This window comes from Colius striatus, chromosome 1 (genome assembly GCF_028858725.1).
Source record: "Colius striatus isolate bColStr4 chromosome 1, bColStr4.1.hap1, whole genome shotgun sequence".
NCBI lineage: Eukaryota > Metazoa > Chordata > Aves > Coliiformes > Coliidae > Colius > Colius striatus.
The window spans coordinates 10970699-11114011 of NC_084759.1; the positions used below are offsets into that span (position 1 = coordinate 10970699).

General features: G+C 46.1%; 3 protein-coding genes across 6 annotated transcripts; 1 reads left to right on the forward strand and 2 right to left on the reverse strand.

Moving 5' to 3' along the window:
- Positions 1 to 7503: 7503 nt before the first annotated feature.
- On the reverse strand, positions 7504 to 23292 carry CWC15 (CWC15 spliceosome associated protein homolog). 3 transcript variants are annotated; one of them, XM_061991506.1, is made up of 7 exons: positions 23220 to 23292; positions 20990 to 21128; positions 19161 to 19273; positions 18188 to 18276; positions 17364 to 17474; positions 8551 to 8669; positions 7504 to 7850 (listed from the first exon to the last, which is right to left on the reverse strand). In XM_061991506.1, exons 2-7 carry the CDS (start codon positions 21118 to 21120, stop codon positions 7721 to 7723), a joined length of 693 nt encoding a protein of 230 aa, XP_061847490.1. In that variant the 5' UTR covers positions 21121 to 21128; positions 23220 to 23292; the 3' UTR covers positions 7504 to 7720. The 3 variants fall into 3 exon arrangements, with proteins under 3 accessions (XP_061847490.1, XP_061847500.1, XP_061847482.1); XM_061991516.1 differs by having other exon boundaries at positions 23238 to 23285; XM_061991498.1 differs by lacking the exon at positions 23220 to 23292 and adding an exon at positions 22764 to 23073.
- A 15029-nt stretch (positions 23293 to 38321) lies between these two features.
- Positions 38322 to 54374, forward strand: ENDOD1 (endonuclease domain containing 1). Its single transcript, XM_061991527.1, has 2 exons — positions 38322 to 38878; positions 46658 to 54374. Exons 1-2 carry the CDS (start codon positions 38585 to 38587, stop codon positions 47789 to 47791), a joined length of 1428 nt encoding a protein of 475 aa, XP_061847511.1. The 5' UTR covers positions 38322 to 38584; the 3' UTR covers positions 47792 to 54374.
- Positions 54375 to 56613: 2239 nt separating this feature from the next.
- SESN3 (sestrin 3) lies at positions 56614 to 103898 on the reverse strand. 2 transcript variants are annotated; one of them, XM_061991547.1, is made up of 10 exons: positions 103716 to 103898; positions 79264 to 79329; positions 75644 to 75841; positions 74708 to 74890; positions 74090 to 74326; positions 72320 to 72467; positions 70006 to 70121; positions 66697 to 66887; positions 65476 to 65620; positions 56614 to 64212 (listed from the first exon to the last, which is right to left on the reverse strand). In XM_061991547.1, the coding sequence occupies exons 1-10, from the start codon at positions 103812 to 103814 to the stop codon at positions 64126 to 64128; spliced, it is 1470 nt and encodes a 489-aa protein (XP_061847531.1). In that variant the 5' UTR covers positions 103815 to 103898; the 3' UTR covers positions 56614 to 64125. The 2 variants fall into 2 exon arrangements, with proteins under 2 accessions (XP_061847531.1, XP_061847523.1); XM_061991539.1 differs by having other exon boundaries at positions 72320 to 72488.
- Between the last annotated feature and the right edge of the window lie 39415 nt (positions 103899 to 143313).

Sequence of the window (143313 nt, forward strand, 5' to 3'; positions counted from 1 at the left end):
TAGAAAACACATTTCACTAAAAAAAGAATTCCAAGGGTTTAGAAAGAACCTGGTCTTGCTCTTCCCTTTACAGTAGCAAGGGCCGAGAATAACTCCACTGCAGCCAGTGGTGGAACACTGGGATCAAGCCAGAGCCATGCCAGCAACACTACTGGAGCACTGGTTGGAACATTCTGGGACAGAAATTAGACCTTCCAAAGCTCCCAGCCCCCCAAGATGCTTCAACTGACTGCAGTTTCGGATGTTGCTCAGCATTTTCCCCACAGATGCTGAGCACTTTGGGAAACCTGTTGCCAGTCCCCTGAACTGGGTGCCCAAAGAGCAAGGATCTGTGCTAAGACTCTGAAACTCATCCTTTGGGGCAGCTGGAATGAGTTCTGCTGAGCTGTGGAGAGCAGACAAACAAGTGCATCTGGTCCTAGTTAGTGAGTTATCACCTCCTCAGCTACCAGCCACGCAGAGCTTCTCTCTGTTACTGTTTGTGTTTCCTGCTCACCTGTCACATCCCTGATCTCTTCCTTTCAACTCATGTCTGCATTTTATGATTTCTCTCTACCTTCCTGCATCTGCTGCTTCTGCACCATGTCCATCTCCAGTTGAGCACCATCCAAATGCCCCCCCGGGCTTCTGTTGAGTCCCTTTTTAATTCCTAACTCAGACCTCTCAGAGCATTGGCTGCTTGTGTATGAGTAGAATAAGGACAGAAGCAGAGATACCCTAAAGAGCTTAAGAGTGCTAATGAACTGTTAATCTAGCAACACTCCTATCTGCTCTACTTCTGATGCTCCACCAAACACATTGCTTTGCACCAAGGTGCCACATGGCACCTCTGTTTCTGTGCAACATGCCTACCCACATGGCAGATGTTCTTGGCCAGGAGTAACCATCAGGGGAAAAAAGAAAGTATCAAATGAAAAAACAAACCCACTCCAAACCAGGAAAGGCTGAGGAGGAGCCAGGCAGGCACTGCAGCAGTGTGCCAGGGAAAGGCTGTACCCAGCAACACCCTCCTCTGCAACCAGCAGTTGCTACTAGCTTTCTATTAAAGGGACAGTAAAAATATGTGTCTGAGACAGATCACTGCTAATTGAACAAAAATGTGTGATTGAAAACCTCCAGGCCAAAGGCCCCACCTGCCCAGGCTCAGCCCAGATCTGGCCACAATCTCCTGCTCGGCTGAGCTACGGGGCAGCTCAGCAGACAAAGGTGTCCAAGCTCTGTCCTGCAGCAGTCAGACCCACAAAGCAGAAGCCCAGGTGGAGTGGTGCCAGCCCAGGCATGGCTGGAGGGTGCTGGGTGCCCACTGTGCCTGCTGCCCACCACAGCAGCACAGTGCAGCTGCTGCCTGTGCCAATGGGCTCCCTTCTGCACCCGGGGCTGTGTTTGCTTCATCTCACACCAGTACCGCACCCAGGCTGGCAGAAGACATCGCTGCCAAGGTGCTGCCCAGGGCCACGGGTGGCTAAGAGCTTCCAGCCTGAGGGACCCATGGGACCAGTGCTGAGCGCTTCTCTCCCTCTCTCCTGCCTCCAGCCATGTGAGCTGAGAGCTGCTGCACCTCTGGGGTGCCCATCGAGGCCAGCAGATGCTCCAAGGCAGGTCCTGGCCTCACTGCCCACGGCTCAGCACTGCAGGGATTAGAGGTGGGCAGAGCTGGAGTGGCAGCACCCTGCTCTTTGCTCGGATCCAGGGTTGGCACTGGAAGGTTTCACACACCTCAGCCACTCCTGCAAATCCACACAAACTGCAGCACAGCCAAAACCCAAACCTTGCTCTCCTCACATCTCAGAGGAGGGCTTAAATCGCCGCTCCCCTCAGCTTCAGGCCTGACTCCACAAATATTACAAGTTCTGCAGCATAAATCCACCAAGGGGAATGAAAACCAGGCCACCATCCTGGTGAGTGGCTGGAAACAGACTGGAGTTCTGCTGACCACCCCTGCTCTAACACCTCTGTAACACATGACATAAAGGACTTCCATTTGCTTTTTGTTTTGAACAGAACTGTTTGTCTGTGGAGTTTTCTAAAATGATTCCTCCCTCACTGCCTGCAGTGAAAGAGAGAATCTACATGTTTAAAGAGCCTGTGTGTGCACAGCCAGAGTAATTTAAAAGAGCAACTGGGCATAAAAAAGCTTTAAGACTTCAACATCTATGGATCATTTCTAAAGCTCTGAGAAAACATGATTCATTGTTGTTGCAGCTTATCTGTGCCTCAAATTAAAAATGAATTCAGCACTAAAAGTTTTAAAGCAAAAAGATATTCCAGTGAATTATCTTCTAAAATCACAGTGTTCACTGTCATACTGTGCTGCCCCAAAGAGGGCTTGCAGGAAGAAGTGTGAGGAACCCAGACATTGCAAGAGGGAGGAGTTGAACTGGGGAAAACTGGTTTCAAAGAGTTCTTAAATGGTGCAAGGGGTAGTTCATCAGAGGAAAGAAACACAGAGAGAGACACAGGCTGACCCCAAAGAGTCCCTGTGAGAGCACACAGGCCACTGGCAGAGCCACTCTCCACCCTCAGCCAGCTCAAACTTAGCACTTGTTCTGCCACCACAGGAATAATCCTTTTCCACTGGAAGAGGACCAGCTGCTTCCATCCACTGGAAACAACTCTGCAAAAAGAAAGAAGTTGGCCACCCTCTTCACGAGAGTATTTCTAAGAAGAGCTGTGAGGGGCAGCAGAGCTGCAGGCAGGCAGCAGCCAGGTACTGAGGGCAGAGGGGCTCACCCCTCAGCTCCCAAATAGCAGTTTTTGTTGCAGTCGTGTCCCCACTCACCCAAACTTCTGAGCATTCAGGTCCTTCAGCATACAGCCTGCTGTATTACCTGTTTCCATAAAACCTACCCCAACAGATCCTTACTGCACGTTATAAAACTGTACAATTATAGTGCAATTCAAAGTCACCTTCTCTTCCTATCCAGATGCCACTGAGTTCAGCAGAGCAAGCACACTTACCAATTTTCTGTTCCATTTGTCCACCTCCTGCACAGCACTGCTTCCATCTACTTCTGAGGCTGCTTCTTAAGCTTGGTGGCAAACTGAGGTTTGGAGATATGAATTGCTTAGATCTAGATGATTCTTCCTTCTCCTTTCTGCACTAGGTACATTAGAATTCACGGCACTTCTGTGTTTTGGGTTGGTTTTAAACACCAAGCCATGGTTTCCCACTTGAGAGATCAAATTTTGCTAAGATCAGTGACACTGTGTGCTCCTGAGCTGCTGGGCTGAGGCTGCAAAGGTAAAAAACCCCATACTGCACACATACTCCTGTCACACCCCTTGGGTACACTCCAAACTCTCTGAACTAAAGCCATTTAAAAACCAGACACAGTCACTACTTAATTCTCAGTTTTACTTCCCTGTCAGTCAGAGTGTCATGGCCATTCTTTAGTTACATCCCATGATGCTCCCACCTGTGACAAGAAAACAAAGTCTGAAATTCATAAAAGCCAACTGTATGATCTCAGTCAAAGGAGGCAAGTAGCACAGTGCTAAATGGTACCTGTGACTGAACAGAAGAATTCATCAGTTCTTTTGTTATTTAGAACTAATGACTTGGGCACCTATGGAAACATTCTTCTTCTTTCTGCCTATCCCCAACACAAAGAGAGCTCAGAGGAGCCTTTCTTAGGAAACACAACTCTACCAAGTGTGCCTGTTTATGGTTTGCTCTAACTGTACCTTGAGGGATGTGAATGGTTAAGGAGGCTGTACTTGTTTTTAGTGTTAAATATGATGACTTGTCAGTCTGCCTAGGGAAATGGTAGCTCAACTTAAAACACAGACTTGATTGGTTTGGAAAAAGAATCCCAACACTCTTCTCCCAAATAAGCAAGATGAAACGCAGTAGGAAGTTTTGTTCCTGACCAACATCTAAGTCTCACTCTGAAAGCTGTCAGGAGATGGAAGGATGGCTTCCACGAATGGAAACATTGCTGGGGGGGTTTTCTTTCCCTCCCCTGAATCTGTATTGCAGAGCTCTAGGCATCAAGAAAGAAAATCAAGAGAAGCTGCTGACTTTCCATAGAAGAGAACTGAGGCTCCAGGCTCTGACTGGCCAGGACTGCCAACTGGAAAAAACTCTTGAGCCTGAAGCACTTTCTGAGCACCAACACATCCCTTCAATTCCTGAAGCCTAGAGATCCTCCTTTGAAGTGAGGTGCTTTAAGGCAGCAGTCCCCCTCCATTTGATGGCTTGACCCTGTGCTCAGATCTTGCCTCCAGCATGGAAGACTTTCAGGTGTTTGTAGTTGTAGGAAGAAGCAGAAAGTGCAACAGCTGGCTGGGAGCCTGCTGGGAACCAGTACAAGCATGGCTGGGAGGAGACACTGGGCTTCCCATGAGGTACTCAAAGGCAAACAGGGCAAGCACCACATCACCTCTGCCCAGGATTTCCTTTCAAACAAAATCCAAGTTAGCACAGGAACTGGAACTCAGCAAAAAAGCAGCTTTCCTTTTTTTTCCTTTTTAAAACTTCACCCCAAAGCCATCTCATTCCAGGCACTCCTCAGATGCCCACATGTCTACCTGGGACTACCTGAAAGCCTGAGAGATGCACATCATTAATTATGAAGCCTTTAATATTCATCCATCTACTTGAGGAAGACAAACAGATGCCAAACATTTTAGAACCTGTATCCACACAGCAGAATTCTTTCCAGCTCTGAGACTATCATTAAGCTTTACTCCTCATACTATTAATTCCTTTAGAATTATAAAACATGTTCCAAGAAAAAACTTTCCAAGACAAGGCTTTTTTATAAAACCATTAGAAGTCTGTTAGTCCCTGTGGAAAAGAGATCCTCCTTTTCAGTTCCAGTGCTCCAAGGAGGATAATCATAAACCAGACAGAAACTGTGTTTCAAGCCACCAGTTAGAGTTCAGGCGCTGCCTGCAAAACCAAGAGCGTTAAACAATCCTGACTGCTAGGAACAGTAAAACACTGCATTCCTTGGAGTGCAGAATGGTGACTTTCTTCAACTTCACCTCCTGGAAGACCTGCCTTGCCAGCTCCACTGCCTTTGTTCAAAGTTATTTGTCACATTGAACAGAAGCCCTTGGAAAAAATAATGCTGGGAGCAGAGGTGCAGAACATGACAGTCTGATTTTTTTAAGAGCTCACAGTCACACTGCAGCTTTACAAAAAAGCCAAAAAACCCTGAGCTGCTGGTCTTTCCCTGCACAGGCAGAGAAGCACAGCAGAAAATGAAACACCAATACAACATCAATACTGAAAGCACAGGGCTCTTCCCCCACAAAAAGCAGCACAGAGCACTTTACAGTCTTCCAGAACTGGCCCAGAAAGTTCAGTAGTTCGTGATGCAAAACCCACCAAGAGATAAGGCTTCAGGCTTCTTAATTAGCAAATTGTGCTTGTGTATTGAGGAGTCCTCAGATTGTGGGTCAGCTTACACTGCAGGAGACTAAAACACAAAAGCTTTGAGGGAGAACGTTAGAGACAGGATCTGCAAATTCTGTGGTGGAGCTGGTACAACAAACACTTCAATAAAACACTTTGGGCATCAGGAGGCTGGGACATCCCTTTTTTAGTAGCTAGCACCAGGACAAGGGGTAATGGGATGAAGCTGGAACACAAAAAGTTCCACTCAAATATAAGAAAAACTATTTCACTGTTGAGGTGAGGGAGCCCTGGCACAGGCTGCCCAGAGGGGTTGTGGAGTCTCCTTCCTTGGAGGTCTTCAAGACCCACCTGGACATGTTCCTATGCGACCTGATCTAGGTGACCCTGCTTCTGCAGGGGGGTTGGACTAGATGATCTCTAAAGGTCCCTTCTAACCCCTACCATTCTATGATTCTGTGAAAACCCCTAGCCCCTACAGCTCTTTCTCCAGAATCATGGAGAAAGAGACTCTGGAAAAAAATAACAGGATGCACCCATGCAAAAGAAAAGGATGTTCCTGTAGGCATGGGGAGCCTGCACAGCTGAAGAGCTCAGATGACCTCCACCACCCAAATGGTCCTCATTTCCCCTCAGGGAAGAGTTCCATCAAGACTGCAACGGATGGCATTCTGTGCTTGGGATTTCCAGGAAGGCATCGAATTGCCTATGCAAACTGTCTCCCTCTCTCCCATAAAACTGTACACTCTAGCACAGTGATTCTATCCTGCAGTACTGCCACACCAACATGTCTTTTTGTTGCTGTTGCCATGACAACTATGCTGTTAAGTCAGACCTAAAGCAGCAGCTGGCTTCTCCCCTGCCAGACCCTGACACATACAGCCCTTCACTTTCTTTCCCCTTCTAAATACGTTGCCTACGTACCAAGATTTAAGTAGCTTTATGTTAGGGAGAGAATTACAAATTACACCCATTATTCTGCTTCCCAAGAGTCATTACTCTCACAAGGCAGGCAGCATGAGTAACACAAACATATATTCCCCCCCGTAGCTGGAGGAGCTCACATGACCTTAAGCATGCTGAAAATCTTGCTTCCAAGTAAATATGGGCATTAGTTTCTGGCATTAGCACACTATGCATAGCTTCATGAACAGTGGAAAACACAGCTGAAGCTAGGGAGAGCTTTCACAGGATACTAGAGTCATGTCCAACAGAAACTTAAAACATTGTGCTATTTACTCTCTTACAATCAGACACACTTTTAAACAAAGAGTTTGAAAATAATAGTATTACAATGAAACTGCATTTTTAAGAATTAACTACACTGAGTGTAATAGGCAAGGAAAAGGGGGAGAATTTTACACACACATCTGAGTTCTGCCAGTGCAGCCTTCTAGGCAGAGAGGCAACTGCTATGTTCTGCAAAGGTCAGGTTCCTGTCTAGCACGTGGCCTGGCCAAGCCTCCAAATGCAACCCAGAGGACAGAGGAGGGGGAGGAAAATAAAAAGCCCTTCACAACTGGTTTTTATTCAGCCATTTGTATTTTATATTGTCCTCTTAAGTGTTAAAATGGACATTTCAGAAGTAACCACAGTGCAGTATGGAATCGTTTGACAAACACCCAAGTTCCTAACAGCACTGTTAGCACTGAAGCACAGGCATAGAGCCTGAGCCCCACGGCCCTGGCTGAGGGAGTGAGGCTGCAGTGGGTTACTGAGGGGGAGATAAAGCCCCACAGAGCATTTCCCTCTCAGTGTTCCCCCAGGCACTGCACCCTCTCACCCCAGAGGGGCTGGGCCAGGAGCCCAGAAAGCAGGGCTCCACTGAACCTGGAGCCATCAAAAGGTAACTGGGTTGACAGTAAGAAGCAACTACAAAGGAAGATTATTAACCTTCTAACTAGCTATTAAGAGGAAATCTAGTTTGCCACAGGAAGTGCAGCTCTTTCCAGTTCACACTGCTTATCACACTCAGCTGTTCCCCATCCCTGATAACACTGATACTTACCTAAGTTGCAAACCACTATCACTTGTTCTGGAAAGCAATATAAACAATTCCAAGTATTTACTGCAAACCAGTCTCTCTTTTCTACCATTTACAAGGTGGCCAGTAAAAGTAAATGCAGGTGAACAGAAAAACATTCAGGAAACACAAACAGATTTAATTAAAACTAAAAAGAAAAACATACTGCAGGAATAAAAACTCCAGATCCAGAATTACTAACTATGAAGCTGCTGACGATCTTGGAAAAGCATTTGGGAACTCATGAGCAAGTGTTCAGCTTCAAATTCTGAGGGAGAGGGAGGGAACCACCATGACCTTCCAAGTCCTTCAGCAGCACTCCACAGATATCTTTCCTACTTGATATATTTTTCCATGAACTTCTTGTGAAACTCTGATCGCAGAGTATCATTCACGAATCTTTTGTCCTTTTTTGTTTCATCTATTCCCTTGGCACAATTCTTGAAGACAACATCATCATCCCATCTGAAAACAGAAATCGTAACTTCAGTAAGCTTGTATGAAAATTAAGTGCAATTTACAAAAACTGCTCAATAAAGTCTGTCCTTCCTATTCAAATGTACTAAGAACAAGCAGTCATTAGGGTTAGACTTTAACCTGGTTTTCTTAAAGGTCTATTTTTATAAACCAAGCCATCTGCACAGTCCTGAGTTAGAAACAAGATGGGTATCAGCAGATTGAATGTTACAGAAAATAATGACCATTTGAACAGAGCAGAAAGAAACTTGTATCTCATGGCTCCCATTTTGATGAACACAACAGTAGTTGGAATATCTGCAAACAAGAGTTGAATTCAGACAAAGGCTGTTATTGATTCTAGTTATGCTGAAAACCCAAATAAACAGAAGTCCCACTCCAAACAGGTTTTAAAGGGGAGCAGAACATCAGATTACTTGAGGAACCTCAGTCCTGCTACTTTTCATATCATTATGAAAAAAAGTCAGACAAATGGAATTCTCAACTTTCTTTCTCTCTTTTTTAAACACAAAGTAGCAGGATGGTTTGTGCACAGGATCTTCACCACCTGCATCAGCATCCCAATTGGACATTACACTGCTTGGGACAACATCTGAAGAAGGAAATAAAATCCAAGGGCAGTGACAATATCTCGTGAGTATCAAATGGGAGAAAGGGGATGGATATCAGAGTACAGACTGCACGGTACCTCCTCTTCACTTTGAAGTTGGCTTGAGGCTGTGCTGGGCCAGTAAGGTTCAGCAGTGGGTTACCACTCAGAATGTTCTCCATCCGAATTCTTTCTTCTTCAGCCTTTTGCTCTTGTTCCTGAGAACCAGAAATGGATACGTTACTTTTCTAGGACATTTTCCTCATCTAGTTGGTAAAGATAAACATTACCTAGCTGTGAACACCTATGCAGACACAGCTTTAATTCCTAACTCAGAGCACTGGCCACTTGTGTATGAGTAGAATAAGGATAGAAGCAGAGATACTCTAAAGAGCTTAACAGTGCTAATGATCTGTCAATCTAGCAACACTCCTATCTGCTCTACTTACTTCTGTTGTTCCATCAGACACCTAGATAAATTCTAGCTTTCCCATTTACATATTTATTATATTAAAAACTATATACAGATTCAAAGATTTTCTTCACCCTCCTGAGGAAGGAGAATACATTTTACAATATTCATGAGGTAGAGGAAAGCTTAGAGCATGCTGAAACTTCTCTATCATCTTCAGCAACTTGCTTGGATTTTACAACTACAGCTTCCTTAGGGACCAATTAAAAAGAATACGGAGAGATTTAAGGTGAAACTCAGCAGTGGGTGTCATAAATTTATTTAAGAGTTCCAATGCTAAGGATCAGAAAAGTTTTCTTCTCCTTATACTGTCAAAAGCACGTATCTCAGGTTGAAGGGAAGCACTGCACTAGCAGGCTCCACTGCACTTGCTTCCCGTACTACTATATTTGGTGACTTAAATGTTCACAGGCTTCAAAATGAAGGTGTAATATTAATTTTATACCAACACATACATCCACAACCTCTTTGCTCAAAGTTCCAGGAGGAAAAAAAAAAGATCTCTCTAATTTAGATGCCTAGGTAGGTCTCCCACTCCCTGTGTGTGAAGGATGATCTGAAGAAGTTCTAGTTAAAACGTGCACTTGAGTCTCATGAACGCTGCAGGAGACTCAAACCAGGGCTTTAAAAATGATACAAACTAAAAGAGATTGACATGTGAGTTTTGTTGGTTTGTTGTTGTTTGGGGTTTTTTTCCAAACTGCAGAAAATTCATGTCTGAGGGCTGCTGTGGCACCCCAGAGAGGAAAAGTTGTTTTCTGAAGATAGCATTTACAAGATTTAGATACTAAACCCAACACTGATGGTAGCCAGAGCTCTCCAGCTTCAAACACTCCAGCAATACTAAGTGATACAGTACTAACACAAGCTACAGTTGACAATGTTTTTCAGTTGGACTGATCAGGTATGTGAAAAGTTTTACAGTAATATTCCAATCCTCTTAAGAACAATGCCAACTTAGCACACACATGAATACCAGGTGATGCAGGATCACTGCTAAAGATAAAAAAATGCCTACATTACACTGCTTCTCACAAATCAAATATAGAAACAGCTGCAATTAATTGCCAGTGGGATGGCAAAAGCTCCCCAAAAGGGTACACTGTTTAAAAGCAGGGCATAGCTTCAGGACCAGTCCTATAATGCTCTTATCAAACACGTGTGTAGGCAAAGCCTGCTCTTGCTGCTGTATCCTTGGAGTCCTAACACAAACTGCAGCAGTCCAAAGCTATTAACACAAAGTGTTACACTTTTAAATGTAGCTCTAAACCCCACATTTGCATTCCAACTTCAGTTGTTATCATCACCTCAGTACATATAGGAACAAAGCAAAAATATTTAATAAGCAACACCAGCTTTCCCCATCTCGGAAAGACAAAGTCAAATTACACATTCCTTTCCTTTGTGGATCAGCTTCTTCTGCACAGTATGCCAACCCTTAGGTTACCAGCCTCTTTCCCTGTAAGAGGGAGGAGCCAAGAGCAGTGAAATCCCACGCCCTGGTCTGTGCTGCCAGCAGGTTCCCGCACAGCACACAGAGCACTCAGTTGAAACCAAGCAAAATGCAGGATGCTGGCATGAGCACAGAAGCTGGTATTGGTTCTCAAGCACCTTCCAAGAGGTGATAAGGTTCTGTTGAAGCCTGTTAGGTAAATTTACAACAGGCTGCAAGCACACTTCCCATGTTTTCTCTGTTGTCCACAGGGAGGTGGGCTCTGCTTCATTAAACCCCATCTCTGATGGTCCATGAAAAGCAAGACTTTAAAAACACAGGAGCTCTGCGACAAATCCAAGCAAATAAGAACGCTACAGGTCAGAAATTCATGCCAGACTATGCTCAAGAGAAGGCAGCATTAATAACAGCACTGTAAGGAACTCACACACACCAGCTGACAAACACCTCTGCAAAGAGAGCTTCGCCTATATATGCACACAGACCCAACAGCTTCCCATGTGAGAGCTGAACCCCAGGGGATCTCTTCTCAATGGGGCAGGGAAAATGCAGCACAGTCTCACCCTCACACTCCTATGACACTAACCCCAGCTGTGATCCAAAGCTACTGAACCTGTGCCTCCTGCACCACTTGAGCTGGGGCACACAACTACCTTGGGCTGGGTATAATTCTATGATGCATGAAAATACAACCACATGACACCCACCCCGAAAAAACAGCACTACAATGCACTCCACACAGTGCTTTACCATGGTCAAAAGTCCACTAGAGACAGTCAGCACCTCTGGGGGGGTAAAATCTGACTCAAGCCAACTATCACTTCAGAGGACTGGAGGGCAGCAAAAATTGCACTACAATTAAAAAGTGTTAGGGGCAATCCTGGGAATTTCAATTGCTTGTATTTTACTTTTGCACCTATTAAACAATTACAAACAATTATGAACATAATGTTAACAGAAGCTGTCAGACGTTCTTTTATAGTGGCAACAGCTACAGAAAACATTGATGGATCTCATTTTCAAATGTTGATTTTCTGTATTCACAAAGTGCAGAGCACTTTGTGCAGCCCTTTGCTGCTTCTCAGCTCAGTTCACAAAAATCCTCTGCTGTGTCTTAAGACCTGCAGAGGCAGAACAACTACGAAGTAATGACAAGCTTATCCATGTCACTAAAGATCAACAGATTGGAGCTGGAAAGCAAACAGGGAAGAGCTCTGTTGAGTAAGGCATCGGTAGTTTTAGTCACTTTACAAAGAAGACCCAGGGTGTGTGGTGATTTATTTATGGAATTGAGTCATTCAAGGCTGTTCTAGGTTGGATGACACTTCAACAGATTTGCTACAAATTTTAAGCAGCAGGCTAATTCTGAAAATGTTTTGTATTAGTTAGCCTCACTCAAAGCTTTCCTAAGAAGGTATTCAAGACTAAAAGAAGTAATAAATGAAGTTTTGTGTCTTAGAGAGGTGACATGATGGAAACGTAACTCACACTGCTATAAAGTTGACATTTACACTTAAGCTAAGTTATCCATTTTGGCCAGAGCTGCAGAACCTCTCATCTCCAGCCAGAAGAGGTTGTCATTATGTTTCAGAATTTTCCACATAGCTCTCCCCCCATGACTTCTGCACTGACAGCCGGGGCACTGGAGCATGGCTTGTATCCAACCAAACAGAGCAGCCATCACCTTCCATAGCTGTCTGTGCTTCACATCTCTGAGGCATCAGCCAGCAGAGCTGTGCACAGAGTGGCTTGGGTTGCTCCAAAGCCTGCTTTGTTCTTTTATGCAGTGGAACAAAGGCTTATTAAGCTAAAACACTATGGATACAACAAAACTGCAACAGAAGAAAAGCTGAAGGGGGGAAATAATACATCTATATTCACCCTTTCTAAAATGACACCTGCAATGACACCTGCCTTTCCATTCTGCAAGTCAACAAGTCCTCCTGAGCCCCTGTAGCAAAACCCCATGTCACAGGCTATCCCATCACTACAGACAGCAGCCGGAGCACGTCACACCAACTGTCTGCAGGGACGAGTCGCACATCAGCCATGTCGGAACCACCTGGGCAGAGGCAAGAGCAGGAAGGTCACAGTGTGGGGAATGAGACTGGGCTGGCAGAGGGAGTCCTGCACCCCGAGGGAGCAGATGGAGATGCTGCCCTGTGAATGGGATCCCACGGTGAGCTTTAGCTGTACAACTGAACTCACCATGTGGCATCACAGCTGGGGAAAATAGCTGACTAAACTATATTAACCTGAACCAAACAATTATTCCATATCTTACTGTAAGAATAACAGTTCATTGGCATATTTGTTTCTGACAGAAAAACACTGTTACCATGGTTATTTTTTTTTAGCATAGTTCCTACACTTAGCACTGAGCAAGATTACTTTTGCAGAAACTGCTGAAACTCCCCAAATGACTCCACCATATGAAGCTACCCTGCTCAGCTTTTGTAGACACTGAGTAGCTGAAAGTAAACCTGAAATACATTTCATTGAAGGCTGAAAAAAGAAAACTGAATAAATCACATCACCATATTTAAATGCTAACTTAAAAACGATGAACCATGACAGCACTGCCTTTAGCTGCAGGGAACAGAACCTAATCATGCAGAGATCCACCCCAGTTATTTGATCCTATGCAAATCACTAACCCTATGCAATGCAGGCACACAAACAAACAACTGACACTTCAAAGAATGAGTGCACACAGTAATCACAATGGCAGTGTACATTTGCAGATTTGTTGTCATTTTGCCCACAAGAGATGGAATGTTATCCTTAGCTCTTGGCAAGGGTCAAGTATTGCCAGTATGTCTCGCATCCAGTGAAGAAACATACTCTGCCACCTGCTTTTGCCTCTATTGAAATTCTTTCTTAATCACTGATTTGATACTCTAGGAGAGTTAGACCTTTATAATTTAAGTGAAAAGGTCAATATTTATCAAGATTCTAACGTTTTATTTGAAAGTCTTTGACATGGCTACAACACAGGACAGAGTTAAGGTCTGTTCTGACAACTGCCAAAGTAGAATACTCAGTTATAGGGAAACACTTGGCAAAACAAAACTGGGAAGAAAACAAATCCAAAACTCCAAGTCTGTTCTCAGATAAGCATAAAATGACTTGGATGAAACCAGCTTTGCTGGAACAGCACATGTACATTGCGCTGCTCCCTGGTCTGAGGTTTGTCTTTAATTATTTCCATTTACCTTTTAAGGAAGTGCTTGAAAGTTGAAAAAGCAGGAGCATTGTAATGCTGAATTTGGAATATCTGACATGTTTCCATGAAACCTACTTGTGGATAGTTCACACAGACAGCAGACCTAGCATTTGTGCAGTTTTAGACAGACCCAGATTTAATCCACAGAAACGCCTTTCAAAACTACAGTTTCTTGTTCAGCTTAATGTCCACTAGAAACAACTTGAGAGATTAAAACTGTGAAGGGTGTGAGAAAAAGTCAGGAGGACTCCCATGCTCAGTCAGTTTTCAAAAACAGTCACAGTACTTCCTTAATGTTAACAAGCTTTGATGGGAACTGCTTACTTGGTTGACAAACTGTTTGCTTCATAGATTACAGGGAAGTATCAGTGTGAAGGAAATCAGAACCTCTTAATAACAGTATTTCTCAAAATTAGGTAGGAGGATTTATATGGAAATTGGTACTTCCACATAAGGGCAGTTAACACAGAGCACAAGAATCTGAAAAAAAAGTGGATTCTCGTCTTTTTTCTTAACTGCTGTCTCACCAGAGCTGCATTTTAAAAGCAGCTGTCCTCTCACAGCAACTTAGATACTGGATACCAAAGTGATGAGTGAAAACAGTTAACGAAAATGCAGTTTACTTCAAATGAAGTCTCAGAAATAATTGGACTAGCACTTTAGAATCATTGAATAGTTTGGGTTGGAAGGAACCTTAAAGATAGTTCCAACTCCCCTGCAGTGAGCAGGGACACTTTCTACTAGACCAAGTTGCTCAATTTTAATAACTCAAAGTAACTAAAGTATCATGAAAAAAAATTATATATGGCACAAATTGGGGAGATATTACTGTATTTTACTCACTTCATCTTGTTAAGACCCCGGCACATTCCAAGAAGATACAGACTCATTAATCTAAACACCAAGATCTGAGAATGATGAGCAGAAGAACGAACAGGCCCTGGCTCTGTGGCTTTGCCACACTGCCTACTACAGATTGCACTGTTTCAGCAGAGAAACCACCCCTGTCAGCTGATAAACCCTCCCTGTACATGGATTAGGACTAACAGCAACTACACAGTTACGACTTTACATGAGATGTTAATCTGAAGTCAGCTGGATGACTAATACAAGGACACTTACAAAATTAGGTTTAAAATATGATTTGCAATCCATAGTAATATGAAATCCCATATATTTGAAGGGAAAAGAGATTTATATAAAATGGCTCTAAAGTGCTTTGCCAGTAACACCTTATTTCAAAGCCATGGAAAAGGAGGTACTGGCAATCTTAACAGACTGCAGTCCTAAAGCCAACACAGACCAGTGCATCTTTCCCTAGGAGACCCTTACTCCTAAAGGCTGTGCCTCATCTTGGGTTTTGACTTTCTCTGTCAATGTCATCTTAGTTTTCTACTCTCCAAAAACCCCAAGAAAATCAAATTCCAAGTATGTGCAAAGCACCCATTGCTTCCTGAAGATAGTAATATTTAAGAGAGCCTATCTGCCACCAATCAGTGGAAAGATGAACAGAGTAAGTAGTAAATGTGCAATTGTGTGCACTAATAGCTAATACTAATTTTGATGAAGAAACACTGACTTTCAGATAAGCATATATGCATTCAACAGGCACACAGCACTGGACATGACAAACTTCACTTCTGGGAGAAGGAGAACTTCCACGAAGGTAAAAAATACTAGTTAAGGAAGCAGTAAATGAAACCAAGTGCAGTACTACATACTTCATGGCCTTTAGCACCCTCTAGCGACTACGAATTTCAGAGAGAGGGAATTTCTACAAACGGAGAGAGCATGGTGTTGGTTCTGCTGCAATTTACTATTATTTTCCCAATGCAAGTTTTCTACACTGAAATGTGATAACTTATGCTGTTTAATCTACATGTATCACTTCAAATCTACATGTATAACTTCAAGTCTCAGGCAAAGTGAAAAATCCACACAGAACTTAAGCTTTCATTTCAAGCACCATGCAAAGCCAGCTGAAGTAGAAGCCTTTCCAACACACTGCTACCCTTAACGTGTGGTACATTTCACACAGGAATACAGAAAAGACTTGTTGCCAGTGTTTTTAAGTCATTTTCACCATGTTATTAATGCAGAATACAACTAAACATCATTGCTGTGCAATGTGCTTTAAATGCCAAGATAAAGAGATGAGAGACACTTTCAGACACACTTTAACCTTAAAGACCACTCTTCCACGTTTACAAAGGCTGGATTGAGAATCAAGTCTTCTATAGCCACATATTTGTAACCAAAGCAGCATGGTGCAGCTTTTAGACTTCCAAAGCACTTAACTCCAAAATTGCAGAGCTCACTGGTTTTGCAGGCCTTGTTGACTCTAAATGTAATTGTCTATATTGTGAGCCAAGAGCAGGGAAGCACTACAGTGCTGCCCACAGCAGTTAAACTGCTGGTTGACTCTCCTGGAGAGCATTCATGAAAAACATGATAAGCCTGTATGTTAAGCTACAGGAGAAGTTATGAGTAGCTCAGAGGCACTAAACTATGAAGACATCACAGCAGCCTTTGATTCTTTGTTCTAAAGAATCTCTCAGACTACCTTATACAAAGAGGACAGACGATCTGTTGGGGGTGCAGGAGTTGGGTGGGTTTTTTGTTTGTTTGGAGTTGTTTTTACACTAGTAGAGAATCTACCTAGAAAAACATACAAAACTACTCTACCTGAAGTATATAGTATTTTTCAAAAGCACTAACATCATTTAAGCCCTATTAAAGCAAAAGAGGGAATGCTGCATGTGTCCCCCCATTCTCTTGTACCACCAGAGGCAGAGCATTTCATCAGTGCGCTCTAAACTCTGTTGCAATACAGCATTAGAGCCAGTACAGTTCATCCTGAGTCCTGATCGGTTTGACAACACAGAGTGTTCCCAGAATCAGTCCCTAGAAGTCCATTCATCAATCAGGGATTTGCTAAAGCAGTTCATCCCAACAAGCTCTCACACCAAGGAGGTGTGGGAGCCAATGGCAGAGGATTTCATCCTGCTGATGGGAAAACAATCTCTTACTATAGGGACGTCCCTCCCCTTTCAAGGGCAGAACACGGTGTTTTTAACTGTACAGAGAGAGATCACAGGGAGGTAATGAAGGCTACATGTGAGCCGACTCTCCAAGTTCTGAAAAGACTGATGTATTATTTTTCATTTCTGCAGAGACACTTTCCAAATAAACTCGCCCACGTCAGAATCACATGAAAATAGTTCTGGTCTTATAGTTAAAACTGGTGCTCCTCACCAAGGCAACAGAGCAGCAATGCTGTGAAAGTGCAACTGCTGTGTAAAACTTGCAGCTGTAAGAAAAAGCATGAAAAACAGTTTTATTTTTGTCACAGTTTTATTTCATAAGTCAAGCCAATATTTCTTTTTTCATAAAAGCTAGCTGACAAATGAAATTCAACTGGATAGTAGGTAGCTCACTAATGCCACTGTATAGTTTGGTATGACAGCTGTCTTCAGAGCAGGATCTGTATATGAAACTGAAGCTTAACTTTACAGTATCTACAAAGTGTTTGGACAGCAAAAAAAATGTTTTAGTGGGCAAAACCTCCAGTATGTCTACTAGAGAAAAAAACAATTGCAACAGTTATCAGATAGAAAAACAAACCCACCATACTTGAGAAGAGTTTTGAAGAGCATCTACTTTGTTTGTCAGTTCTCACTTGTCCTAAGTACCTAATGCAGACGAGTTTGGATAAACATCAGTTTGCAAAAAGACAGGCTCTTTAATAGGTGAGATTTTACCTTTCGAGCCTGTTCCTCAGCTCGTTCTTTCTTGATTTTTTCCAGTTCAGCCAGAAGAGCTGCAGTGTCATCATCCTCACTGTCTTCCAAGTCATCATCCTCATCATCTTCCTAACAGCAACAAACGAAAATGAGAAACAGCTCATTCATTTAACTTAATTAAAACAGCCCTGGTCTACCCAGCTAAGGCTGCAATTTGCTGCTGGCAGGTTTCTAAAGTACTTTGGTAGATGCAAAAAATACTATCAAGACATAAATACATTTGTGCTTTTTGGATGACTGCAATTAATTCTTTTATAATTCAAACGCTATGTAGCTGATAGATTCTAGGGAATAGCTGTCCCCAGGCACTCCCTGAGTAACATGAATCACAGTGTGCCTGAATACCCCATCCAATGTTGTTCAAACCATATATAACAGGACTTAAACAAACCTGAGCTTATTGGCAAGACTACACCTAACTCCTAGACACCAGCTTGAGGAGAAGAGCCAAAAGCAAGGATACACTGTCTGTTTGCACAAGCAGTGCATCTCAACAGTTCTACCTTTGAGGAATTCTAACTAACTCAATGGCTGACTGAGTCAAAAAAGTCACCCAATCCCCATACTTCAAATGGTATTTTTAATTCCCTAATTTTTGTGTGTTTTCCAAGAATACCTCTGAACCACTCTGGAATTCCACTCCAGTAGAGTAACTGTAAAAGGAAGATATATTGGAATCTGACTTAAACTTTTTAGCAGATCTAAGAGCACATATTCTATTACTAGCAAATCCTGAAGGCAGAACAATGAAAGGGAAGAGGACAGAAAAAAAGATACATTACATCAGTAAGAGGATCATCTGCATCAAGATTTGCTGCAGGAATCTGGTCTAGCCGAGGCTTCTTAGACACAGAAGATGATGTTGTGTGTTCTGTGGAATAAGATTTAAAAAAACAAGTGACTAAGTTATTTCATTTAACAGCACCTAACCTCAGAAAGCAAAAATCCTCACAAACTATTTGCTTTGTATTAGAGTAACAGACACGAGACACTTTTTCCTCACTTCTCAGTCTTAATGCCCATGCTACTTCCTCCCCTGTAGGTATCCTCAAGGGAAGCAACAACATCCTCAAACTTACAATTTGGCCTCTAGAAGTTTTTAAGTCATTATTTCAAGAAAAAAGAACAGCAGCAGAAGAAAAAGCTGTGGAGAAATATCCTTATTCTGTATATCCAACTGGAAGATTCACACTGAGGACCACACCAAGGCACTACTGTTGTCTACTTTGGGCCAAACCACATCTGCTCTCATCTGTGATCTTGAAGGCCCCACAATACCTTCACACCACCAGTTTAATACTAAAAATCAGTATTTCTCAAAACATTCTTTGATTTTCATTTTAATTATCACATCACTCTGTCTGAACACAGTCATATACTTTAAAAACACACATATTGTTACATTAGTGCTGTAAAAGCAGATGAGTCACTCCCCTTCCTGTCTCCTTGTTCAACTCCCCCTCCAAAAAAGCCCTTTAATAGCAGCACACACTTCTTGCCAATTCATTACAATCACACAGTATCAGCTGGCCTGTAGGATGGCCCACTGGCTGGCCTAGATTTCTGTGAGCACAAGGCCAGTATAAAAGCCAGGGGACACTCCCTTGCAGGTCAACAGCTCTGAACTATCAGACCAACACTCTGAATTCTACCCTCATGACATGCTGTCTGCAACCTGCAAACTTCTTATGACACCAAGTTTTGTGCAAGTGCAAGGCCACACAAAGGTATTCAGACTTGTTTCTTTGGTTGTACCTCTGTTTGGCCTGTCTCTGTTCTTTTCCCTGGCAGCGACGCGCTCTCTCTCCTCCAGCTCCCTCCTGAAATCCCGGTTGCGCACCTCTTCAGGAGCATCCTGAGTGGCCTGTCTGAAACAGCACAAGGGGAGAAAAAAGGCTGAAGCTGACAGTTTGCAGCCAGGAGCAATTTTGTCAAGGAGGCCAATGAATCCTTGGGCAAGCAGTTAAGTACAGGGAGTAAGAACTGGGTACCATGGAGATGTATGTTTGTTTATTCTCTCTTCATCAGCCTCCACCACGTACACACAAACACGCATCATCACAAACACATACTCCTTCCAGCGGCTCTCAAAGGAATTCAAAGACCCTACAGCAACTCCTGCAAAATGAGGATGACTACATCCACCTTCTGCAGCTATGCACAAATCTTCTGTTCCCCAGCAGTCCAAGCCCAGCATCCCAGCAGACATTCATGAGCATTATGTTCAACTCTTCTCACCGTTTTATCATCAAAGTTGCTGCAGCAAACCCGGTCTCTAAGGCTTACAGATAAGACCAAGTCCAGAACATACTTTTCATCAATCTTTTCCCCTCAAAGGGACATAGTAGATAATCTCCCATGATCATTAAAAGAAAGTTGGGAGAATAGGCAAAACAGTAGCTTTAGTGAAACATTGCCAATACATATTTTTCCCTGTTTTATATACCACACACCAGCCAAAGGCAGCAGACTATTTCTATTTGAATCATACTAAATTCCACCACAGTGCTGAATTTTCTGTGGAAACTTTGAAAAGAAGTAATGAATAAAAAAAACCCCAGCAATTCCTGTCATCTTTCTGTGAAGTCAGTGCTGGAAATAAAGAGTGCCTGGAAGAAACCCAGGCTTGAGCCATTATAAATATACTGTATGCACTGTCTGTCTTTATGATCAAGTATATCATTTGCTTTTGTAATTAAAAACCTTAACTTGGAATCTCTGACATAGATGCAAAATCCCCCCAAACCCTGTCTCATTCAAGCAAGCACAAGTGGGACTGAAACACCGAACTTCTCCTAAGATGATGCAGTCCTGGAGATTAAACAAACGCAACTTTGTGTTAAGTATTTGGGAGAAAGAACAGAAGACACTTAATGCCCCCTCTACATCTCTCTCTCACATACACAGAGGCATTTGTTAAAACACATCTTGTATATTCCTGTCCATATTTGTCCCCATGCACCTCTTTTGGTGTTCCAAACCACACTTTTGTTTAAAGAAGCAAACCACAGGCAATTTTTCTCATAACAAAATGTATGTGATGGCACTTTTTGCATCAGATCATTGCCAAGAGTAACATCAGATATATAAAACCCCCTCACTTTTAAGCTGACACATTTCACCCCAATTCTAATCTTTCAAAAGGATAACAAAGATTTATCAGGCATTTCAAATACAAGAAAATATTCCTAGAATTTTATTATCTTTCTCACTGATGGAAGCAACTTCCTCTTCCAGGATCTGTGTAAACCACCTGCAGTGTTTAAGATCAGCTCTTCTAACACATATTGCTGCCTGAGTGCTATCCCATGACTTTCCTGCCTCTTTTTAATGCCCTTCCCAAGTAGTCCTTTAGCCAAATACATGATGTGCTTTTAAGACATGTTTAATTTTGCTCTTCTTATCTCATTTTGCTCTGCAAGTGACAGCAAACTCTGTGGCTCCATCCCTGTGACAACTCTCTTTCCACTCCACTGAACTGCCCAAAATGCTTCATCTCCAGAGCTCACCCTCCTTTGACAATTCACTTCCACAAGCAGTTCCCAGCCTGTTTTGCCATAAGACCACAAACCCCCAATACCAACCTGTACTTGATTTTAGTATGAGAAGGAAGGTCTCTGCTGGAATATTGTTTGGATAGCTGACTTAAATCTCCTTCCCCTTTTCCTCTTCCTCCTCTCGCAGGTTCGAACGTCGGCCTCGCTGCTGTGGTCATTTTAACTACTAGAGAACCATCAGGGGATAAAAACAGTTGTTACTACAACTCAGAGTGAAAGCATTCACCAGAAGCTGCTTCTGGTGGAACTCTAGAATAAATGACAAATCTCATTACAGAACAGCAGTTGTCACTCTGTTCATCATCCTCAAAACTTAAGGAGCTTCGCATTGACAGAATCTAGTCAGATTTTCGACAGAAAATTCTTTTCCAATGTGCTTCAAAAATTAGACACAGACTCTAACAAGAATATAAAGTTTCTAAAGTAAATAAAACCAGCCAGGAGCTGGTCTCCTATCCTTAAGGTAAAAGGTATAGTCTTGTAACTAAACTCTTTACCCTCCTGAAAAATGACAGCAAAAACAACTGCCTACTGGGACCAACCCCTCCGTTATTCCCCTAACTATACCCAGGCATCACCACAAATGCTGGCTGAGGCAGATAACAGCACATCTAGGACGGCTGATAATGAAATACTGATGAAGATCACGCAGCCTGAATGTCCTAGCCCTTGTCATGGCCCTGTTCAGTTCTCTAGTAGAGGTACAGCAGCAGTCCTCTGGGACCGACCTTCACAGAGCTCCAGATGGCCAGCAAAACTTTCTGAAGGGCTGGGGTAAATGTTTTCCTGGTAGCCCACAGCCAAAACTCTTATGTGCCAAAGTGCAACTAAAAAAAGTTCAGATAAATCTGGAAGTTTTCATCAGCTCTCACTTCAGAAATGCAGGAACTCAGGTGTACCTCCAGCATGTTCTAAAAACCAAACCAGCTGATGGCCAAAATTGTTATCATAATTTCTTCCAGGGCAAAAGAGGGAAACAGACTCTGAGCAATCCTGGCAGCACGTGCTGCATTCAGCACTGCCAGATCAGAGCTGGAGACCCTGCAATCCCAAACCACTCATCCAAGAGTTTAAGCTGGTTAGCTAATGCTAAAAAGCCCTGCACGATCAACCAGCACCATCTTAAATCTACTATCTGAAGCTATGCTCTTTCCTGCTTCAGTAAGACATGTGCATCCATCAACCACAGGCTAAAGATCTCCAAGGCACGAGAGACACATCTGCAGATACCCATGATATATCTTCATATACTTTTGTGATACACAAATAAAAGCTCTTTATGTTCCGCTTGCATTATTTTTTTTACCTCTGATGAGATCACAAAACACACTGACTTCACTACTAAGCTTACTTTATGATTTGTCACTCAAAGTAACATCTCATCACACAGAACAGTTGCTGCCACTGAACTACTACTCAGAAACAAAACTAACAGTCAGAAGCACCTTTAAAAAGAAGTGAGATAGTAAATGGCTCCTTAACCAAGGATCACTCTCACTTTTCAGTGACACTGTGCAAGTCAGCTGGAGCTCAGCTGGACATTTCAGCTTTATCTTGGCACAGATTCTGACAGGCCCATGATTCAAGAAAGCCATTTGCTCTCAGAATTTTTTCTGTGCTAATTATATATAACAGGAGGGATCCATGAATTCGGGTGATAAACCTGATCCAAGGAGGCTGCAGAGTTTCATGAAGCCTGAACAAAACCCCTTGGAAACTGTCTCTGTTTCTCTTTAGTCAGTTCATATTCGGCTTGGCCTTAAAGGACACAAACCCAACCTGCAACCCCTCGGGGACATACTGGCTTCTCAGCTTTCAGAAATACAGCCCTGGAGAAGCCTCTTTAGCGCTGCACGAAGATAGGCCCGGTCTCACAAGCAGTTATGAACCCCGGAGAAAGCGAGGGGCTGAGCTGCTGCCGGGCCGGGGGCCCGGGACCTGGATCCGGGGGTCGGGAGAAGGGAGTGGAGGGTGAAGAACGGCGGAAGGTGCGTTGGCTGGCGGTAGGGGGCTCTTGCGGGGCAGAGGCGGGAGCAGCGCGGGGCGGCGGCAGTACCGGGTCCGGTGCCGCGCCTCGGCGGGGACCCCCGCGAAGGCGGCCCGGCGGGGTACGGCCTCGCGCGGCCGAGGCAGCTCAGTTCCAGGCCGACCCCTCACACCTCCTGCCTTTTTCCCCCTCAGGTACCCCCCGCAGCCCTCCCTCCCCGGCGAGGTCGCCGGGCTGTCTCGCTCGCTCATCGCCCCTCTGTATACTCACGCCGCGGCCTCCTCCTACCCTGCGCAAACGGGCCCTACGCCTCCACCATCATTCCGCCCAGTACCCACAAGGCCCCGCGCGGGTTCACCGGGGGGGGGCGGTCACATGACGGAGGCGAGCGCGGCGGTGGCGGCGGCTGCTGAGGGCCCCGTGGCGACTGCTGAGGGCTCCGTGGCGGCTGCTGAGGGGGCCGTGGCGGCTGCTGAGGGCCCCGTGGCGGCTGCTGAGGGGTCTGCTGAGGGCTCCGTGGCGGCTGCTGAGGGGTCTGCTGAGGGCACCGTGGCGGCTGCTGAGGGGTCTGCTGAGGGCCCCGTGGCGGCTGCTGAGAGGGCTGCTGAGGGGGCCGTGGCGGCTGCTGGGGCAGGTGCGGGCGCTGCAGGTGCGGTGCTGCCGGCGTAGCAATCATAGAATCCCAGGGTGTTCGGTGTTGGAAGAGACCTCTAGAGATCATCCAGCCCAGCCCCCTGCTAAAGCAGGTTCCCCTCCATCAGGTCACACAGGAACGTGTCCAGGCGGGTTTTGAAGGCCTCCAGAGGAGGAGACTCCACACCTTCTCTGGGCAGCCTGTGCCAGGCTCCCTCACATGAACAGAAAAGAAGTTCCTTCATTTAAGTGAAGCTTTTTGTGTTCCAGCTTATGTCCATTACTCCTTGTCCTGTCACTGGCCACTACAGAAAGATGTGTTGCCCCATCCTCTCAACAGCCACCCATTAAGTATATTTAAGTGTCAATGACTCTCCTATCAGTCTTCTCCGGGCTGAACAGCCCAAGTTCCCACAGCCTTTCCTCATAAGGAGGATGCTCCAGTCCCCTGATCGTTTTGGTGGCCCTGCACTGGACTCTCTCCAGAAGTTCCCTGTCCCTCTTGAGCTGAGGAGCCCAGAACTGGACACAGGACTCCAGATGAGGCCTCACCAGGACAGAGGAGAGGAGCAGCAGAACCTCCCTTGACCTGCTGGCCACATTCTTCTTGATGCATCCCCAGGATGCCATTGGCCTTCTTGGCCACGAGGGCACGTTGCTGGCTCATGGTTAGTTTATTACCAACCATGACTCCCAGGTCTCTCTCTGCAGAGCTGCTCTCCAGCGGGTCAATCCCCAGCCTGTACTGATGCAGAGATTTTTTTTCTTCCCAGTGGCCACCTCCTGCTGCCCTTCTTCTGCTCCTCAGGCCAGGGTCAGGAGGCTTAGAGAACCCCTCATGCAGTTTCAGGGTTGCCCTGAGGTGAGCCTTGGCCTGAGGTGCCTTTGGTTCATGGCCCTGGCCAGGCATGGCCCTCTCAGCAGCAGTGATGGGGAATGGGGAGGCCCTGGGCAAGGAGGGCAAGGTCCTGAGCCCATGTGGCAGCCGTCACTGCAGCTACTGCTTTAAGCCACTGCCAGAGTTCTTTGCAGAAATCAGCTCATCAATAGACCTGAGAGTTGCACATCTTGGAGGAGTCTGCCTGGAGGCTGTGATGCATATAATCTTAAAGTAGAAAGTCTCATTCTTGCCATAATTGCATTGGCTCAACTTGTGCTTGCTTCAGCTTTAGCTATCTTAAAACATCCAAAATACAGATGTCAACTCTCTTGAGACATCCAGGATGTAGATGTAGACACAAACTAAGATACAAACTAAAATATTGGAACTTTGTGGTCAAGGACGACCAACTCTGAAAAAGAAGCAGCAATTTGTATAAATAAACTGATACTGTTCAGACTCTGGACATCAAGGCAATGACCACCAGAGGGTCCTGAAGACCCCCAAGGACCCTCTTTGTAATTAAGAGTGCACACCCAAAGGGGATGGACCCTATGTAACGAATTTCTGAGAAAATAATGAATATGCATACACATGCTGGGAAAATATGTGTATGTAACAGGGTAATATAGACGCTGCCTGATGCAACACACGGTATGCACGATAGGAGGAGCTATCCCCTGTGCATCCAGTGCTGCAGTAAAGAATGCCTGCTTTCTAAAACTCAAAAATAGAGTCTTAGAGAGTTTCCCTAGACTGGCTTTTATGGTATCAGCTGCTTGTTTGATGTAGGAGGCTTGGAAAAGGGTATTAGTTACGTGAGACGGCACTTGATGGCTTCGGAGTGCTTGCCCTGAGCATCAATGGGAGGAGGGTAGAGGCAGAAGGGCCATGGAAGAGAGAAGCGATTAAGGAGGTGGGGGAGGTCACAAAAAACGGCAGATGAGGAAGAGAGAACACCTCAGTCACTGTCTGTGCTCTGAGGTGTGTATTAGCAACATTAGCCTAAGCCTTTACTTGGTGTATCTTCATTGCTGTCTCTGTAAAGAAGCCAAAGCATGAATGAGCATCACTTGGGAATTAAATTCCCCTTGTTAAAATGCAATTCCTTTCTTGTGTGCCTTAAAGATGCTTTTAGGTGCATCTTACTGTCAAACATCTGGGAATCCACATGAAGACAGGCGAAGTAAAAGGCTCTTGAATCTATCTACATTTCCCTGACCGCTCTTCACCCAACGTGCAATTTAGAAGAGAGCCCACAAGAGGTCCCCAAAAATACTGCTATGCAGGGAGCTACAGCGACAACATAAATTACACCCTTCGGGCCAGCGAGCCGTCAGAGAAAGTGCGTGGGAAAACTAGGCCCTTGGTACACAAGGAAACCTGTTCTTTTAAGCAATTTGTCATAAATGTTAAACTTCACTCAGAAGTAAGGTAAATAGGAAAAACAATTGGTGTTGTTTCCTAAGAGCTACACCTGTCAGTAACCAAGCAGCTATCATTTCACTTTCTTATCTGCAAGCCTCACTCCACACCCTGGCAAATGGGGTTATGATTTCTTTCAGTAAAGGCAGTGTAGACTCAAGATCAAACCTGGCAGAGAAGTCTGGCCTCCCAGCTGGGCAGGAGGGAATTCAGGAGTGTTTGGCTGCAGATTGCAGCAGCCTGAAACCAGTGTGCCGTCCTGTGATTGATAGAATCATAGAATGGTAGGGTAGGAAGGAGCCTTTAGATATCATCTAGTCCAACCCCCGTGCAGAAGCAGGGTCACCTAGATCAGCTCACACAGGAAAAAACTATGTTACTGTTGAGGTGAGGGAGCCCTGGCACAGGCCACCCAGGGAGAGTCTGGAGACTCCTCTGGAGGTTTTCAAAACATGCCTGGAGGTGTTCCTGTGTGACTTGATCTAGGTGGACCTGCTTCTGTAGAGGAGTTGAACTAGATGATCTCTAAAGGTCCCTTCTAACCCCTACAATTCTGTGATTCTATGATTCATCGAGAAAGACAGCATGTATGTAGAAGGGACCACAGACAAGTTCAGTGGTGGAGGTGCTCATTTGTAAGTAGGAATTCCTGGACTCCAGTATTAATATGTCAGCAGAGGATGTAAATAACCAGACATTGACTAAACCCCAGGTCTTCCCCCTTCCCATGGTTGCTCTATTCACAACACAACACAGCTCAAGGCTGAGGATTTCTCTCTTCCTGCGGCACGCTGAGCCTCAGATCTCTTTGCACACAGTAACTGGTGCCACAGATGCACCCTCAGTTTTTCCTGTGCTGAGCAATCTGGCTGTGGCAGCCCTTAGAAAGGTATTGTGTAGTGTGTGGAAAACATGAAAAGCAGAAGTCACCGCTTCCCATGATCATTTCCTCCAGTGATTAATTATCCTCACAGTTTAAAACCACCTTATTTTTTATTTCAGTTGGCTTTATTCCTAACCACAGGTGTCTGTTGTGCCTTTCTCTGGTAATTTTAAAAGCCTGTTTTCTCACCAGGTATTTCTATTTGGTAATCTAGTCTTGCAACTGCTGTTGGATAAGGTAAATAGACTGGGCTCTGCTAGTCACTTAGAATACTTTCATTCCTCTCACCAATTATTTGAGGGCTTATTCTTGCTCCCTATCCAATTTATCAGCATCAGAAGTATAAAAACTGTTTCAGCATCAGCTCCACTAATGTGAAGAGTTCACAGGAAGAAAGAATAACTTTTCTGCTCCTGCCTTCTACACGGTTGTTTGACTGTCTGAAGGATCACACTGGCCTTTTCATCCACACCACTACACCAGCTGCTTGAGTTCAGATGTGTGTCCATGGTGACTCTTGAATCCTTCTCAAGGTTGTTGCTTTCTGGATTAGAAAAATTAATGTAGTCTGAGCTGTGATGGATAAACACTTTTGGCCATGTTAAAGGTTTGAGAAGAAATCCTTCGCTGGTGCCACTGACATGGCCTCTCAGTTACCATCCTAAATCCTTTATGGTACCTGTACCTATGTTATATTTGCTGGTGAGTGACAGCAGGAGATCAACATTCTTTGGTTATCTCAGTGCTCTAGGATGCAGATCTGTCCTAAGTGCTGGTCCTTCTCTGAGATTATTGCAAGACCACAAAACCATCTTGTCCAGAAAGGGAAGAGAAACATTTACAGAAACTTTTCCCCTATTTGGAACCTTGATCATGTTTTTCTCATCTACTTCTTGGCCTGTATGAATATTGCCTGCATTCCTATTGGACTTGAAAAACTCCCTCTTAGCCTTGCCAGCACAAGGATTTTCCCCATTTCCTGTGTCATTTTTCTGTTCTTTAAGGCATTTCATGTATACTCTTTGCTATCCAGTTCCCCTTTCTTCCACCTCTAACATTACTCTTTAATTGTTGATTTTCACTGGTTGCTTCTGAATCCAGTTGGGACTTTAGTAAAGGCAATTTTCTTTGCTGAATGTCTGAATGTCCCACTGTAGACTCTGTGGTTACCTTCTGCCCACTCTGATGCCCAGCATCGGGGCAAGCAACCTCCTCTTTCAAAGCAGCACGGTACCATCAACGTGAGCATTTTCCTTGAGCAGGGCAGAGATTCAGTGCCAGAATGGGAATGTCCTAGCTTGAATTTTCCTCTTGCCTCCCTTCCTGTAAGAGCCTGCCTTTTGCTGTCTTGCACGGGCCCAGCAGCAGTAAATCTCCTTTCTGCTTTAGGAGTGGCCACTGCAGTTCCCGCCCTGGGAACAGCCCATCCTTTGAAGGATTGCTGGGCTGCAGACAGGGAAAGGCACGGGGATAGTGGAGTGGAGGCTTGGTGCTGGAATGCTCAGCTTCCAAAGGGCTGCCTTAAAAGAAGTTTGTGGGAAGTTGCCTTTTCCTTCATTGGGAAAAGAAGAGCTGCGGCAGGGCTGTGACTCAGACGGTGAGTCAGCAGGGGCTGCTTTCCGATGAGGCCATCCTGGGCCCTACAGCTCCTGTCACACCCTCCCTGTTGCCCTGGGCAGGAAAAGCCTTGTGCTGAGCTTCTCCTTGCTCACAAAGTCGTCCTGGCTATTAACCCCTTCCTTGCCATCTCCCACTGCACCCTTTCTCTGAATTCTGCTTCTGCACTCCATCCCATACTATTCCATCCCATCTCGTTTTCTATAGTAGCTAGCAACAGGACAAGGGGTAATGAGATGAAGCTGGAACACTAAAAGTCCCATTCAAACATAAGATAAAACTATTTTACTGTGAGGGTGATGGAGACCAGGCACAGGCTGCCCAGGGAGGGTATGGAGTCTCCTTGGAGGTTTTCAAAACCTGCCTGGACACGTTCTTGTGTGACCTGATCTAGGTGATCCTGCTTCTGCAGGGGGGTTGGACTAGATGATCTCTAAAGGTCCCTTCCAACCGCTACCATTCTATCATTCTAAGATTCTATGACCCCACCTTCAATGTGCAAGAAAAGGCACAGGGGAGGACCTGATCTGGATCCTGCCTGAGGCAGGGATGACCTTCATCAGACACCATGCAGACTGTTGTTCCTCTCCAGCCATTCAATGAGCTGGACCAGTGCTGCAGATCCCACATACTAGTTTTGAATGCATGTTCTGTTTACTGTGTCTTCCTCTGCTTCCCCATGTGCACAGCTCTCTCCTGAGATCCCTCTGCTCTGTCAACTGAGATGTGACATCAACCAAAAGGAACTCGGGGACATGGGGTGGGAGGGTGCTGGAGGAACAAGTGACACCCCAGCTCACACTTTCTGGCCTCTCAGCCTTGGATGCAAACTCAGCTCCATGGAGGCTCACCTTTTGCTACCAAATGGATTGTTTTTGAGCTTGGACAAAGCAAAACATTTTAGCCATGCAGTATTTACATCCAGGCAAGCAGCCAGGACATACCCCTTGTTAAGCAAAAATGTCCCACTGCTTTATTTATTAGCCAAATATTTCTATAATAGCTAAGCTAATTTTGTCCTCAATGCTGGCTGCTGATGAGTCAGTGTGGCTGGAAGGAGTCTCAGTAGCACAGGCCCAGGCTCTGAACCAGTGAAGTATTCCAAGTGAGCTAACTGGGTGGGATGGAGTGGAGATATAAGAGATGTCCCTGTAAGAGGCAGCTGCAGCTGTCAGTTTTAGCAGTAGCATCAGGCACTTGTACCCATGCTGCTCTACAAGTTTTAGCTCTTTATCAGTATTGTCTGTCTGAGTCAGTCCTCAATTTGTGTGCTGCTCTCCCTTAACTTTAGGATTAGTCTTACAGGCCTCCAGGTAAGTGAGGTATTTAGTCTAGGCAAATCTCTAATGCTCCTTTTCTGTTCACTGTTCTGGACAGTAACAGGTTCATCTGGGAGGTGATTCACTCGCCAGTCTTGGGCAATCTCAGAAAATCCTGCTCTGTATTTCATTAGCACCCTATAAAGTTAGGTAGAAGTTGAATTTGCAAGGTAAAACAGCGTAAGTTGTTGTGTTCCAAAGATGAAGTTAAGTCAGATGAGACCCTTCTGGCTTTCAAGATGCAGCTAATTTTTCTAACTGGGTCTGTAAGGAATAGAGCAGCCAGTGTGAAAACACAGAAACTCCTAATTTATCTGGAGTCTCCAAAACAGGAATACAAGAAAGAGTTTGTAAGAGAGTACACCAGCAAAGTGTCATCCTGACCGAGTTAAAACACAATTCAGGTTCCTTTCCAGCGACATCTCACTAGTGCAGTCCTAAAACTCATGGAAGAGAAGGTCAGCCACAGGTTCCATCCCCATCTCTTCCAAAGGTGCCATATGAAGTCTTGTGTCTTCCTACCCAAGAAGATTCCAGCTGGTATGAGCCAGCGGTGAGTTCTTTTAGCCCCTGTGATAACCTTTACTTATCTTTAGTTATCCTTTAGTTCCAGAACTAGCACACTGTGCAAAGGGTTTGCCCAGCAGGGAGGCAGTTCTGGCTTTGGAAGTTTTAAGCACTTGCATTGTTTCTTTCAGACGTGGGCAGAAGTGAGTTTGATTCAGATGAAACAAAGCACAACAGCTTGGAAAACAATGAACTCTTGACCCACAAGTGGGGTCAGTCAGGTTGATTCTCCCTCTAGCTCTTAGCAACTCTAACCCAAGGACCCCCTCTCCCCAAATGCTGTGCATTGCCCTCTTTATTTTACTACTGATAAAGGACCAAAGGCTTGTCCTTTGCCATCTGTAGATGCAGTGTCTCATGTAAAAGCACCCTATCAAATTTGATGTCCCATAGTACAAAGCTCAGAGAGCCTTGCTGTGTAATCTTGCCACCAGAACCATCACCTCTATCTGAGCTAGACTTGCATACTGAGTTCTGTGGGGGGACACAGACTAGGGAAGGCTTCTCCTACATCATCAGTAACCAGAACTGAAGTCCTTCCCGGATGAGATAAGCCTGGCAAAATTTGTTCCCCTTCCTGGATTTCTGTGTTTTGGGGTTTGGGCACTGGAGTTGAGGTGTTGTGAAGCTGGAGTGGCTAGTGCTGGTCAGGAGTATGAAAACCCGATTCCCAGCACTGTTTTGTTTCAGTCCAGTCCCTTCAGCTGAACATGGAGCTCCATGGTGGGTGTAAGCAAAGCCTAACCTGCAGAAGCAGGAGACCCTTTGAGCAGTTGTTGCATGCTGCCCTGCAGACTCAGGGCACAGCATGATGTGTGCTGTAAACGCCTCTGCAGCCCTGCCTTGTCTTGGCAAGACTCTGCTTGTTTCTATATCACTGCTGCTGAGGATTAGTAACTGAAACCAAACTGTATGTTTCTCTCCCTCCCTCCCTCCCTCCCTTTGCTGCTGTCCTTGGCCTGTGGCCTGCCATGAGCATGGTACAGGCAGTGACATCTCACTCTTGTCCCTGCAAAAACTGTCACACGAAGCAGCTCGACCTCACTGCTTAGCAACTTTGTCTTGCCATCCTGGCAGGTGACATTTTAACCAGGAATAGAGGGAGGAAGCCTGGTCTTGTGCCCCTGGAGTCCCACCACAGCACAGCAGGTCCCCCAGCAGCTGTGGAGGGAAGCAGGGCTGGAGCTGGTGCCTGTGGGGGTAGGACTTGTGCAGAAATGCTTGGCCTGCACTGAATGTGCTTGCTGCACTCTTTACATCTCCCCCAGCCTTCAAGTTTTCCCTGTGTTGGAGACTGCCCACTCCAGCTCCTGCAGTCTTTCCCAGCACTGAGCTCTGTAATCTGTGTGACTACAAGGCCCTTCACATCAGGTGTAAGGGTGTTCAGTTAGAAATGTGGAGTGGTTCCCCAGTGCCTTGTGCTGGGGGAAGGGCAGGGGGCTGGCTGCTGTCCTGGGGGTTCTGGTTTGTGTGAGTGCTGCACAGAGATGACTGAGGGCACCACATTGTAGGTCCAGGGGCTGCAGTTCAGAGGCACTGTAAGCAGCATGGCCCAGGCTGGACCATGAGTCTCTTGCTCTTGTGCTTTCACTACAGAACTGAAGGGCAGAAGGTGTTTTGCCTTCTGACTTCGTGAATAGGTGACTGTTTATACAAAGTCCAATAGCAAGCAGCCCGAGGCAGCAGCACAGTGATGGGAGCAGTTACAGCAGTGAGACAGTTGGCCACAAACCTCTCCTGCATCCCGATGGAGGTAACACTAAAACCTCAGTCTCCCAGATGCTGATATAGAGCTTAAGAGAAAGAGAACAAATTTACCTTTCCTTAAGTGCCTGGTGCCAGGCACTTAATACCACCTCCAAAGAAAGTCACAGCAGAACCCAGCAGAGACACTGCAAAGTCTGGCTTTTCTGAGCAGTTCTTGCAATGAGGAAGCTCCCAGGTCTGCTCTCCAGAGGCTCTGGGTTTTGCAATTGTAATTTAACCTGCAGCTCCAGTCAGTTACCCCTTTATTTAAAGCACTAATTTAAGGCCACCCCACTGTCAGTCGCTGTGACTAAGAGCAATGCTGCTTCTGTTTCGCAGAGGAAACACGTTGTCACAGATGTCATACGCTGATGCTCTCCTGGCAACTCTAAGGGCAGAAGCTGTGCCCTGTACTTGCAGCAGTGATGGGATCCTGGGACTGGTGATTGTGTTTTTCAGATCTGAATCTTTCCCCAGGCAGCACTGGCCAAGAAGCAACATATATGGAAAATATGTTCTCCTGTTCCCGCCTAGCAGCAGTTGCAACATCTATTTTGGTAGCGAGGCCAAGGCCTGAAAGGAGCATGGAGAAAGGCCTGCTCTCTCTTCCCTCACACAGACAACACACTTGACTTTTCACAGGCTAAATCCTTGTGCTGGCAGGACTGGTTTGGGTCCTGGCCAGGGTTTGTGTCTGCCAAGCTGGGGACATCCTGTGCTTGCTTTACAGCTGCCGCAGAATCAGAGGCTCATCTGGAGGATGCCATCTCGTCCTCATCTGGCCATGTAGGATGATGCCCTTGCTGTGCCTGCTTCCCTTCTTGGGCTGTTGGGATGACTGGGCTCCACATGGGCATCCCCACTGCCCACCCAAGCGGCACGGAGGGCAGTGGAGACCGAGGCAGCTGGTACCTGTTGGGTCTGACCAAATCCTTCATGCAGAACATCTCCTCCCACTCCTTGGTTCCAAAGCATGGTGTTGCTGGAGACAGGCAGTCCTGGGTGCGGCTGCTATCTTGCCTCTTGATTAAAGGTCCTGGATCCTGCCAGCAGGTTTGGCTTTCTCAAGGATTATGTCTTTCTCATTCCCTCCTCAGAGATGATGCAAGCCTAACAAGCCATACCTCTAATTTTGCTCCCACTCATCAGTCTTCTGTCAATGTAGATTGTCAGGAGCTGTCTCACACCTTGTTTTCAGGCAGCACCTAGCACACAGAGCTCCCAACATTGACTGAATCACACTGCACTTTGGAAAAAATAAAATAGAACAAATAATAGAAGTCAGTAATAATACCCAGAAGAAAAGCAGGCAAGTGGATAAGCTTTCTGTCTGAGATTTAAGGTGTGAAAGAAGTGTTGTGGCTCTGACCAACTGACAGTCTGTGAAACACTACAGTTGAAGCATCAATTCTTTTGTTGTAGTTGTTACTGTAATAAAAAGCATCTCTTGATTTAAGGAATGCAAGTGTTGAAGCCTTCAGTGTGTCTAAATAACCCATTTCAATAGTCCATTTGCAGTATTAAAACCACTGCCTGGTAGTGCCAATATCTATCTAACCCACTTCTGCTCTCAGGCATGGGATCGTTCTCATGCTTGTTTCTAACAGCCTGAAGATTAACAGAGATCTCTTGGGTCTGAAGGCTGTGATAGGATATCTGGATTGTATGAATTGTATTCAGTGTTTATGCAATGCATTTGTACTTCACGGTTCACAAGGTCCCTGTCAGACTCCCACTGGGCAAGTTTTTGTATAAACCCAGGACTGTTCCCTGTCCTAACAGTGTTATTTCCCAGGGAGCAGTATGTTTGGGTGCTTCACCATTCCCAGTTGTCACCCTGTTCTTCTGACTCTGCATCACAGACAACCTCCTCCATCATTTTATGTCCATTCCTAAACCTACCAGTCTTTTTCCTTCTGATTTCAGCCGTGCCACCACTTTGAGGCACCCACTGGCTGCTGCGGACAGAGCCCATGAGTATGGCCAGGCTGAGAGGCAAGTGAGGAAGGAGAACAGCCAGATCAGCATTTCTGGCAACTTGGGGGGAGAAGTGGGATCTTACTGCTTCCCCCTTCTTTGAGAGCACCATAGCAGAAGCTGGACAAGGAACAGTATGTGCCTCAGCAGCACGAGGGGCACCAAGGGAGGGCACAGCGATGTCTCTGTGAACAGCTAACAAGTAGGCAGCAGAGACTGCCATCAACACCTGGGAATCAAAAACACAGCAGCACGTTGCTAAGCTCTTCCCTGAAGACTTTATTGTCTTTCTGCCCCTCTGGCCCTTGAATTTCTTAGTTTTAACAGGAAAATTGTTTCACTCCTACTTTTCTCTGTGGCTCAGCACTGGGATCCTTTCTCAGGCCCAGTTTTTAAGCTAATTTAAAAATGATAGTGTTTCCCTGTGAGACAGTGAGGAGGCAGATGTGCTCTCTGGCGTGCCATGGCATGTCTGCTGGCACTGCTGTACTTCAAGCCCCATCTTTGGGATCTCCACTGAATCCAACAGTGGCTCTCCAGTGGGACTGCATGCCCTTGGAGACACTTTCTTCTTCCTTGCCCTCTCAGAAGAATGAACAATCCCATTCAGCAGCCGTGTCCCACCCAGAGGTCATGGTAAGAGGCAGAAGATATGGCCCGGAAAAGTATTTGGAGTCAAGAATGTTTTGAAAGGCTAGAGTAGAGGGGTCAGGCACATGGAGAGAAAGATCTGCTATTTGTAGCAAATCCAGTGTCAGCCATGTGAACAGGGAGACAGAGCTGGAGGCACAGTGTGGGAAAGCAAACAAACAAGCCTGGCAGCTTATTCAGAGCTAAAGGGCTTGGATGCTGCCATGCTTTCCAGGTTTGTTTTGCAGGGAAGTTTTCTTTCACTCGAGACATTGGCCTTGGTGCCTGAGACCCTTGGGGAAGAGGAGGACTGCTCATCCATGTCAGGTTAATGGAGATGGATGAAAACCTCCTTTCATTCTCCTTTCATCCTCCTAAGGTTTTCTCCTCATTTTCTTACCACAAAAACAGACAGCTTTCCTCAGCTTGGCCTCATCTCCTCACCTGACCCATCCCAATCCACCTCCTGGGTTTTCTAACACTTGTTTTCATTCATTTCCCTCTTAGCCTTTCCTTAGTACCCCAGTTTTAAAGAATGAACATCTCCCCTCAACTCAGTATCCTCTTTTTCCTCCTAGGCTACATATTTTTCTGGATCCTGACCTCTGTTCTCACTCCTCCATCTCTCCAGTCTCTCTCATCTATTTTCCCAATGCACTTTCTCTCTGGTATGCCTTGCAAACTCTGTCTGTCCTGTCCTCCCACACCCCTCATTCTGCCACTGAGAGGTCACTTTTCTCAGATGTCCCTTTGACCACATCTCCTGCCTCTCTGCGTCCCCTCTGGGCTCCCCTGCCTTGTCTAACTGCTGCTGACACCATGGGGCTCGCTGCATGGTCACCCCCGGCTGGGTTTGGAGGCGGCAGCCCCAGCTCCTGCCAGGCCATGCTGCCCACTCCCAACCCAATGTGCATTTTGCCAGAGCCCTTCTGCTCACATCAACAGCCTTAAGGGCTGTTTTGGATCTGATCTTGATCGTCCCTCCGGCATCAGTCTCCATGGGCACCACTCCCTGGGATGCCTAGAAAAGCCTGAGGTAGCAGAGAAGCTACTGGAGCACTAGGTCATCCAAACCTCTGACCAGGTCCATCCGGTTGTGTTTGACTCCTCTGTTCCCAGGGCAGGGCAGGGCAGGGCAGGACAATCCTTTGGCCTTTATCTCCACATCACAGTGGGTGTCATTCCATGACAATGACACCAGTCTCTTTAGAAACATAGAATCACAGAATGGTGGGGGCTGGAAGGGACCTCTAAAGATCATCTAGTGCAACCCCCTGATAAAGTATGTTCACCTCAATCAGGTCACACAGGAAAATGTCCATCTGGTTTTGGAAAGCTCCAGAGGAGACTCCACACCCACCCTGGGCAGCCTGTGCCAGGGCTCCCTCACCTCAACAGGAAAGAAGTTTTTATTTGTGATTAAGTGGAACTTTTTGTGTTATAGCTTTTATCCATTACCCCTTGTCCTGTCACTGTGTCCTACAGAAAAAGACTGGCCACATCCTCCTGACATCCAGTCTTTAGTTAGTAATAAGTGTTGATGAAGTTCCTGCTCAGTCATCTCCAGGCTAAACAGTCCCAGATCCCACAGCCTTTCCTCTTAAGAGATGCTCCAGTCCCCTTAGCATCTTAGTAGCCCTCCGCTGGACTCTCTGCAGAAGTTCCCTGTCTCTTTTGAGCTGGGGATCCCAGAAGTGGACACAGGACTGCAGATGAGCAATAGTCATGTTAGCAAGAACAGAAAAAAAATACACAGCTCTACATTCAAGGGCTGCAACAACTATCTTCAATTAGATAGAAACTGGAGAGAGGCTTCTCTTGGAGAGAAAATGGGATTGGGAGTAGGGGAGTCACACTCCATGCTGGCTTCCACACTGCTGCATGGGATGTGAGAACCTGAGGCTGTTGCTCTTCAGGCTGAGTCAAGGGTGGGTTTGTGGGTAAACAGAGAGCTAAATAGGCAGGCAGACACCAGCCTTGCAGCCTGGGAAGAAAGAGCTACTCTGAGTTCCCTGAAAGCTGATAAGAAGCCCCTGAGGCTCAGAAGACAGCTCAGGGCTGTACATCCCCTGAGACAGATGTGCTGCTCTGAGGCAGGAGGTTGATGTGCAGGCCCAGGACAGGGCAGGGTGTTTCCTGGTGGAAGTCATTGAGCTGCCCAGTGTGCTGGTCACTGGAGCGCCCATCCTGAGACACCTCATGCTGCCTTTTCCGTGGATTGGGACCATGCCTATCCTGGGGAAACACACGTCAGCCTTGGATCAGGGTGTGTAAAGTCATTGCCTGGCCTCACATTGCCCAGGGAGCAGGACTTGCTGTGCTTGTGGAATGGTTCTGCTGCTGCCCAGGTAACTGCAACTGGGGTCAGAAAAACATCTAATAGCCAAGGTTTAGCTTCTGTTCTTGATTTCCCAGGAGGCCTTTTACCCTAGGAAAATGAAATTTTAAGCCTGTCTTTTGGAGTTGCCATCTTCAGGTCAGGTTGTGTCTGTGCTTTCATTTCCATCATCTTTCCTGAACATGAGTAACTCTGTGTCTGGGCTGGGTGAGCAGACATCTGTCTGGACCCAAACCAAGCCCACTTACTCCATTTCCTGTTGTTCCCCAGCTTGTCCAGCCTGCCTCTGCCTCCCCACAACTGATAATGCCACACCAAGAGGTGCTGACGTGCTTCATTGCCATAATACCTCTAGAAGTCATCCCTGAGTAGAGGAATAATCGTCTCAGAGTCCAGTCTATTTTTAGTGCTTTTACAGGCTCCTTCTCTGACCTTGGGCAGGTCCTTTAACCACTGCTGTGCCAATTTATCATTTGCTCTATCAACTGCTCCTGCCTTGCCTGCAAAGCATTTGTGGGGTGGTAGCAGCAGGAATCACAGTAGCTTGGAAATCACAGTATGAAAGGGACCTGTGCCTTACAGGCACCCAGCATTTTTTAAGTTGTGGGCAGCACAGCTGAGCATACCTAACTTCTTGGGTGGGAAAATGCAAACTTTCTGGACTCTGAGGAACTGCTCTGCTGTCTCCTTTCCACACCTTGCTCTGAGGTGTTCTGAAAACGTTAATTTTCTCAGTGACTGAAGGACCAGACATTTACCAGCAGTGGCTGAGGAATGACAGGCAGCTCTTCACCGAGCAGGTGGTTGCTCTGCTGATCATAGACTCATTTCCCCCCTTTTTTTGATGGAGGGTGGGGGACAGTTCTATAGGTTTGGACAAAATATTGAGAGGTGGGAGTTGATGAAGTACATGTAATCCAAGGGCCTTCATGCTTCTGACTCTTGTTGAATCTCTTCTGAGGCAGGGTCTGCCAAGGTGAGGTGATATTGGAGGGTTTCAGATGCCCAGTACAGCTCCAGGAGAGCAGAGTGCCTTTCCCAGGCACCTCAGCAGCACATGATGACAGACACCCCAAAAAGCGGCAAAGTGTCCCAGCAGTTCCAATATCCTGCCACCTCTCTTCTCCCCCTCTCTGGCCAGGCTCGTAGCTAACACCTTCCTCGAGCCGGTGAACCTGACTTTGCAGCATCTCCCCTGGCAGCCCCAGGAAGATTTTCTGGCTGCGTCAGCCAAAATTCCTGCCGGGGACTGTGCTGCAATGCAGCACACCACACCCCCGCCGGCGCTGGGCCCAGCCGGGGCCGCTCGGCTCCAGCCCGAAGGCTGCCGTCCCGCTGCCGCTGCCCGCCCTGCTGCCGCTGCCGCTGGCGTGGCGGGGCTGTCCCGCGTCGCCTCCGAGGGCAGCCGCCGCCGCCGGCGCTCGCTCGCCCCAGCGCAGCCCGCGGCAAGCGCCGGCTCCCCGGAGGGATCGGCTGCGGTTTCGTGTTTCATTTCCCTCACACGCTACACCCAGATTCCAGACGCGCTCGGCCCGCGCCGCTGCATGGGCTCAGGGCGCAGGTCGTGTGCCGTACCCAGCGCAGGCGGACGCGGCTCGCCGCGGCTCCCGGCATCGCACCATGAAGACGTCGGCGGTGTTTTTGCTTTGCCTCGCGGTTTTCCCAGGCTTTTCCCGGGGCAGAGTGGTTGGCGAGGATGAAGCTGGGTTTGCCGAGTGTAACGTGTTCTTCCCGGGACAAGTCCCACCCGAAGGATTTACGGAGCCGTTCCACGTGAAAATCTGTCAGCAGTACAACAAGGAGCCCCGCTTTGCGACCCTCTACAGCACTAAGGACAAAACCCCTCTTTATTCAGCTTTCAAGTATACAAAGGCGGCCCAAACCGAGGAGGAGGACTGGCTGGTTGAACCACAGGTAAGTCGGCTTTTCCTTGGCTGCCACGCAGATGTTCCCGGGGAGGGTTTCTCTGGGGTGAAGCTGGACATGGGATTTTCCAGAGGAGGCAGAAGCTCTGCTTGTTGAACTTCTTTCGGTATTAAACACGAACAGAGCTCATTTTTGTGCTTGGAACAGAGCAAACAAATGGTTCCTTGTCCCATGAGGCTTCTAATGAGAGCTGGGACGGGGAGGGAAGTCGCCGTTGACAGCAGCCGCTGGGTCTGTGCTGCCCCGCAGCGCTGCCGGTGCCGGGCAGGGTCAGACATCGCAGCCTCCAGCTGAAGTTTGTTGTGTCGCCAGCGTGATGGCAGGGTTGATAAGAGCTCTGTAGCTTCACTGCCCAGGAGTAAAACATCCATTTGCGGCTCACCAGGTTGAGGCTGCAGCTTTCTGGTGTGTCCCTCTGTTGCAGACTGCAGTAGGGAAACGAGTTGTGGAGTCCTGGAGCATGCAGGCTTCAGTTGGGTCACAAAGGTGCAGGGTAACATGAACTTATGTGGAGCCTCACTGGGTTTTTGTCTCCCCTGACATTTGATGTGCTTAAGCAAGTCCTTCAGGCTGTTAAAGGAAATCGTTAAAACATTGCTGGTGCCCTAAATGAACACATACACTTTGACTCTTTTTTTGGCCATGTGTCAGGTTTTTCAGCAGTGGTCATGGGGAATTTTGTAGCAAACATCAGGCTACCCCCATCTACTGAGCTCGGGACACATTGGCACGTGCAAGGGTGCTGTGTCAGGGAGGAATAGCTGTGGGATCAGGGCAGTGGGATCAGGGCCCTTGGGTGCTGGATGTTGCCAGAATTAAAGCTTACCCAGTCCCAGGAGAATGGCTGCCATCAGTCTCCTCATGTGAGGTGATGAGATACTAAGGCCGTGAGGTCACAGGCAGTGAAGACAGGAGATCCTACATTCCTGTCTTCACCTTGGACTCTATCTCTGGGCTTTGAGTTGCAGGAATTCCCAAGGGCCTTTTGATCAGCCCTTCTTCCACTTCACAGGGGGCTGTGGGACATGTCTGCTTGTCCTTTTAGAACAGAGAAGTTTTGCAGAGTGCCATTGTAAGGAAAGGTGATGAGTTTCTAAAGCACAAAGAGGACCTGGGCGAGTGAGCACGTGCAGTCGGTTGCAATGGAGGCAGTGAGGCAAAGAGGCAGAGATTAGGTCCCTTCCCACTTGCCTCAGCCTCTGATGCCCTACCTCACCTCTAGCTGCCATACCTCCTCCTGCTTCTCATGGTCTGACTCACCAGACCTGCCCAGGCAGGCTTGAAAGCTATTGCTGCCGTGGAGCAGTGGGCAGTGGCTCCACTGCAGCTCTCCAGCACCTCCCTCCAGCTGCCTCCTCAGCCCTCCATGCTCCGTCCCTCCCACCTCTACCTTTATCATTGTCCCTGCCAGTAGTCCAGAAACCTGAGTCTCTTGTCTCTTGCCTCCAAATCACACTGCAGCCCCAGAAATAATTGGCCTGGTGTTACCCTTAGATGCTCTAGCTTCTCCAGAGCATCCCCATGGGTTGCTGTGGATCTGTTCTCAGTTGACACTAATGGATCCCCTTCACCTATCATTGAAAGGCAGGTGGGAGGTAGCACCTCTGCACTACATTGGAGGAACCTCAAACTGAGACAGGAAAACACTGGAAAAAAAGTACTGTCTGAAGACTCTGTAATAATAAGAAGAAATTTGGAGTATGAGAAATGCCTGTAACTCAGGAAATAAGCACATACACCCCCCAGGCACTGCCACACCAGGTCTGTGGAGAGAGGGTAGAATCATGGAATCACAGACAGGTAGGGGTTGGAATTGAACTCTAGAGCTCATCCAGTCCAACGCCCCTGGTAAAGCAGGTTCCCCTGTCAGGTCACACAGGAACACATCCAAGCAGGTTTTGAAAATCTCCAGAGAAGGAGACTCCACACCCTCCCTGAGCAGCCTGTGCCAGGGCTGCATCATCCTTGCAGTAAAGAAGTTTTTCCTTAAGTTTAAGTGGAACTTTCTGTGTTTCAGCTTTTGTCCATTATCCCTTGTCCTGACACAGGACACTACAGAAAAAAAGTCACACCATCCTCTTGACATATACCTTTTAGGTATTAGTAAGTATTGATGAGATTCCTCCTCAGTCTTCTCCAGGCTGAACAGCTCCAGGTCCCGCAGCCTTTCCTCATGAGAGATATTCCAGTCCCCTGATCATCTTGGTGGCCCTGCACTGGACTCTCTCCAGCAGTTCTCTGTCTCTCTTGAGCTGAGAAGCCCAGAACTGGACACAGGACTCCAGATGAGGCCTCATCAGGGCAGAGTAGAGGGGGAGAAGAACCTCCCTTGACCTGCTGGCCACACTCTTCTTGATGCATCCCAGGATGCCATTGGCCTTCTTGGCCATGAGGGCACATTGCTGGCTCATGTTCAGTTTATTATCAACCAGCACTCCCAGGTCTCTCTCTGCAGAGCTGCTCTCCAGCAGGCCTGTTGGAGATGCTCACGCCCAGCCTGTACTGGTTTGTGGATTGCACACCCATTATGTGTTTTCCTATCAAGGCTATGTCAGACAGTTATGAAAAGTCAGATGGTTGCTGAAGGGAACCCTTAGGCACTCGTGCTCTGCAGCAAAGCCCTGTGAGGTTACATTGCCTGTCTCTGGGCAACGTGTTTGCCAAGACAGAGATAGCTGGGCATGTGCACATGGAGATGGAGACACAGCAAGCAGAAAGAAATCACTGCTCTGGTGAGGACCTCAGGCTTGTCACATGTGGGTCTTTTGGGAGGGCATGGGCTCATTCCCTGCATGCCAACCTCCTCAGGAATGTCTGCCTGAGAAAAGGATGCCAAATGTCTCAGGCAGTAATTGGGTGAGAAGTGTGAGGAATGTGAATGCCACCCACTGCCCATTGGCAGCTGGAAACAACAAATTAGTTTGCCAATTAGTGAAAAATTAGAGAGCAAGCAGGAGAGGCTCATGAGCAGGGTACTAATGGGGCTCCCCCAGGCTTGAGGCCGAAAACCTGCTCTGCCACAGGTTTCCTAGGGGTTAAGGGCAAGCCACATCCGTGGCTTTCACCTCATCTCGTTGTGCTTGTCTGAAAAGCTATGATTGTAGCTTAGAGAGATGGAAAACCCTGCAGTTGCTTTTTCTGTTCCTGTACATGTGGGGCTGGATGAATCACCTTGTGTTTTCATTTGGTCAATGACAACCACCAGGCAGATGACTAAGGTGGGATTTGAATTTCCCAGCTGTCACCACCTCTGAGCTGCTCTTGCCATCTCTCTTGGTTGACAGTCAAGAGAAACAGGTACTTCTGGAGCTGCTCATGTGGACGTTCTCCAACAGAAACCTTGGCGTAAGAGGCACTGCACCTCCTCCCTGGACTCTGTACTAAGGGTAGATGATAAATCTCTGTTGCAATCAGAGATGTAAGCATGCCTGAGGAAACAGTGAGGGGAGTGGAATACTGAAGGTCACCTGGTATGATGCTGGGGTGGGGAGTGTGGTGGTTTAGCCCTGTCTGAGTGCCAGGTGCCCACCAAGCCATAATATCACTCCTTCTCCTAAACTGGACAGGGGAGAGAGAGAAATATAACGAGAGGTTCATGAGTTGCCATAAAGACAGAGATCACTCAGCAATTGGTGTCATGGGCAAAACAGACTCAGTTTGGGGAGAAAAGGTTTGATTGATTAATGAACAATCAGAGTGGGGAAATGAGAAATCAAACTGAATCTTAAACCACCTGCCCCCACCCCTCCCTCTTCCCAGGACTCTCCTTCCTCCCCACCAGCAGCGCAGGGGATGGGGGATGAGGTCAGGTCATTACAGATGGACTTTGCTGCTGCTTCTTCTCAGGGGGAGGCCTCCTCACACTTTCTACTGCTACACTGTGGGATCCCTCCCACGGGACACAGCTCCTCATGAACTGCTCCAGCATGGGGCCTGCCACAGGGGCAGCTCCTCACACCCTGCCCCAACGTGGGTCACCCACTGGAAGAACAGTCCTTCAGGTACCGACTGTTCCAGCCTGAGTCCCTCACAGGATCACAAGTCCTGACAGCAAACCTGCTCTGGCCTGGGCTCCTCTCTCCCCACAGACTCCCAGGTCCTGCCAGGAACTTGCTCCAGTGTGGGCTTCCCACAGAGTCACAGCCTCCTTCAGGCATCCACCTGCTCTGGCGTGGGCTCCTCCACAGGCTGTGAGTGGATCTCTGCTCCCCAGTGGCCTCCATGGACTGCAGGGGCACAGCTGCCTCACCATGGTCCTCACCACAGGTCACAGGGGAGTCTCTTCCAGGGCCTGAGCACCCCCCTCCTCCTCCTCCACTCACCTTCGTGTCTGCAGAGACATTTTCACATTCTCACTCTCTGTTGCTGCCACAGTTCAGCAACTGTGCAGCTACTTCTTCCCCTTCTCAAATAGGTTAATCACAGAGGTGTTACCTCAGTAACTAATTGGCCAGGCCTGGGTCAGGTGCGGGGTCCAGCTTAGAATTGACTGGCAGTAGCCCTGTCAGCTACAGGGGAAGCTTCTGGCAGCAATTTGTTTAAAGAAGCCCCACCTGTAGCCCTTCCACTAGCAAAACCTGGCCCAGGCAAAACCAATACAGGGAGGCTGGAGCTAACAGTGTCCTACACTGTTAAATGACCAAACTTGATGGAAACTCATCACTATTGTCAGGTGCTCACATCCACAGAGGTATTTGGGTACTTAATGTAGCTTTAAATCCCCATCTGCTGAATCAGGTGTTCACCTGTCTGCCTGGGTGCTGCCCATAGCTATTCCAGGCAGCTTCATGGCTGACTGTGAATGCAGATGGCTTTGGTCACGACGAAAGCCAGGAGATTGTGGAGCAGTGAGGAGAGGTAGCTCACCGTGCTGGTTAGGTGCAGTGCTGGAGACAGCTTGCCTTAGGGGCAAACCCTTGGTTACAAACGAGTTATTACAAGCCATGAGACAAGTTATTACAAGGATAACTGAGTGACGTCAGTGCCTGACACATGAACAGCACACGGTCGTGTTTGTATCATGTTCTGTCTGTAATTGCACCTAAACAGTCCCAGTGGTATGTGCAAAAGCCTGCAGCTGAACAGGTAACCAGAGACATATTTTCTTGATAGGCACCTCCAGGTTTGCATGCATCAGCTCATAAGGAGAGGAAATTAAGTTTCTGCCATCTGCTTGACGTAAGCTGGGGATCTGTGCCAGGAGGCAGAGCTGGCCTGTCTCGGCTCTGCGTGTCCCTAGGGGATGGCACCTCACTGCTCCTCCACCTTCCCCTCATTTGCCAAGAAGGCTGTGAGGTCCTGAAACAGGACAAGGGCTGCAGCAGCACTGCTGTGGGAGCAACAAGTGTCTCTGCAAGGCTGTCAGGCCCAAAAGGGCTGTAGCATGGGGAGCAGTTCACAGGCACAGCTTTGCACCTAGGCATGATCTCCCATCACTTGTACTGTGAGATTACAAGTACTGGGTGCATGCCTTGGCTCGAGGCACTGCACTGTCATCTCCTCAGAACAGGGAGAATGAGTTGGGAGGCAGGAGGGGACAAGGATTTTGTAGAAGGCGAAATGTCTGGCCTCACCAGGAGCTGCAGCTGTGAGTTTGGGGTGTCCAAGCAAGAGGAGCAGAAAAAGGCAGAAGTGGTGCAGGATAAGTCTTTTTTGAGTATTTATCTAGAAAAAGCTACGGCTTGTGCATGTAGGACTTGCTGTGGTCCTTCCAGTCTTGAAGCAATAAGCACCATCTGCTTCAAAAGGAGTGGCAAGACACCTCCCAGCAGGAGCTGGGCTAATGAAAGCCTCTGCCACTGTGACCAGCCTTAGTGCAGAGGGAGAATGAGCCTGCAACATGGGGACTTGGCAGATGCAGGAGGCCTGATCCTGCTGCAGGGTGATGGGCAGTGGCTGCCACTCCTGGCACTGGCCCTTTGACCCTGGCACTCAGCAGAAGCTGTTGCATTGCTCCAAGGAGGTGATGTGGCTCTGAGAGGATGCAAGCTCCGAGTGAGGTAGTAAGGAGGTTGGGGGGCATCTGTCCAGGTGTATTGCAGGATGGCCAAGGGACAGTGAAGGACGTCTGGGGAGTGATTCAGGGTAGAAAATGGATTGTCTGCCATAGGTATTTCCAAAGTATATATTATACAGTGCAGTAAACAGCCTGTGGGCCAGGGGCAAAGGCAGCAGGTTTAACTGGGCCAGCATGGCACTGGGACCTGAGGGCCACAGCCTCTGAAACGGTGACTACAAGAGGCAGAAATCATCTGGCATCACCCTCTCCTTTGGGGCAGAGAATGACAGCCTGGCTCACCTTCCCAGAGCAGCCTCAGCAGTGTCAATAGGATGTGTCTTGGTTTTGGCTGGGATAGAGTTTATTTTTTTCCTAGTAGCTGCTACAGGGCTATATTTTGGATTTAGGCTAAACCAGGGATGTTTTGGTTATTGCTGAGTGGCGCTTGCACAGCATCAAGGCGTTTCTGCTTCTCCTCCTGCTCTGCCCATGACAGGACTGGAGGACAGGGATTGGTGTGTTTGTAAAAGAGGCTGGGAGGGAGCATGGCCAGGAGAGCTGACCTGAACTAGCCAGAGGGCTGTTCCATACAATAGAGGGTCATGCCCAGTGTATAAACTGGGGGATGTTGGTGGGGAGGGGCAGATCACTGCCAGGTCATCAGTCAGTGGGTGGTGAGCAATTGCTCTGGGCAGCACTTGTCTTTGCTTGGGGATTGTTTCTCTTAATTACTATTATTATAATATTTTATTATTCTTACTGATGTTATGTTTTATTTTAATTTAGTTTTTATACTTGCCTTTATCCTAATCCACGAGTCCTCATCCTACAGGAGCCGTGGGGAGGGGGAGCGAGTGAGCGGCTGCACGGGGGTGTGTTGCTGGCTCGGCTTGAACCACGACAGGAGGGACTGGGGAGCAGATGGCTGTGGCCACCTAGGCTAGTACTGAGCAGGCCCTGGTGCTCAGTGCTCCCACTGCACCTCTTCCCTGTGTGTGGCTCTGTGCATGGCTGCAGGATGAATTCCTACAGCAGCAACTGCTGCCTCCAGTGCAGGGCCCAGGAGCTGACATGAGCAGGCAACACAGGTTCCATCGAGAACCTGCAGTGATCGCCATCATCCCTGTTGTGCCAGGAGCTGTGCAGTCGTTAAGGATGAGGCTCAGCTTGTTAATGATGAGGTTCAGACTACTAATGACAGGCCCTGAGAGAGCCCTAGGAGCTCGCTGCTGCGTCTGTGTTCAAGGCAGGGAAGCTCAAGTGCCTGCTGTGGTGCTTGGCTTCATTCTGGCTTCTTACACAATCAGTGCTGAAAGATAAATGCCTTCTTTAGTGTCTTATATACCATGGGCTTTTTTCCTCATGGCTTGGATTTCATAGTTCAGAGGGACTGAATTAAGGTGCCGTGGTCAGTGCTTAAATGAACGGGAGGTACCATGACCGCAGGCCCTGAATCAAACCACCCTTTGCTCTTCTAGAAAATCTCCTCTAGGAAAAAAAAGCAAAAAAAGCACAAGTTAGAGGCTTGGAGGCTGTGTTGTGCTGTGGACAGACTGCAGAGCTAGCAGCCTCCCCGGAGTGCTGTGTTCGGCAGGGCAGGTAGGCAGAGCCTGCCTTGCTCTGAAGCGCTGCAGGGAAAAGGGGGAGGGAGCGCAGGATGTGTCGGAAGCACAGCGTGTGGTAGCAGTCACGATGGAAAACAGACTGCCAGGCTCTTTCCAGAAAGGCACCCAGTTAGAGGTGCCTCTAACTCTTCTCTACTGTTGCAGATAGATGATCCAGAAAATGACCTGCCCGAGATGGTGCGTGAAGCCGACATCGTCGGCACCGTGGCCAACCTTGGCACCAATCAAGCCCTGGCCTCGGACTACGTGGGCTCCGGGTATGAGAGGGGGCTGCTCAATCCCAGTGGGCTCCACGGGGAGGAGTTCCAGGTGGCCACTTACACTCTGACGAACGCCGTCCCTCTGAGCCCATCCCTGAGCAAGAGCTGGCACAGAGACATCGGGAGGGTGGTGGAGCAAGCCCTGGCCCCTCAGTGCTCCCAGAAGGACCATCTGTACCTCCTGGCAGGCGCCATTCCTTCCAGCGTGCGAGCGAATGGCAAGGTGTCGGTACCAGAGGCCCTCTGGCTGGCAGCTTGCTGTGATGCTCCCCAGGGATGGTCCCTGGCACTGCTCAGAAACACAAACGAGGAGAACAGCTTGGCAGACCTCACAGTGGGAGAGCTGGAGAAGCAGCTTCCAGCAGGAGTTCGCTTATTCAAGGGTAGCTGTGGGGAAGGCAACCAAGCCCAGGAGAAAACAGAAGCGATACTACAAGCCGTCAGTCAGATCCGCTCTGGAGGGCAAGTGGGAACAAGTGAGGACCAGGAGGCCAAAGAGAGCGGCTTGGTGAGAAAGGTGGCTGGCATCATTGCTGCCCCTTTCATCAAGCTGCTGGAACTCCTCATCTACCTGTTTGTGGAGCTGGTGAAGTTTGTGTTTTCTTTCCTGTGGCTGGTTATCAAGCGGGTTGGTGGCACTCTTCTGAATGGAGTCTGCAGCTTCTGCAACGGGCTGGTGTCCTACCTGAAAGCCATCAGCATGGTGCTCATCAGCATCCCCTATGACTTGGGCAGGGTCATCGTCAACATCTTCCTGGGCTTCCTGCAAATTGTCCAAGACGTGGTGTCCCTCACCTACAGGATCCTGCGCATCCCGCTGGGCTTTGTCCTTCACCTCGCCGCCTTCCCTTACCACTCCCTCTGTGCCATTCCCTCCGTCCTCAGAGACGTGGCCGCTGGCATCGGGGGCACCTTCTCGCTGGTGGTCGATGCCACAGCCGCAGTCCTGCATGGCTTTTGTTACCTGGCCGGCCACATCGTCAAACGGTTTGTCCCCAAGGGCTCCTCTGATGACTGATGGGCTGGAGACTGAGGCTGCAGACACACGGAGCCAGGGCCCAGCGGGGCAGCGCTTACCGTGTGTGGCCACACACTGTACATTTGGTTCTGGTATTTATTGTAGTGACATGAATAACAATGAACTGACTGGGCAGTAACAGGGAGGGCTGAGGGAACATCACTGGGGCCGTCACCATTGTCACTCAGTCCCGTCTGTTGTAAAGTGTTTGGGTTTTCTCCGTGAGGGCCACAAGGTTTCTGTGATTTGCAGATGCCAAGGTGCTTCCTCTGGGAGACACACACTAAACGTGGTACGAGGTTCTTTCTTTCTGGCTGGGATAACACTGGGACCTCTGCAGAAGCCCATCCCTGCCAGGAGGAGGCAGTGGGCAGAGGAGGGTTGGAGTTACATAGGGTTTTCTGGGACCTGGAGAACGGAGAAGGAGGCGAAGGTGCAAGGATTTGAGGCTTGGAAACATCAGGGAGCAGGGTCCCACTGGTGGAGGGAATGCTGATGGGTGTATCTCATGGTCCTCAGGCCTTTACAGGCAGCTGAAATCCTGTGGATCTTACTGTGAGGAAAGACCTGCTCCCTGTCCTTTCTCATGGTGGGAAAGCATTTTCCCTTAGCTGTACCAAGGTCATCTTCCCCCAGCCCTTCCTCACTCTCTGTGACTGACGAAGGTCTAAGCCCTGAAGCTTCAAGATACGGTGTTCCCTGGAGGTCTGAGCCCCTGAAGGTCTCAGCCTTGAAGCCCTTCTGCCTGCTCCGAAGCCCAACAGCACCTGGGAGTCAGCTTTTGGCTTTGAATCAGCTGCCGGCCTGCCCTGCCTCCCTTGAGAGCTGGCAGGTCCCCAGGCATGCAGTGGTATTTATGTGACTGAGATCTCCACGAGAAGATGCCCAGGCTGGTGATGGGTAACACCACAGCTCTCCTCCTGAGCCTTGTGCTGAAATCACATCTTGCTGGGGGAAAAAATGAGCCTCCTGGCTTTTCCTCTAAGGAAAACAGCTCTGCCCTTCCCACCACTCTGGGTTGGTAGCAGGGATGTCCATACAGAAAAGGGCACACGGGAGAAGAGAAGCTTGTGGAGCATAGGGCAGTTTGCTGCTTTCATGTGGGGTGACGTGGTATGCCTGGAGGCAGGATCAGAGCAGAGCAGGAGGCAGCCCCAGGCAGGGCAGCAGGGTCCCCTTGGTGCTGGGCTGGGCTGCGTCAGGCCCAAGGGACACAAGGAGCATTGTCCTGCAGTTGGAAGGCAAAAGGGAACTGGATACTGTTGGTAAATTGCACGTGGAGGTGCCAGGAGCACTCGTGGAAGAGACCTCTGCCACCCACGAGAGGAGGAGAGGTGTGTGCGGCTGCTGTGGCTGCAGGAACCAGCATGGCCGAGCCCACCCTGAGCCCTGGCAGCAAAGCCTTTTGCTGGGCATTTCCCCTCCCACCTGGCAAGCCCATCCATGAGCAGATAGGTTTGTGCTGGAGGGGGACCCAACCCCTCTCGTGCACGGCGTGTCCTCTGCTGGCTCTGCACCCCTTCTCCGTGTGAGTGTGACGCTGGAGCCAGGGTACCTGGGGGCTCTGAGGGGCCTGTCGGGGTTTGCAGCTGGCCAAGGGCACAGGAACACCCCCACAGAGGCTGCCCTCCCTGGGCTTGGCTCAGCGAGGGGCTGCTGCTGTCTGCAGGAGGGAGGCTCTAGGTCTCCCAGCATTTGCTCTGGTTGGACTCCAGAGACATTTGGGAGCCCGTAGATCTTTCCCTTCATGTCCTTCCCTCCAGCGCCAGGTTGATTGTGCTCTGCTCTGCCATAGGCTGCCATGAGGAGCCTCAGGGGTGGACAAGCCCGTGCTATGTGGGTGGCAGCCAGTCCTGGGCTGCAGGAATCCTGATTACTGAACATGGCAGTTCAGAGCTGGGCTGCCAGGGGATGGACTCAGAGGGTGAAGGAGATTTGTCTGGGCCGTAGTGGTGACAGAAGGCTCTTTCCTTAGCTCAGGGACTGTGTTCAGCACAGCCAGCTGTGTTTGTGCACCTCCCAGACCAGCACACCCTGGCCAGGCCACAGCCCTTCATCAGTGGTGCTGATGGCATTGTTGGGGGTGGTAATGCTGGGGATGAAATGGGGAGGTGATGAGATGAGTGGGCAGAGAGGATGACTCCTTCTCTCCACTCTTTGTGGGCTACAACTGATTTGTGGGAATGGAAAGGCTGCCTGCCAGCAGCACTGGCTTTGTTCAGAAGGAAAGGCAGCTCTTGTGTGCCAATGTGAGTATAGTTGAGGGAAGTCAGCAGTGTTTTACCAGTCCTTCCCTTTGCCTTGGAGCTGTTGGTTCAGGGATTTGAATGTCCAGTCTGTCTTGCAGCAGGCAGACAGCAGCCTGCAGACGCTTTCCACAGCCAACTCTGCATACTCAAGCGTGCCTTCCCTGCTGCAGAGCCAGATGTGGAGCTAATTTCTTACTCCCTCACAAGACCATCCCAACCCCAGGACTCCTCTTGGGCTATATGGCAGCCATCAGGGCAGGAAAGCAGCCAGCTGAGGCCCCGGGAGATGCCCAGGAGGGGTGGCATGGGTGCCAGCCTGCATGCCAGGGTCCGTCCTGCAGCCTCTGAAGGCACCTGTAGTGGCAGCAGCTCTCAAGTGCAGCCCAAGCACTGGGGAGGAGGTCGCTGCCCCCACAGCTGCCTGTCTCGTGCCTTCTGCCTGGCCGCCTCTGCCCCAGCCTGGCTGTGCAGTGCTTCGCGGGGCTCCTGCACCCAGAGCAGCTTCCCCAGCCCTTAACCCCACATCCCCACATCCCAGTGCCACCAGCATCTCCTGTGCACCCCTCTGGTCGTGGGGCTGGGAGCCCTGAGCTGCGGAGAGGCACCTCCAGAGCTCTGCGTGGCCACATCCTCGTGGCTGCCGGCCTCGCTATGCCCACAGCCCTGCCACTGCCAGTGGACGCTCCCTGAAGTGTAAGGGGCTGCAGCACCGCAGCATTCGGGCAGATGTGGAACAGGATTATTGAAATGGTCCCATGGTGCCCAGATTTCTAACACTAAGAATTCCAAGAGGCACAGGGCGTTTTCCTTCTGTGCTGTGTGTGGGAGCAGGTGAGGGGAACCCTGCCTCCAACGCCGAGCAATTATCACAGAACAAGCAGCATGCTGCCACAAACTAACTGTTGTTTGAGATTATTCTTACCTGGGCATGATTTATGGCTTCTGAGCTTTACTCTATCCTTGGAAACACATGGCTTCAACAAAATAAAAGTTACTTTTCCAGAGAGGAGCTGGTATCATGTTTCTGTCATGGTTGGAAATGAGGTGCTGCAGCCTGGGGTTCCCTGACTAACCAAGGAAGCACTAGCAGTACACTTGTTTTTTGTTACAGCTTCACATCTGACAGCCCTTTTGTGCTTTTAAAACACCTTTCCTCTCTTAAGAAGAGACAATTAATTAAGCTGCAGAATAGGAAGGTAAAGGCTGAGGGGCTGCAGACAGTGAATTTAGCTCTGTGTTTGCCAGAAGAGAGAAGGAAAGGAGATGTTTTATTCTTGTGAGCTGCACCCAGGGTGCAGTATGATGGCTGGTTTTGATACAGAAAAATCACATCCCAACAGGACGATGTGCAGGGCACATTGGAGCGGGCAGGGAGAAGCTCTCTTCTCTGTGATGCTGCTCCCTTGACCACTTTGGTGATGACTTCTTTAGGAGGAGAACAAACACTCTAAAAGTGGCCAGTTTCTTCCACTGACAGTGTGGAGATCCTGGGGTGAGTAAACCAGACATTGGCACCTACATTTTGCAGGCTTCTCTCTTTGGGCAGGTGGGCCCCTCCAGCCCAGTCTGTGTTCCTCTGGGTCTGCAGGAACTGGTGAGGCACTGGCACAGGCTGCCCAGAGAAGCTGTGGCTGCTCCATTCCTGGAAGCACTCAAGGTCAGGATGGATGGGGCCTTGAGCAGCCTGGTCTAGTGGAAGGTGTCCCAGCCTCGAGCAGGGCATGCACTGCTTTGGCACAGGGGCCTGTGCAGCTGGAGGTGCCCTCAGCTCTGCCACGCTCACCCTGGGGCTGGGCACTGGCAGTGCAGAGCGACTCAGCCACCCCAGCAGCACGGCCTCACGGTTGCAGCCCTGGGCTGGGGTCCTGTGGTCACCCCTCTGCTGCCATTGCGTGTTGCAGAGCTGTTCCCTGCTGCGTGGAGCCCCATCAGCAGCTCTGTACCTCCCTCTAGCTGGGGAGCGGCCCGGGTTGGGCAGGGAGCCCAGCCGTGCCTGCTCACAGCTTATTTCTCCAGCGTAGTCAGTGCCAGAGGATGGAATAGGTATTGGAAAAGAAATAGCAGCGTGACTCGTGCGTCTGGGAAGGAGTGACCGGGAGCAGGGAGCCAGGCTGTGCGTGTGAGCCAGGCTGCAGGCCTGCGGGGCTGGCACGGGGCCACTTCACTGCACAGCCCCAGCTGTAACGAAAGCACGGCCCCTCTGGGCACAGCCCCACAGCCTGGGGTCCTGCACCGGCTGCAGGCACAGCTCAGCTCCACCGCTGCCCTCCGTGGTTGCAGGGGACAGGCCTCACCTCACCGTGGGATGTGGGGGACACCGTGTTCCAGCACACCTCCTCCTCCCCTCCCTTCCTGATCTTGGGGTCCTCATGGTCACTTTTCTCTCCTCCAACTCCTTCCACCACCTCCCAGAAAAGAAGGCAGAATCCTTCTCTTCCAGCTTCTTAAAAAGTGATTGTGGAGGTGCCCAGTTGGCTGAGCCCCAGAGGTGGGTCTGACTCGGCTGAGGAAAGTTTTGGGCAACTTCTTACAGCAGACACCATTACAGCCCCTTCCCCCTTACCTCAAACAGCTCCACGCAAATCTGTGACACATGGTCTCCCAGGCTGTTGGACTTGAGCTTGGGAATGGATCTTACACTGGGTAACATCTGCCATTGATTTCCACAGAGCTGGTGTTTCAGCCAAGCAGCAAGGCCTACAGACTTTCCAGTGGTGTTAGTGCTGCAGCTGGCTGGAAAACCTCCAAGGAAATACATCCTGTCAGAATGGGGTGATTTATCAAGCAGGGTTCTTTTCATGGCAATTTGCTGTTTTTAATGGAAAAAAAAAATCAGGTCCAGGTTGGAACAAGGACCAGAATCATCCAAGAGCCACTCAGGGGCTGGGTTAGAGGATTAGTGGGTCATCAGGACCCACTTCTGCCTAAAGCCCAGCCTGGCACGGGAGCTGTGGCCCAGCTTAGCTTATGTCTCATTTTCTCCTATTTGTAAGGGTGAAAAAAACCCTGTTTCCTTTCCAAAAATACTGAAATTGGGACAATTTTCCTGGGAGGCAGAAGCCATTTTCCACTGAGGCAGCAGCAAAGTTACCTGCAAAGCTGAAGCAGTGGCTTCAAATGCCTGTGCAGCACCATCTTTATGAATAACTCCATGTTCAAAACTGATGTAGCATGGTGGAGAATGGACATTTGGAGTGGATGTCACTGTGTGTTTACTGCTGTGATACTGAGGGTTTTGCCAAACCTCTCGGTGTCTGCTGATAGAAGACGGTTATAGACCAAAGCCAGGAGCTGCAGCAGGCAAGCAAACGATCTCTGAGGCTCATCATCCCACCAACAGCCAGTTAAGGAGGAAAGGTGAGCTCAGGTGGTGGCTATCATCAAGGACCAGGGAGCAGGTGCTCGGGCTCCAGCAATGCAGGACAATTTTGTTCATCCCCAGGTCCCCTCATGGCACAGATCATCCTCCCAAGCCCAGTCAGAGCGGGGTTTGGTGGGGTGGGATGTATCTGGGAACATGGTACTTGCCCTTTACTTCTCTCAGGAGCACATTCAAAGTCCCTCTCTTTCTCCATCGGCCTTTCCAGCTGTGAGCAGAGGCGGGTGCTCAGCACTGAGCACCTTCCCACAGTGTGCCCTGCCAGCACTGCTGGGACTCCTGGGACAAAGCACTGAGGTTCTGGACCTTTGTGGGGGTGAGGATTTGCACTTGGGTCTCTTCATCAGAGCTGGTGAGGATGCTTCCAGCTGAGCTGCCTCTGCTTTTAGCAAAAATTGCTGTTTTCCTTTTCCAGCAGGAAAAAAACACCAAAGAAAACCCCTTAAAGCTAATCACAAATGCTTTCAGCTGATCTTTCCAGTATCCCCGTGCTGTAGTGCAGATGTGTGCTGGAGCTGAATCTTCTGGCAGCAGAACCCTGCCAGCCAGCAGGCTCAGAGCCAGGCAGATGCCTCCCTCTGGTGAAGAGGCTCCGTCTCAGCTCTCTCCATCTCCTCAGCTCTGCAGAGGAAGCCGAGAGATCAGCGAGATCATTGAGGGAGGCAAATTACAAGTCTGTGTTTAGACAGCGTTGCCTGCTCCTGGCAGCGCTTCTTCCCCTTCAGTGTGTCGTGAGAGGCACCAGACCACGAGGACACCAGGGGAGAGGCAATCTGGGCTGAAGTGGTCCCCTCCTCTGTGGGGTCACACGCTGCAGCCACAGGCTGCTGGGGAACTCATTCCTGGGCAAGTCAGCACTGAATGTTGCAGGTCATGACTGCTTTTGGCTGGAATGACTTGTATTTTTCCTTAGCCAGTTTTTGTTAACATTATGTTTCCTGGATATGTTGATACTCTAAGCCCCAGCCCCAGGCAGGAGGAGGAGGAGGAGGAGGAGGAGGAGGAGGAGGAGGAGGAGGAGGACTTCCCTTCTGCAAAAGCACCTTCCTGCAGGTTGGGAACGTGGGAATTCTGCTCCAGTGGCCTGAAGAAAGCCAGAGGACAAAAACCATAGGTGGAGGATGCAGAGAGTGGCTTTTAATTTAGCAGGCAATACAAATCCAGCAATTATCTTCTTTCATGCATTGAAAAGCTTACAAAATATCTGTGGTATTGACATGATCTGATTAGTATGATGAGTGATGTCATTTACAACATCTTTGTTTCTGTAGAGCCTCTGCTCTGCTGTCCAGGTGCCTCACCAGACTGATCAGATGAGAAGTTACTGGGAGGAGTCTGCCTGCTCCCATGTGCTCTACACTTTGGGCTAATTTAGTGTGCAGCCTTGAAATCAAGTTGGGTGCACTTCAGCAGCAAACACTTGTTGGAGAGACGCCTCCAGTAGCCCTGCATGAGAGTCCAGGGCTGGTCACTGTTTCTTCCCAGTGCCATGGCACAAGGAGGCAATGCTGGGAAGAGGCCAAGGAGACCCCAGCACTTGCTGAAATGCAGCCCTTTGGGTGTGTGCTTGCTCCAGCCCTCAGTGGGCACCTGTGCCGCTGCTGTGCATAGCCTTTGGGCTCTGTTTCTCTGGGCAGGTTTGGCAGGAGCTGGTGGAGAGGAGGAGGTCAGATGTGTGGTTAGATGGCAGCAGCTGTAATGCTTGGGGGAGGATGCTCAAGGGGAAGGTCTGGGGGAATCACCAACGCACACAAATGGTTTGGCTTTGGCTTTTCTGGGGCAAACTGGCCAGAGAGGTGAGGACAGTGATTTAGAGTTTAGACTATCAACATGTCTAGGAAATGTAACATTGCCAAAAACTGTCTACAGAAAAATACAACTAAACATGTAATTTCATCCTTGGCACAGGCTGCTCAGGGAGGGTGTGGAGGCTCCTTCTCTGGAGGATTCCAAACCTGCCTGGATGTGTTCCCCTGTTGACCTGAAACCTGCTTTAGGAGGGGGCTGGACTGGATGATCTCTAGAGGTCCCTTCCAACCCCCAGCATTCTGTGATTCTGTGAGTGTGACAGGGTGCAGGATGAGCCTGGGGTCTCCAGGGAGCAGGGCTGAGCACTCACACCCTGTGCTGGGTGAAGGGACCAAAATCAGGGCAGGGCTGTGCTTGCTTGAGGAGGCCACCATTCTGCTGCTTGCCCATTCTGAGGGGCCTTTAGGAAGCAACACAGGAACTCCACAGCAGCCCCTGGCTTTGAGGAATATTGCAAGGGTTTTTTGGCAAAGCTTCTTTAATCTTTTTCATGATGGTGCTGGTGATACTGCCTCCTCCCCTCCAGCCTGGAGCTGCAAGGTGACAGCCACGGTGCCTGTAAAGGGATAGGAAGCTCTGCCTGGTCCTAAGGTGACAGATATTTTCAGCATTTTAAAACTCCCACTGAAAGCATATAAATAACCACTTCATATGTTTACAGATCTACCTTTTTATTGTGGCATTTCTCAGGGCAGGATGAAGCTGAACCAGCTGCAGGTGTCTGTAGGCAACGGCCTGGCTGCAGCAGCCCTCAGTCACAGCCCTCCTCAGAGCACCCACTGACTCCAACAGAGCTGGAAATGGGCTTTTAGGGTTTTTTTTGGGGGGTTACTTCCATTGGTGAGACCAGGCCAGGGAGCTGGAGGATAAGATACACCCCAAACACCCCAGGTCCATGGCTTGTGTTACCACTCTGTCCTTTGGTGGGGAGATGAGCTCCTCTCCCAGGACAATGCCCTGGGTAATCCCTCAGCTCGCTGGGGGCTGCATGGGGCAGCTGCAGGCCTGTGGCCTTCTGAGGGGAAGGTGAGCAGCACTGTATCAAGGATGAACATCATGAGCATCACGATGCTCGTTGCCCTATCAACTCATCAACTGCCTGTTGAAAAGCCATCCCCTTTGGAGAGCACTATACATGTTTCAGGACCTGTGTTCACATAGATGAAATTCCATTAGTACCTACACCTGTGTATAAATAAATGTATATACACATAGATATACAAAAATGATCTATATATTAAACAATACAGACTACAAGCCTGTACAAGGGCTCGGAGGGGAAGGACACTTCCAGGACTGGATCTCATCCTGAAACAGGGGACGCTGTGCTCCAGAGCCATGTCCCCCAGCACGTGGCAAATGATGGCTCCGACAGCAGGCAGGTTTTATCCATTTTATTTAACCAATGAAATTCCTACTGATAACAATGAAAGTAATTTCAGCAAGTATAAATGCGATACAGTTTTTAAACAAACCCCATTGTTCCGTACCTATAAATAGATTTTTTTCAAAACCTCATAAAAAGTGCAGATTTATGAATTGCTGTTAAAATGTTAATACATGATTCCTTTGTTTAAAAATGTGGTTTTTGTCTCTTAACTCATAATTAAACAATAACCAAAAAAAAAAAGAAAACAAGTTCCTTCTGCATCTGTTCAGATAAATTCAAGTTGGGTAACTTAAAAACTAACAAAAGTCACACACACAAAAAAATCCGTTCCATTAGGTCAGTGTGTCCTCTGGAAAAAAACAAAACAAAACACCCCAGAAAACCCCCAACCAGCAACAACAGGAAAAAACCCAAAATGATCAAAGCTGCTGTGGGAACCCGGAGTGAGCTCCCAGCAGCTGCCTCACCTCGCAGGCCAACCGCCCGCGGGAACACAGAGCCCACGGCCCGGGAGAGGGGACCGGCCCCGCAGGGACCCCGCAGGGACCCCCAGAGCCGCCCCTGCACGGCGCGGTGCGAGGGAGCAGCGGGATCGGGGCTCCGTCCCACAGCCACACGGCCGGGAGCTGCCGGGCCGCGGCCTGAGGCCATTTCCCCTTGGCCGCCGGGCGAGAGGCGGGGGGACGGGCAGGAGAGGCCCCGGCAGTGCCCGCGCTGTCCCTCCTCACACCTACAGTGGTATTGATCTACAGCAGGGGCTGTTGAGCAAGAGCAGTTTAAAGTGGCTAACGTTTATCAAGTCTGCTACGTCTTGGATGTAAAAAAAAACCCAACCAACCCACAAACCCAACAACAAAACAAAAAACAACCCCAACCCCCCAACAACTATAAATACAACGACTCTCACACACCAGACACTTGCAGCCTGCGTGACTCAGAAATCGCCTCAATATTCTGTTAGAAAGCTTATTCTACTTAAAACTATACATAGTACGAGAGAGGAGAGAGCGGCAGCCGTGCTGGGGCTCGCTGCCTGCCCCGGGCTGGCCCACGCTCGGCTGCTTCCCAAACCAAACCAGGGAGTTACAGTAACACGGCACAGGACTGCAAAGCCATCACAGCTTCTGCTTACACCGAAGTACCAAGGGGAACACAAAAAAAGAACTGGTGTTAATACTGATGGATTAAAGAGTAACTATAAAGATCCAACCAGACGTTCACAGCATGCTACATATATTGCTCACAAACTCGTTTCTTTTTCTTTTCTTGTTTTCTATTAAAAAAGGGCTAATACAAAAGGAGGAGTTGGCAGTCTGATTTTCAGTCGGATAGAAAGATAAAGCATTTACATTCATCGTGTGGCTTTCCAGCTAAAGGAGAAAAGGGGAAAACCCAGAGAGTTCAAGTTTACAAAATTCCTGTCTTTTTGAAGCTACAGTTTATATCCAGTTCCGGCCACAGGCAGGAAAGGCTTCTGACCGTGTCGCCGTGCAGAGCCCAAGGGCTGTAGCCTGATCATTCTCGTTGTTCCCCTACAAGCAGCTGCATCTCCCACCCCCTGCGCGGGCAGCTCCCGCAGACACCTGGCTGGGGGGGAAGAGGCCTGGGTCCGGTGTCACAGCGTGAGCGTGAGGTGGGAATGAGAAACAGGTTTGGACCCTGTGTGCTCAAACGTGCTGTTGCTGCCCTCAGGCCCCTCGACTGCTGACACAAGTGCTTGGTGGCTCAACCCTCCCATCTGAAAACTCCCTTCAAAGGGCTGATGGGGGCAAGACAAAAATAATTCGACAGCAGCATGTTTTTCTCGGGCAGAAGAAGCGGTTCCCTTCCCCTGCTCCATCTGTGGAGTAGGCAAAGGGTCCCAGCTCTTGTCCTGCTGCTCTCTGGACACCTTGGAGGGTGTGGAGGCGTCTCCCATCACCTCCCCTACGTGCACAAGAACCTGTCACACACACACCAGCAAAGTTTCCTCAACTGACCCAACACGTCAACTCCCCATGCATTGGTTGTGTCCCTTCGAAAGCACCCATGCTCTGCCCCTCCTGCTGCCATCACTCCCCACAGCTGCACCACCACCTCCAGCTACAGCAGAAGCTGGGTTTGTACTGTGCAGGAGCCCTGCTGACCCTCAGTGCCACCCAGCCATGCCCACGAGCCCAGCAGCCAGGCCCGTGGGGCAGCGAGAGCCCCAAATGTATGGAGGCAGCGGGGGTGTGCCTGGGGGAGGCACTGAGAGCTGCCACCCACAGGGCATGGGGACCTCCACACCCCTCCAGCAAACCTGCACAACTCAACAGCTTGAGCACAGGCAGTTTTGCCAACAAAAGCATTTCCTCACTGCAGCCACTGGATTATCAGCTGTAACTCCAGAGGATGGGACCTGACAGGCTGCTGGCAAAAGTGACCTCAATGTTGTAAGCACATACTGAGTGTCGTCCTGCAGAACCACATTGGGAATTTTCCTGCCCAGAAACAACCTGATAGAGCAATGGGGTGTTTCTGAACATGCTCAACAGCAGAGGGTGGCAGAGGAACCCAGCACTGTTTTACAGGGTCGAGGCTGGGAGGTGGTCCCTGCGTGGCTGAGTTGGGAGGACAGGAAGCACTAGATGCAGGGTGGTGGCAGGTTGGAGAATGACAGGTTTTTGTCCCTGGTGAAGCAGCAGCAGGACTAAATGTCTGCAAGGGAATCCTAGTGAATGCTCGGGGAGCAGCAGCATCACCACATGCAGGGAAACGTGCCCGAAGGGATGAATTAACACTGATCAAGATGCTCCTGAAGTTTCCTTGTACTACTGTGCTCTGTCTGCCACATCTGTGATCTATGCAGGAGGTATGAAATGCTGAATTCATTTTCATTTGGAGATAAGCGTTTTCATTTCCAATTCACAAATGTGGAAAAGAAGGTGGCTGCATCTCTCCAGACAAACTCAGTGAGGGGGACATGTGGGAGAAAAAATCTGTAGTTCAGGTAGTGAAAAGTGACAACTTTGTCCAGCTCTTGGAATGACAGTTAACAGCAAACCAATCCTTACAGCTTTCTATTCACATCAGCTCTGGGAAAGTTAATTTACAACGAATCCACTCCCCATCCCCTCCATTTTGTGCAATGTCACCCCTCATTTATGGGAGAAGGGTACAAACCCCTAAGGAAAGTAACTGAAAGAACATCACTTGAAATTAGAAAGATTTGGGGTATTTCTTTCTGGCCTAAACTCTCTACTCTGGGCACAAGCTATCCACTTGCTACTGCCAATGCATCTTTCCTGCAAGCAGAGGTTAAATAATCCAGCCATTCTAAAAGGGAGGCTGGAGTCTAGAACGTGAGCCTGAAATGCCTGTGTCCATGGAAAACATACATGCATGAGAGACATCAAGAACTTGTTGTGCATGAGCAGCAGCCTGCGCTTTTTTAACTGCTTTGGGAAAGATTTCTCTAAGACTATATTAAGTCTCCAAAACAACCCATTTCAGTAACAATCGCAGCAAATCACACGGATCTGCTAGACATTATTCCTTTAATCTCTATGGAAACTGATGTTATTCTATTGAATGCAGGTGACTAAGTATCTTTAAAACTCTGACTCAAAAATGCAAGTGGGCACCTGGCAGGATTTGCTAAGTGCCTAGGTGCTTAAATTCCCATTGAAATTTAGGCAACTAGCTGCTTTTTCCAAATCCCATGAAACCACCTGTCAGCATCACTAGGAACAAAAAACCACTTTTGAACAATCTGGTGCTTTGACCTTCTGCACTCGGGTAGCAGAGAAGCCAAATGTTTTCTTTTTTGTTCTTTTCTGTTCTAAATTTATATAGGCTCACATTTATAATTGTTTACAATCACTGGTTTTCCTGTCACAGAATCACAGAATCTTAAGGGTTGGAAGAGACCTTGAAAGATTTAGTCCAACTCCCCTGCCAGAGCAGGACCACCTAGAGTAGGTCACACAGGAACTTGTCCAGGTGGGTTTGGAATGTCTCCAGAGAAGGAGACTCCACAACCCATCTGGGCAGCCCCTTTCAGTGCTTCATCACCCTCACAGTGAAGAAATTCTTCCTTAAAGTTTTTCCAAGAGATAGGAAGAGTTGATAGTGGAAATTCTTTAACAATTAAAACTGAAAGGATATCATTTTCATTTCAACAAAGACTTTAGGACAAAGAATAGATGTTTTGAGTTCAGCCTCGATGAAAATCAATCCATCTACAGCTCACTGAAATTCTCACAGGATACCAGCACACAAGCTTCAGTAGCTGTCTGCACAAACTGTACCCTGGTTTAAAATGGTTCCTGTTCCTGTATGATGGAATCCTTGTGATGCTGGCCTGTTTCCCAGTGCCCTGGGAAATGCAAATGCTTTCTCCAGTTGGCACCTTTTTTCACTTCTCTTCATTACTCAAAAAAAATATGGAGCAGTTTCAGCACAAATGTGACGTGTTCTCACAGCAACAGATGTGCTGAAGTGATTCTGCAAGGGTAAGGAGCTGCTCACAAGCTCTGCTCCCTGCCCACAGCATGCCCTGTGCCAGCTGGGTCAATTGTACCTCCCTAGCTTTCCCTTCAGTGGATGAGGGACTGTATACTTTTGTCTTTATGTTGGTCATGGTTGGGATTTTGTGGACTAACAATGATGCTGGTAAATATCAATTCCAATGAAGGAACAGAGAGAGAGAGAATCTACCCCTTCCAATGATTAAGGTACTCTTAAGAACAATATTAAAGAACAAAGTGTGAAGATTCACATTCATGAGTGCTTTTAAAACTCAACAAATCCAACAACACTTGCACATTGAAATTTGGCACAGTGTAAGCCTAAAGCGTGTGTAAAGTCTGTGGTAGCTGTCTGCCTTTAAACACCTATTCTAAACAAACATCTAGTAAAATCATAAATCTCAGTATAAAAACTAGGCTATAAATTGTTACACTGTAAATGCAATACTCTGGAACAAAAAAAAATGCCACGTGGAAAACATTTCCAGGAGTTTCAAGTCTGCGTTTAATAGTAAAAACAGAAGAGAAACAGCAAACTAGTTGTACAGTGACATTTCCCAGGGTGGAATGTCTTGCAGGCCATATGTGACTTGATATGGCACCTTAAAAAAAAAGAGAGAAAGAAATCACTGGCTTACTACAAATTTTACAAAGCAATGCATGTGTGGTTTCAGTACTCCAAATCTGCTCGTGTACCTCGCTCAGAAGGCGTTTGAGCTGGCAAGTATGTTTCATAAGGAAAGAAGTAAAGGCACTCACGTTTCCAAGCCTAAAAGTCATCCTACCCTAAGAGCCTTTGCATTTCTGAAGGGAAACTAAGCCATCCTACTGGTTACCTAAATCTAGTTTCACCTCCTTCCCAGAGCTCAGCTGTGCTTCTTGAGAACTACTTGACTTTTCAAAGCAAAGAAATTTAAAGTAGTACTGTACAGCTCCCATCACTTGAAAAAAAAAAGCAGAAGCACTGCATGAAAACTCTCAGCAGAACTGCTTTATCCACAAAAGCCATTAGGTATGGCCACTACAGTCACGAGAGGGAGGAAAAAAGATCAGAACAACTTAGAAAATTAATCTAAGTTCATACATATGAGCATCTCAATACTTCTGAGAATCCTTTGCAGTTAGCTGTGCAAGGTAAATCAATCCGATGTGTTACCCAGTGCTCTCTCTAGAACACAGTCTGGTGCTGGCTGCTGGGCAGTTTTCCAAATAGCCAACGTCACATTAAAAACAAAACCCTAAATATTACTGATTTCTTCCTCAAGAGGTTTTCACATGCAGAGTCTGCAGTCTGAAAGTGCAGAAAAGTGTACAATCATTCAGCTTTCCAATCTGGAACAGACAGATAAAGCGAAAAACCCAACATGCGAAGTCACAGAGAAAGGAAGAGAAGGGGAAGAAGCGAACTGGTCTGTGACTCTGCCAGTGAAAAGTGTAAAAGTAGGACTGGAAGTATTTTTTTAAACTATTCTGCAATCACCAATGGACAAAAAAAAATACTGTATTAACTTGTACAATGCAATGGAACTAACTATCCGGTTAGTTTTGAATGTATGCAACAGAAACAAAGGTCACCCTCCTCAAAGAAATACTGAAGGTCCAAACCAACAGACAAAAGTTGAAGCAGTGACAACTTGCATCCTACTGGGTAAGTTTAAGCATCTCTTTAGGCACTTCACTGGTTCGTTAAATGCAATACAAAATAAAGCTATAAATATCAACATTTTGTGCTCTTAGAAATTAGTCAAAAGCAACAGAAAACAGCACAAAAGTGTGACATTTTTGGCAGCTTACTTCTTCCCTTCCCCAATATTACCGGTTGTCCAGGAATGGTTTGTTTTGGGGATGCTTTGGCATCTCAGTATCATCTCAGTGTCTTAAGCCATAAAAGCTGAAACAAAACTGCTAGGCCTTAGACAATAAAGAAATTTGGTTTTAAAATTTCTTTATGGCTATAGAAGAAGGACACTTTAGCAGTGGCATGACATGACAGGGAAAAAAGCTTGCTTTCCTTTTAAATATTGCACTTTTCTTTTGTTCACTCACACTAATGCATAGAAACTCTTTAAACTTTGAATATTAAAATCTCAGGCTATGAAGAAGTTATGGGAAATAGATTTCTATACATCCAATATGAAAGAACAGATATAGCCTTCCTTTACTTTCCTTAGTTAAAACATTGAGAAAGAAGAGAGTGCAAAAAACAACCCACAACCCTCCTTTTTTTTGGTCAGCCCGTGTGTTAACTTTATAGGTGCCAACTAAACCAATTGCAACGTGTGACGAGCGTGGACATTGTTAAGGACAACTGAGGGTGACTGTCAGCAAAACAGGACTAGGCAGGATTGAAACACAGTAGGCGCGGCTGAAACGGCAGCTTGCGAGGCCTCTCCTCTGGGGAAGGGGCACGCCAAAGCAGATGGATTTCGCCCTTCAGTAGCATGCTGTAGGATTCATCACGATTAACTTCACATTAAAGCGTGCTCAGTGTTTGCCCCCACACTCGCCTTCGATGGCCGCAGTGAGACAGTGGCTGTCGAGCAGCCTCCAGGAGACACGCAAGGATCCAGCGGGCAACTCGAGGCGACCGGCCACGGCGGTGGGGGCACGTGCTCGGGACAGGCAGAACCAATCTGCTGCTGGACTCCACTCGTCTGGAAAATGATTGCTTGGAAAAAGAAGTCTCTAAGCACTTCCCTCGGGTGCTTAAAGAGCAAAGCGCTGGGATCGGATGGAACAGACCAGTTTTGGGCTGCTGGGCCCTGCACGGAGCCGCATGCGGAGCCAGCGCGGCGCGGTGCTCCTCGGGGTGACGTTTGTTATCATTAGTAATGTTAAGCATCAAGAAAGTAAAACACGTCATTGCACATTACAGCCGCCGAGAAGCACGGCTAAACTTTGACACTAGAGAATCGAATAACCTGATGCTACATCACAAACAGCTTCTGGTGTGTATCTATTTCCAAAGGTCCTTACGTACTCAGCGACGGCTCCTCTGCTCCCACCCCGCCAACGCCTCAGGTTAAGTGACGGGTTATGGCACGAAGGGCGTACAGAAGTTCGGCCTGCATTCGAGCTTCCATCAGAAGTAGATTGACGTGAACCTGTTCAAAATGGTATTGGCCATTTAGTTCACCTCTGAATGCAACAGCATTCATTCACTGAGCCTAAAATTTCTAACCTTTAGTAAAGCATCAGTGCAATAAACGAGATCCTTACACCCTGTACCCCACTGCAGACTCCAGCTTCTCCTGAGGCAGTGTAGCATGCCAGTTCTAGGCAAGAAACTAGCCTCAGCTGCTACTTTATGCAGTCTTCCATCTGACAAGTCCCAATTAAACCATTTTTGTATCCCCATGGTGTTAGTTCCTCATGGATTGTATTTTGTGTTCTTTACCTGTGACACCACTATACAGGAGCAGAGAATAAGGAACAGTGTACAGGTCAGACAGGCTAGCAGGCACACAAGAAGTGAACTCCTGTCAGGAAGACTTTAATTTGGATATCTGAAGATATGTTGACATTTTATTAATGAAAACCACTATATATATAGAGAGAGTTAATATCTTTTATGACACCCAAATCCCCTAAAAGTCTTGGCATAGTTGACCACTTCTGTACTCCCAGATTTATCTGCTTTGCTTTTACAGCTATCAGATTGGTTTTATTGAGAATTCACTCCAAATAACAACCATAAAAGAACCAGTGTTTTCCAGTACACTAAGAATCATAGAATGGTATGGCTGGAAGGGACCCTTAGAGATCATCTAGTCCAGTCCCTCTGCCTAAGCAGGTCCATCTAGATCAGATCACATAGGAACGTGTCCAGGCGGGTCTTGAAGACCTCCAGAGGAGACTCCACACTCTCCCTGGGCAGCCTGTGCCAGGGCTCCCTCACCTCAACAGTAACATAGTTCTTTCTTATGTTTAAATGGAACTTTTTGTGTTCCAGCTTCATCCCATTACCCCTTGTCCTGTCAATAGATACAACAGAAAAAAAGGATGCTCCAACCTCCTGACACCCACCATTGAGATATTTGTAAATGTTAATAAGATCTCCTCTCAGTCTCCTCTTCTCCAGACTAAACAGCCCCAGTTCCTGCAGCCTTTCCTCATAAGGAAGATGCTCCAGTCCCCTGATCATCTTGGTGGCCCTGCACTGGGCTCTGCAGCAGTTCCCTGTCCCTCTTGAGCTGCTATGTTTGTAAAATTGATGTTTAGCACCGAACAAATTAATCTTACTTTTCTTCTGTGGTTAAAACTATTCTGTTTGACAGTTAGTGCCATTTTTAGGTGTTGCCATGTTTTCCTTCCTGAGCAGCACAGGGTCCCAGTGAAGCCAGGGTGGCTCTGAAATCCGTACGTACCTTCTCCGAGTGCTTGAACTGCCGCCAGTAACTATCGTACATGCGCTTGGTGGTTCTCTCTGGGTAGCAGGTCACTGTCTTTATGTAAACCTTCAGGCTGCGTTCAAGTAACTGATTAACTTCTCCATAATCATAGTCATCATACCTAAATAACACAGGCAATCACTCTGTTGGAGATCAGTTTTTAAAAGCATGGCCTTTTCCAGCACTACATTCTTAAAAGCCTGAGAACTGGAGCATTACAAATGCTAGAAAAACAAAATCACTGAATGGTAGGGGTTGGAAAGGACCTCTAGAGTTCATCCAGTCCAATCCCTGCTAAAGCATGTTCCCCTTGATCAGGTGAAACAGGAACGTGTTGAGGAGGGTTTGGAACCCTCCAGAGCAGACTCCCTCCCTGGGCAGCCTGTGCCAGGGCTCCCTCACCTGAACAGGAGATAATTTTTTCCTTGTATTTAAGTATAACTTTTTGTGTTCCAGCTTCATCCCATTACCCCTTGCCCTGTCACTGGACACTACAGGAAAAAGTCACCCCATCCTCTCGACATACACATTTTAAGTACTAGTAAGTATTGATGAAGTTCCTCCTCAGTCTTCTCCAGACTAAACAGCCCCAGTTCCTGCAGCCTTTCCTCATAAGGAAGATGCTCCAGTCCCCTGAGCTTCTTGGTGGCCCGGTTCTGTCAGCAGTTCTGTCTCTCTTGAGCTGAGGAGCCCAGAACTGGACACAGGACTCCAGATGAGGCCTCAGCAGGGCAGAGTAGAGGGGGAGAAGAACCTCCCTTGACCTGCTGGCCATACTCTTCTTGATGCATCCCAGGATGCCATTGGCCTTCTTGGCCACAAGGGCACATTGCTGGCTCATGGTTAGAGTGTCATCAACCAGGACTCCCAGGTCCCTTTCCACAGAGCTGCTCTCCAGCAGGTCTCCCCCAGCCAACACCTGCTAACAGAGGATCCTAGTACTAGGATGCTGTCTTTTCTGAACAAATGGTTTCAGAGAAGGCATTTCTGTACCATTTCCATCCTGATTTATAATTATTTTCTCTACTGTAAGCAGAAGTTATACTGACATGCCAGCAAAATCCCTCTAACTTCCAGCCTGAGGTACCACCTCCATTTTATTGATGGAGTATAAACTCATGCTTTTCACATGGTTTATTATTCATTCTGTTTGCACCCTTTAAATGCACTCCTAAGCCAGGGGACTATCATCCATACCTGATTCCATACATACAGTGGACATAGTTAAATAAAGCTCTTCTTAGCGTAGTTGTATCAACATCTTCATGTGTTGCCATAGTGTTATACGTGAGGTTATACACCATCCGAAACTTCTCATCAAGGAGATGCCCAATATCAGAATAAAGCCTGTTTACAAGGGAAAAGCCATGATTTTCCCAAGTATAGTCCTGCAGGAAAGAGAAGGAAATACATAAATGTACAAGTGAAGTCCCTATCTGATCCCCTCTATAGCTCAATGGGTTTTGTTGTCTGCTAGTTCTAACTTCACTGTCTTCATAAAATTTACACTTTGAATACTTTATCCATATCACTTTCTTTGTTCCCCCAGGCTTCCTGGCACTGAATATCATATTGCAACACCCCAACTCTGACCCAGTATCATTAGCCTAAAGAAGAAAAATCACAGCTTCACCTGAAGTGTCGAGGTGATTTTGAACTGTCTACTCTGCAGCTCTGACCAGAGATCCTCTATGTGGGATCAAAGAATCACAGAATGGTAGGGTTTGGAAGGGACCTCTAGAGATCATCCAGTCAAACCCCCTGCTCAAGTAGGTTCCCCTAGGTCAGGTCACTCAGGAACACATTCAGGCAGGTTTTGAAAACCTCCAGAGAAGGAGACTCCACACCCTCCCTGGGCAGCCTGTGCCAGGGCTCCCTCACCTCAACAGAAAATGTTTTTCTTTAAGTGCAACTTTTTGTGTTGCAGCTTTTGTCCATTACCCCTTGTCCTGTCACTGGGCACTACAGAAAGTGTTGCCCCATCCTCTTGACAAACATCTTTTAAATACTTCTAAGTATTCATTCCCCCTCAGTCTCCTCTTCTCCAGGCTGAATCGCTCCAGTTCCTTCAGCCTTTCCTCATAAGGAAGATGCTCCAGTCCCCTGATCATCTTGGTGGCCCTTTGCTGGACTCTCTCCAGAAGTTCCCTGTCCCTCTTGAGCTGGGTAGCCCAGTACTGGACACACGACTCCAGATGAGGCCTCAGCAGGGCAGAGTAGACGGGGAGAAGAACCTCCCTTGACCTGCAGGCCATACTATTCTTGATGCATCCCAGGATGCCATTGGCCTTCTTGGCCACGAGGGCACACTGCTGGCTCATGGTTAGTTTATTATCAACCAGCACTCCCAGGTCCCTCTAAGTTTAAAAATTTGTTCCTCTTGCAGGCTTTGCTGCTTAGCTCTGAGCAGAGATGGAGTATTTACTTCCAATCAGGGTTGACAGTCTCTGGGTAAAGTGCTGAACCATCCTTAAATGAACTAACAAACTCCAGGCTGCTTTGGTCATAGGAAAGCAGCTGGATACAAGGATGAACATCTGCCTGCTTGTGTCAGGGATGGGAAAGCTTTGCAGAGTGGTGGCATAGCATCAGAGGAGAACCCTGCCCAGAGCAGCCAGCAAACACACTGCCCTTACACAGATCCTGGGCAAGTGTCCACGCAGTCAGTCACTGATGCCATCTTCACAACTGAGGCCACCATCTGCACATCCTTCCCGTGTCTGGCTGTGTTCAGAAGGTACCGCAGGGCAAGTACCTCACCCAGGTGTTTAAGCACATGTACTGCTTTGGCCCCCTGATCAGAACAGTGGGGAAAAGTATGTAGGGCAGCATTCACTTGCCTGACAGAGGCTTTCAGTGACATCCCAAAAATGCCACAACACCACACTTGGCCTCTCACTGTCAATCCAAAAAGATGGTCAAGCATGTGAGAAATATGCCACACCTGTCAGCCCTGTCACAGTGTCCAGGACTCCTGGGGCATCACAAGAGCCTCTGAAAGCCAGAAGCCCCAGGAGGGGGAAAGTGCTAACAGCAGTTGATCCATACTAACGATGAGAAGGGGGGAAAAGAAAGGTTTAAAGACATTCTGCTGTGGATGGAATACTTTTTTTTATTACTAAATTTAAAGCCCTAGAGATAAAGGCAGTCTTGTTTTATCAGAATCAGGATTAGATTGATTGCAGGGTTTTGGGATGCCAGTGCAATTTAAACAGCATTGGTAGCACGGAGTTTGGGAGGCTGTGGGTATATGCATCTAACAGCTTAAGAGCAGGACATACCAATGAAGTTAAATTATCAAGGTGACTCTTTTGAATGTAGGCCAGAATCTGTCCTGTTTATTTAAGAATAGAGATGGTTTAGTTCCAATTTCAACCTCTGCAGAGCTTTTTTTCCACGGGTGTCTGCTGCTCCTACAGTAGTTAAGTAGAGTATTTGATTTATGGGCACTGACTCTGCCTTATTCTTTTTGGCAATATCTGCCTATTTCAGGCTCATATAAAGACCACAGAATAAATTATCCAGATCAGCAGAGACTGCTATATAGCTAAATACATTTCCTGAGAGTCATCATGGATTCTTTACTTTACAGTCCTAGATACATCTTCTGATCAAGGAGTTTTCCTGTACCTGCTGTTTTTGCAATTGAAGTTCTCTCTGATTTGGTTTAAGATTTCTTCCACTACTTACAATTTATTACTAGACTGCTGATTACTCTACTCTATAAGCTGGAACAGAACCACTTAGAATGTCCCTCCTGTTATATATATTATGAAGTTCATGAGTTTGGTCATGGAAAAAGACGCCAGTATCTAAGACAACGTACAGGGTAAAATGCACACGCTGTTCTTTCAACAGCACTAAAACACCACATATTCAAATACAGCCAAACTCTTCATTAATCATATTTAGCAACTCCATTTCTTTCCTGACATTCAAAGTCAGGAAAAGGACTGAGATGGACTCTTATCAAATTGCTCTCCTAGATGCATACGTTCAGGTATTGACAAGCCCTGGACAGAGAATACTTGATAAAATGACAGGAATAAAGAGGTCTTCCAGTGGATTTTCTTTCTGGAAACCCAGAAAGGTGGATTTCCAGGAAGAATGGGAAAGAAATTCTTTCTTTTCCACCTCTCACTTTTATTCCAGATTTAGTGATTTTCTTTACAGTTTTCAAACACTCACTCTGGTAATACTTGGAATAAGACTGAAAGCTAAGCATTCCCTTGTCTGGGATTTACAAATAGTAAAAGACTCATCTCAGGTCAATTTATGGAAGCTTTTGAGTTATTTAATGGACCAGGATGAGAAAAGGAGCATGCAACAAACATGGCCTGTGACAACTGCTTTAGGCTCTTTGCCCTACAATGCACCCGTTTTTAGTAGGAGGAGGTTGGACTAGATAAGGTCCCTTCCAACCCCTACCATTCTGTGATTCTGTGAGAGATAAAACATTCTCTCAGTGAACATTCTCTGAGTGAAGGTACTTTTAAGAGATGGTACCTGAGCTCTGAACGTTGGCAGATGATCTTCTCCTCGCCTTGCAAAGTCTTTGTACCCAAACCCAGGATCTTCAATGTAGCGGGAGACATCCGTAGAAACGATTTCATCATCAAATGCTGTGAGTAAACCAGCAAAATGCTTTGCTTTAGGCAAGCACACGAGTCAGCACCAACCTCCAGCTACCACTCTACTACAGGACTAGAGAAGGATGTTGGAAGATGTGCAAAAGGAGAGAGTGGTATGAACCAAAGCAGCATTTCAATCTCAGTCTGTTTGTATGGATCCACCCCTTTCACTGAGCCGATCAACCGGCCGCCTACAGCAGATATCTAACGTCCTCCTACAAAATGGGAAGAGATGGGCTAAACCTCTGTCTGGAGGTGTGCTTTTCTCTCTTGTTGACTTCTGAAGGAGCCTGTGTGTCTTATATCAGGCAGATGAATCCCGTTAGGAAAGTTATTGTGCTAGGATAAGAAATAGAAACCATACCCTTGGCAATAGGACTGCCATGCTGAGCAGGTGTGGTGTCAGGAATTACACCAGCTTCCTTCTAGAACCCCGAGCATGAGCATCCAGAACGCAATGCCACACTCCAGTTGTAGATAGCAGGTGAAGATGATATGAAAGCAAAGAGCTTTATAGTACATCAGGCTGAAATCCTGCCAGAAGCTCTAGTAACTAAGCATCTTCAAAGAGCTCCAAAACGCGTCACTAAGCAAGCACAGGTCCTCCATCAGGAATCAATCTTTCCCTCCCAAACAAACAGGTGGCTTGATTGTGTAACTACCTCTGCAGAAGTTGACTACTGCATAGTTGACTGCATTTGACCCTAATGTTAAAATCCTGGCTCTCTTCCACATGCATCAATGGAACAGTTGCCATATGTCCACTGTTAGCACCTTGAAAAGTCAGTTAATCTAAGAATTGCACAAGTGCTTTATCTACTCTTTGCCTCATTAAACAATCAAAACATAACTGCATAGGAAGAAGCTCACGTAGCATCTGCTACAGCAAATCCTCAGCAAAGAACAGAAAACCTGCACACACAGACTCCTCTCCCCTGACAAGGGCTGAATTTCATAAAAGGGTAAAAGCCCAACCATACAGACTCCTCAACTCAAACTAACAAAAGGCAATGAGGGGAAGGAAGTCATCAAAACTATCAGCAAGCCCTTTAAAAACCCTCTTCTGTCCCAAACACCGCTTCCTTATATGCCAATAGTTGCAGAGGCTCACAGAAGTCCTGATCTCACAATGGAACTGCAATGGGTGCCAATTTATCTGCACTGTTGATGCTGCCCGACCAAAGAAAAACAGAGCAAGAACAGACAATGTCCATTTCTTAAAATCCAGCCATGACAATCCTGATGGATTTATCTTCCTTCACAGACTTTGTATGTTCCTAGAGCTGACCTACAATACATTCTTCCTCCCTTTTGGGCTCAGTGCACATCAACTTATGTACTTTCAGACACACTTGGTCTGAAGCTACTGAGATCTCAATTCACAAAGAACAACATCAGTAAAATGTGAAGCGTTTTATGTGTCACTTCTTAAAAAGACACAAGCTATCATCTTCATGTAGCCTCTACTATGAGAAAATGGTTGGAGACTGTGACTGTCTTATCTTCCTTCAAACACTTTATTTGGAAAAAACCCCCCACCTTCCTGTCTATATATCATTGCATGGTTTATTAGAAAGGAAGGCCTCCAGAGACCATGGATAGCACTGAAAAAGAAGCTTTCAGGTCAGAAGTTTGAACATTACTTAAGAATAGGAAAAAAAGCTAAGGATCTCTATCACAACATAAGCAGTGGAACTGCACAGCAGTATGATCACTCATAATGACAAATCAGAAATGTCCTTTCCAGGTGGACAGTAAATGGTAAAGGAGTCTCATCCCAATCTATTTCCTAAACTAAAGGTCATATCTGAAGGCTACTTGTGTCATTGAAGTTCTAAGTCCTTTAGAACCTAAACCTGCAGAACATTGCTGCATATTTACATCAATGAATTAATTTGAAGACATAGAGCACATAAGGAAAGATAAATTTACACCCAACTTTTTAAAGAAGCCTACAGGCTTTTTAATTTTTTTATACACAAAAGTTAAATTTCAAGCAGCAAAAAGGATGGTGTTACTTGCCAATCAAGAAATTTTAAGCAGATGAAGTGACAGGACCACCCTTACTACACTCCTACTAGACCAAGAGACAGAATAAACAAACAGAAAAAGTTGTAGTCACTGAACTGGCCTCAAGTGTTTAGTTCTCACAAAGCACAAACAAAAGCAAACTGGAAAAGCACAAATACCTCCACTAATGACTAGCAGACTCTCCTTCTTCTCTTTTTCAAAGCGGGTCGCCATTTCTTCCTGAGAGGCTTCTTCGTCCTCCTTATCTTCTTGTAGCCTCTTCATCCTTTCCATTAAGGCCTCCAGCTCACTTAAAGAATCTGCAATCTGCAAAAACACCATGACATTCTGCAAAATTAGAAGATAGACAATGGGTGTCATCTTCAGATTTCATGCTTGACAACAAACATTTGCAAAAACAGCAGTAGCAAACACAAAAACTCAAGCCAGAATGCATTTTGCCACACACAACGTGGAGAAACAGGTTTTGGTCAGTAGAACAAAGCTGGGAAGTGTCACTCCAACATGTCACAGTAACCTCCTGTGGTGGGAATAATGGTGTCAGAGGTGGCATTGGAATGTAGAAACCATACTTGCTTGCAAGATGTACTCTATCATGTAGATTTCATAGACTTCATAGAATGGTAGGGTTGGAAGGGACCTTTAGAGATCATCTAGTCCAACCCCCCTGCAGAAGCAGGTCAACCTAGATCAGGTTGCATAGGAACATGTCCAGGTAGGTCTGAGAAAAAGCCATCTGTGTGTCCTATGTGTATCAGAAAGCAACTTTTAATATTAAGGTATCTTTTGTCATTCTATTAGTAATGCATAATATGTTTCTGAAGCAATACAGTGCAACACTGCAGCCCAGGAACACAACCTGAGGCAGCAAGTCAGTGGTTCCTTTTTCTTATCTTTACATGTGATCAAAATAACCATTACATTGACCTCTTTTCTTGCTTTTGTGAGTAAAATGAGCCTTTTACCAGAAATACATAAAAATTTAGAGTCCTGTGATCTGTACTTATCATACATTCAGACTTTTCGTTAGATAAATTGGTTTTTCTTTTCCATCTTTTCCTTTTGATTCTGTTCTTCTGCCCTTGGCTGTAATTGTTTCCTAGTACACTGCACACTGCTTAACAAGTAGCACAGAGTCAGCAGCAGCCCTCTATCCATTACAAACAGGGAACAAGACTGCCCACTGATTCGAGCCAGCACATCTCACAGCCCAGAAATGTAAGATACAGCAGCTGAACTGACTCACCACATGTTCACACTGTGCTGCTGATTTTAACAAATGTATCTTGTGACTCTGCTCAGAATCCCCATCTCCATCAAAGGCGATCAGGCTAACTCATCAATAGAAATTAACTCAAGGACATGTCTTCAAAGCATTATAGACTCAATTTCAGGGGAAAAAAAATTCCACATTTAAGTTAATTAAATAGTAATCAAAGGAATCTTAGCTGGCTCTAGTCTGGAACACCAGCATGGAGAGTTAAGCAATTTTATTTCAGACGCTTCCTCCCACCTACATGGAAATGTTTCAGAAATGACCTGGTTTGTGATTGTAGACATTGAAGTCAAAATTATTATTATGATTTCTAGGGTTTTTTTTCCCATTTCTGTTTTCATTCCACACAATGCTCCAATCAGTGACACACCATCTGAAGAGTGGGACTTTAAGCTTTCAGCTGAAAGCAAAGTTTTAGTCTTGCCCAATGGGTTGCACCTATCAAAATGGCACTGCTCTGACTACCTTCCACCATTACAATTGGCTTTTCAGCAGGTTACACAGAAAGCTGCTAAAGTGAACGTCAAGAGTTACCAGACTCAAGCATTCCAGGAGACAAAAACTTTCAAACTACCCTGAAATTTAAACAGGAAAGGAAGGAAGAAAGTTTAATGCAAAACAGAGGCAAGCAAAAGAATCTTGCAACACTAACCCCAAAGTTGCTACTTGTGAGGGATGCATTTTCTATGTTGTTGTCATTGGCAAGATCACAGACACAGAAGTTGTTGACTGCTATAAGTCTGACTCCATTAGATGTATCCGGGTCTCTCTCTGGATTAATGCCACTACCAAACACAAAACTTGCCAAAGCGTGATAATGTGCCAACAGGACAACAGCATGCACCAGTTCAGGAAGAGACCAATTATTTTCCCCAGTCTTGACAAGTTTCTGAAATGAGAATAAAAAAAAAGTGTAAACATCACATTTCTTTTGGCACCCAGCTTTTCTGTACAACACTATGTATCTCAGCAAGGGATCCACTCCTTCCTTCCAGCATCACCATTTTCCTCTTGCACACAAGCACTCAATGGATAAGAGACACATGATGGATTGCCTCTTTGCTTTTGCTGTTATTTTAGCCAATGCTATTCCTAAAAAGTGAATCTTCCTGGCTTTGTCCAGAAGAATTTATTGGCTTATTCAATGTTCTAGTACTGCCCTGAATTTTTCAACTCGGGGTAATGAAGCCTATCCAGAGACTTGGGTAGTTCTTAGCTGCTCCTGTTACGGGACATTAACTGCTGTTACAGTGCACAACTTCCCAGGTACCTGAATGTGCTCTTTTGTGATTAGCCATGGTCGGTGTGCAAGGAGTTTGTTGATTTCATTCAGGTTTTTCAGTCTTTGGGGAATGTATTCTAAGCCGTTCAACCACTCTGCAATCCCGCCAGTCTTCAAAAACTCATCAACGTGCATATTTATTAGGTAGGAACACTGATGTCTGGCAGCAGCCTGGAACAATTACACACAGAGGGAAAAGTGAAGCATGTTAGTGTGGAATTTGATTTTGCTACGGGCAGAAGATAGGTTACTGACACAACACAAAAATACAATTTCATTGCAAAGGACCACGTTTTCTATTGCAATGCATTTCTATACAGTATGGAGTATTCTCCAATAAAAGTACGTTTGACTACTTTACTCTGAATTGCAGAATCTAATTTAGGCTGGAAGAGATCTCCAAAGCAGATCTGGTCCAATCCCCTGCTCACAGTAGGGCTGACTTATATCAGGTTGCTTGGAGCCTTGTCCAGACAAGATCTCCATCCTTGACGATCACATAGCCTCTCCTGGCTCCTGTTGCAATGCCTCAATATCCTCATAGTAAACATTATTATTCCTAGTGTCAACCTGGAATTTGTTGTGACTTGAGCCCACTGCATCTCGTGCTACTGCTGTGCACTGATGATTAAATATCCAGAAATAAGGTTACAGTTTTTACTGCTGTCTGTAAGACCTCACTCCTGTGGGCATGTGAGAATTCTGTGGCTGTGGGAAACGGAAACACATACATTGACAATTCTCCCTTCTCATTGAAAGCCTTCTGGCTAGTCATGCTTTGTTCTGATGAAAATCAGCTACAAAAATCCCCCCCTTGTCAAAATATCACAGGAGTCTCTCCTTTCTAAAGTCTTCCTTCTTTCTTCATTTATAAACACATGAGCCAATGCCACAGAAGAAAACAGACAGGCTGTTGGCACATACCATGATAGCAATGTAGTGCCTGTAGGGCAAAGGAAGGGGCCCATCCATGCGCAGCATGTAGAACTGGCTGCGGAGGAACGACTCCAGGTACTGAGTGTGGATGCTCATGACCTGTGTGATGTTGTCCAGGCGACCAGATGTAGAGTATTCTTCCACAAGAAGGTTAGTACGTTCATCCAAACCATTTGCTTGCATAACCTTAAAAATGAGATGGACAAACTTAACAGAGAAAGAGATTTTCTCTAGCTTTAGCCCTGGAGAGAAATATATTGTGGTACGAAAGGTTTGCTTATGTACAAACTTCAAGGGGATGCTGGAGATCCAGATGTATGTGTCTGGTAAATACACAGGCTTACAGGTGTGCAAATACACAGATACTGAGCGCTGAAGAGCACTTTACACTGCACTTCATCATTTAATATGTTTCTAGGAAAACTAAAAACATTCTTGTGTAGACCTTTCCAAAATGGCTGAATTCGCAAGTGCTTGAAGTCAAGCCTGTGCAGACAGCTTGCAGGAAGCAAGAGCTAAATGGAAAGTAAAAGGCTTTATGGAAGTCAGCCTGCACAGACACACACCACCCGAGCATTCAGCCCTAAACCCAATTGCAAAATTAATGGAGAGGAACTGGGTTATGTAACCAAATTATAGAAACAGCCTGGCAATCCTCCCCTTCTGTGCTTGTATAATTGAAGAGGAGATCAAATGCTAATTTGTCCATAACATTCAAGTATTATTTAGAATAGGAATTTAATGCTTTCTTTAAACAAAAGCTGTTCTTTAATTATTCCAACCAATCCAAATCTTGGGCACAAGATGAAATGAACCAGGAGCAGAGTATTGCACTGCAAGCCCTGACACAGTACTAGAGCCATTACTCAGTGTTTATCACCAAGAACAGCCATTCTCAACATGTTCACCACTGAAGTTGCAAGCACAAGGCTCAAATACCCAGTAGTTATTCTGAAACTGAACAATATTAAACCAGCCAGCTTACTATTGCAAACACCATGAAATGATTTAGCTGGTTTGCTGAACATGAAGGTTCAAAGGGCCTAAAATCAAGAATGCACAAGGCTTTTTCTGAATTCTATTTAAAATTCTTTATGATGGGCTGATGAACGACTGTGTCTCAAATAATTTTCCTTTGAATCTTACATAGAGGTTACATACAAAGAAACACCAACAACACACTACCATTTCTCTTCTCATGACTCTAGCTCCCTGTTTTACTTTGTGGGCCCAGAAAGAAAGGAAAGAAGCAGCTACACAGTTAAGCAGCTCCATCTTTTTTTCACATGTAGCTCTTCATGAGGGCAGCTTTCACGTGTTTTCTATCCAAAATGATGTCTCCTCAGTTTTCCTTAATAATGTTCTTACCATTGGAAGTTTATCCAACATTAGAGATCATTTAACCTTATTCACTACTCTATATCCCTCGCTCCACTCCAGGGAGTCCCCTTTATGGTGCAGCAAGCGTATTGCCCATGTATTTAAGAGATCTTTGTCTTATTTAGTAGTTTCTTGGAGAAATCATACTTTTTGTGTCTCTGGTGGGGTTTCTAATCTTCTGCAGCTTGTCAAGGGTTTTCCTTGTAACAGTACAAGTTATGGAAAAGAAATTCTGCTGACAAACTTGAAATATAATCCTGTTAAGACTGCACTGTGGCTGTGTTAGGCACAGCAATATGCTGCACTATTGCTTCTGAGATTTATCTCCACTTACATTACTACCCTCTTCATATTGCATATGTACTTCCCCTTGATTTATTACCACCCATGGATCAACAAACATGTTTTTATTCTGCATGTAAAGCTTTACAGCACTTTAACAGGAATCTTTACAACTAAGTTGTTATTGCTGTGCCCATCTTCCTTCCATTACAACAATAAAGCAGGCTCCGACATGAGCAGTGTTATTATCAAGATTTGTGAGACGTTCAGTGTGTTACTAATCTCTTAACTACATCCTTCCTATCCACTGTATCATTTCATGCCAAGGAACAAAGGGAAAAAGGTAGTTGTTTGCTTAACAAACAATACTTAATATTTGTCTATGAGGCTGAATAGTTGTTTTATCCTTACATATGGAGGTTCCTGGCTTGTATTGGCTAATCACTGGGTTAACCACCTTCTGAGAACTACTCAGAGACTTCTTCTGTACCCTTGGCCAGCACCTTCACCAAGTGTATCAGCTGTGAAATAAATTCATTAACAATTCTCTCAAAAGATGTTACCAGTTCAAACTACAATTATTTTCTACTTTTTCTAAAATTTACCCCATACTTGAGAAGAAGTAATTCATTATGAAGTTTGTCATCACAATTTCATCTTGTATTCCATATGAAACAAAAGTCCTCTTCACAAGTTTGACTGGTTGGAACTCATTCTGTTCCCTGCTTCCCAAGTCTAAAAGGCTCTTTCTGACCTCTTTTCTTATTTGCTTCATTATTTGTTCTTGTTGCCAGCCTTTACACTTTGTTTTTAAACTCAAACCTTGCCAGTGTAAAATGGAGAGAGACTCAGAGTACAGCAACTATCTTGTCTTTCTAAATGTCTTTTTGGCCCTTCTAGCATGTGAACCATCTGCCTTTAGCAACTATTTAAACAAAGCAAACACAGCCAAACCTCCTGATTTTATACTTAGCCATTCTAAATAATTAATTCATAGAATCACAGCATGGTAGGGATTGGAAGGGACCTTTAGAGATCTAGTCCAACTTCCCTGCAGAAGCAGGGTCACCTAGATCAGATCGCATAGGAACATGTCCAAGCAGGTCTTTAAGACCTCCAGAGAAGGAGACTCCACAATCCCTCTGGGCAGCCTGTTCCACTGCTCCCTCATCCTCATGGTGAAAGTGTTTTTTCTTATGTTTAAGTGGAACTTTTTGTGTTCCAGCTTCATCCCATTACCCCTTGTCTACTATAGAAAAAAGGGATGTCCCAATCTCCTGACACCCACCCTTCTGATATTTGTAGATATTTGTAAGATCTCCCCTCAGTCTTCTCTTTTCTAGACTAAGATCAATCAATCTAGACCAACTGATCAACAAATAATATTCTGTGAAGACTGAGACCACAGGAGAACACCACCAGAGCAGTTTCTACTTACTGCAGCAAGCTGTAAATCAAAGCTTAAGTTCAACATTAAATCATGGGCAGAAATCTTGAGTTTTAAGTCAAACTCTACTTTTCAACCATAAATTCTCCCAAAAGCCACAGCTACACTTTAAGGAGTTAGTCATATCCTCACGTTGTTTCAAACTGAAGGTCAGACACTGCTCTGAGAGCTACACAATCACACTGCCGCAGTACCCGACAGGCCTCCCCTTAGGCCTGACATTAAGAGTAATAAGTGATCATCCCTCAGGAGAAGAGCAGAGCCAGCACTCACAGCTGTCTCTGGGACTGCTGGCAACCCACAAGACGTCACAATAGCACCACCTGAGTAAAAGGGTAGGGTGCTCTTACCCACTGGAGCCCGCTCCAGAGAAACCATCGCTTTTGCTCACCGAGGAGCTCATCCAGGTACCATGGGAGAAGCAGGAGCATGAAACTGTCCTTCGGTATTTCCACTGTAAAAGCTACCACCCGCCCAGCCCAGTTAACCACAAACTTACTTCATTCTCTGGTATAAAGGCACTTGGTCCTCTTGTCAATGGCGGGGAGACCTGTACTCTTTTTTCCTGCAAAACAGTCATATAATCTGGTCAGCATCAGGAACAAAATGTTAACTTGTTTTGTTTCACAAGATGAGACCTTCAAGGCCTGGATTTAGTTCTCTTCCCAAAGCCACCTGGGTGTTGTACAGCCCACTGAGGAGGTGAAGCCATCACATCATGTTAGTTGGATCTGCTTTGCATCCCCTGCACTTTAAGTAAATGAGCAGCACCAATGTTGGCATGAGATAAGACAAAAAAAGGCCAAAAATATAATGCTAATTGTCTACAGACCAGCTTGAATATACATGGACAACAGCAATAAAACAGTCAGCATGATGCTAAAATTAGCCATCTACTGGGTTGGATGGAAGTTTGCAACGTGGGAGGAGAAAAAAAAGCCACATTTGGGAAGTTATAAGCAAGATGCTGTTTTCTTCAGTATCAGCATCTAATGAGATCCTCAGCGTCGAGTATAAACACTTGGTGTGCCAAATACTGGCCTGAAAAGCACAATCCACACTAACCATCAAGACCAAATTAAAGACTTGTTTGATAAATCCAATGACACGTCTGCCTTGCTCAGCTGCCTGGCCCAGAGGAGAACACCACACATGGTACAAGCCTTGGTGTGCAAATCCCAGCCAGGAGTCATGAAATATCCTTTGAGGATGATCTATTTAGTACAGAACAGGCTGACAGCACAACAAGAACCAGAGGACTTTTGGCATTTTTTAGGGATAAGAAAGCGAATTAAGATGAACTGTGGAGATTTCCACAATGTGGCTGCTGACAGTTGGAGGAGTGAAGAGAACCTGGGGAAGCTGACAGCTTCTCTGGTTCACTGGAGTCAGGATCAGCACTGTTGACATCATTCCTGACCAACACACTGGTCCAGCCTCCTCCTAAAGTCCCTCCTGGAGGTTCCTCTGTCTCCCTGGGTCATTTATTTCCATGACTAAATTCATTAGATTGTTAGAAAGTTTTCTGAACGTCTAACCTGAACTTGCAGTAATTTAAAGCTGTTGCTTCTTGTCTTTTTTTTTTTCCTTTTCCTCTTTGTATTTATATTCCACTGATCTCGAAACTATGGCTGCACAGTTTCTCAAGTCCTCAAGTGCACTGCAGCATTGGTGACTTTTAATAAGTTATCCATCAACACCAGTATTGGATTTGCATACTAAATATTCTGTGCCTTTAACACGGAAGTCTGAGGTTTTCCATAACAAATGACCTTTAACTACCTCTACCAGAGAGGCTTAAGCTTAACATGTGCAAGAACAGTAGTGCCAGGCCCAGGAGGAGAGTGTCATCAATTTCCACAAAGAAAAATGAGACTGCTGGAGCTGTGTAACTATTGTCCCACTCCTTAAAAACATCCTGTCCTTTCTAAATTAGATTATGAAAAAACATGCAAAAAAACAACAGGGATTATTCAGGAAAGATGTTCCAAAACAAACTCTTGGAGGACAATTAAATTTGTGACTTTGGAATAATTAGCTGCTAAAAAGATGTAGAAATAAGTTGTATCTACTGCATGAAGCCAGGAGACAACTCACTGTAACTGCTATCTGCTGTCACAGCCCCAAAATCCTGTAAAATACGTCTTATGAATCAAGTGTGCTCAGTAAGACAAAGAGTGCAGAGACACTGGGTCTCTGCACACGTGAGGACATCATCTTGTTAGCAGCCAGCAATTTCTGCCAGCATTAAAAAAGAAGAAATGCTTTCCAAGACTACTATTAAGGTTGCATTTTACTTGCTTTGCAAAGGTTATCTGGATATTACAGTTGAAAACCTTCATTTCATACTGAATAATCTGGAGGAAGCAGCTTGCTTGAGTGAGACACTTTAGAGAGCTCTCGCTGGATCACAGGTCTAAACAAGAGCTGAACCACTGCTGAGAAGGAAAGGGGACAATGGATACAAGCAGCAACATAAGAGATTCCAAAGAAATATAAGGAAGAATTTCTTCACTATGAGGGTGACGGAGCACTGGCACAGGCTGCCCAGATGGGTTGTGGAGTCTCATTCTCTGGAGACATTCAAAACCCACCTGGATGAGTTCCTGTGTGACCTACTCTAGGTGGCCTGCTTCTGCAGGGGGGTTGGACTGGATGATCTTTCAAGGTCCCTTCCAACCCTTAAGATTCCTTGATTCTGTGAAACAGTACTTGGGTGGATGAACACAAACAAGTGTCTCCGATTAATTCCTGTGAATGACAACTGAAAGCCAAAGAGGTAGTCAGATATGAAAAATGAGGTGTCTTGAATACACTACAAAACAGATAAAACCCATCTCCTTTTTGAGTGGTAGCAATTCTTGAAAATCAAGCCCTGAAAAACCAGACAGCAAAACAAGAACAAGCAACCAAAACCCAAAGCATGGTAGTTCAAGTTGGTGAATCTAATCACAGCATACTTCCAGGGAGCTGGGTTTTTTCTGTATTAGAAGTGTATACTCCTCCCTGACATCAACATGAAAGATTATTTGGCCTTTACACCAAAGCTTTTATTTTATTCAGACTGGTTAAAAGAAGCTTGTCAGAAGGAAAGGAGCAAACATCATCTGGTTGCACAAGTTCTCGGGATGTTATTATTAATAAAAACATGGGAAGTTTATGAGCATTAAGAAAGATAACATTGGCTTTGTTGAGCTGTAGATAAGAACCACTGTTTCTGGACACACTTTATCTAGAGCAACGATTTAGGGTCTACCCAAGAACCCAAATAAGATTTACTATGTACAGGAATTAGAAAGCAGCACTACAGATATATGGTACTTTATGGTGAAAGTACTTGCAAAGCTTGTTTCCCCAGAAAGCAGGTTTGTTTTCCTGTCCAACTAGTCTTTGCAGGTTATACTAGCTATCACTAAGTCAACCAGGGTCCCAAATATCTTACTTGAAATTGGATTCTTATGCTAAGTGGCTGAAGTGAGAAGCAGGTTGCTCAGCAACTAAATGATGTACGCACATGTACCAGCCATTTTCTGCATCACGTTCCTCCAGAAATGCATTGATGGAGTATGAATAAGTTATCTTAAAAGGTTTGCAACCAATTCCATTTACATTAAGACTAACATCCTTTTAGGGGGGTGATTTTTGGAAGGAAAGTGATAATGAAGAGCTGCAAAGATAAGCAGAGAAAACGTCCTGGGTAGGTTACTGAGAGACGGGCCACTGCAAGTCAGAGCCTGGAAGCTGGATTTGCAGTAGCACACTGCAGCATCAGACAGCATAACGAGACATCTGCAGGCCATGGGAGAGCTGCTGCAGGAATTCATGTAAACCAGGCCTGAGCAAGCTTTATCTGTGACCTTACTTTCTGCCTTCAAGCTGCACGATGTCTATAATTTGCAAGAAACACCTTCATCCTTGGTTGAGCTCTGTCCAAAACTCCCAGAGCCAAAAGCTGAGACTTGCCACCTCACGGGTTTCTTTTTAGCTGTGGCAGTGACCGTGCACCTTCCCTCCAGAGTCAAGAGGCTGCAGGCATGGGGACATGGTACCTGCATCTCAAATAGCTGCTGGGCTGCTGCAAGAAAGGAAGAGATGCCAGAGCTGCTTGGCTATCACTTGAGTCATCATGCCCTCAGGCTTTGAAAAAAATGTCTGTTTTTAGCAAGCTGCAAAAGGAAGTTGTTTTACTTGAGAACGGTACTGCTTGCTGGCAGGGCTGATGGAAAAGCTAGTTTAGGAACTACTTTGGAATGCCCATGAATGTAGAAAGCACAGGCGAGAAGCAAGTGGTTGCACTGATGCAAGTCTACAGGGGCTTCTCACACAGGTGGTGCATAAAAGCTAATTCCCCCTGAACTCAACATCAAGGTGGTCAGGAAGAAAAAAACCCAATCACTAGGAAGAAATATTTTGCACCTCAAGAGGGAATTTTGCAAGCCATGGCAACACTACCACTCATGTCCCTGGGAACTCCCACAGCAGTGCAAGTGGCTGTGAAAAACCCACACAGGGGTTCAGAGTCTTCACTGACCAAAACTGCCACCACTTTAAGATATCAGGATAATAAAAAGCACTGTATCAAACGTAAATCCTCAGGGCATCCCAAAATTTGCCTCTTCTAAGGAATAACTCTTTTATTAATCAAGTGGGATTTTGTGTTTTTGGGGAGGTGGGGAAGTGACGAGTATATATTTCTTAATTATTACACTTTTTCTTATATTATAATCTGCAAAGCAATTTACTACCACTTAGCATTTCTAAGGTTCTCTGTTATTTAAATTCTGTGGTCTATCTCTGTGTGACACATATTGTCATCTGCGGCAATAATCTGAGTTGAGTCCATATTGGTAGAAGAACAGTGGAGAACTGTGCTTAGGACTCTCTATCTGCGCTTGAAACTCCCCAAAAGGACCGATTTTGTTACAGTCTCACACTTAGTGTTCTTCAAAATCAAAATACAACAGCTCAATCCTACAGACTTGATGCTGCAGGGCCCACATCTGGGTTTCAGTCCGGCAGACAAAAATGCCTTGTTCATATGGCACTGGCAGTATTAGTTGCTGCTGCTGGTTACAAGTCTCTCCACAAACTGTTTTTTCCTGCCCCCACTATTGCTCACTGAGCACATCTCCATTTTTGGTTCTTGGATCCTAGAGCAGGGTCTGTCTGCCTCCACTTGCTCTGATCACAGGCAAATGCTCCAGGTTTCAGTGACGTCTAACACAATTTTAGAGTCATACTGGACCATCTTCTTACCCTATCCTTGCTGAAGACTGAAGAAAGCATGAAAAGTGATAAAAAATAAAGTTATGTAAACACCGATTGCATTTTAGCTTTACTATTATCAAAACCCTCCATAGGTTGTGGGAGGGATTTAGTTTAGTTCTACATATGTCAAGTCATGTTTTAATTTATCCATCCTTGACAGACTAAGAGCAGTTTAAAAATATGGCAGTTTTGGACACATCCAATTCCTTTTAGGTGGAAACTTGAATACTTTTCACAAATGTATAAAGGATTAATATAATATTTAAAGCTACACATAGTCTTGCTGACTAAAAGGAAAACTAAATAGTTAACAGCTACTTGTCTTCACATGTCAGTACTGAAGTGAGGTTCTGATTAACAAGGAAAAAAAGAATATCCATCAAAGCTATGAAATTTGGAAATTTGTTTACATTTATCAATGCATCATGTTTTAAAGAAAAAAAAACCTCCTTATTGCATATATAATATGTAATAAAACTGGGAGCTTTACAGCTTCAGAACACATCTCCAATTCATCATTCAAATCAAGTTTGCATAGCAAACTTCAAACATTTGGATTCGTGCTAGAAGAGTAAACCTTGCTGTCCTGTTTTTCAATGTAATTTCCATAGAGAAAGAAAAGCTGAAAGACAAAAGAGAAAATGTGAAAAGGAATAATTAGAACTATGCACAACACTTGATTTGCTGACAGTGCAGAACTCTTCGTTACAGTTGACCCATTCCTATAGTTAAACTGAAGACGTATCTCTAGAAGCAGTAAGAGATGTTCAGAACAAACAATGTCAAAGTTAGAAGTTCACAAAGTAAAAGTCCTGCCTACAGTCATCTCTTAAGGCTATCTCAAGTGATTTTGCAATAGTTTCTTCCTCTTAACAGACTGTACAACTCCAAAAACGCAAACTAAGCGATAAAGATGAAAATTAGCAGAGGAAGTCAAACAATAGGAAATCTTTTTTGGGGAACAGCATTTCAAAATACTTAGAAAGTTACCTTTAACATTAAGAATCTGGCATCTTTGTGACTAACAGCTGATGAAGTGGTGCAAGGAGCTGGGAAGAGAGCCAGTGCAGTACAATTGATGGGGAGCTTTTGCTTTGCTAACAGGTTACAACCCTTTTGGATTTCACACAATAAAAGGAAGCCTATCCCACGTTCCCATCCCTCTACCAGCTATTAAGAACACAATCCACACTAATTAGAAACCAAAGGGCAGCAATTTCTACCCAACCCAAGATGGATGGCCCTGCAGCAGAAGTCCAAGAGCAGCTCATTGGTCTTTGAAAAATATCTGGTATACTCAATCTATGGGGGAAAAACTGGCAGAAAAGCCAACTTCCTTTTTCACAAAGAAAGCCTACACTTACATCCTTTTTCAGTCTAACTTTCATTGTATCGCTCTCCCTGTCCTGGAGATAATTTCTGTTAACCAAACCCAATCTTTAACTGCAACTGGGTGCAGACAGGCAAGGACTCTAAGTCCGACACCAGAGTAATGGCTATGCTAAAAATGCTTCTTTATTTAAGAAGCCTGAGCTGTGGTTTGCATTTTTGTCAGAATGGACCTGAATATATCAAATGAAAGACACACCTGTAATTTAATCTTAATGTAACTTAAGTACAGAATACACCAAACTCAGAAAGTATGGCTGAGACTCAACTAAAGGTGCCAAGTTAAACCTAAATATCAATTATTAACACATGAGAATGAGGAGAGAAACATCTACTTCTTCTGCTTCCTCGTTGCTAGAGAATCACTTCCATCTAATCTAAGCCAAACCTCAGAATCTGAGTTTTTATCCATGCCTTGAGGGTGAAAGTCAACTGATGAAACACAGACACCCAAATCTGAGTTAGCTAGCTGGACCCTGGTTACAACTGAAAAAGAAAGCTAACACATTTAACTCAGGATAAGATCAGTCATGTCATGGAAAAGCTTGGTTTTCCTCCATAAACTGACAGGAATCCATGGCTAACCAGGTCAAACATAGTGGTCTGAAGCTAGGCAAGACACATACCATCAGCAGACAGTCTTCTGGTCTACTTCAGCCTTCAGAAAAAAAACAAAAGAGGGAAAAAAAAAAAAGAGAGAAACAAAAGTTCCCTCACCAGTCCATGGAGAGAACCTCATCTCCTTCCTTCCCCGCACACCCAACAGTAACACTGGAATTCCTGTGCTCCCCAAGAAATGCCCTCAGGACAGAAGATCTTGTGATTGTCAAGATGACTCAAAATCCTACGAGCACGGCAGAAGGGCATTTTTAATGTTTCACCAGCATCAGGTATCAAGAGCAAAACTTACAGTGGAAAACTTCAGTGGTTTAAGCTGGGACTTGTTTTATCTGTACCTTGGCCCACTTCCACACTCAGATTTAGTCCAAGTCTGACATACTGAGACAGACTGATATTACCTAGTGCGGAGAACATAGCCTTTAGCCACTAAATTGGCAAAACTGCACTGAGTTAATCTGCCCCACCATCAGCCAGGACAGCAATGCTGTTTGCTTATGAGGAGTCTCTGAAGCAGCACGGCATATCCTTTAATCTGCCATCTCCTGTGTGGAGGGCTGCCTCATCCTGCCTGGGCACAGCCCATCTAACCCAGCCTGGCTGCCCTGTGCCAGCGGGGACCCGCCTGCTCAGGATGCTGTGTGCTCAGCGTGGGCAAGGGCTGCAACCCTGGGCACGCATCTGGTCTCTGGCCTCCTACGGAGAGACCGTATCGACTTCCCCATACGATCCACACAGCAAAACCACTGCCAACAGGTAAAAGAAACATTTGATAGAAAGTACAGATAAAGCAGTAGCTGCTTTGACAGGCCTGAATTAATACCTAAATTAACTACTGCTAGTACAGCTTCTTTACAATACAGTAATGGAACGGTTAAAGACTTGAATTCATAAGCACACACACATTTGATTTATTGGGCACCCTGCCAATCAGAGAGGCATAACTGGCGGATATCTAAAAAAAAAAGAGAGAGAAAGCCCCCTAGGGTTATGTAAATCTGTCATGTATCTCTGGCAGAACTGCCTCCCAAGAATGCTTGACCGAATTTTTAATAGAAGTATTGTCTGAAAATACGTGCCGTGTAAGCAAGCGAAATTGAATGGTATTCATCCATACCATAATGCATAGTGGCACCCTTCTACTGTGAAGAAAGTGGCTTGTTTTGTTTTAAGAAGCATTTCAAAGATGCTAAATGCTCAAAATATTAGATTAATATAAGAGCAGTACATAGCAAAATACTCCAATAATGTATTTCAAAGAAAACGTTTACCAAATTCCATTGCAATTCATGTTGGAAGGTCCTCAAATGGTACATTGTTCTAGCAGATATCATCATCACCAAGGGTTTATAGGAAGGAAAATGCACTTAGCTGCTGGTTACTATAAAAGCAGAGTGGGAGAATTATTTAACCCAGGACTGGCATTGAGGTTGCCTTCTCTGCTGTCACATTCACTATCTCAAAGAGCTGGGAGACACAATCTAGGTGCAGTATGCCTTAAAATATCACGATTTAGATTTTTACCAAGACTCTTAAGGTTATGTGTGTACCACAGTCACTTGCACAAATGCTGCTCTTCTAGAAATATTTTCAGCTAGCTTTACAGAGTCCTTGGCTAACAGCAGTTTTAAAGAAGTCCTTGGTTAACAGTTCCCATGTGAGGCGGGTGCACGGAGCTCTGCAGCACAACCTGCTGAGGAACCAGGCAAACGTTAATTCAGCCACTGATGAGTCTGCAGTTGAAATGGTGAAGCTAGGCAGTTCAGGTTGAATAGGATCATAAAGAGGTCTGTTCACTGCAAGTACAGAGCCCTACCTTTGCACTTTAATGGGAAAAATAATAACCATATCCTCCTCTGATTAGCATCTCAATCCCCTTGAGACTGCAGGGGAGGAAGTTGGGCTCTAACCTCTGCACCAGTCCGCTACAATTGTTTCCTTCCCCGCTTCAACTACCTGTACGATAGGCTATCAGAAGCAACAAGGTCACACTGCTGACATGGGCACACAGTTTGTGACTCTCAAACACTACACGTCTACTAACAATCAAACACTGAAAAGTCTTTACTAGTTGTGTTGGGATCCACCAGTTCAACTCAAGAAGGCAAAGGCTGAGGATCTTTCCAATGTGAAAGGCTGCTTGACGTGTAGCTATGAGATCTCAGGGCACACTTCCCAGGCAATTCCAGTACTTTTCACCAAATAGTTCACCATGCAATGTCACTGCCTCGTTACAGCTCTCAGTTCTTGTCGCTGTCCTCTTAAAATGCAGGAGGTGATGCACTCTGCCAGCTCCCCTGATCAGACAGCTGGTGAAAATCATTGAACCAGGAAGTTTCAGTGGAAAGTTTTAATTTTAACAGAAGAGCAGCACACCCGCTGCACAGGAGCATTTCATAACCTGGAGCATATCACAGGTGCTTCTTTGCCACATCTCAAGGAAAAGGTAAAACTGTGGAAGTCCTAGACTCCAGAAATAAACCCATCACGTGTTCCCGTCTAGTCCCTCTTGATAAGTCTGTGTCCTTGTAGAATTTTCAGCTTGATAAAAGCTACTGTGGAGGAAATAAATACTGTCCCAGAATAATGTGCTACAGAAACATGCTCCCAGGCACCTTTCACTTACCAGGGACTATATAAAACCAAATTCTATTCTGAGACATAGGAAAGCCAAGCAGATGGCAGAAGCATGGGTTTTCAAACTGCTTTCCCCACACATTTTATGTACAAAATGATCATAGCAGTTATTTTAAATCTGTGTGCAGGAACTAACTTAAGAGTCACGGAAGTAAGTTGCCAAAATTCAGACAAACAAATCCTCTCACCCAGATGAAAGAGGGAAATGTGTTCAGCTCAGTACTGGAGTTCCCTCAGCTAACTTTCTGCCATCTTTTTCACATAGGACTGTGAAACTCAGTAGCCTGAGTCTTGGAAAGCAACTCTGAACTGCTGAGCTTGCTGTCATGAGCATGTCAAGATATTTTAATTGATTGCCTCCTGGCTGTCACAGTCCATGCATAGTGTGCTTTTACCACCTCCTATAAAAGGATTAGGAACCAACCAGCAGGTGACAAGTCCACGCAGAGATACTTAACCTTTTCCACAATGTGCAACTAAGCTGTGGAAATCCTTGCTGTAAGATGCTGCAGACACATGAAGTCAGCTTTTAAAAGTAATGTGTGTGAGCTCATGGAAAAGAAATGCAAGAATGGTTATTAAATATGGAGAAACCACCTTCAGCTCAGGAAATTTTCAAGTTGCACACACTTGGGAGACAGTGCTGAGCGAGTGTCTCAATGAACCTGATCCATTTCATGTCCTCCTCCTTTAGATACCTTCCCTTGGCCACTGTCAGACACAGGACACTGAGTTTCGATCTGACTCGCTGCACCTGCTCTAACACTGTTACATATCTGCAGCAGATTGGTTCAAGAATACTACTTATTCTAGAAATGGTATTAAAAAATTTAAACCTATTTTCTAATAGAGATAGGAATTGGCATAATTTTAAAAATTAGACATTTCAGCTAAATTAGCCTTTTGTAGAAACAAGCATTGTGCTAATACAGTCTAAAAGATGCCATACACGTTATGGAGCTCCTTAGCGCCTAGGTGAGCACATTCCTTACACTGTCTGTTCAACACAGGTGATAAAGTATAATTTACTTCATAATCCTGACTATATTACACTTCTTGTTTATTAACACTGTTTGGGGCAAGGAAATGTTATTTTTCCCCTTTTCTGAATGTACTTCATCAGAAATTACATCAACATAGATCTGAAAAAGGTGAAGGAAAAAACCCCTGAAGAGTTCAAACATGAAGACAATAGAAATATGTACCCTCTCTACTCACTAGATGGGCAGATGATGTTTGTTTAGATTGATGGTATCTACCTGGAAGAATATAAGCAGGCATTGGCTAAGATACCTCACCACAAAGAACTTTAGCTAAGCTGTTCACATTAAAATATAAGGCAATATAAAAATATCAAAACAGGAGGCTGATGTGAGGTTTATAGTTTATAGCAAACAGAACTTGTGGCTGATGTTCCTTAAATTTGTAAAAGTTAGTCTGTTGAAAAGTTTTTTTTAAAAAATGACAAGCTCCTTTGGCACAAGTTTCTCAGTCAAATAAATGCTCATGTACAACTGATGACCACTGAGCATCTTTATGCTACAGTTCAAATAACGTAAGGAATGCTGATGCTATTCTCACAGCTCTGTCTGGAAAGGGATAGTCCCTCTGGACAGCCAAAAGCAGCAGCCATCTTCCTGCTTTAAGAGAAGCACCTTTTTTTGGCCATCTTTCTTTGGTTGATGACTCAAACTGAAAGAACGTGCCAGAGAAAAAATAAAATCTCCCTGACTAACACGCTTTACCTCTAGCCTAAAGGTACAATTTCCAAGAGCAAGCGCCTTGCTGTCTAAGCCAGGAGTTTAAGCCTTTTTTGATTAGTTGACTCATAAGCATTTTTCAGAAGGAGGTGGCATCTACTGAAATAAGTTTTCTTACACGGTTCTACTTGAAAGAAGTTCAGAGAAATCATATAGATGCTAGGGCCACAGCTGGAAAACCACAGGTGAGCCCTTTTGATTCTTCACCTGATAGGAAATCCCAAAATAGTCACCAATTAGAGCAAATTATTTCTCCAAGCATTCTCATTTACAAAGGCTGGAGACTGTTTTACAGTGAGCAAGGAGCTGCCACACCAACCATGTGGGCTGCCGTTGTGTGAGGTACCCCACGGAGGCGCAGGGAGGACTGGTGCAGAGCCCACCTGCCGTGAGGAGAGACAAACGGCAGAAACCATCAAGAATAGACTGACTGAAACCCCTGTTCCCTCTCCCCCTGAGTTGTTCATGGGGGATAAAGACACTGGGATCAGGGCTCTGAGCCCAGGAAGAGGGAAGGGATGGGGAGAAGGTGGTCTTAAAGGTCTGGTTGTGCTCTTCATCATTGTACCACTCTGTGTTGTGTTGGTTATGTTTTGGGGTTTTATGGCTATATTTTGGTTGGTGGTGGATTAAATTGTTTTCTGTTTTCTACCCCAAGCTGAATAGCCTGGTCTGTTTTGTCTGGGACCATAAGCGGCAATTAAGCTCTCCCTGTCCTTCGGGAATTCTTAAGTCTGTGGTAGTTAAGTCTAATCATGCTCTTTTGTCCTTGGATGAGCCTAAACCACGACACTGTTACAGAAGACTTATTGCATGTAAATATAGAGACGTGTCCAGAGACAGATCAGCTATTCCTGATCTCTTCAGCCATCCAGGACAGAAGATTGGCAGAACTTCAGATTTACCTCCACTCTCAGAGCTGACAGGTGCTATTATCTCCTCAGATTATTGGCAATGTTTTTACTGAGAGGACTTTTGCTCACATTGTAGTGACTTAATGACTCTAGAAAAAAAATCACCAGCAAGTACTACAGAAATAATAAACCCACTTATTTTGTACCCTGCCTGGGTAGAGACTTCTGATGCTATGGAATAGTGATTAAAATTCATTGCCTAAGGAGACCCTTCATTGCATTCAAGTTTACTTGCCCTTTTTCTGAATGAAGTCACCAAACTCAAACTGAGAGCGTTGTATCAGAGTAAGCCCGGTTCCTAAAAGACACATCCACAGCCTTTATTTGCACCCAGTTTAGTTCTGTATGGACTGTGGTTATGACCATGCAACGGCTATTCCAGTTTTTCTGGGAAACTCAAACAGATGCCATAGACCCAGCTTCTCTAACAAGACAGATTACTCATGTCAGGTGTCTGGATGCTGCCTGTATGTATTCACGAGGCATAGCTTAACCCAAAGGAGTGTTCCATACAAAACAGCAACAGCATTGGATAGTCAAACTGCTTTTGCTTGTACTGCAAGTTTCTGTTGGATAAATAGGTCAAGTAACTACAGCTTTATCTAATAAAATTACCTAAAGAGCAGGGGCATGGAGGGAGACTTTCCTTCCATCTCCATTCCTATTTTGCTTTTCTAAGCCATGTTGAAAGATAACTCCAATGGACCCTCCTCCCTCCACGCAGACTGCTCCCTTCCCACTCGTCCTCTGCTCAGGTATAGCAAGCAACAAGCTCCTTCTTCCTGGAGAACTACAATGTTGGCTGCAGGCAGCTTCAGCCTTTAATTAAGCTATGGTTGACCTCTTCAACCAACACACTACTTGTGAAGCCCCAGCATTGCAGTAAACGAGAAGTATTTAACTGCTGGAATACAAGTCACTTATCTCAAAGCAGGTTCTACTTGCATGATCCCTGATGTTATTGCCTCATCGTATCTTTCCTAAATTACTAATGTAACTGAACACCTGGTTTGGGTTTTCTGGAAGGAAAAGAAAGTGAAAACATTTTCTGAAGCCTCCTGAAACATTAGTACAGCACAAACTAGTTGGAGCTCTTCTGCTTCAACTTTTTCACTCTATTTGTTTAAATGTGGAGACCTTTAATGTACAAATTTTAAACATGGTGGAGAAACAGAATATAAAACCTGCAAGGAAAATGACAACAGGCCATATCTGATTCTAGTTCAGATGTATTAGAGCTTATCCCCTGTATTTCAGAGGGAGAAACTAAGGCATTAAAATGAACTGTTGACTAACGAACATGCGCCTGAAGTGTTGTTTTAAGGTATTTCCTACCACTAGGGACTGGATGTTTACACCACAGGGTGCTAATGAAGACCCACAATTCAGAGTTTTCTAGCAGTACTGCTCTTGAGTGAAAACTGTTACAACTGAGTGCAAACGGAATATGGGTGCTAGAACAGCTGCCATGGCACCCAATGAGTGTTTCAGAGAGCCTTTGGAGAGAATACAACAAGCCAGCTCATCACATGGAGAGAAATGTGGTGCTCTAAATTTTCATTTACAGTGCAGTTACCAACTTACTGCACAAGAGCAATGACAACTTGTGAACTGTAACTGCATGTTTCATAGAATCATAGAATGGTAGGGGTTGGAAGGGACCTTTAGAGAATAATCTAGTCCAGGCCCCCTGCTCAAGCAGCTCCACCTAGATCAGGTCACATAGGAACACATCCAGGTGGGTTTTGAAGACCTCCAGAGAAGGAGACTCCACACCCTCCCTGGGCACTCTGTGCCAGTGCTCTCTCACCCCAACAGTAAAATAGTTTCTGTTTAAATGGAACTTCCAGCTTCTTTCCATTATCCCTTGTCCTGTCACTAGACAAAACAGAAAAAAGTGATGCTCCAACCTCCTGACACCCACTCTTTAGATATTTGTAAATATTAATGAGATCCCCCCTCAGTCTCCTCTTCTCTAGACTAAACAGCCCCAGGTCCTGCAGCCTTTCCTCGTAACAAAGATGCTCCAGTCCCCTGATCATCTTGGTGGCCCTGCGCTGGACTCTCTCCAGCAGTTCTCTGTCCCTCTTCAGCTGGGGAGTCCAGAACTAGACACAGGACTCCAGCTGAGGCCTCACCAGGGCAGAGAAGTGGAGGAGAATCTCCATTGACCTGCTGGCCACACTCTTCTTGATGCATCCCAGGATGCCATTGGCCTTCTCAGCCATGAGGGCACATTGCTGGCTCATGTTCAGTTTATTGTCAACCAGGACTCCCAGCTCTCACTCTGCAGAGCTGCTCTCCAGCAGGTCAATCCCCAGCCTGTACTGGTACATGGGGTTGTTCCTCCCAGCTGCAGGACTCTGCACTTGTCCTTGTTGAACCTCATGAGGTTCCTCTCTGCCCAACTCTCAAGCCGGTCGAGATCCCGCTGAATGGCAGCACAGCCTTCTGGGGAATCAGCCAGTCCTCCCAGTTTGGTGTCATCAGGGAACTTGCTGAGGGTTCACTCTGTCCCCTCATCCAGGTCGTTGATGAAGATGTTGAACAAGACTGGCCCCAGAATCGATCCCTGTGGAACTCCACTGGCCACAGACCTCCAACTTGATTCTGTGCCATTGATCACCACCCTCTGGGCTCTGTCATTCAGCCAGTCATGTTTCTACCTCATACTAATGCCATACTATGAATAACATATGGACACAGCCTCTTTAAGGCCCCGTTTATGGAGTCAGCAGTACAGGTGCTTCCACATAAACAGTTTCCTTAATTTTCTAACTCTAAGCTAGTAGTTGCCGTAAGACATAAGTACTCAAGTGGAATAATCCATTCCTGATGCTGATTTCCAGAGAGGGTCAAGATTCGCTCTGCCCGCTGAACAGCCAGTGGGCATTTGCATGCAGGCAGCACAGTTAATTTCAAGACACAAAACATATTGTAGTAAAGCAACATTTCAAGTGCTCTTCCACGCTGGATGAGATCCAACTGGTGTCAGGCAGAATATTTAGACAGAGTGTAGGCGCTCCATTTCATTAGAAGTCTAATCAAATTTCTAAATGCTAGAACAAATTACTATTTCCACACCTCTAATCAGCAACGAGGATGCTTTACTGAGAAGAATGTCAATCAACTCAGAGGGAACATTTTTTACTTTTTTAGTTAATAGGGATAATTACATTAAAACAGATTTAGAACCATATGGCCAAAACCCCTCCAGATACATTTAGCCAATAATGTAACAATATTCCCTTCACTGCATGTTAAAGCAGGAGATATTAAACATATTTACAAGCACATGCCATTAAATTAGGTTCAATGCTGTTAAGATACTGTCTTATTAGTTTTTAACTGCACAATTCATACTGAGGAGAACACATATGCTGGCTTTCAATTGTTTTGTTGGTATCAGCCAGAGCAAATCCAATGCGGTAATAAACAGCCCAGAGACAGATAAAAGATTATTTTGAGTAAGTAGCTCTGTACTGCTCTACAAATGGCTTACACCAAGACAGCTAGTACTTCTCTGCTATCATAACATAACTCTGTTTTACCTAGGTTACATGGAATTGCTCAGAAGCCAAATTTTTTAATTCACAAGTAACCTCCAAGTTTATTTTTGTGTGAAAATTTAAGTGAGGAGTCATCCTCGCAACCGTTCCTTCCTTCCAAGGAAGAATTTTATCGATCCTTTATAGTATCAATTCACTCTAAAGCAATTTACAATTCTCTCTAGTTTAATGTCACAGCTAAGTTCAAATTTAATACACTTCCGAAAAGACACACAATTACGCATTTTGATTCCAAAGTGCAGCGATTGAGACATACTGGCTGTCTTTATGAGTTCATTGCTTACTCCGAATAGATGAAAACCTGATTTTAAAGTCACTCTTTACTTTTCTTGCAAATGGCTTCTGTGCTTAAGAGACATATGGTTGCACATAATTCTCATGAATGTGACTTCTCCTGGCTTTCATTCATGTTAACTTAATATCTGTGTATGCTGGAAGCTTTAAGTCACAGCTCAAATGGTAGCCCATGCACTGACCACACAATATAGAGCAAGTCCATTAGGAACTTACTTCTGGCGTGATGTGGGCTTATCACTTAATTTCCAGCCTACTCACAACACACGAAGCCAGGAACACTTCATATTCCTCTCCATAATTACTGTTCCCACCTGATCCTCCAAGAAAGGGGATTGCAGGTAGACTCACACTGTTGCTTAGTTCATTAGGTTGGGTGCTGAGCTCAGAATCCACTAGAAATCCACTGTTGTTCTAAACAAAACAAGATGCTTACCTTGAGAGAAATATGAGAGAGTTGTTAACAAGGGAAAAAAAAAACCCAACTGTTAAATCAGGAGGTTGTATGTGTTTATTCATTTCACTCTAATTCAGGTAATCAGGGACTTCAGGAAAGATTTAAGATGTCCTTTTAGATTAAGAGCACTGACCCTTACCCTGAGTACCATCACTTATACCCTGTTCAGCCCCTCCCTAACTTAAGTCCCTGACTGACACAAACATTAAGCTCCAGAAGAAAAAAAAAAGCCCATGCTTCAAAACCTCTTACTTTCCATTTAAATAAGAAGTGACAGCGAAGATACCTGAATAAATTAGTGGTTGATACAGTCTATACCAAGTCCTAAACACGCAATATTAACTACCATCTACACTGGTATTGTGCCCCAGCTGATAGTTATCCAATGTCTGATATATGAGAAACATCCTATAATAAAAATTTAAAAGTAGTGGTTGAGAGACATGTGTCAAATTAATACCACTTGATCATAGCCTCTTCTATGATCACTAACACTAGTTTGCCCAGGGTGGTATACTGAGAACTCCATACAACTTCTTGTACTATCCCACATGCACTAAACGGACTGACTGATAAACAATTAGGAAAAAAAATGTTTGTGCAGAATATCCCTACTTCCCCGTAATGGAATTTCACAAGCTGCTTGAGTCATCTGCATTATGCTCCCTATAGCTTCTACTTAAAGCACATAGGCTACCAAGGCTGAGTTGCAGAGACAACAATGGGAAGGATCTCTGCACACAAACAGGAACACCTGCAAAGAACAGAGAAATTAGACAGAATAAATTATTTCCATACAGGTTTTTCCAAAGCTGACGATGTGCAATTTCTCACTGACTGAGATCTCCTTTCTGACAACCTGAATTTCTTTTCTATTGAAAATGCCCATTTTTCCCCGAGTCTATCCTGATCCACTTAGACCAAAGCCGATATTCAGCCTGGCAAAGCAAACTATACTTGTGATTCCTACTTATTCTCCAGCCCTGGAAACAGAAATCTGATAAGAAAATCTCCAGATCAACTCCCCTAGCTACGCAAAGCCAGGGGAGAATTATACCACTACCTTCTCTTGCTCAAAACTCCCTAGCCGGGAAAAAAGGTTCAAATAAATGAATATTAACAGCTCCCTCACCAATGTGGGAGAAAGGAGAAGTCAAGGATGCTTAACAAACCATGTTATTTTTTTTCAGATTTCAAAACACCATGATTTAAAGAGATGTGAAATTTGAAGCATTAAGTAATATGCATAAATTTAAAGCAAATGCTCACAGAGTCCACATCTCCAAACCCCAGCCTGCAATTTGGCCAATGCAACACACCACTCCTACCAGCAGCACCAAGTCTTTACAGAGGGCTATCTCCTAACACTAAACCTCAAAGTTTCTTTTGAAGAAATTCCTCCTCACTTTCTTTCCTTTCCTGCCTCCGCACACTCCCTGTAATTCAGGGAAGACTGTTTTGGTTTTGTTGTTGTGGTTTTTTTACACTAAATGTGACTATTCTAGATGAATGTGGTTCCTACAAGGCCACCTCTTACAGCTTTTCATTGCAAACCAGCATCCTTCACCAGAGCTTCATTACACACATGCCACTCTCATTACAGGCCTAATGGAAATTTAATAGTTCTGCCTTCTCATTTTCAGTCCATAAGACTAGAAAGATACAAAGAAAACTTTTCACACTAGCTTTTAAGGCCAAAGTGGAAGAACCCAAGGACCCTCAACAGCAGCATCCACATGCAAAGAGCAGTAGTACTCTCTGATTCCAGGCAAAGAAGCAAATTATACAAGGAGGTGGGAGAGCAATTACTTAAAAGGGTCAGACTCTGAAAAGATAAAAATTACTGCAAGACTCGTGGATGGGGAAGCAGAAAAATCACAGTAATCTCTGGATTTTCACTGCATTTATTTCACAGGAAAGAATCCTGTTCTTTCAGTTGCTGCTGGGCCTTCTTTAAAAAACCAAAATCTTTCCAGAAAAAGTAGAAGCAATGATGAGGGTGAGAGGCCTACTGCTGACAATCTTAACAGCCCTAAAACGTTGGGTTTATGGCTCTTGGGTTTATAGCTTTATATTTTAGACCCTAAAAGACCCATCTTCTCCCCCTAGCTTGCATGCAGGATTAGTGGAGTGACCTGAGCTGGTTTCACCACAGCAGTGCTCCAGGGGCCTGGAAGACAAACACTGAAGGCAGACATCGTTTTTTACACAACAGACAGTTGCTAAAATTAGAAACAATACAAACAGAGTTGGTTTTTCATGACAGACTTTACAAATCCTTTTGAGAACTCCTTTAGGAAGGGGCATATCAGACATTTAAAGCCATCTATGCAACTGTAAATTAAGACAACTTCAACATGAGGAGATGTATTAAGAACCATCAAACTATAGAAGACATTCTTTGCTTTTAAAAAGTCAGATTTGTACTTCTCTGTGACAGACAAGTTTGTTGATTGGATTTCCAAAGTCAGCAACGTTACACAACAACGAAAAAAAGATGCTGCATTGCAAGAAATCCAGGGTGCCTTACAAGCAAAGGCACAAGCAACTTTCATTTGCCTATGCTCAGAATAGATGGAACCAGGTTCATTTTCCCCAAAATAGTTCAGATTCTATGATTCTATGTCCTTGAAAGGCCTCTGGATTTCTACAGAACAGGTAATAGCATCTCCATGTACCTTCATGACTCACGGCGACACATATTTTAGCTTCCAAGGGCTTATGAAACCTGGCAGTAAACTATTTTTGGTTCACTTTTGGGCTACTTTCTTACTCACTCACCCAGAACAATAAAGTGAATGAAAGTGTCCTTTTCTTTTGGATATGACTTCAACTCCCTGAGCCTAGGCTAGTGCTATTGTAACCACTGCAAAACTTAATGATGTTGACACACTTTTATATCTTAAAAGTAGGTGCTTTTTTGACAGTAGCAGACCTAGAACAAACTATTCCAGAACCTCACACCTCTGGACACTTCAATTTTCCAGCCTAAATGTATTTACAACTATTTTATATCCCTGTGCTCTTGAACTAATTACTCCTCACTGGATGAGGAGATGAGGACATTATCTTTAGATGTTCTCACAGACACAGACCACAGCCTCTCTCAGCCATTGTTTCTGCTGGACTAAAAAAAGCAAACACTTTTAATCTGCTTCTGCAAAATTAGTACTCTGCTTCTGCCAGCTCACCTTGGCATTTGTTTAGTTAGGATCCATCCTTCCCAGCTTAGAATCATAGAATGGTAGAGTTGGAAGGGACCTTTAGAAATCATCTAGTCCAATCCCCCTGCAGAAGCAGGGTTACCTAGATCAGGTTGCATAGGAACATGTCTAGGCAAGTCTTGAAGACCTCCAAGGAAGGAGACTCCACAACCCCTCTGGGCAGCCTGTGCCAGGGCTCCCTCACCTCAACAGTGAAATAATTTTTTCTTATATTTAAGTGGAACTTTTTGTGTTCCAGCTTCATCCCATTATCCCTTGTCCTGTTGCTAGCTACTACAGAAAAAAGGGATGTCCCAACCTCCTGAAATCCACCATTTAGATATTTGTAAATGTTAATAAGATCTCCCCTCAGTCTCCTCTTTTCGGCTTTTTCTCTGGAACACCCTTTCCATTTCTGCTATCTGTATGCCTTTCAGAAACTGTCACGCTCTCATTGCCATTTGGGACAGTGTTAGATTAGTTCTAAGTAATCATTTGAAAACTCATTGGTGGTGTCCTCTCAGCACCGTGACTTCTCCATTCAGCATGGCCCACCACCATTTCCCACTCCCATCAGTTCCCAGTCGTTCCTCCATAATTACCAGTAACAAAAAAACAGACCCAAAGTGTTAGATCAAGGGTCCCTATTGGCCCAGTAGCCTGTCACTGCCAGGGGCTGGGAACAGACACGCACCAGCCGGGAACACACGCAAAAATTATACTGGAAAGTGTTTACAGGTCTCGTTTAAATTTTCTGTTATGAATTTGGCCAAAAGCTTTTGAATTCAGTTAAAGTTTTTGGTATTTAGAACATTTTGTGTTAGTAAATCCCAATGTTTAATTTGAGCTGACTTGCTAGTGCAGCAAGGAGTTCAACATTTGACTTTACTTCAGATGTTTAATGAATGAAGTCTGCTTTTAGGCCTTCTGAAGCTTTAGGAAGGGAACACTAGCAGATGTCTTATCAACAGAAGAGTACTACATTAGTCTAGGATGACCTACTTTTGGTGGTATCGAGTCATACAGATTTTTTTCTTTAATATACATGTATGCTTTTCCATCAGAATTTGCTGTAATAACTTGGATAGTATTGAGTCAAGTGCTGAAGAACCAGGCAGGCACAGGGGGGAAAAGGAGCACTGAAAATTATGTCCATCATATTGATGGCTATTTCCCTTTCACAGGATCACCCTGACTGGGTAGATCTGTGAGAAACAGGAACGGACTCTGGATTTCACATACCTTTATCCAGAGCTCCAACACAGAGACTGGCTCAAGACAGGAGGGTCAGCAAAGCTCAGTTCACTTCCACCTTGACAACAGAGACTGATGCTTATGAGCCACACTCCCCCTGCACCCATTTTGTTGCTGCACTTCTATCTCCCTCACTGAAATCTAACACAGAGCAAACAGTTAATCCTGGAACCATATTTATACTCATTTTCTTTTCTATCCTACTGACTTGTGTGTACATGTAAAAGAACTTTTTATTTCACATGCTTTGCCATTTGCAACTAAGCCTGAACAGTTGGCAAACTCTCCCTGTTTCTACATTTCCTGACATATCGGGATTTTTCCATCCCCTGAAGACTATTTGCTTATTCCTACAGGCCTTCCTGCAGCAGTTATTTCTCCAAATACCAAGCCCTTTCTATGTATCCTCTTCTTGCATGCCTGGGCCATTGATTTTGTTTAGGCAGGAGAACCCTGGGTTTCCATCAGGCTCCAGGCCCCCTCCAGTTTTATACCCCTGAGCACCCTTGCCCAGGCACTCCCCCAGATGTTGGATTGTCAAAGATGCCAGCGGGAGGCTGTCCTGGTTACTGCAATAGCAGCAGATCTCAGCCACCTCTAGGAAGCCCTCGGTTACAGAACTTGTGCCATTTTAAGCACTTTTCCCTGTTGATAAGCCACAGTTCTGTTATAAAGCCTGCCCATGGATCCCACAAATTGGAGCTACCCATCTCATTTTGCTCATTCTCCCATTTATTTTAAGCTGAGTCAAAGCATTAGGCTCAGTGGTCTGCTCAACAAGCCCACTCACTAAATTGAAATCAGTATCAATTATTACTGGCTGTCACTTTATTTCTAAATTATTATATACCTGTCAGATCTATGACTGTCTAAGTTCTGATTAGCAGCAATTGTTCTGCAAGCAGATCTGGTTATTTAAAGTGTCCCATAACAATAAACCCAACCGGAAATGGTATCTTTTTAATATGAAAAACCTTCCTCATAGACAAATGTAATTCATGGACTTTTACCAAGTTTCTAGAGCTACTCTAATAGAACTTTCTGTAATAAAACATAACTGATTAACTTGAAGTTAGCTGAAACCTAAAGCACTGCATCTCGCTTTTCCTGTTCCCTTGTTGAAAGAGAAACTTACCTTCACTCCTGAGAATCCAAAACCTGCCAAACTATCGCAAATCTCATTAAATGCCATTGAGTTGAAAGTTTGCTTTGCTCTCACTACTCTGACAATTGCACTACCTAAACTGTGAGTGTTCAAGAGGCTTCAAATAAAGACTTAAGTGTGGGTAGAGCAGAAGAGATTCAACATGTTTTAAGGCCAATCATTTTTCCGGTGTGCTATCACATGAGCATTAAAAAAAAAACCAGCACCACCATCAAAAGAACAGATGAGGCAGCACTTATCTGAAGATTTTTACCCAGGTTAAATTTGCATCTCACTTTCACCAAGCCTTTTTTATTTTTTCCCCCTGTTTTCTATTTGCATGTTTGCCAATGAAGTGCAAAAGGTTAAAATTTACAGTGATTTTTATTATATCAACTTTTAAATAATCACAGATGTAGTCAGAAGCTTTGCATTTCTATGTTTTTTGCTCTAAACACCTATATTTCATGAGGATTTCATGGCCTGTTTCTCAGTTTCTTTTTGCTTGCCCCAGTTTTGCCACAAAAGTAATTGAAATGACCACAGACAAAGCAGGGCAGTGCTGAGCTGCCCTCCTCAACAGATTCAACTGGGTACCAGTTTTACCATCATCGTGCCTAAAGTACTTGGAAAAAAAAAAATTAAAAATAAACTTAATCCAGCCAGTTCCCACTTATCAGAAAAGTAGCATCTAGCCCTGTCGTGTCATGTGTGTCCCCCCTTCCTGGTATTAAAGAGGTAAGCAAAAAACCATATCTCTATTCTACCCAGCAGGATGAGAGTATGACTTGAAAAAAAAAATTAACTTTAGATCCACAAGTGCTGCCAAGTATCACTTTATTTGTCAACAAAACATTTTGATTATTTGGCTGAACAAAGCAAGCTCCCTCCCTGCTTTCTCCACAGACATATTTGGCACCAGTTAATTTGTATGTCTTTAGACATATGTCAAGTCTGAAGCTGTTTCAGGCTTTAACCCCGCAGAACTTCTCTCTTTTAAGTACTTGTTTTTCTTAAAGCAGAAACAGCAGGAAGTTAAAGCCAAGAAGGGATTCAATCCTGCAACGAAATGGTTAAAAATCAGACTCCGCTGATGTGTGCTTCTCTGATCCATTACATTTCTCGCAAGCTGAGCTAAGAGCTGAGCACCAAGTATCAACTGTAATATGATCCAAGAGTTTATGGAAAAAATAACTGCACATACCAAGCATGCACATTTAATAAGATTTTGTTTCCATTAAAATATTCAAGAAACACGATTTTTAAGATCTGCTTCTCTCTCTGACCGATTTTTAACGTTTCTCCTCCCCCCTCCCTTAAATACACACCTCCTTTCCAAAAACCAAACCCTTAAAAAAAAAAAAGAAAGAAGAAAGTAGTCCTATTGCAGGGAAGAGAGGCTTGAAAAACAACTTTGATTGGCACTTGGCCTGACCCACAGAGGAAGAAAAACAGTTTTTGGACAAAGAGCGCAAATATTTGAGCTCATTGACTTAGAGGTTTTCTTAGCATTTGCAAGAACCGACCTGGTGCAAAATGTATCGGGAGAGACCGAATTAAAATAAACCCCAAAACGGCACCGCGCTCATCTCGGGCGCTCGGACTTGGCGCATTTGCACAGCTCAGCAATTTTAATTCATTTGCACTGGACAAACAAAAAGCACCTCAACTAATGCTCCCCGTGAAGCAGATGTCGAGAGGTGGTGGTAAAGCGATTACACTCCTCCTGAAGCACACAGAGGGTCCGCGCAAGGGAGCGGCTGATAACTGTGGGGATGGGGTTTAGACGATGGGGCGGGGGGTGGGGGGAGGGTGCGGGGACACAAACGCTTTTTTGGTGTTTTTCTTATATTTTTAAAGCTCTGATTTCGGATGCCCCTGCACCAAGTCTTGATGGAGATTGCAGTGATTCATTCTGCCGGTGAAATATGTGGATAAACCTTCCAAGGGCGGCTGGGCCCCAAGTCAATCCCCCCAGCCATCGGGGAAGCCAGGTGCCCCCGAAACCCCCGGGGCTCTGTGTGTGCACCCAAGGGCAGGGGCAAATGACAGTCGTCCCAAGGGGAGCGAGGCGACGGGGGCGCGGGACCTGGCATCCCTCTGCACCCCCCGGCACGTCTGGGGACACGTCCTCCGGGCCCTGCGCCCCTCCGCCGCCCCTCACTCCCCAGACACTCCCCTCCAGGCAGGACCCACGAGTCCCTCCGCAACGTCCCAGGTGCCCCGCAGCCCCCGAGCCCCGCACTGCTCCCCTCCATCCCCCTCCTCTCCCACTTCCCGCCCCACTGCTGCCCTGTGACCCATTTCTCCTCACGCCACTGCCCTATGCCCCGAGTCTCCGCTCCATCGCTCGGGTGTCCCGATCTCTCCTACAAGTCCGCGCCTCATCGCGTCCCGCAGTCCCCCTCAGCTCCCCCCGCCTCACGGCGGGGTCCCCCCAGTACCTGTCTCGGCACCTTCCGGCAATTGCCGCACACCCGGTACTGTCCGGCGGCGGAGGCGGCGGTGGCGCTGCCCACGGGGCCGGAGCCGAGGCGGTTCATGCTGGCGGGGAGCGCGGCGCTGGCCGGGCGGGGACGGGGCAGGCGCAGGGTGACTGCGCGCCGCTCAGCAGCCCGCGCCGCCGGCCGCCCCCATCCTCCAGCCGCGGCCCCAGCACCCCGCTCCGGGCCGCTGCCCCCCGCGCACACCCCTGCGCGCTCCGCCAATCCGCGCGCGCCGCCCCGCCCGCCGCCGCCCGGCCCGGCCAATCCCGGCGGCCGCCCGCCGCCGACCAATGGGCAGCGCGTTCTCCGGCTCCCATCTCCAGGCAGCCTCCGAGCGGGGGCGGGGAAGGGGGCGTGGCCGGCGCGGCGGAGGGGCGGGGCCTCCGGCGTCTCTGGGCAGCCTTGGGCAGAGGGGCGGAGCCGGCCCGTCGGCGCGTGCCCCCTCCCGGCCAATCCGGCGGGTCAGCGGGCGCTATGCAAATGAGGCGCCAGAGGCCCCGCCCCCGGGGCGGTGCGGTGGGGGCAGCGCGGGGCAAGGCGGGTCCGCGGGGGGCAGCGCAGAGGCAGGGGCAGCGCGGGGCAAGGCGGGTCCGCGGGGGGCAGCGCAGAGGCAGGGGCAGTGCGGGGCAAGGCGGGTCCGCGGGGGACAGCGCAGAGGCAGGGGCAGTGCGGGGCAAGGCGGGTCCGCGGGGGGCAGCGCAGAGGCAGGGGCAGTGCGGGGCAAGGCGGGTCCGCGGGGGGCAGCGGAGAGGCAGGGGCAGTGCGGGGCAAGGCGGGTCCGCGGGGGGCAGCGCAGAGGCAGGGGCAGTGCGGGGCAAGGCTGTTCCGCGGGGGGCAGCGCAGAGGCAGGGGCAGTGCGGGGCAAGGCGGGTCCGCGGGGGGCAGCGCAGAGGCAGGGGCAGCGCGGGGCAAGGCTGTTCCGCGGGGGGCAGCGCAGAGGCAGGGGCAGTGCGGGGCAAGGCGGGTCCGCGGGGGGCAGCGCAGAGGCAGGGGCAGTGCGGGGCAAGGCGGGTCCGCGGGGGGCAGCGCAGGGGCAGTGCGGGGCAAGGCGGGTCCGCGGGGGGCAGCGCAGAGGCAGGGGCAGTGCGGGGCAAGGCTGTTCCGCGGGGGGCAGCGCGGGGCAGGGGCAGTGCGGGGCAAGGCTGTTCCGCGGGGGGCAGCGGAGAGGCAGGGGCAGTGCGGGGCAAGGCGGGTCCGCGGGGGACAGCGGAGAGGCAGGGGCAGTGCGGGGCAAGGCGGGTCCACGGGGGGCAGCGGAGAGGCAGGGGCAGTGCGGGGCAAGGCGGGTCCGCGGGGGACAGCGGAGAGGCAGGGGCAGCGCGGGGCAAGGCGGGTCCGGGGGGACAGCGGCGGCGGCAGTGTGGAGCGCGGCGCGGCGCGTCCGTCGGTGCCAGCTGCGCGCAGAGGCACCAGCCCGGCCTCAGCGCCGGTTCCGCTCTGGGCGCTCCCCGCCAGCGTTTGGGAGCGCGGAACAGGCGGGACGAGGGGTCACAGGCATGATGTGGTGCAGGCCCCTAGCTGCCGGCCCCGGCTCATCCTCCCGGGGTACTCCCTCCCCAAAGCCGCGGGTCCGTTAATGGTGGTGAGGGTCCGGGGTGGGTGTGCGGAGGATGAGCTGTTTCCTTCAGAAACACCGGCGCTGAGGCGGCAGCTTGCACAAGTACGGACAAGACCGCTGTGCTGCCAGGCAGCATAGGACGAGCTGTTTGCTGTGGGGGAAGTTGGGAGCGTTCGGAGCGCGCATGCGAACGCACGTCTCTGTGTGTGTGTGTGCGCTCCCGCGCCTCAAGTCGCCGGGATTGTTACAAATGATGAGTCAGGGATTCTAGGCTCCATGCTAATGCACCGAGATGGAGTGTGTAATTAGGAGAGAGACAAATCTATAATCTGCAGCCTAGGGTAGCTAGGGTATAAACCTCTTTTTTACATCATAGCATCGTTGCAGTTTTCCTTGTTTGTGTGCTCTTCAGACTTCAAATATGTATATATGAGCTTTGGCATGAGTAGTCCTACCAGCGTCAATAAGTTTGTTTAATAGATGTAGCACTTTATATAATTTCTATCATGAAAGATGGTGGCATAGAAATACACATTGTTGTTACAGAAACAGAATGCTTTATCCTGTGAAACTTCTAAGAGGCTTACATACATTATTTTCAAAGTTTCTTCTGTCAAAACAATTGTAAATCAGCTGCTGGAGAACTGTGGTCTGCTTTGCCTGGGAATGCTTTCTATTTTTGCAAAGTGAAGCATTACATAATTTAGTCAACTGGTTGTCTAAAAAGGGCACAATGCAATTAATAATTTAAATCCCTTAAAGGAGACTAATTGAACTTAGATCTGACTGGCTTGGAGAACTACAGGAAGTTTCTCAAAACAGACTTAGCCACAGTAAGTAAAACTGCATCCACAGCAACATCCTCCCTGTCTTTCCTTTTCCATCCATTTCCAAAGGGATCTTTTCCTCAGGCAGCACTGTCTTCAGCAGATGGGTGCTCTGTGGACTCAGTTATTGCCAGTCACTTCAGTGTGGAATGCATCCAAATGTTCCAGGCAGCCTTACAAAATGCTTGGAGAGGACTAAATGGAAGAGGGTGACTTTTTCCAAGCAGTGTAGTAGAAATGCCATCCCAACATGAGAAAACAGTTTGCTTGAGTGCAGGTACTTGCTGTGCTGTTGTATGAATCCTACAAGGTGTAGCACAGTGCTATTAGAACAAGAGACAAAGGGAAGCCAAACAGGTTAATTTCCGTCATCTGATCTGAATGTAATGCTAGAATGTAAGTAAACAATGTGAATGATGTAAATGGCTTTTTATTTCTTGCTGAACAGTGTGATAATGTTATCTGAAGTGAGCAGTTTTAAAAGAAACAGAAGAGGATCTGAGTTAAGATAGCTGCAAGCATCAGAGAGTTTTCTCTTTAGCTCACGTAAGATCACTTTGAATCATTTGCTGTCAAAGTACCTGCTTCAAAATTCAAACCCATTGGCAAAACACAGGTAAGAGAATGATTTTGACTGAGTTAATATTCAACACTGGAACATTGGCAAATGCTGGGATTTCAATAATAGCATCCAGTCATTTATGTTATTCCCACAGTGGCAAGTCCACATGACAAAACATCCTCAGAAAGGTGGTTAGGTCCCGTTCATCTGCACTGAAATTACTTCCACCTTGAGTGACAACTTCAGACCTTCAGTAAAGCCCATTAAAGACAGGAAAATTTTCCATTAGCCAAGTGTAACAGTTAGGCTGACTTGTAAGGCAGTTTGAAGTTTGAGTAATATGATAGCTAGTCCCCGTTCTGCCACAAACTTCTTGTGAAAGGGAACAGGACACGTGTGCTCAGATGCTTCAAGTATTTGGTTGACTAACTTTCACTTAAACCCTAAGTGCTTAAGTATCTCTGTGGCTCTCAGTCTTGCCTTTCAGTACTTTATTACCTGAGAAATGTCAGGAAAAGCATAAACTTTGAAAGTATTTCATTGTTTTTTGGAAACAGTACAGCAAATGCAAGCTACCCCAAACCCTTTTCTACACCCAGCAAAAGTTCTCTTGGTTATATTTTGCTGAAGCTCAGTGTTTGCTCTGCATTTTCTTTTTATAAAGTTGTAATGCCTAGTAGAGATCAGAAGGCCAGGTGTGGTGCTTATCCAGTATCACTGTTAGAGAATTAGTGTGTAGACTAGAAACAATATCAGAATTTTCAAAGCACCTGAACTCTGTCTAGATGCAGTGTCTGGAAATGAGCTGTTGGGATTCCTGTGGTATGGATCCTGTAGAAGCCATATATGTGCCCAGTTTATGCCATCTGCAGAGTCCTGCTGTCTGCAAAGACTCGTGCCTGTGTGCCTGGTTTTGAGCTCTTGGCTTGTTCCATTTTGAGTTGAACATGTGCATAAGTTCTGCAAAGTAAAAGCTTCTCTTTGTACCAGCTGGCTTCTTGGTGAATATATTCATGTCCTTGAAAGTTCTCCTTATGAAATTATTTCTCAAAGGAAATATTGCAAAAAACATATAAAAAGCAATGCTCCCTTCACAATTATCTGGCAGTTTCTATGATCCAACTGTGCTTCACTTGCCATTGCTGCTGTGGGTTTCTTTGGTTGTGCCCAGTCCCTGAATCATAAAGAAAATCAGAATCCTGAAATTAAGAGGTAGAAGTGTTACCTGCTGGGAAATTTTGAGAAGGTCATGAGTCTATAAACCCAACCAATCTTCTGTGGTGAGGTCACCTAGAGAGGCAGCAATCTACTGCTGCTGGAAAAGGTGGAGATTTTTTTTTCTTGATGTACAGAGCACACTGGCCTGAGAGCATCGCATCCTTCAGAGAAATTACTGAGCTGCTGAGATGGAGTTGCACAAGTAGTTACTGGTTTAAACAGATTTTTATCATCAATGATTGTAACTTCTGTGAAGTTTTAAAAACAAACACTATGATGAAACAACAAGGCAGGAACAAACTTCCAAAGGAAGTAGGGATTTCTCTGTCTCCTGAAATCGCCAAGTGCATTTTTAGCAGACACGTAGCAGCCAGGCCTGGGCTCCTGCCCTCGCTGTAGGGGTGGATGAGGTGTGATGGCCTTTGCTAGAAGGTCAGAGTTCTCCTAATGTCTTATGCAGCCTTCAAGCTAACATGATTAAAATGGATTAGCTAAGAGACATAGCTCATCCAAAAGTTTGGCTGCTTTCAGCCCTTAGAACGAGCACTTACACCACGGTTGAACAGTGTGACACCAACTTTGAACTCCTGCTGGGGCTGCACTGTTTCTGCCTGGAATTTCTGGAAGAGAGGGTTGAGAGCTGAGCGCAGTGCGTCTCCACTGCCTACCAGAAAGCATCACACCTGACACCAGTGTGTGAGAGAGCACAGAGCAAGAAGCAGATTCTCTGTAGATGGACTGTACAGTATTGTCCATGCTGTGTGTCCTGGCGGAGCCAGCCTAACTGCAACGTGCTGTGTGGGTGGTACAGGAGTGCTCACAAAGTCCACATGATGCTTCCTCAAGACATGCTCCTGTTGTACAAGCATGCAGTGCTTTTGTTCTTCATACATTAATGCAGTAGCTTGATGCTTCCTGAAAAGGTTGGATTGACAAGATCAAATGCTGTAACACTGAACTTGTTAAGCAGGGAATATGTTTGTGATTCATGGACCTCCAGCACCTTGGAGAGAGAGGAAGGGAGGGGGCAGCTGCCATGCCATAGTTCTGGCTGGATTGCTGCAAGACTAGAAATCCTGCACGAAATTAAAAGATCTTCCAAGTTTTGCCCAGGAGCAGGAAAAGAGGGCATGCCTGATCACCCAGCTCTGGAGCCTTACCCACTCTCCCTGTCTGGTGGCCACAATAAAGTGCTATGCTCATGCTTAGATGAGATGATTGACACATGTCACATACCTTACATTTCTTAAGTCCATGAATCATTCAGCAAAGCCATACTGAACGTGGATATGTAGGAAAATAGATGTGGTTTCTCCAGGCCAAAACCCCAGCCTATTGCCATTATGCCAAACAAGTGACAGTTCTGCCTTCATTATCATAATTTTTGTTGCACTGTTTTATTATCATTTGCACAGGATTTCTAGTATGTTACTGGGATACAGAAGGGCAGCAGATAAAGTTTGTGCCCTGAGTGATGTTACACACGCTTTGACACTGCGAAATGACAACCCATCCTTACGAGTACACATCGTAATTTGCAAAATGAGTGTTCAGATAATTGTGCGAGACAAGGAGATGTGATAGTTTGTGAAATTCTTCCCCGAGGGTGGGGGTACACGCCTTTTCATTTGCAACATTTAAACCCTGGCGAGATAAAGCACTTGAAATTATGTTTATTGTAAGAAACAATTACAGCTTGGCACAGGAGACCTGAGCTCACTGACCTAATGCGCCTTTTTAATAGCTAATTTCTTTGACAGTTAAATAACTCTAAAAAGTATTAAATCCCTGCCCAACCAAGAATCTTCTTCTCCCTCCTTATGTTCTGTAGTTTGCATGTAGTTTGCTAAATCTATTTCAACGTGTTGTTTACTTCAGTTCAGCCTTCTGAGACCACACTGGCCAGTGCTGTGAGCCTGCAAATAGGGATCATGTGGAAAACAAATAGGTTACGCTTTGAGTTAACTTTGGAAATATTTTGGCCTCGACGGTCTTGGGGAGTGATACAGCAGGGAAATGCATTGTTTGAAAAAAAACCCAACCCTGAAAGGCAGGACAAAGGTAGCTTGGTCTTCCTCCCTGCAAAAGGAGAATTGCAAGTAATCCCTTGCAATGCCTTCATGTTAATATTGAAGATAGTTCTACCGAGCAGAGTGAATGACAGCAACAGGACTATCTTTGATGACAGAAGTGCCTCTCCCCTCTGGGACTGGAGGTGGAGTTCACGGGGCAGACATGGGTGCTTAGAAGCAGACATGTGGAGCAGGAGCAAGTCTGGGTCTCAGCATTGGCTGCACAACCATGACACCAAATGCAGCACAAGGGAAGATGTGCCCAAAATTTCATCCTAAACAAGGCCAAGGGTTCAAAAGCCGTGGAGCTAAAAGAGGGCAAGCAGGAGGAAGCTGGCTCAGGTGCCTGCTGGCTGCGGTGAGGTGAACTGGAACCTGGGGTTTTGCTGCCTGTTTCTTTCCACTGCTTTGTCTCAGTTCTGCGTCCAGTCAGTGCAAAGCACATAAATGTCCTTGGCTGGCTGAAAAAACCCTAAATTTCTCAGGCAGCAGAACTTGTCTGTTCATGTTTTGCAAATGAAACTCACGGTACAGCATGATGCCACATTAAGGATGGAACTGATCAGTGAAATTAGCTTCCTGTATTCACTGACAACATTATGACTTTCATTATGTTCAGATACAAAGTACAAATACAAAAAACAAACGCAAAACTCAGCAGCTTTTGGGATATGGCACATAATTTAGGTCCATTTCCCACTGAAGCCCTCAAGATATGAACATAAGTGTGTTGGAAGATCAGACTGGATTATGGCAGCATTTTATTCTTTGTTTCTAGACAAAGAAGAGCTGAAGTGCTGAAAGATGTGCATCTGTTACAGACTTAGCTTATTTTGATTTTAAAATGTGTTTACCCTGTTTCATTATTTTTCTGACGGTTACACCCTGAAAAAACAGTGTGTCAGTGCTAGCAGGATTTTCTCAGAAGATACCACGCTTAGAAGCAATTAGGCATGTGAGTGAAGGCAGTTAGCACATGGCATCTTCCCCATCAAAATCAGCTCTAAGTGCTGAAGGCTTGTTTGCATGGAGTGTTCCTTCTTTTATCAGTTGCCATCCATATGCTGGGGACAGCATTGGAGAGGAGAGGTCCCAGATTTTGAGATTCAGCCTTGAAGAATGAGGCTTGCAGAGGAGCTGCCTGATGGGATCAGCAGCACAGTGTGCCTGCGCAGAGCCACGCAACCTGCTAACCTTGGCACTTCTGCCTCCCTCCCTCCTGCGTGGCCAGGCGGTGCCCACTGTGACGTACCAAGATACAGCAAGTGGGGATAGGCCCAGCCATCTGGTGCTGCAGAGCAAGAGAAAAGGAGCAGCAGCTTCCCTGAACCAACACCAGCCAGCTCTTTTCTGCTCCTGTCTCCTTTAGCCTGCCTGTTTGTCTGCCACTGGATGGAAATGCATGACTCCTGCTGCATGTTGATTTTCCTTTGAAGACTCTCTGACCTATTTCAGCCTGGCTTTTCAGTAGGCACAAGGTCTATTTATAATGTTGGAAGAGAAGAAAGGGAGAGTCAGTCTGGAAGGGAAAGAAAAGGGTGTAAGCAATGCAGCTTGCACTGCTGCGGAAGCCCTGGCAGCCACAGCATCAGCACAGGAGCCCCCAAGCTGGAAATGGCAGAACCCTGACTCCTGTTTGGGCAGCTAAAAGAATAGTAACAGAGGTCATTGCATCTTGCTCTGCTGACTGCCAGATCCATCTGATACAACTGAACCCCAGGCACACAAACCTGACTATTTACTATCGCCACTGAAGGGCTTATATTGATGAAGATTCAGGAAAATGCTAGACACCAGAAGCAGAAAATGACTTTTTTATAGGCAGAGCAATGCCTTTGTACAGCACAGGAGCATGATCTGAGATGGAAAACATAAAAGGATTGTATTTCTCCAGCAAGGTCATGTCTTAAGAATTTTATTTGTCCTCATTTCTATTAAAACGTCTTTTTACAGGGAAAAATAACTTATTTTAGTCATGTTGTATTGCTCTTGAAACAACCTTCCTCTAGCTGGGCTCAATAAATTACTGGAAATTGTGGATTTTCTTATAAACAGACTACAGATCAGCTTACCTTTTTTTGTTGTTGTTTTTTGGGTATTATTTGGCTCTCTCTTTTCAGAAACAGTATGGACCAAATTCTTGCCTGGCATAACTCCAGTCCTAATACTCTTATTCTGAGAATGCTGGGCTACATTCCTGCTCCTTCTTTTGTCGATATGTGTTCAGAGCCACTGTGCTGAAATCACTGGAGTCATGTATCATCGACACTAATGTACTGCTGAGCAGAATGTAGCCCCCTTTATAAATATCACTTTGGTCAAGGGAAGTAAGGAAAATAATACTGAGTGTGGCCTTAAGTGTATTACTTACTCTGTTGAAGAATCATTCATTCTTGGCTTAACTTATTTTAAACATGGCAATCCAGGGAGAAAAGTGTACCTATGAATGAAATGAGACTTGATATGAATCAACAAGACCCGATGTATTGTGGTATTAATGAATGTATATTTGTGCTGAAGCATGCTAAACCTCAAAGGCTAGGTATAAATATCAACATCTATTGAATTTCACGAAGAGATGGCTGGCAGTAAGTGTGCTCAGTGGCATTCTGCAATATGTGATCTGTGGTTACAGAGGGGCTACTCATAGACATGTTCCTGTCGGTAAGCAGAGAATTTGTCTTCCTAATCGTAGAATCATAGAATGATAGGGTTGGAAGGGACCTTTAGAGATCATCTAGTCCAACCCCCCTGCAGAAGCAGGTTCACCTAGGTCAGGTCGCATAGTCAGTTTATGAGAAGTGAATTTCTCCCCTTACTTCTCTGACAGGATCGTTAGATTCCCCCTGAGTGAAGTAGGAGTGATGCGCTACCGTGCCAGCAACATGTGAGCTGAAAGCACTGGAGAAAGAGTGTGAAGAAGTCCACTATGGGATGAGGGTAGTGCTTGGTTAAGGGCAATGGGAGTCTTGGTCCCTCATGCAAGCTTCTGCAGCTGGTGGGCAAAGCATCCTCTGTGCAGACTGGGGAACCTCCTTGGTGACATCTTCCCGTGATAAAGCATGGCATGGCTGTGTTCAATCAGAAAATGTGTAATAAGTGGTGGGGACAAGTCGTACTGCAACAGAAGGATGTGGTTTATAAGCGGTGTCTGTAATATGACTAAGCTAAGGGAGGCAAAAGAAAGTGACTGGTAACTGTTTGTCAGTGTGGTGAACAACTTGCGACCGTGCCAGGTAATTCTGTTGGTTGTGTTCTGAGCTGCCACGTGCAGCTGTTAAGGCTTGTTGGCTATGGTGGGAAAGAGGGACACAACTGAATAAATCACATCTTTGGGTTTTCAGACCTGTAGCTATTTGCCCTGAAGCAGAGGACCTGATATTTAGCCTGAAAAATACTGGATGAAATAGTTGATATCTGTAAAAAAAAAGAAATCCCAGAATCCCAGAATAGTTAGGAGGGACCTCTAAAGATTTTCTAGTCCAAACCCCTGCTAAAGGAGGTCCACGTATATCAGGCTGCACAGGAACGTGTCCAGACATGTCCTAAAATCAAAGCATGTCCTTTCTGCAACATGCTTTCCTTTTGCCCACCGGGATGATGGATAGGAGAGATTATTCAGAAACAAGAAGGGATGCTGGTCAGCTGCTGTGGAGGTGCCTGTCTTGGGTGGACATTGTGGCAGCAATGAAACTCCTCATTGTTAAAAGTTCTACTGTCTTCCCAAGCCCTTGTCTCTGCTACCTCTGTGTGCGAGGCTCACTCTTAGAACAAGGCACTGGGGACCAAGACAGCTCACTGCTGTATTCTGGGGCTGCCATAGAGTTCTTCTTTTGTGCAAAAGTTATTCTCTAGAGAAACAATGCTCACTGGCACCTAACTTCACCGTGAAAAGCAGACAGGATTTACAATTCTGTGAAACTGTATTCTGCTTTCCCACACCTGGAATTGCTTTGGAGGTCTTAAAGATTTATCTGAATACAGAGGACAACATGAGGCTCTGGAGAATCAGGTCCCATCTACCTCCTGATACTCCCTTTCAAGGCTTCCTGAAGCACATGGAGATTTGCTGATGTGAGGTTCTGAATGGTGAAAGTAAAATTCCAGAAAGAGCAGTTGTCTGCAGAGTACATTTGATAAGCTACAGAGAAAGTGAAATAGGGAAACACTCGAACTGAAGACAAAGCTAAATGTGGCTGCTGAGCTCTTGGTAATGGCATCAATGGGAAGAGCTCAGCAGATAATGCACAGCATATCTGAAGTTATCTGAGTGATGGATGGAAATAAATTTTATTATTCTCACCAAGAAAAGCACTGTGATAGTTTTGGCATGATCTCATTTTCTTCTGCTATCAACACTTCCCTGCGGTTCATGCTAAAGTGATTAGCCAAGGCAGGGTTTCCTAGGAGAGCTACAAAGCCTGATGGGACATTAGACATCTAATTAGCTGTCACTGGTTAGCATGGGGAAAAGCTTAGCAGCAGATTTTCCCTCCCCCTCAGTACCACAGGTGTATCTATCTCTGGAAGCTGGTATGCCACGAAAAGAGGGGAATACTTCTTGTCTTCAGTAAACCAAAGCATGGCCATAGCCTGTGCTGGAGCGTGGTGCCTAGACCTCCCAAGTTTGTGTTTCCTAGAGCGTGCACTGAATCAAAGATTGCCATGTGTTGATGCTGGTCCATAAGAAGAGCCAGTTAGCTTAACCTGACAGTGGACTAAATATCTATCCCTGTTGCAGCCCTTGAGCTGAGCTGATGAGAGAGCACCACGGTCCTCCAGCCCATTGCATGGTGCTGCTGTTCTATCGGGCAGCATTCCCTGAGAGGACAAAAAGTGTCTGTAGGAAGGCAGACAGGTCCTGGGTCTCTGAGATATCTCAAATGTCTTGCCTAATCACTGCAAAGTTTCAAGGAGGGGTGAAGTTAAGGTATTTAACTTCTAAATCGATTCTGATGCCAGGCTTCCCACAGACACTCCACCTGACACTGGCTTTTGAGTAATTTACTGATCTGCAAAGTTCATATTTAGACCTTAACACTCTCCTGTCCATGGTGTGACAGGGATTTCCAGACCAGTCCCTTGTGTGCTGCAGCTGAAATGTGATAGCTGAAATTAAAAAGGGACCTGCTTGGTACAGTGGCATTATGGGCATGTGTTGGGCTTGCCATTTTCCCACTCAATCTGTTGTGGAAGTATTAACATGCTTTGCTCTTCATCTTTTAAGAGGATAGTAGAACTGCAGCTGTGGGCTCCTCACACTGCTGAAGGCATTGGCAAATGTGTGAGGTTTGTCAAAGAGCTATTAAAAGCTGCTGGCTGAAGTTAGACGGATGTTCATGGTATAATGAAAACCAAAGATGGTGTGCATCTAGCAGAATATCCTGAGCAGTACCGAGAGACTTGCATAGGCTCTTGCATAAATACACACTGGAGGTGAGAAATCCCAGAGCACTTGTGTTTAACTCTTTCCTTTTCACTTCTGTTATGTCTCTTGCCCGGGAAGATCCATAGGAGATTTGTACTCTAGAGTGGCTAGAGACTTTTCATTTAGATTAAGAAGCAAAAAAGTAGAAAGCAAGCAGAGCCTCCAGAGGTAAGATCAGGCTCTCTGCAACCACAGGCAGCACTCAAATGACACAGCGGTCAAAACTGTACTGCACAGCAAGTGAGGTTGCAGCAGTGAATGAAACTGCAGGAAGAGGTGGACATTTTAAACAAGCTCTGCACCGCTTCTAGGTCTCCTGTGGCTTATCCATATGGCCCCTGCTCCAAAGCTTCCCCATGGCCAGGGGCTGCAGCACCGTAGGGCAAGAGTCCCGCTGGTAATTGAAGAGGTCAGGCAAGTGCAAGGGTTTTAGCTTCTGGCTGGCGAAAATGGGACTCTCAAGCCACAGATGAGAAACAGCGATACTGAAACTTCATCTGAGACAATCGCTAGCAGGAAGATGAAACCAGCAGTTAAGGGTGTCGGGGTGAAATGAAGCAGCCAGTCAAAGAGGCATGTTGGCTTCGAGCACCTATGAACAAAAGGCCGTTTCATGAAGACGATGCCCTAGGAACAGTGCTGGGAGGAGGGAGGAGGGCAGAAATCAAAGGGCAGGCGAAAAATAAGGTGGCTGGATATCAGTGGACAGGGTGACTCCAAAGGCTGCCAGTCCTCCCAGCTGAGATGAATGGCTTCTATTTACGTAGATCTTTATGCAGAAAAACATTATAAGTATGATCTAAGCAGAGTCACAGACATTTTGGCGCCTGGGCTGTTCTCTCCTCCCAGTCCAACAAGCAAGGCTTGACCCAGGAGGTAGAACGCATCCCGCCAGCCCTGCATCCCGTGCCATGCTGAGCCTCGTTCACAGCACAGGCTGCCCTTCACCTACTTCCCCTTGCACCCAGGCTCCTTCCGAGGGGCTGCCTGCAATGGCCTCCCTCTGAGGAACAGTATGTGGGCAACATATCCTCCCTGCTCTACCAGTGCTACAGACCTCGACCGTATCTCACAGCCTTTACCACACATCTCCACACGCGTTTCGCTCTGAGCTCGACAGAGCCAGCCGAGCCCCAGCTGCCGTCCCAAGTTGAGAGTGTGCTGAAGTGCTCTGTGAGCAGCCAGCTGAGTCATAAGCCGATCCAGCAGTTCCTATTCAAAGGCTGTTGTCTCTGCCCTTGTGGAAAATGCATTTATTGTTTTGGTTTTTTGCTTCTTTGTGCTAAGGTTCAAGCAGCGCTTTACTTGTTATTGCATGTAATGGTTTGTACGCGGCACACCAGCCCAGCCAGATCTGATGCCAAGACAGAGGCAGTGCTGGGGCCAAGCAGGTACCTTTAGTGGCTCACGGCCCAGCACAGCGCCATTGTGCGTCCCCACAGCATCGGAGGAGCTCCAGCTACGAAGGAATGGTGCATCAGAGCATAAAGCTACCAAAGTGAGTGAGGTGACCTGCTTACTTCAAGACTGAGTTTGTAAAATTATTTGTAAGGTAACAAAGAGAGTTTTCCCCGTGCCATCTCAGGGTGTCCTGTGCAGATGAGTGAGACTGGAGGAGGGTCTGGTCTCCTCTCTATCACTTCACAGATCTGGCTGCAGGCTGGACTTTGCTTTAGGCGACCCTGGGGCAAGTGGTTTTGCCTCTCACCTTGAGAGGGGTGATGCAGTAAAGGCGCTTTCATATTTTATTCATGCAAGCGAGTACAATGGGAGGAGTCTGGATGCCTGCTGGAGCCCTGCCCCTGGGATTTCCACCTCTCCCCAGCACACTACACTGTGCCCAGATCCCTGAGCTGCACCTCCCCAGCACCTCCTCAAAAGGCCCACGGGTGAGGTGGCTTTTGGGTGCTGTGTCGTGGTAAACCTGGGTACCCCGGCTGCTTGCCAGTCACTCCCTGTCACCCGACCTGGGCTATCTGCATCACCTGCTGGCAACTGTCATGCCAGGAGGACAATTAAATAAAGATATACATTGTTATTGGCAGGATAATGACTCATTATCCCCATTCTAGAGGCGGGCTAGCAGGCCATCGCACGCCGTAACAAGCCAGCCATAGATTCGACAAAAGGAAAATAGAAAGTCCAGGTTTCTTCCTTGCCAGCTGCTTTTCTTACTCCCTGGAGGGCTGCCCTGCTCCGTGCATAGGGAGCAGGCAGATTTTGGCTGGGCAGCAGTGTTTGGAGGCGGGGAGGAGACTCAGGCCACCGGCATCGTGTGCAGAGGAGCGTGGAGCTGGCCTGGTAAACACGGTAAAAACTCCACCAACAGCCCCACAGCCTTTGAATGGCAGCATCTTCCTTTGTAAACAGAATATGCTGTTACATTATGCAGCCCTTGGTAAATTAACTGGCTTTCCATAATGTTAAAACATGGTAATTAGATGTTTGCTTGTCTAGTGCCTTTGCAACAGGAGCATTTTGACTCTCTACTAATTTTATTGTTATGGGTATGTCATCTGTGCTCTTTCTGTGTTACTGCCATGCTGCTAACACCAAGTGTTAAAAATAATGATTAGCACACCCAAAATAACTCCACCTCACCTCTGCTGTTTCTGTTCTCAAGTATGAGCTTATAGTGCTTGCCTTTTCAAGCTTGCCTAAAAAAATACTTTCCTTTTAAATGAAAAATTACTTTAACACATCATCCCAGGGAAGGAGTCTTCATGAGAGCCACCAAACATGCAGATTTGCAGTAAATCCCCAAGGACTGTTAACACTGGCAGTGCCAAGAAGCACAAATCAGGCTGACAGCTCTAGTTTAGTATGCATTGTACAAACACAATGAGACTCATCTGCCCAGCTCACCAGTTGTGGAGATAAATGTGAAAGGGTTGGAGCAGAAACAGAGACACGGAAAGATGAAGTGACTTGGCACGGGTCATAGTGCAGGTCATGGGCACAGCTGAGAACTGATCTTTTGGATCTGTCTTTTCTACAGTAGTGCAGTTCAGAAGCCATTTGATTTGACTGTACTCTTACTTAGGTTGTACTGCAAGCTCAGCCTCACCAGCAGAAAAATCAATTGCTCACAGAGATGCTCTTTAGCTAAGGGCATGGCATGGGACATCCCAGAGATACATCAAAATCATCACGCAAAGGGATAATATCCAACAAGTAAGATGCAGATTTGGCTATCAGTACTTCTATAACAGCCACTGTTATGAGAAATACTTATGTTTTTACCTAGTTCATGTAAATAAAGCAGGTCCCTGGAGGCAAACCCTATTTGAAAAATCCGCAAAGGAATAGGATGTTCAAAGGGCTGCTTTTTTTGAATATGTGCAACAGGCAGAACTTTGCTATGAGCTACTCTGGTTGGCACCTGGTCACTTCTGCTGTAGTTGCTGAAGCACGGAGGGTGGTGACAGACACAAGTGGGTTCACAAGTTATTTAAAGGGTGCTGCATTTCCCCTGCTTACTCCCTGCATTTGTCAATTACCTATGAGTGAGATGGGAAATGAGATGCTTAGATGACTTCAAAACTCAATTTGTATTAAAAAAAAAGAAGCAAAGCTCAGGCTTTCTTTCTAAAGACAAATTGCATCTTCCTTTGTGGTTCATATACTCCTTTTGGACCTGCTTCAAAATGCCACTGCATCAAGAGCCCCTGTATGGCACACAAAGCTAATCACCCTTCCTAGTCCATCACTACTCCCGAGTCGAATTCCTCGACCTGTTTTAGCATTGCAGTACACCAGGTAAGGGATCAAAGAATGAACAAACATTTTCCTCCCAGCAGTTCAGTGCATGTCTGTGTGGTTTCATGAGCAACTTTTGGGCAATACTCAGCACACCTAAGCTATGTGCAGGGCAGAGGCGTTTTGGTTAGGACCACAGATATGCCAATCTGCCTTAGCAGTGATGTGTGAGAGATGGACCTTTCCAAAGAGTAAATCAGCCTGTTGGACATCTGAAACATCACTGGAAATTCCTCTAACTGTGGTTGATACAGGATGAGTCTAAGCCTTGCAGTACGTCAGTATTTCAGGGTTTACCCATGTCTGACCCTGACCTTTGGGTTTCCCCATTAGCCTAGGTGAGCGTATCCCTGCTAATACTGTAGATGTGTCCCGTGCACGTAGCCATGCCCTCCCTAGTACTGCAGTCAGCATAGTCTAGGGACACCTCCTCCTTCATGGCCATGTCCCATTGTCCAGCTCTGTACACCATCAGAGAAATGGTTAAGTCTCCCCAGAGCTCTGGGCAGATCAAGTCCTAAGGATTTAGCTCAATAAATTCAGACACTCGAGGCCACCATTGGTAGCCACTCTCCAGCCATGGATCCAGGGCAGGAAGACAACCCAAGCCTTGCTGTTGGTGAGAGCCCTGTCTTGGTATAAGCAGGAGAAATCAGGACCCACAGTGCCGTGGAGGCTGTTTCTGTAGCCACTTACTGCCCTGAGCTATGGTGGTTCTATTTCAATAAGGAGGTTATCCAGGTTGGTATTTGGAAGTGATTGGTATGGGTTTTAATATGCATAAATACTGCAGTAACATAGGATGAGTAGTAATGAGTCCCAAACCCTTGTCTATTGAAAGGAGGCTGCACAGCTGAAATCCTCCATCCATGTAATGGGTGGAAGATCATCAGCTGTCCCTCCATGCCCAGCCTGTCTGTCCCAGCACTGCAGGAGGTGATGAGGATTCAGGGTGCTGCAGATGCTTCAAGCATGCCCCAGACAGCTTGCTGTCTCAACTCTGTCTTCCTGTTCCCATCCCCAAGCACTAGTTCCCATCCCTGAGTACTAGTTCCCATCCCTTTTGTGATCCCAGAACAGCCCTTTGTCAACTGTAGTACTTATTTATACAGACAAATGAAGTTAAGAAAGAGCCTGATATCTTTTAAATTGCATCTGATGAAATCTGCCCACAAGGGACACATTGGTGTGAAAGCCCTGGGGTCCCTTTGGCTCTCAGTGTCTGGCTCATCCATCACAGCCACTCCATCAGCTCAGGGCCCTCATAAGTTCATGTGGAAATTTCCCTGCTCTCTCAGCACTTGTGAGTCCTTTTTCTAGATCGTCCCATATTCACCATCACGCTGGTGCTTCGGCCACTGCAACATCCAATGACTAGCCAACGAGCCAAGGACAAAGCTGGAAGACTCAGAATTTGCTTCATTTCTTTTTGGTTTGGGGGGGGGGGGGGGGCGGGTGTCCATTTGTTTCTTACATGCACAAGGTACCTAACATTCTTCTAAAGTCTGTAGAAGACTTTCAGGTGACCTTCACATGCCTTGGTTCAGACACTAGTTTAATGTGGAATTAATTTTTGAGCCAGTTCCAGTAGCATCCAGTATGTACTTCCTACAAGCTGATTGTCCTCAGTGCAAATACACATGTGCAGACCTGAGGGGAGAGCAGAGTGAATATAACAGAAGTAAGAGCAAAGTAGAAAAATAAGGGGTTTATCTTAACTTCAAACATAATTAGAAATGACCGAGCATGGAGAAGTGAAACTGGTTTCCTTGTAGGCAGCCTACAGAAAACCTGAAGATGACCAGGTTGTGCTCGTGCCATAGGCAATGGCCTGTTAAACTCTCTTCACATGCTATTAGTGCCAAAGAAGCCCAAATTGAAAATGAAGACCCATTTTCTTATGTGCTTTCCAGATCCCATGCTCTCCCTGCACTGTCTCCTTGTAGTGTGTTTCCAGGGTGCTGTACTGTAACCTATGGTGGCCGTGCTGCTGGGGGATGTTCCTGCCCTCCCTTCATTCCAGGATGGACACATACATAGCTGTGCTCGCAGTCTCTGTCCTGGATCTCTACCTTGTTCCATCTTGGCAAATTTGAGTGAAATTTGTGTATATTATGGTACCTAATCCCCTAGTTGCTCCAACTTGTTAAAATTCCTGTGAAGCCCGGGGCATGGCTGAGACCTGACTCCCCAGAGTGACAGGTACCAGCAAGTTTCATCGCTGCTTGGATTTGGGAATGCAGGATATTTGGAGGCAGATGCTGTGTATAGGTAGAGGGTAGGTAGCACCTAGCTTTGGTCACCTAAAAGCAGAGTGACACATTTCTGTGACTTGTCTTCTCTAGTCGCCTACCGAGGCAGAAACCTGCAGCAGATGGTTTGTCTCTTCTACTGAAGACACTCAGGACCACGTGAGTCACTATTTCTCTCAGCTGACCTGGAGGGCTCATGGCAGGTTACTCCTCCTGCAGCACTGTCACTGTCCCAGATCACAGAGGGACCTTAGGTGACTCTCGTGACAGTTGCTTAACTTTCAGCCAGGCCACACCAGGGCAGAGAGTAACAGTGTTGAGCTGTGCCGGCCACAGCTCCCAGGTGACCTTGCAGACCTGGAAAGCTGGTCTGGTTTTGTGCTGATGTGAAAACAAAATCTGCTCTCTTGTTCCTACCCAGGACTGCCTTTGCTGAGCAGACGCAGTCTCTGTCTTCTGCTCACCTTCTGGAAGTGCTAAAGATAAACATCTGCAGTTTTCTGGGCTGAGAGTGCTAAAAGTGAATACCACTCTGCTCAGCTTTTCAGATGGTTGACGAAGCACTTTAAAGGTCCAAGTTTAATTTGGAAATGAAAAGATCTTTGTACCAAACAGAACGTAGCTTGTGCGCTGTTGAGACCGACAGTCACTAAAAGCAAGCACATCTGCTGATGCAACCTAATTGCTGTTTTGATTGCCCAGCCATGACGGGGCATAAAAATATTGTCTGCCTACAAAAAAAGAATGAAACCTCACTTGGCCGTTTTGTGCCCAAATACCTTGGCACTCAGCCCTGACGAGCTGGAGTTGGGCAATCTGAATTCAAAAATTCCCCAGTGGAACCAGCTCCTAACAATACAAAGCTGTGCCTGTCTCACTGGGGGGACTATTTTCATGACTGAATAAAAATCATGTCTAGAGCACTGCACGTTTCTGTGGGGGCTGTGTGAGCAGCCAGGCACACTGGCCTGCACCCAGGAACTTTACAAATTAAGTAGGCAGAGGATGGGCCAGTGGTGAAGGCCAGTCTCTTGAGACTCCTGTAGACAAGTATAGGATCCTTGTTCTGATAGGAACATCTCTAAAGCATCTCCAATTAGGAGACATCACCTCTGCTTACTGGAGATGTTCTGGATCCAACTTGTGAAGCTTCCAGCATTGCTCACTGTGGGAAACCGGAGAGTGACCAGCTCAGCCGCAGGTATAAACCGTAAGAACATCTCTCTAACACTTGATTCTCACCAAAACCAGGTGTTGGACCCGACCCTGTTGCTTAACAGTATGACTTTTTAACAAGTTATACCAGTGTGACTGTTGTTAACTTCCTACCTCTCTGTCCTAAGCAACGTGGCCATTGCACAGCCCCGAGTCCTGTGCTAGAGGCAAGTGCATACCAACTGGCCAGACTAGGAGGGAGCAGGGACTCCTGCCACAGCCAGCACAGCCCAGCAGAATCCTGTCCCAGTGCAAGTTTTCTAAACCAAATCCAGCCTCCAACAGTCTAGCTCTTCCAAATTTGCCTGAGTATAAGAAGTGAATACAAGGGAGCAGGGGTAGCAGTAAGCCATGCAGAGAAAAATAAAAGATTGATCTTTCCCTCTCATTAAAAAGACTATTGATTGATCTGTCTGTTTAATAGGCTTCAGCTGCTAAACCCCAGCTTGCAGCCTGTCTCTGTCCCTTCAGCCAGCTCGTCATACCACTGCTCTTGTGTTTTTCTTCTCCCAGTGGTGGAGCCTTTCATGTCTTTCTTTAAAGACTGAACCAAGTGCTTTCGATCAGCTGCCAGCCCAACCCTGGACCCGTGAGAGGCTCCTGGCTGCTTCCTGGCTGTGCTTTACACTGCAGCATATGAAATTCCTAAGATTGACTGCTCCCTTAACACCACCACCCCACCCCAGGTTGGCTTAAAAAACACCTTTTTAAAAAAAAAAAAAAAACAAAAAAACAACAAAAAAGAGTTTTCTTAAATTCCCACTGGGAACCAGCAAGTTTCACATATTTGGTTATCAAGACACTGCTGCGGGGAGGAGTCAGACTCTGACTGCAGCCTTCACCAAATACCTTTGAGGCATTGCAGCCACCTGATCGACAGGTGAGAAAAGGAGGAAAAAGATGGGCTGTCCTTTTCACAACCTTCTGGGCAGATGCAGCTCTGCAAAGCTGGCTGTCGTGGCTGTAATCAAACCACCAAGGAAGCAGCAAGGAGTCTACAATCAATTCTGAATTGCAGATTTCCTCTGCAACGTGGGTATGTGTAATCCTACACTCCAAAGAGCTGGTGTGGCTTCCAGCACATCTCCAGGCTGCCATAATCACCCTCATTTCACCTGCATGGAGTTCCCTTTGGGTTATCCTTGGCTGTATGTAGAAGCTGACTTGTGTTCTCCAGCCCAGAGGAAAAAGGTGACATGACTTTGACCATTGTAGACCTGTTAAAAAAGAGATCTGCTTCTTGCTGACTAGCCTTTCCCCAAGACCATGAGTAACAAGAGAGGTTGACAGGATCAACACCTTGTGGTGCCCCACAGTTGAGAGCTGTTTGGGATGACATGTGAGGAATGGGACCATTTGTGGGGAATCTCTCTGCGACAGAGAATGAAACTGCTGAGGAGAGGTCACGGCTACTCTCAGAAGCATTTTCAGGCAGTGCAGCAACACTCCCTGTTAATGGATTTTGAACATCATTAGTTTGAACAGATGGACCTACATTTTATCCTATACTCAGTTCCACAGATGGGACCAAAAAGAAATGTTTACTCCAAAAGCAAACAAAACTTTGAAATGGCAAAGTTCCAAAAGTTATCTGAGAAAAGTTTAAGATGGTATTTTGTATGGCAACCATTTATGAACATTCTCAAGACTCTCGGGGAGAGGACTCAAGGATGACTTTCTTAACACTGAGGCCTCAAGATTAGTCACCTTTGCTGGGCTTTTTCAAAGCAGTAGAGGAAAGCTCTGGAAACTTGCTGTGCACGTGAGCCTTTTGCCTGGGATGCAGCAGGGCAGCCTGCCAGGAGAGCCAACAAGAAATAAGGAGCGTTTGGATACCCACCTGTCAAGTGTGGCTGCACTGGAAACTTGCCTGGTTTCTGTCAGAGTATTGTCAAAATCATCCCATTCCCCAAGTATGTTTTCTTTATGTTAAATCGGCATTTTCAGGGGAGGGGGAGAAAAAGAAAGAGGGAGAAGGGCAAAAAAGAAGAGGCTTATTTGGAAAGCCTGCAACCAGCAGTCAGACCAATGTCAGTATCTTCCTGGTGGTCACAACTCTCCAAAAGGAGGTTTCTAAGCCAGGTCTGCATTTTATGCAGGGCTAAAGTGAGACTGAGAAGGATGAAGGAGAGCAAAGGCACTAGGCCCCCCTGAGAGTCACCTCTCCATAATCTGTTCCGAAAAGGAAATGTTGTAGCTGAGAGTGACTGGGATTACCAATATTCAGCAGTACCTGCTTGAGCAAAACCCACTTCATTGACTCCTTTAATGCAAAATCAGTCTGCCTTCTCCAGCTGCAGTGCTGACGGTGATCGAGGACCAAGGTCCTTGCTGATGGTAAGCAAAGGATCTGATAGTTCTCCACCAGCTTACATCCACCACAGACAACATAGCTGCAGGATAAATACTGTTCTTCCAACATCTACAATATCTTAGGAGTACCTATAGTCCACATTCCACAGGAGAAGGTGATTGTGTTACCTTGTGAGTTTGTTCCACCAGCAGATCAATCCTATCCACAAGAAAGCAATTCCTGATTATAGGCACCTGGCTTTGCTGTAAGATCAAGACCATCCAGACTTACCAGTCTATCTAAAACCAGAGGAAACCTCTACTGGGGTTCTGGATAGCAAAAAGGACACAGCCTTAGCATGAATGGAAAACAGGTGGTTTCTGGAGGGATGTGCCTTCGCTCTGAAATGCCGAGGTAGTGGTTGATGCATGAGGTAAGATCTAGTTGCCTATATTTCACTCACAACTGAAAAATGAGATCTGAACACTCAGCTGTTAGTAATCACTGAGACATAGCTGCTTTGATGACCAGCCTTCTCAGTTTTATCATCTCCAGGCAGGTGGACACAGTCAGGAGTGACCACTTCTAATGCCACTGTGGCAAAGAATTCATTTAAGTTGTGTAGCGATATGAACTAACCTGATGGTGCACTTGGGGAAACAACACAGTAAATCCAGTGTCATTTCATGCTGAAGCAGACATTTTCATCTCTAAAAAGAATCTCCTCTCAGTGATCGGTACAGCCTAATGGCCTTAAATCATAGCGTGCTGCTGAGTGACAGCTGTGTTCAATACTATCCTCATGCATAGGTAACACACTACCCTTATTTTAGACTACAGGTGGCTGATTTTCCTACCAACAGAACATTTCTTGTAGTTAAACCGAATACAATATTGGCTGTGTTGAGAGGTTTAGGTGTAGGATAGAGTGTGATGGTTCTGCTATGGGAGCAAGCAGAAAAAATAAGGCTTCATTAGTTGATAGAGCTCTTAATGTGATCCATATAGTCTGGCTTCTGAGAGAGAAAGAGAAACATCAGAACTGGGGGCAACCTGTACTGGTAGACCCTAGGGATCCTTCTAGTTCCATAAGGAGTCTTTCCTTTCTTTAAATATGGTCTTATCATGAAGAGAGAGATGAAGAGCTTTCTACTGCAAATGGGTGAAACCCTTAATGGTGTGAGAAGAAACAGTTTTGGGTTTCTCTGATAGGACTCTGGAAATGGGACTGAAGCATTAGCCAGAGATCAACTTGGGGATTGACTGTTAACATTTCCCCCCATTTGGCCATAGTGAAACAAGGGGATTTCAGAAGAACATAAGAGTGGCTGTAGAATAATAACTGGAAAGCTTGGTGTGAGACAAGGAGCAGGAGCTAGGCAGAAAATATGAGTGTTTTTCTGCTGTGGTGCTAGAAGTTCATTCTTATTACCCACTTCTCTACTTGATAACTGCGTCTCTTCAATGACTGCTGTCCCCAGTGCAATAACAGCAACCCTATATGAACATCATCGGAGAAGTCGTGTGTCTTTAGTCCCTATGTGATCTTAAAATTAGGCAATGGTAAATGCCAGAGACAATACAGATCCTGGACAAATAGTATAATTTTGGTACTTTCCAGTTCATCCTCTCAAGATCTCAGTTTCTTGGGATGCAAGTGTGAGATTAACTTTGGATGTTTCAATTTATGTCACTCTAAATCAAAGGCCTAAACTAAACCAGGTGCATTGCATCCTGAAGGTGCCTGTTTCTTCCAACAATTATATAAAGAGCTCGGAAGAATCAGCTCAGATATTATTACTCTCTAGGCATTTTAGCTGAGTGAGATAAACACCATCCAACTGGAATGGGAAAAAGGAAATCTTACAATCAAAAAGGTATGAAGCTAGGTCCTCACCCTACAACTGAGTTCCCACTGACTGAGAAACGCCACACAGTTAGGTGAGGAGCAGACAACAGCAAGAGCAGAACCCGAGCTGGGTGGTGAGTCTCCAATGTCTGGGAAGGGTTCCTCTGAAGGCCAGATCCCTTTCCTAGTAATCCTCTCTGTTAGCAACAGGGTAGGTCTGCTGTGCAAGGTGACACAAAACTAAAACTCAGAACGGATATTGATACAAAGAAAAAGCAGGACTTTTTTTCTTCATAGCTGTCACCTATTTGGATTCCTGCAAAAGTCTCACTGGGTATTGGCGCTGAGTCACTCCTATGGTGCACGGCCAAAGTAACATTTTGTGGGCACAGGTTTGGGGAGGGGAGTGGGAGTAGAAGGGAGGGGGCTAATCATACTTCAGAATTTCTCATCTTCCAAAATAATCTGTTTTCTAAATGCATTGCTAAATCTTTGTGCTAGCAATCTACCATCTGCTCTTTCTTTCAACACACCCACTATGTAGTCTGCTGTCTTGTTATACTGCCAAAACTCAATATACTGCGGGTAGAAGAGAGTCTATACTTTCAGATGCTTTTCTTAGGTGACAGGGAAAAAGAAAAAGCCTTGCTATTAGCACCAAATACAAGTGAGTGCATTGCCATGCAGCTTGCTCTTATCCTGCAATCTGTGATGTAATCTCAGCAACAAACAGAGAACTAAATTTTATCCCTCTAATTCCAGGCAGGGGCTCTGGTAACACCCTCCAGCATCAACTGGAGCTGGAATGTTTTGGGTAATCTCCGGAATGCCTCAATAGAATTATAAAACCATAAATCAAAGCAGTCATTATGTATTTGAATAATATGTGGATCAAAGTCTCAGATTGAGGGCCCCTTTGTTCCCATGGTCTTTTTATATCTTACTCAGTGAGCATCTATTCAATGAGAAACAATTACAGTGAATTTAGAGCAAAAACATACAGTGCTAATGGAGCTCTGAAGACCTCATCTGGCAAAGTATTTAAGCATATGCTTAATTTTAAGCACATGAGTGGTAAAAGTGGAATTGCACACAAAAGAGCAGCGTTTCGTTCAGCAATAAGTTGAATCAGTATCTGAATTTAAGTTATCCACCTCTTGAAACAAAGCCTTTTTGAAGCAAACTGTCTTTACTCTCCTACCCAAATGCTGCCCTAGCAGTGTTTCATACTGCAGACTGTGCAAATACTGCATTAAATCCTGTTCATCCCCCTCTGGAGATGAGTCTGTCTCAGTAGGAGCAATTAAAGAAGGGAGAGCAAGAGGACGGCTGTTATCTCATTAAATAGTGCAGTTATGCTGGGATATATGACTGCTGATTTTTCGCTAAAGGGAAGCTGAGGCAGAACAACCAAGTGTGTTACGGTGTGCAGCGGATCAGCTGCACATGGGACTGGACTGTTGGATCACCAGATGTCACCAGCAGAGATATCAGCCAACAGCCTTCTGCCTCCAGTCTCAGATAATCCCAGCAAGTCCAGAGCTGCCTTCTCACCCAGAAGGTCATTTCTGGGGATGAAAGGTAGTGTTTACAACACTGTGCTGAAAATGAATACAAACAAATATAGGTATGACTGCACTTCCAATAAAGGAAAGAGGAACACTGACAGGTCTGTAGGGGTTCCTCACACACCTATGCTAATACTGGCTAGGCAATAACGAAGCCAATGGGAGGAGGACCAGAGGTGCATTTGGCTTATGCACTGAGAAGTAGGACAATCCTTCTGGCTTTAAACTACCTGTCCCAAACTCCTAGCAAACCAAATTTGACATCTCTTCCCTGCCACGCTCCAGAAAGGCTTCACTGGATGCCCTCCAACATCAGGATGCAGCACAGCCTCAAGCTGGCTTGTACAGATGTATGAGAAAGACTCATGTTGTCCTCCAGTACGGCTCCTGCTCCAGAGCCTGAGCTGCTTCCTGGGGAGACTTCTGCCTGGTCATGTGCCACCTCCTTGCTTTCAGCCTGCTGGTGCGGGTGGCTGGGCTCGGTCTCTAGCTGGAAACCTTACCCTGCCACGGCCTGCCATTCTGTTTTGGCAAAACCAGGAATTGTTAAACACACACCAAAGTGATTGGGAGCATGAAGGAGTTTTGCTCGCAAGGTGAAAAAGAAATGTTATTTTAAAAGATTAATGTTGCAAGAAACTGCAAAAGACCACCAGAGTGTTTAAAGAGCAGTGAGAGGAGCTCACATTGCTGAGAGAAGGAGCCAGGCTTTCACCCCAGGACTCACTGGGTAGTGTGGGGAGGGCTGCCTGGAGCAGCAACCTTTGCAGAGAGAAGGACGGAGACATGGAGAATCTTTTTTCCCCTAAAGAGTAGGACACATTTGCTCCTGCTTCAGCACACACTGATTCATATAGTTAACTTCAAACAAATTCTTATCCTTAAGGATTTTCAAAGCTGCCAAGTCCTAGATTTTCTATTAAAAAAAAAAAAACAATTGATTGCTAATGTATCAGCTTAAAAGTCTTTTACCACATTTCTCACAGCAAAGCCAGACCAAATATAAGCCCCAAACTGAGCAGAAAAGCACAAATGCTTTCTAGGCTTTGGTTAATGCACATTCTAGAGACTGCCATGTTTTATCTTAGGAACTCCATGTGTGAATGCTGCTGTGCACCTTTCCTGGTGGCCATGATTAAACTCTGATGAAAACAATGGTGAAGACTTATTCAGGTCGGCTACTGTAATTTGAGAAAATGTTGTTTATATCCAAGCTCTTTTTCTCTTGTACGTGTTTCCCCCTCTTTAAAGGCTCTTCAGTTTGGCCCCAACAGAGTCACGGATCAAAGCATTTCAGCTTTCGAGGCCAAATTGCAATTTATAATGTCTGTGGTTTTTAGCTAATCTGTCTCTGTGTCATCTCATTTTAAATCAACAGAAAGCAGCACAGAGTAACTCATTTTGGTATGCCCCGCTGAACGAGTGATTTTAACTCAGGCAACCTGTTACCACTTCTCCCCAGAGGTAAACGGGGTTTGCTTGCTTTATCTGACAGTGCTTTGTTCCTATTATAAACAACAATTTTGTAAACAGCTTGTGCTCCACTGAGGTGAAGCAACTGCATCTCCAGTCCTCAGCTAAGATTCTGACTTGTCTCCCTTCTTACCGTTTTAACTGTATCAAAGGGTAGCTTAATGCTGTATGGAGCCTTTCATTTTTAATTAAGTAAAGAAGGTCCTAATTTCAAACCCACTTGAACAGCCTGGGTTTAAAAGTTCAGTTCATGCCATAGCCTTATCTGCTCTTATTTGCTGCTCTTTGCAGCAAAGACCATGGCAAACAGAGGCCGATTCTCATGGACATGCCACTCCTGGTCTCCCAAAAGCACTGCTGTGTGGTTCCTTGCTTTGTGCTGATGCTGCTGCCCTGACAACAAAGAGGATCCACCAAACTAGCATGAGTCAGCCCCAGGTTGCATCACACATCAACAGAAATAGCTCTGCTGGGTCCATAGGCTCTCCGCTGGGCTCTCACTGTCCGCTCTCCACGGGGCTCTCGCTGTGCCCTCGCTGTCCCTGCAAGTCTTGCTGTGTACCACTGTGTGCAAAAAGAAAATCCAGCCTCGTGTATCCTGTTCTCTGTTCAGATGACTCAGCCATCTCCCCTTCCTCTCCTTTTTCTTGCAGCCTGGCACAGGCTTTGACATCATGCATGGGTAAGCTGCCTTGCTGTGCCTGCAGCCTCCTCTGAGCCCACGGGAGGTGGTGCAGGCTGGATGGCCACTGCTGCAGCTACCGGTGACTCCCGGCTCATCATACATTGGGAAGGACAGAGACGTGGACTCTTAGTGTTGAGGCTACCAATTAGTGCTGTTGGAGCACATCTCCTTGAGGAATGAGTAACTAATGCCAGCCTGGTTTTTGTTTGGTATTGCCTAACTGATGAATAATGCAAGAGTCCAGCCTGCACCTCTTTTTATTTAACTGCATCCCTCTTCAAAACAAAACCAACCAAAACCCAAGCAAACAAATATCCCTTCAAAACATGCAAACACCTGACCTTAAAGTGTGGCTCTAGTCACACTCCAGGTATACTGGATTAAAAAAGCTTTGTGTTCATGGCAGAAAGGCCATGCACAGAAGGAAGAACTGACTTTTGCAGCCAGGGCTAAAGTCCACCCAGCTCAGTCCAGGCTCAAATGTGGTCAGTAACAGCAGTTCAAGAAAAGAGATAAATCTCACATTTAGCAGCCTGAGATTTTCCTGGCCTGGAAGTTACATCCAGACCATGACTTTCCACAGCTATTGGTAGATGTCCTCTATGAACTTGTCTAAACTATTGGCTTCCACAACATTTCGTGCCACCGAGTCCCGCAATTTAATTATGTGTTAGGTGAAAAAGCACTTCTACTTGTTTGTTTTAAAGGTCAGTCTGGGTGCTGGACTATCACAGATCAAATATAGCAAAAGCTAGAAAAATAAATGGAATTCTGAGAGCTATTATTTACACACATATGCTATTCTCTTCGAAATATGACACAATTTCTTTTCACTTCAGTTGAGTAAGTTCATACTGTGTGAAAAGAAATTGCTCTTGTATATTTGAGTGTCCAGAGACTGAATCCTGTGTAGGACCTCATAAATGCAAGTACTGCAGTCCTGTCCTTGGGAGGTTTGGGTGCATGGACCAAGGGTCCTCAAGGACAAGGGCAAAGCAAGGCTCTCCCCAGTCCCTGGTGGGAGAAAAGATATTCAAAACATGTGTAGATGAGGTGCTGAGGGATATGGTTTAGTTTAGTGATGGGCTTGGCAGTGTGAGACTAGTGATTGGACTTGAAGATCTTAAAGACCCTTTCCAACTGTGAAGGTTCTATGATTCTGTGAGGAGGTGGATGCTGTAGAGCAGCTCATCTTTGCTCCCCATGATGTCTTTACTTAATTTTGAATCAGTTGGCTCCTACATCAATGGAAACCAACCACCTTCTCCCAGTCAAGGGCATCAAACCCATACTGCAAGTATGTGGGCCACCCTTGCTGCCACAGTGATTTCCAGAGCCCGCTTCTCTCTAACAATGTCTCCTGAGTCACTCTGGTTGACGGACTGGGCTTCCCAAGGGCATTGCACGAGTCTGCAGCTGGGGCCCATGCGCCCCGCTCTGCTGATGGCAGAGGAGCTGCTTCCTGGGTCTGCATGGCTGATCCCACTGGCAGGCAGCCTGCCTTTCCGGGCTGTGCGGCACCCCGGGCCAGTGGGGAATGTCCATCCTCCTGGCAGCTCACCAGACTTTGTGTCATTGTCCCTGGAGGAGCTGAAGGGAGATGCGAATTAGGCCACGTCAGCAATATGGTGCTTTAAAAGTTGAGGTGTATCTTGGGAAGGGATCCAGTTTATCCAGTTTGGCAGCGGTGGAGGGGAGCATGAGGGAGGAAGGTGAGCGCGCTCTCAGGAAAGGCTGCCTTCACAGAATCACACAGAACCACAGAATCACCTCACTTCAGAGCGTCTTTGACTGAAAAGGAACCTTTCCTTCCTATGAGAAGGAAACTGAAATAAACTCTTAAAGATGGAAGGATTCCTGGCCTTGCTGTTCTCTGCAGGAGCACATACCTTGGTCATCTCTCCAGATCTGTTGCCGTAGGTTTATAGCCAGATTATAGAACTGACTGAAAAGCGACATTCCAAGAAAACAGAGTTACACCGGCTGAAATGTAACATGTCTAACCCTGTCCTGCAGAAGACAGTGGCAAAAATACCTCCTGATTTCTTCTTTGTGGTTTTCACATTGTAATGTCCTGTTTTGCCTTCGAGTATCATGTTTGTGTCCTCTGTAAGGAGTGGGTAGCAGGGCCCAGTGCCTAAGCAAGGAGAGGCATGCATCGACACAGTGAGTCAGAGGCCACCCAGTGTGCCCAGTACCCTGACACTGGGAGAGGCTAGTGCTAGCTGTGTTCCAGCACCAGACTGGGTAGCAGGAGGTGGTAATACCCAAGAGGGGTGGAATGAGGTGCATATGCCCAAGTTATGGTTGAGGCTGGAGAGGAGGCAATTGCAGAAGCCCATGGAAGAAGTGTAGAAACCTGGAGGAGGATGGAAGAGCAGAGGAATGAGTCAGGGGCAGGGGCTGGGTGGCAGCTGTTCTGAGGAGACTGGGATGGGATATACTCAGATGGTTATTGGGATATGTTTGGAATTAGAAATGTGGGGTTTCCATCGCAAATGAGGTATTGATTCAAAATACAGTGCTTGGCTTTCAACACCTTCAGCTGGTGGAGGACAAACCATAGCTAACCGCAGTGTGCTAGGACAGAGCCCGAGGAGAGACATCTCAGCTGACTTTAGACACCTAAAAAGGCGACATCTGCATATGGACAAGCAGAGAGGTCTCTTTGCACATCAGTGGGGAGAAACAGCTGGAGGTGTAGCTTACTCAGGTAGGTTGGATACATTGCCTTTTGGAGCGGCCTAGCTGTACAAAGTTTAATGGGTCTAGACAGCTAGCTCTTATGTAAACAGATAATTATTGCCTTCAACTCAAACTAAGGAGAGGAATTGCACTCCAAGGAGCCTAAGTGTTTGGATCTGAGTTGAGTTTGGACATTGTTTTCCAAGTTGGTTTGCCAAGGTATATACTGGAGTAAAATTTGTTTCTTTAGCAAAGTCCAGTCCATGGAATATCTTCCACATTATTTACCAGAGTCACAGCAAAACTCTCCACCATTTGGAGGGAAGATGGACTTATGCTGATATACTTCAGCACATAATTATGATCAATATTGACGTAATGACTTTTGAGAGTGCCTCAACTCAAACTTTTCCATTAAGATAGCCTGAGTGAGTTGTTCAGATGTGTATATATATTTGAGATTTTGATCTTTTGTCCTGGTTTGGAACAAAATAATTGTATAAAAGCTTAGCCACTTCTACAGGGAAAAGAATAAAGTTCTTTCCAAGTCTGCTTGAGTTTGGGTTCAATATGCTGAAATGGAGGCTCTTTGTGCTTGTTAGTAATTGCAGTTGTTCTGCTAATTGCAGGTGGTACACTTATCAATAAACGATTCTGTGATTTGTAGTTCTGCTAAGTTTGTTGACATAATGCTTTCTCTAAGTTCCACAATAGCCATTGTACAAATCAATTCATTTGAAAAAAAGTCCATCTTCTTTATTTCAACAGGCTTCTTTTGCTGCTTGAGTTGCAAGAGCAGTGTGTTACCCAACCAGCCCAGCAAAGTCCAGCATGTCGCTCCATACCACTGGAAGTACACAACCCATTTTGGAGTGAGACCTGGCCCACCAGAGCACAGAAACAAGTATTGGCAATATGTATGAAAGAGCACTTGGGAACCAGTGCTCCAGACCACTCATTACTGACCAACCTACTTGTGATTCATCGTCTCCTGCTCTGAAAAACTCACTTTACCTCTGGTGTTCTATTTTCTTCCTGCCATATCCTTCCATATAGGGAGTGCTTTAAAGGATACTAAACAAACTTGAATGCTATATTACCTGCAGCCTGGTTCATGGTTTCTAAATAACCCTTCCTTGGAGCTCTGTGTGTGACTGGAACCGTACCCTGAGGGGTGGTTTCATTTTGGTAGCACCTTGCCCTTTTCCCTGGGTGACTGCAGGTATTCCTGATGCCTTAGAGAGCCTGGGCAGCTCAAGCTGTTCTGGACAGCAACTCTTCTACATTTTACCCATGCAGACTCTGGAGCTAACAGATTTACAAAAGGAACATTTCCATTCTGTGCTGGAATGCAGCAAAGAAGGAGTATCTGTTTTAATCCATAGTGTCAGTCAGAGGAGCAAAGCCCAAGGGAGTGCTTTCCCTTTAGGACAGGACAGATCAAGCTTGCCTGTTTCGGCTAGCCTATCTCCTAGCAGAAGGCTTGTGTGTGACAGCCTGTTGCTGACCCTTCCTGTGCTTGCCAGACAGCTGGGTGGCTGTGAGCTGCCACTGTCCCTGACCACTGTCCCCGACCCAGGTTTTCCATCTGTAAAGGAGGGTAGTTGCTCTGAAGGGCCTTGAGACCTACTGGTAAAGGTAAAATGCAGTGTGCTAAGGACACTGCCTGCTCCTGTGCCCCTAGATTCGTTAGCAAGCTCTGAAGACTGCATTTGTCACTTGTGTTTCAACAATATGCTGAGTTACTTCAAAGCCAGGGCCCCTTATCCCAGGTGCATCGGGCATGGCCTGCTGCCTTAAAAAGTGTACATCTCTTGGAGTTCTTTGCAGACCCTTCCCTCTGCTTCTGTTCCTCCGTGCAGCCGTGAAGGAGCCCATGTGACTCAGAAGCTGTCGACGGGCACATGAAGCGCTCTGCGCAGAGCCACCCGACCCTGCTGCTGCTCCCTGTGTGGATTGCTGCTCCAAACCACATGTCAAGGAACTGGGACTGGTAGGATGCCTCTGAGCAAGAATCACTGCATGTAGTGCCCTTCAAGGTGACATGTTCCCATCTTGTCCCTGTCCCACACACTGAGACAGTAGGCAAGTCACACATCCAGTTCATGCCTGATGTGTCACAAGACAGGAGGGGAGTTACCAGAAGCTCTAAGGGAGCACAACAGATGAAGAAATCAGGTCTACTGTTTGGATTTTCACTGCTGGGTCACCATCTAGACATTTGACAGGCTCGGCAGCAGGTCAGAGACTGTTACCACAGCAGGATGCAGGGGTTGTGCTTCATTCCCAGGAAGAAATATAAGCAGAGCTGCCAACCTTGTGAGAACAAACATGAGACAGATCCCAGATGCAAGATATGAGAACAAGAAGCAAGAGATTTAAGGTCTGATACTTTCCAGCTCACCGAGGGTAGCTTGCTGTGCCTGGCCAGGGTGCAGGACTTCCAGTGGTGATCAGCCTTTCTGGTCCCTAGTGACCCCAGAGCCATTGCCACTTGGGCCACACTGAGAAGCTCGCCCAGTCCTGATACAGCTGGGTGGACCATTCTGGCACACCAATGATTCAAACTGAGCTCAATTAACAATCTTGCAGCCTTTGTTCCAACTTTGACCCTGTTGGTGCTCCTCAGCAGATGGATGTCCTGGTCAGCGAAATCAGTAAAAGGTTTTATGCCAACTCTGGGAGCCTTCAGACCCAAAAGGAGCACTTCATGGTCCCTTTTCCTTCTCCCTGTGGCATGCCTTGTCCCTCAGTAATGCTGGTAGCATGGTTATTGGCAGCTATTGACTGACCAAATTCCCTGTGCTGGGACGACTCGCCCAATGCCAGGTGTCTGGATTCCCTCTAAGCTTGCTTTGCTTCTCTTCAGCCTCCTTCTTGCTCTACTTTTTCCTGCTTCTTGCCCTCCTGCACTCAGTGATTTTTACATCTGTTTAAGCATGTTGGATCTAAACACATCTAAAACATAGTAGCAGGCATGTTCTGCTGAAACCTTCACACAGCAAAGCTGCAGGAGAGCAAAGACAGCAGGAACCGAAAGAGAAAAGCAATCTGGATATGTGGGCTGAGCTTTGTGCTTTGGAGATGCATTTTCTGTTTTTACCTGTTTGTTTCGTAGCTTTGCAGCTCCTTTTCTGGGAGCTTGTCACACGAGGTGCAATTTGCTCTCGGCAGCGCAGTAGCAGACCAGGTGGGTGAATTCACACTAAGGGCCCAGGCAGTGCTCCAGCTCAGTCTCTGTACCTGCAAAGGGACATACAGACCATTTTCTGTACCATGAAAGAAGCTGCACCAAATCTGTGACAGTGGCCCTGATAAATGGATTGTGCACCTTTAAGAACCTCTGCCATGCTCGTCCATGCTGAGCCGTCTGCTAAGGGTGCTTCTCTCACTCCAAAACCACCCTGAGGCTGCCAGCAGCTGATGGACCTTGAAGTCAGATCAATCTGATACAAAACTGCTTCCCCTCATTCACCCATGTTGGGAAACTCCTTTCCCACTCACCCATAGAAATGCAGGCTAGACAATATTGAGGCCTGGACTAAAAAAATCAGATTGAGGTCCAATTCTTGTGTGACCACACAAGATAGAAAAAGAGAACTTTATATGACTGCAAAAGATAAATTCTCAGCCTTCTTCTGGGACCACGAGCATCTTCTTTGACTGGTGAGCTGAGGCATAGCAGACCTTAAAGTCATGATGTTTTTAGCTCCAGAAAAAGGAATTTACATGATTTTTAGAGGTGCTGGAAATAATTTTCTATTTTTTCTTGTTTCTAATCATGGGCAGTTGAGCTTATGGAGACAAAGATTTAGCTTAACACAAAAGGCTCTGTAAGGAATATCTGATGTTAGTATTACCTTCTCCAGTGGAGCAGTTGGAGACATTTTCTTTTTGGACGAAAGATACACAAGATGCTTCTCAGAGCTGAGGGACATAGAGTGGTGTCGTCCTCTTCTAGGGTGCCGTGCTTGATTTGGTTATTGTCTTAACTCAGAGTTTCCACAGACTTATAGAGACTTCTAAACATTGCTCTGTCATCTCTGGTAAATGGCATTAAGTGTTTGTGCCCATAAAATCTTTATGCTGCAGGTTGAGTGCATTGCATGTGGAATCTACGCATGTGTTTGTAAGGCTCCTCAGAGGTGTGTTAGCAGAATCACCACTTTTAACCTCTGCAATTTAGAAAGCAGTTTGTCTAAACACCGAGAAGACAGCTGAACAGAGAACCATTAAGCTCATCAGACCCTCTGGCTTGTTTTCCCCTAGAAGCTTCCTTCCAAGGACTGAGATGATGTCAGTCTGATAACGGCCTTTCCTATTGCAATCAATGCTCAGACAGGACTGCAGAATTGATGCTAATATTGTGTCTGCTTCATTAGTTCACCTACTGGCAGTTGCCTTGCTGAGATCACTGTTTTTTCCCCGTTCTGTATTTATAGCTCTGTGTGCTGCTTTCAGCATGCAGATTATCAGAGTCCTGATCGTTGCACTGTGAAGTTTATCAAGACTTTGTTTTGCTAATTGTGAAAAACTAGTCTCAGCCAACTGGGCAGGAGGGAAATTTCATTTCTCTCTTGCTCCTTCTTCTCTGTGTATGCATTTCAGGTACTTAGACATGCACATAATAGTTTATAAAATAACTGGTGCAAATGTTGCCGTTTCTGCTGGTAAGCTGCTGGCGTGCAGTATCTTCAGAAATAGTTAAAGTCAAAACAGGTTCAACGTATCATTAGTTTTGTAGCTAAAAGAGGACAGGAGACCTGTAGTTCACACATGAGCCCACGCTGGGTTTTAGAACTGAGAGTCCACTTCTCTTTATCCCTCCTCCGCACTGAATCCAGTCAATACCTGGCAGGCAGAGCTCAATATATTTTGTTGGTTAATCTTGGAGTCTCTGCCATCTTAAAGCTCCAGCTTTGGAGCCAAATGATCTTGCATTATTATCAAGGATTGTCTTTTAAGAGAATGTCTAATTTTTCAAGTTGAAAAGAAAGCTTGCAAATGAAGTGAGGAGCTCTAAAAGCTTGGACGCCAGCAAGCCAATGAAGACATACATTTCCTATTAAAAGAACTGAATGATATAACTCTTGGCGGAGGGCCATGGGACTGCTCTCAGCATTATTTCCGCCTGCTAGGGCCAGGACTGGACACACAGGGGATGTCTGTGCTCTGAAACGAGCTAGTGAAGGCTTCAGTGGCAAATCTGCTCAGCACACCCAGCGCAGACCGGGCTGGAGGGTCCAGAGACAACAGATTGGATGGCTCTTGGGCCAGCGCAGCATTGTCATGACTGTCTCCTACCCTTTCCCCAGGTCAAGCTGATGCTGAGCGTGACTCAGATGCAGCTGGAACACTGGCCAATCTCTGCACTAAGGCCCATCATGAGATGAAGGATCCCATCAAAGGGTTCCATTTCGTTTTGCTGAAGGATTATGATTTCTTGCACGTTGTTGCTTTTGAGTGCGGGCTTTGGTATAACCACAGAAATGGATATTTCCCCAAATGCTTGCCTTTTGTTGGATAGTTTCCCGTTTTCATACATCCTCTATATTTGGAGCCTTTTGCAATTTATTCCATCCTGCTGAAGGGGAAAAAAAGTTGTAAATGTCAACTCATATTTGACTGATTTGACCAGTTGCTGGACTCGAGGAAATTGTTCTGTCACTGTGAGGCAGGTTCTTGAACCAGAAGAAATGGATAGGAAGTGGGCAAAATACAGTTGTACAAAAGGTTTTGTATGTAGTGTTCAAGATTAGATTAAACCAATGGCACATTGTGAGGCTGGTGCGCTGTAAATCAAGAAATCCTAAAAGAGCTGTCTGAAACAGATGGGACTGATCACCTTCTGAATGTACTTCTTGTTCTTCGTCAGTGGTCCAGAAAACCTCGACAACTACCTTACCTTGAGCACTGAGTCATGATTAGGTTACCTGAAAACAGCATTTTGTGCCATGTGAGACACCTGCATGAGGCTAGCAGACACAAATGCCCTAACGAGTGCTGGCTGGAAGGCAGGCAAGGACAGTCAAGGACACATCACATGGCACAAGTGTTTATGATGGACAATTAAACCGAGCCTCGAGGCTGGGGTGCAGCTGCGGATTCAGACACCTACTTGAAGATATTGGCTAAATATAAGCTGAATGTCCAAACCCTCACTGTACTCAGGGAAGATCTAATCAATGCAATCAATAAAGCCTGGGGAGAGATTCAGATAGGCACTCACAGATATTTATTTAAAGGTAATATGAATCAGTCTCTAGTCTTCATTGCATGGGGTAAGTTTTGGCTGCATGATACATGGTGCTGTATGAGATGATATCAAGATGTAGATAGAGCAGGTAGATAGGAGGCAGATCTGAGACCCTCTGAAGGTGTCGTGGTTTAGGCCCATCAGGGAACAAAGGCCACGATTAGCCTCGAGTACCGAAGAGGCTGAGGATTGCTCGAGGGCAGGGAGGGCTTAATTGCCGCTTAAGGTTCAGGACAAAACAGACCAGGCTACTCGGTTTTGGGGAAGAAAACAGAAAATAATTTAATGCAAAATCAACCAAAACATAACCAAAATGAAACAACCCAGAGTAATACATCAATGGAGAGTCCAACCAGCCTTTTTAAGAACACCTTCTTGCCACCCCTCCCCTCTTCCCGGGTTCAGAGCCCTGATCCCGGTGTTTTTACCTTGCCCCCCCCTGAACGGTTCGGGGGGGCAGGCAGTGGGGGGTTCAGTCAGTCGGTTTCCGAGAGCTTCTGCCGTTTGTCCCTCCTCAGGACGGGTGAACTCCACACCAGTCCTCCCTGCAAGTCCGTGGGGTAACTCACAAGCATGGCAGACTTGCACGGGCTGCTCCGATGCCCACTTATTCCAAAGGCTGCAGCTCCTCTCTGCCTCTCGTGTGGGGCTGCTCTGCGGCGCGCAGGCTCTCCAGCACGGCCTGGGCCATGGCCATCTCCCCACACAGTCCCCCGCCCGTCCGGGCTCACCCACACGGAGCTGTTGGTGGCTCTCAGTCTTGCCACGAATCTCCACAGGTTTCAGGGGCACAGCTTGTATTCTCGCCACGGCTTGCAGAGGGGTCTCCGGTCTACTGCTTCTCGTTCCTTCCTCCTTCTCTGGCTGAAGGGTCCGCGTGGTGGCCTCCATCTTGTATCACTCTCCACCTCCCGACTCGCATTTCAAATTCCCGTCCCCTAAATAGTGATCGCAGAGGCGCCAGATTGGCCCAGCCGGGCCGGAGGTGGGTCTGAACCTAGGAGCCGGGGGAGGGTCTTCACTGCAACCCGCTCCCCCTGTTACCAAGCCAAAAGCTGCTCCTGGCTAAACCAGGACAGAAGGATAGGTGTGATACCCTGGGTCATGTCAAATAGCTTCCCATATGAATCAAGACTCTAGATCTCAATAAGGCAACAGGGAGGAACTCAGACATCTAGCTCATATGTGCAGCTTATGTGGTGGACACCTTCATAAAGGTATCTGAATCTGCAACTGAGTCTCACTGCTAACTTTTAGATGGTGAAAGGATAACCATATCCCACTTTTTAAATGGATAACCATATCCCACTTTTTAAATGGATCTTTACCCTAAAAAATCTCAAGTTAGTTCACTGAATGTACTGACTTTCTAACTTTTAAGTGCTTTGAGAAGGAGGAGAGATATTGCTTATCTGCCAAGTCTCACCTTGGGAGTTAGCTGCAATTCAGGATACACCTACAAACCCCAGTGCTCACATAAATGGAAAACAGTCATCTGCTGGATTTCTCAGTTAAGAGACTGTAAAGCTTAGAAATTGTATCAAGTGTCTGATCTCCTGCATAACACAGGCCTTATTACAAGTTCTGATCACTCACTGAAGCCAGAATCTATAAAGCTGCGACTCCTACGAATCAACCAAAACTAGGACATGGCTTTTACCAAGAAACATGAGTCTTTATGTTAAATTTTCCTTTGACAGAGAATTCTCCATAGCAATTAGTGAACTGTTCTGGTGATTAACCCTTTCACTATTAAAATTCATCTTTCTCCTCCAAATGTAGCAAATGTCAACTTATAGATCGTGTTGTAGTTTGTCCATGAGAGTAGTGAGTTGTTTCAGTTCCTGCATGGGAAAAATCAACACGTTATCACCAAGGCACCATTTAGTCTGTTTTTCTGTAGACAAAAAGGTTGAACTCTTTGAGTCTTGCACTGTGTTTCTAGTCCCTTGACTGTTCCCAGAGCTTTTCTCTGTACCCTATCCTTTTTTCTTTCAATTGCTCTTAAAATGTGCTCAGCGAAGCTGGACAATCGTGCCAGAGACACTATGACCTCTGGACTCCTTTTCCATATTTCTGCATTCATTCAGTCACTTTGGCTTCATTTGCCTTGGTTACAAGTTTTAATTTGTCCATGTGTGACCTTAGTCACTGTTTTTCATAGCATCCCCTAGCTTGTGTATAAAACTGGTGGGTTTTGTTGTTAGATAATTACTCTGTCACTGGTGTACTGTCCTCAGTAGTTGCTATTACGCTGATATTTTTGCTCTCAACTTTGTCAAATAACTTTTCATTCCATGTCATGATTCATCTCCTTCTCTGGAGGATTTCAAAACCCACCTGGATGCACTCTTGTGTGACCTGATCCAGGTGAACCTGCTTTAGCAGGAGCTTGGACTGGATGATCTTTAGAGGTCCCTTCCAACCCCCAACATTATGTGATTCTGTGAAAATATTAAATAACAGAAAGTCAAGTAAACATCTCACAGAATCTTGTTGGAGGGTGTTTCCCTAGTTACCCTTAAAATGAAACTTGTCATTGCTAGTGTTTAACCCATGCTGTGAAGTTTTTCCCATTGAGTCTGTGAGTCAAAGTGTCATGCAGAAGCAATTCTGATGCTTCCTGGGAATTCCTTAGATGGGTGCTATGGCCTTTATCAACCTACTATTTCATCAGTAAAAGCTAGCAAGTTATATCTTGTCACAATTCTTTGTGCACCAGTATCCTACCAGAAGAAATCCCCTCTCTACCTAGTGACTTTACCTTTTCAATGAGGATAATCTCCTTCCTTGTCTACTAGAGGATGGACATGTTGGAGACAACAGTGGGCCAACAGCATGTGGTGCAGCATTTGCATTGGGTGACAATGGAGAGCTGCATCCTTGCAGGGCTCTGCTGGGACTACTTGCCCTGCTTGCTTTCTGGGGAGCACTGCTGAAGCACGGCTCAGCTCTGGGCTGCTGTGGATGCAGATCCTGCATGTGGGAGCAGGAGCAGGGAGCACTGCCACAGCTCACTCAGCCTCACTGCTGCACCTTCCCCTTCTTTTGTGTAGTCACAGTAAACACTGACCCATTGCACCGAGCTAATTATTGCTAAGATAGTCCTTTAGAAATACAGAGTATTGTAAGAGCATAGAGTGTTACCATTACCAGTGTTAACTCACAGCCCTGCTTAAATTTACAGCTCTGTGAGAAGGACCATCACATAAGAGACTGGACTTTGGGCGCATACTCAATCTAGGAGAACATGAGGTACAGTAGCACTTTCGTACTGTAGATTGAATAATATGTAGGACTATGGAAATGGGGAATGGAAAAGCACAAAATATTGACATGATTCTAGTACCTCCCTACACCATCTCAGCCACAGATAGCCAAATCACTGAAGCTGAGGGAGCGATATCTAGCTTAATTTTACAAAGGCCATCGGTTTAAAAAACAGCATTTACTGTATGCACAGTAAATAGCTAAAAGGACATGGAAGCAGGAAGGGAAAAATAAAAGATGCATATGTTATTAAAGCAATTGAGTGTAATATGTAGGGAACAAAAAAGAGGTAAAAGTCATGTGGAAAATTCAGAGTTGTGTTTAAAATCCTGAAATCGTATTTTTGAGTCTTTTCAGTTCTGTGAGCTATCTAAGCAACCGAGTATTTTGCAAATCATAGCTTGAACGTGAGAAAAACAGTATAGTGATGCAGTGCTGGTACAGTCATCTGCTTCTGCTCACATGGTTTAGTCATAAGGATCCTTCTGTGTTGCAGCTCCTCGCTGGATCAGCAGTGAACATCGCTATCTCCAGACTGTTTACCACAGCTCCTGAGTGTGGTAAATTCTGCAGACTTGGAGGAATG

Bases quoted from the DNA above. Each gene is read 5' to 3' on its own strand.
- CWC15 (XM_061991506.1), bottom strand. From the start codon at position 21,120: ATGACCACAGCAGCGAGGCCGACGTTCGAACCTGCGAGAGGAGGAAGA. The intron at 8,670-17,363 runs GTAAAATCTCAC...TCTGGTTCTCAG, and splicing joins CTGAGGAACAGGCTCGAAAG to GAACAAGAGCAAAAGGCTGA. The intron at 7,851-8,550 runs GTACCGTGCAGT...TTCTGTTTTCAG, and splicing joins AACTTCAAAGTGAAGAGGAG to ATGGGATGATGATGTTGTCT.
- ENDOD1 (XM_061991527.1), top strand. From the start codon at position 38,585: ATGAAGACGTCGGCGGTGTTTTTGCTTTGCCTCGCGGTTTTCCCAGGC. The intron at 38,879-46,657 runs GTAAGTCGGCTT...CTACTGTTGCAG, and splicing joins ACTGGCTGGTTGAACCACAG to ATAGATGATCCAGAAAATGA.
- SESN3 (XM_061991539.1), bottom strand. From the start codon at position 103,814: ATGAACCGCCTCGGCTCCGGCCCCGTGGGCAGCGCCACCGCCGCCTCC. The intron at 74,327-74,707 runs GTACCTGGGAAG...TTCTCATTTCAG, and splicing joins TCACAAAAGAGCACATTCAG to AAACTTGTCAAGACTGGGGA. The intron at 72,489-74,089 runs GTTAGTGTTGCA...CTAATTTTGCAG, and splicing joins TCACAAGTAGCAACTTTGGG to AATGTCATGGTGTTTTTGCA.